At 41.2% G+C, this 121,896-nt stretch overlaps 2 protein-coding genes across 5 annotated transcripts; one reads left to right on the forward strand and one right to left on the reverse strand.

Annotated features, from left to right (window-relative positions):
* The first annotated feature begins 17,307 nt into the window (after nt 1-17,307).
* Nucleotides 17,308-24,118, forward strand: GPR12 (G protein-coupled receptor 12). The gene is made up of 2 exons (XM_048933705.1): nt 17,308-17,561; nt 17,932-24,118. Exon 2 carries the CDS (start codon nt 17,945-17,947, stop codon nt 18,941-18,943), a length of 999 nt encoding a protein of 332 aa, XP_048789662.1. The 5' UTR covers nt 17,308-17,561; nt 17,932-17,944; the 3' UTR covers nt 18,944-24,118.
* A 25,353-nt stretch (nt 24,119-49,471) lies between these two features.
* WASF3 (WASP family member 3) lies at nt 49,472-111,506 on the reverse strand. Of its 4 annotated transcripts, none has more exons than XM_048933686.1 (10): nt 111,486-111,506; nt 92,051-92,142; nt 73,958-74,100; nt 68,109-68,243; nt 65,426-65,579; nt 63,749-63,866; nt 57,968-58,143; nt 55,159-55,422; nt 53,182-53,552; nt 49,472-52,109 (listed from the first exon to the last, which is right to left on the reverse strand). In XM_048933686.1, the coding sequence occupies exons 3-10, from the start codon at nt 74,088-74,090 to the stop codon at nt 51,952-51,954; spliced, it is 1,509 nt and encodes a 502-aa protein (XP_048789643.1). In that variant the 5' UTR covers nt 74,091-74,100; nt 92,051-92,142; nt 111,486-111,506; the 3' UTR covers nt 49,472-51,951. The 4 variants fall into 4 exon arrangements, with proteins under 4 accessions (XP_048789643.1, XP_048789642.1, XP_048789644.1 ...); XM_048933685.1 differs by lacking the exon at nt 111,486-111,506 and adding an exon at nt 111,208-111,282; XM_048933687.1 differs by lacking the exons at nt 57,968-58,143; nt 111,486-111,506 and adding exons at nt 56,120-56,286; nt 110,930-111,024.
* Nucleotides 111,507-121,896: the final 10,390 nt, after the last annotated feature.

A 121,896-nucleotide genomic window follows, 5' to 3' on the forward strand; every position in this document is an offset into this window, starting at 1 on the left:
TCATAGATTCATTTGAGTTGGAAGGAGCCTTTAAAGGCCATCTGGCCCAAATCCCATGCAATGAGCAGGGACACATACAGCTCCATCAGGTGCTCAGAGCCCTGTCCAGTCTGACCTTGAATGTCCCCAGGGATGGGACATCCATCACATTTCTGGGCAACCTATTCCAGTGTCTCACCATCTTTATCATGAAAAACTTTTTTCCCTATGTCCAGTCTAAATCTCCCCTATTGTTCAACAATAAGAGCAACAACAAAAACTCTACACTATGGAGAAACTGTAGGAAGATCTATTAATGGCTATGCAAAGGCTAAAGCAATATCCACCTGTGATATAGTGAAGAGAAAGACAGATTTGTAGAAGGAAACAGAAGACCTGGTTCCATAGCAGGAGCAGTTCAGAGCCTTTGCTTAAAACAAGTCCTAGTCAGGATCCAAGGATCAAATGCTCACTAGCAGTGGCAAAGCACTGGGTCTGCTCCTGGAGTACATCTTTAGTTCCTTCAAAAGGAATCCAACTTGTGTATTCCAAGATCACTTCCAGATACAGATCAAATGCTAAGGGGGCAACTGTTCCAATAACACACTTCTTAAGTAAAATACCAATGCAGTTGCAGTTCCTACTGGAAGCAGGCACAAGTCTGCTCTGCTGGTTTCAGAAACAAAGCAGTGAGTTAATCCCTCTGGCAGGACATGGAAACTGGTTGACTAGAGCTCTTTGGGAGCTCTCATGTAAGTTCAGTACTCTATTACTAGAAGGTAAGATCAGCCTTTTAAGAGGTTGATCTTTCCCCAAAACAGTGCTCTGCTTTTGTGTTCTAAATGCCAAGACAGTCACAGAAGGAAAACTTCAGCACCATGAAATGGAACTGGAGAGAGAAATCAGTTCCCGTCAAGCTTCAAACAGAGGCTGAAAGTTTCATAAATGATCTGTGGTGAAAAACTCCCTTGAAAACTGGGATGAAGGCTAGAGTTTGAGATGGAAAGTTGTGGGCACACCAAAAATTAGGAAAACTGAGAAAGCCATTGCAAGTCTCACTTGTTCACTGATTTCCTCATAACCTTCAGCAGAACTTGAAGGACTGAAATATTTGGCTGAAGGATGGAAAAACAGTGAGAATTAGAGGTGTGAGCAACCTCCACTGATACATGAATCCCCCCAAAATTGATCACTAATACAGAAGAGAATCTCCCCTAGCGATGGCATGTCCTGCTCACAGAAGACCTCATTCACCCCTTCCCACTACTATTTCATATTCTCATGCTATAAATTGCTATTTCAGCACCAAAGCACCCCAAGTCTAAGCAATTATTTTATGCATCCATGATGTGGATGCAAGAAGAGTTAGAAATTTCAGGCTTGAACGTGAGGAATGAAAAAAAAATTAGAAGTACCATTTATGATGTGTTTTCTTTTTTATCCTCTAGATAAGTTGCTAGCTGGTCCTAAAATAAAATAAAATTAAAAAAAAATATTGAAATGAATTTCAGAGAGAATTTACTATCTCAGAAATGTAATGAAGACTTTGGGTTTTTGCCATTCATTTGCTCTTAAGGGAGTTTTTGTCTGGCATGGGAAAAACTCATCCACAGCCAAAGTGATGGTGCACAGAGAGCGAAAAAAGACAGATACAGCAAATTACACATGTGCTGTGTGCTTAGTGCAGACTGGGGAATCCAGACACACAACTATCACTCCTGACATAACATCTCACCAAAAATATACTGCCAGGAACATTCCATTCCTCTCAGCTAGTGGTGGTGCTGCTCCTGCAGTCCTATTACACTGAGCTACAAAGGAGTTGAAGAGCAGGGATTTTGTTGGAGTCTGCAGTGCTCTATTGATCCCTCATCCCCAGTTGGGTGTGCCCAGCTCCCTGCAGAGCCATGATGAGCACACCTGCTGCTGCAGCGCAGCACATCCTGAAATGGCTTTACATCTCTGCTTGTGTACCTGGCCCCCAGTTTCTGTACCAGGACAGATTCCCCCTGCATGTCCTCCCCTTCCAGCACATTAGTGGAGGGTACAAAACAGTAAATTTATACAGGTTTCTAGTTGCCATTCTCTGAGAGATTGTTTTTTAAGGATGCTTTTTGATTCAGACATCACTCTTCTACCCTGCCCATCAGCAGTCTTGGATGTAGCTTAGCAACACAGTCAGAAATGAAAAGCCTAAGGCAGCCAGACAAGTCACTGTAGGATGACAAGTTGTGTGCTGACCAACCTGCCATGGCTGCCTGCACCCACATTGTTAAACATGGGCCACAGCAGACTTGTGACTCTGTAATTTGCTCTTGCCACTGAGAAGATGTATCTGCTTACAGTACTTCAGCTGAGAGGAGGTCATTTCCACTTTCATCCTGCCAGGGCCCATCGTTTTGTTGTTAGTTGGTTTGACAGCCCCTGTGTAGAATGAGTCTGTGGATGACTGGAAGCATGTTTGTATAATTTTCCACTTCCCTCCCATCTGTAGGACAGCTTGGCACTCTTTCTGCAGACACAAGGCTGGCAGGAGCTGGAAGCACCCATGGAATGAGAAGGAAATACTGGCTGTGATGTAAGTGGCTGGGGGAGGTGGTATGGAGGGGTTGTATAGAGAGAAAAGAATTACCCAGGTGCTTTTCAGGGCAGGGGGGAACCTGAGGATTCACAGAGGCTAGAAGATAACAGTTGATTGTGTGAAGGCATTTCTGAGGGCATTGACTCAATGTAAAAGAAAAAAATGCTTTGGCAAGAACATTGATACTGCAGGCATTTTCATACACTATGAAAATCCCTGAGTTAGGGACGAGCTCTCCTATGAGGAAAAATAGATTCAAAGAAAACCAAACAAATATGCATTGCATCTGTATTTATCTTAGTAATCAGCACAAGAGTTCAGCAACTCTGCTCTGAATGACATCCAGCTCTGAGTTCAGCATTTTGCATTTATTATTTAGCTCTTTGGATGAAAGAGTTGGATTTTTTTTTCCACTCTAATGTTTTAAGTGATTCAGACACGCCTTTCACAGAATAAATAGTGCTGTTTTCTTAAAAATGCTGTTCCTGGACCTCGCTGGCTGGCAGGTCACATGCATTTCAACAGAAATTCAAGTTGGCTGCATACAACAGCAGAAATTAAACCGAGCAAAGCCCCGTGAGAACAATAAATGAGAAAGCATACACACACCAGAATTTGGTCAATTATTCATAAAATGTGATCACTGTAAATAGGTTGTTTCTACGTCTGCTCACAAATCTTATGTATTTCTGAGATGTAAGTCGGTGAGGTTTTATGTTTTGTTTCCTGTCTCCTGGGTTTCTCTAAATGTAAGTTAGAGTTTTCTGTTTGTTTGCTTTCTTTCCCCTAACACCAACAAAATCTCTGGAATTGGCACTGGCACTCTGGATGCCTGAAGAAGCAATTTTTCAAATTGAGGCACAGACACTTGAATTTCTCTCGGGATCTTCATAATCACGATATCTTTCAGGCATCAGGTACAAAACTTGCTTTTGAAAAGACAGCTTCAATTCTTACACATCTGACCTATCCCCTTGCTCAAGAGAAGACTCAAATTCTCAAAGCAACAAAGGCAGAGACAGCTACTTAGTTATCTGAATTTGTATATCATCAGTATTTACTATTTATACCCCAGTGGCATTGTCTTACACACAGTGCAACATAGATGAAGAGAATCCTCTCTGCAACGTGCAGCTCACAGTCATAACTACAGCCTCCAGGAAAAAGTAAGAGGAAGATGCTCTTGGTCTCTCCGCCTCAGTTCATCACCTTTGAAATGTTGATTCTGGGGGCTCAAAATACTTATGCTAGTAGCTACCACAGAAAATAATCTACACACTTAAACAGAGCATTTGGAGACTTCTTCAGAGACAGATTCAGCACTAAGAAATATCTTATAAATGTGGGCTGTGTGCTCCCGTGAATCCAAACGGCTCAAAGACAGAGAGGGCAAATAAGGAAACTCCAATTTATTAGTAAGCAAAGTGAACAAATACACACAAACACAGACAAAAAAAAAAACAAACACCTTGTATCACACAGGCCACTCTCATCAGCTTTAGATTTGTAAGCCAGGATTTTGAATGTGTGAAACTACAGACTTTCCCTTGTATTTTGTTACTACTGCCTCTGAGTGGGGCAGCAGTTACCTTACTGACAGCCTTCTTTGTGATTTTGCAGTGCATAAAGAGCTGCTATCCTTAAAATCTGTACATTTAAAAATACAAATCAGCAAAACTCTTACCTGTTTCTTCTTTGTTCTTGTTAGAGAATAACTAAACAACCTACCAAGTTAAACAGAAACAGCAAGCAGCATTCAATGAATACTAAACTGGTTGGTTTCTGGTTTATCAGTTCTTACATTGGGCTCCCACCAGCTGGAGGCTCAGATGTGCTAAGCATAATTACAAATGTTATTTGCAAATATAATTCATAGTTCATTCATGATGGGAATTGTTTTCTTCTTACCTCAGGAATTTCTGCTTACTTGGCTGAACAGAAAAGGAACATTTCTTCACTTTAGGACTTGGATGTAGGAAAAGAATTCTACCGTATTTCCTTCATATTCCTCTTGTTCTCCTCACTTTCTCTTTAGTATGTAACACTACGTCTCAAATGCTATGACTGGTGTTTAGACAATAGCATGGAGGTGCACTTTGCTTCTGAGCGCTACGCTGCCAGAAGACACAAAAGCACCACTGTATGGGAAAACTAAAAAAGAATAAAAAGAAAAAAAATTCTGATCTTGGTCAGTTGTACAGTGACTTGTCCCATTGTATAGCTCTACTGATTAAATAAGCACTGAAACTAAAAGCCACCACCTGTGTCCTAATATAACAAAAACATCCATGAGGCCTCTAGCAAGTGAGGGTGACCTTTCTGACCGCCCAAAGCAGAGGTTCCTTCACTACCTCCTCACAGTCCAAACACAACCTCACACAATAAAATCTGTCTGAAAGCCAAATTCTTCTTCCTGTCAGTACTTCCTCTGATTGTGCCCTTTATATGCAGCTTAAGAGCTCCCTCATCAAGTCACCACAGCCTTGAACTCCTTGAGTTTGAGGTGTTATGAGATTTAGCTGAGCTTATCTAGTATAGAGCAACATGTGCCCACTAATCAGCAGGTACAGAAAAACCTGCTGCAGTGTCATCTCACCCCTCCTTGCACTCACCACCTGTTTGCTGGCTCATCTGTTTCTGTTTTTTTCCCCATCCATCTGTTGTGCTTTCCACTGCCTTCACTGTAAGATGTGCTACATATTTTTATAGCAACTAGCACAAAATGACATGTGTCAGCACTGAGGCATGAACAAAGTTAGCAGTAGAATGATAATAACAAGACCCTGAAACAGTACAATTTTCACCAGAATCAGCTGAATTCAGTCACCTGAAGGAAACATACTTGATGCTCCAGCCTTCTATTTGTTCAGGATTTTCACTCTTGGCTCAGTTAGCCATTTCAACCACCACAGACAGCACTGAACTTTTTTATCTGCACAGCAGCACATCTTTCCAGCACTAATCAGAAAAGCATTGACCTCTTGGTAGGTGACAACAGACAAGCCTGCTTGTGCTCTGTAGTGGTGACAACTTCCTGCAATGCTGTAAGGAACATGCTGTGACAGCCAGTAATGAGACCAGACAGATGACAATCTGAAAAACATGAGAGTAATGCTGAAGTGAGCAGAACATTTAACCCTGTAATCTCTCTATGGAGATCACAACAGCAATCCCACATCCAGTCGCTCTCTGCAAGCAAGATAAGCCAGGAGGGGACCTATGTGAAATCTGGAGATCTTGGTTCCTTCCATATAGAGCAGAGGAGTGTCCCTTGTACCTTGTACACCTCAGAAGATAGTGCATTCAAACAGGTAGTGACCTCAGTATAGAGCAACTGGGTAACCATCTGCAATTGCTCCATCTGTTCCAGTCAAGTCTGCATCATACAGCCACGGTGCCAAGTAAGCAAGCCAAATATTCGTTTATTTCGTTTAGCTCCTCTCCTTTAGGAAAAAGGAGCTGAAGCTATTAGGATTTTCTTTCTTTTGAACTTCTATGCAACATTTACAGGAAAGAATTTCTCTTCTCCTCTGTCTGGGAAAGTTCTCTTCACTTTGACTTCAGTTCTAAAGAGTCCTGACTGTTTGGACAAAGACTGAAGGCTCTTGAGGAGAATACAGCAGCTCCCTAGAACCTGTGCCTGTCTGAGTGTTTCACTCAGTACTGGCTGTTGGCACAGCCAGACAAATCCCAATTACTTATTCCCTTACCAGCTCAGTAATGCATCCAACAAAAGCTGCATAATCAGGAAAATAACAATGACTGCTATGCTTAATCTCCCCATTTTGTACAAGCCCATCCAAGATACTGAATGTCAACAACCTTAAAAATAAAAAAAACTCATTGATTGCTGGGATTGGTTTCTAGGGCAGCATTTCACAGGGGAGCATCCTGCTTAAAAGAGAATAAAGAAAGGGGATGAAACACAGCACATCCAGACTCCAAGGACCAGGTGGATTTCCCTTTACAGCAATGTTGTGATACACATCCACATTCTTCATACAGAGCTCTTGGCGCTTTCTGAAGTTCAGTTTACATCTTGACAGCCTCAGGTCAATGCTGTACAACAAAAGAAGCTAGGTGGGTCAGGGCTTTTTCCCAAAGTCCTGCCTGTTTCATGGAAATAATGATAAATGGGATGCTCCCTTCATGAAATGTTGCAGTGCAGACTATTGCCTTTTGATTAGTGACAGTATGCTTTCAGTACTTTCTCTTTTAATACATTCTGTTTGTACTGTAGATTTCTATTAGTTTTCATATGAACTATGGCTCTAACTTAAAGTTTTTCAGAACTTCTTTTATTCTTGCTGTGAACACAAAAGGGCAGGTTGCTTCTTAAAACACACATATTAAATAAAATGTGTTTTCCCTGAGTAACACAGCTTGTTTCGTAGAAAAAGAAACCAAACATTTCCAGTAGGTACCTGATACAAAAGTAGATAAACAAAAGAGAAGTAACCTAGGTTACAAACTGATGGCACAGGGACAAGTATTGCTAGACGCAGGTGTCCAAAATCCAACGGTAGGGTCAAATCCAAATTTGATTGTGGCTTTGCTAAAGTTTCAACAGGAGTGCTTTTGTCTCCTCTGCTCTCCTTAATTAGTGTCAAATCCACTACTGAGCTGCAGCAATACTGACATTCCAGGAAACAACGGCTGGCTAATGGGGGAAAAGATCTGTACATGTTGCAAGGAGAAATTGTTTTTAATTTGTGCCTATGGGATTCTGATATTTAAGCACTGGCCTTAAACATCTGCTCCATAGGGATCTACTGCTGCACATCTATGCTAAAAGTACCAGTTGTGTTGCAATAAACCTAAATAAGTAAGGACTGATATAATGCTAAGTGACATAGCACTGTGAATGCCATTCCATATGCAGGAGTGCACACATCCATTAAGCATTCTACACCAATAACCACCTCCTGTGTATAACCACATTACCACGTTGCACGTTGCCTGTACTACTCACTTGGAGCAAGAATCAGCTTTAGACAGCCCGGATTAACTCAGATCCACTCCCACACACACGGACATAAAGTTATATGGAACACCAACAAAGACCAGCAGTGATGTTGAGGTTACCATCAGTTTTGCCACTACATGCATTATTTTCCATGGCTATGATGATTCTCACTGAGACATTTGATTGGGTTACCTTCCATGCAGTCTCTCATATAAAAATATATAAACAGATAGATAGACAGACAGTTAGATAGAGAAAGGGGAAGAAGAGATCAGGTAAACGTATGAAAGTCTTCTGAGATACTTTTCTCCAGCTTAACACACAGTTGGATTACGCAGTGTGTGGTATTTACTGCAAGGTGACATGAGGTCATCATGAACCATCCACTGCATTTTAGTATGTTCACTCGCTGCTGTAAATGGCACAACGGAACGTCAATGCCCATGGATGTTCATCGTCAAGCGTTTTCTTTAAAAGGCTTGGTAAAATAACACCACCAGATTTAATTTTCTTTAGGTAAATGTCTTTCCTATATCAATATGTAAAAATGAATATCTTCCATATTCTATATGTAAAAACCTTTATTACATCATACTGTAGCAAACATTACTTTAATAAAGTGCAAAAGTACAAGGAAGACTTCAATGGACAGAGATAGAAGCTCTCCGTTTTTTTCCATGAGGTAAATCTTTATATTCAAGTAACTTCTGTTGTAATTCATTGACAATTATTAGCATCCTTGTGGCAGCTTCCCAAGGTGTGATAATACTACTGTGTTTACTTTACAAAGGAGGAGCTGAAACACAAGAAGACTGTGGTTCATCTCGTTGGACTTCAGACATCTAAAACATTAACCTAAGTTCCCTTTGTTATAAACAGAAAGAGAAGCAAGCTCTTTCAAAGGCTGCTTAGTCCTTCCTAAGATGAATGCACTGAAATTACTGCAGCTCATCTACACCTAAGCTGGCTACAGACAGAAATTTGTTTGCTTGAGAAGATGAGGCAAATTTGTTTGCATAATCCTCACACATGCAGACTTGCTTAGAAAACACGCAGCTGAACGTTTTCAAAAGTGCATGCAGTAAGTAATGAAACACACAGATGGATCACACTGCTGGCTTATTGCTTTGAATCTACTGTAATACAAATGAAGATGTAAGGTCAAAAAACATCCTGGATTTTTGGACTAAAGTTGAATAATTTTGCACATGTAAGGTTTTGAAAAAAATAATTTTACTTGTTTTTACTTTACTTTCCTCCTATTTCCTTAAAAGAATCCTCTATCACAAATCTTTCCTGGAGTTTCAGCATGAAATGTGGCAATTTCCAAGTAGCACAAAGGCAGGAGAAAGTGAGCTAGCGTCTAAAGAGAATGGAGAGAATGAATCCACAAAGCCACAGTTAGTTTTTAAGTGTTATGGTCATATTGTAAAATTCCCATCAGTTTGGCTTGTTACAATGTATTTTTTCCATGATCATTTTTTTCCAGAAGAAATGAAGTGTGATACTATGGGCTACGTTCAAAATCAAATGGTATCGTTGATTTCAGTGGAGTTGTCCGAGTGTAAAGTTAGAGCAGGATTTTAGTTCATCTCATACAGTTAAGTGAAAACAGGTGTTCAGAACAGACAAAAACAGGGTGGCCAAATTCTAAGCCTGTTTAAACTAGTATTAAAATGTATTCCACATTTTGGAAACCAAGTTGCAGCCAAAGTGTTCTGGATTTAACATAGCGATTTCGCTTATTTCACTTTCATAAGTTTGGCAGCATACAAATAAATCAATCACAAAATCCAGATAAAGATCTAGTTTCAGCCAGGCTTGCCTTTGTATGCTGCGAAAGCACACAGCTGAGAAATCTAGGAGGAGGATTCTTTACTTTTACAAACCTGGATGTTTTTCAACGTTTCTTTTCATTCTCAAATCCTTCTAACTAGCCAGTTCAGGTATCTACTAATGTAAAGGGGAACAGAAATGCTTTAAAATGTGTACACGCCAATATTGTTTAACTCTGGTGATCACAACCGATGTACTGCCCAGGCAATGAAGAGTCGAAGAGTAAACAGAACAAAGAAACCATCCTGTGGTATTGATGCAGAATAGCACTACAGCTGCTACTGAGAAAGAAAAAAAAAAGTATTGGTTTGGCTGAGTCCTTCCATGGCTTAGATGAGTGGTTTCAGGCAATTTGTCAACACACTGGGCACGCCATCTCCTGTGCTTGTTTTTACAAGTCGGGAAGCCATATAAGAATATTTAGGTCAAATAAATAATATATATCTCATAAGGAGTACAAGTCAGTGGGAGTGGGCTAGTCCTTGGAGGTTGCTCTTTGGTGGGCAACATTTGTTTCCCGAAAATAGATGCAAGAGAGTTTTAACCATTTATATCAAGAGTGCTGAAGACTTATATTGCATTGCTGTGGGTTTTTTTTTCATACAAATATATGTTATATATGAAGATGTTTCTAAGAGAAAAAGAGTCAGAGAAGCACATTCAGGTATAAATGAATATATATTAGGTCAGCTTCTGACTGTTTAGTAAGGCTCTTATCAATTTATACTGAGCGGTTCGGAATTTTCCTCTTCCACTACCCACGGATCTGAATTCACCTGGAAACAAAGATTGAATTGATAATGAAATAAAGCATGGCAAGTTAGGAATGTACACAGCAGGGTTGGACTGTCCAGCAGCCTGAGTTTATTGACTGTGCATTCCAGTTCCTATTGCATATATGTTTACTGTTCCTTTACACGTCAAACCACGTATTTTTGATATCAGCCACCCGCAGTCAGAGATCACCATGTGCTCTTTAACACATCGTTTTGCTTAACAGTGCACTTTATGTATCTTCCTGTCTCAATTACAGCACCTGTCATATTTCAAGCGCTCAATTCAAGTAGCTGCTTTCAGTCACAAATGGGTGCCTTTCAGACCACCACATGACCACCAGTTGGTGCACCCAGACCTCCCTGTCCTGCTGTGCACTCAGCAAGCAGAGAAGGACAGTGCTACAAACAGCAGCAGTAACGATACCGAGGTCCTTCCACTGGATTCACCACCCAGGATGGAGATGAACCTAAGCTGCATCTGTCACTTAGATCTTTCCTAGCTTCTCTAATCACAGTCTGTCTTGCTTAGCACATCAGGTTGGAAAACAAGGCTGGTCTCAAACTGACAAGAAATGTCCATAGAATTGACCCAAAACATCTAAGAGTAAGAAATACTTTTGCTAGAATCGCTACAGTTCATGGCTTGGGGCACTTCTATTACAAGAACATTAGAGTTGTGTGGACATAAGCAAAGGTATAGTTGCTCTTTTCATATAATAATCACCATGTGGGAATTCAGAAACTTCTCTTGTTGCAAATAGTCAGCCCTATACTTCTTCATCTGACCACTTTGCTATCTTCTACCGTGTTTCGTGTGCTATAAATCATAGCTGTGCCACTGAGGTTTAGAAAGAAAAAGATGGAAAGAAGAAATGTATCAGTCACTGCATCCATAAATGAGGACGGAGGATTACTATGGCTTCTTTTCAGGCCATTGCTGGGGTGGTTATCTGCACGTACAGCAGTTCTCCTGGGAACAGCTGAAGCCTAATGGGTTATAGCAGCCTATATAGCAAGATTGTTAAAAAAAGAGCCCAGGACTTGCCAGGAGAGATAGATACCAAGCCCACATCAAAGGAAACAACAAGATATAAAAATGAGGCTGGATTCCTCAGTGCCATGAATGAGTTTGTTACAGAGTGTTAAGCTATCAGTATGGACTAATTTCACACAAAGGCACTGGAACAACATTACTGCAGATTCAGAAGTGGTGCTCTCCCCTGGGAAGGTTCTCAGGAGAACCACTTCCAATTGCTTTTGTCCCACTCATCCCCCCCGCATTCAACCCTGGGAAGAAGTGCTATATTTCAGCTCTTGCCAGAGAGAGAGACAAATGAGAGAAAAATCCTTCTACCAGGCTTGAAATCCCCAAATGCTTTTAGTGGTTGTGATTTCCCCAGCGAGCAATTTTTAACAGAATGAGCAGATAAAATTACACCACAAACCATCAGGTTGAAGGATAGAGCCATCATCATAATCAAGCATCACTCTCACAACTGTTTCATCTCAGGAATTTCCTGAATATTCATTCTTCTTAATAGCAAGGGACAGAGATCACTAACATATTTTAAATACACATGGAAGAACTCTGCCTATGCTTCACCACAATAGAAACACTGGCTGTATTTACTGGGCATGTATTTACTGCTCCATTAGATCAAGCCGGTGCAGCCCAGTGTTCTCAGCCACATGATATACAGCTGTACACGTGTACAGCAGCTGTACAGTTGCACTGTTTACACTGTCACTGCATCAGCCCCAAACTCCCTACCACATCCGTGGGATAATTAAATATCAGACACTGATCCCAAATATGTAGAAGGGGAGCCACGAGGCGATAGATTTATGGCCTTATAAATGAAATCACGATGAGCCACCAGTTCTGCTCATCTCCCTTTTCCCACTGATCTTAAAATCTCCTTTACAGTATTATTCTTTATTCATATGACTGCTGTGAATAATGATTGCTCTTATAAATCTTCACAGGTTCAGATACTTAATCACACACCTAATGCATCTATAAGCAGCTGAGCAGCCCTGTAGACCTGACTTATTAAGGCCAGCTTTCAATTACCAGCTGTGAGGTCGCATATTTCACCGTTCCTCTTTCCACCATCTGAATGTCAGATGTATAAAGCATTTGACATTTCGGGAAACACCAGCATTATAACAACTCCCCAGAGTTATGACCACGCACTAATTTTTAGACAACAGCTGCTAATAAGCATGTAATTTTCAAGCTCTAATTTCAACTCTAATATACATAATTTAAAATCCCCAATTCAAAGCTTTTTAAAATTTAAATGAGATCTCTTGCTAGTATTAAAAAAAAAGATATATCAGCATGATCACTAAACCAAAAATATGAGTAAATGCACAATTAGCATGTGTGCATATAAATTCCACTGTATGAATGGGCACTGGTTACAAATAATAGCTTTTTTAGTAGATTCTCTGTGAACCCCAGAAATGGTTTACTTAAAATCACTCTCATTGCAGAGACTGGTCATCTTAGCTGAAAATTTTTCCATTGTTGAACGAGCTGTGAAAATTAATCACTTTTATGGCCACAGAAAGAGGTTGTTCTGGGTCACTGTCCAGATAGTAAAATACTAGAAGCCTATGATCTAGTTTATAATTCATCATAGGCTATAGTTAGCCCTAGAGTTATTAAAGTCATTTTCTTGCTCTTTTCGAAGCAGTAATTACTCCAGAGATTTCTGCAGCTTATAGTTTAAATGCCAAGTTCAATCATTTGATTACTATATGCCTGTAAGTTAAAAAATACTTCAGTAAAGTGCTTATTATTTGAGGTGGACATTCCAAAGGAAAACGCATCAACAAACCCAGCCCTTGAAGTTTCAGTAGTTCTGCAATCGCACGGAAATTCAGCATAAGTCATTCATTATCAATATAACAGTACAATTACAGTCGAACACTTGAGCCCAGCAGTGTATTTCATGCGTTTGCAGTTCTTCAGCAAACACCAGTGGGTGTTTGGATAGTGTGGGGAGGCCAAGAGTTAATGTATAAAAAAGAATGGCAGAAATGAGTGGATTCAGAGCATCGTAGGGCAGGTGGAATTCAGTGTATTTTAAAGGGGAAAATAAGTGCATTTAGCTAGGGATTCAAACAGAAGGGCGTCATGGTCAGAACATCAGTGGAAAGTACATGAGGATCTTTATTCTGTTACTCGCTGTTTCACATCAGATTGGAAATGAGCCAATAGGAAACACAGCTCTTGTCATCACACCTTTACCTTTGAGAGAGATTCTGGAAGTAATTAAAAATTAAAAGTTCATGTGATGATGCTTGGCCTTTTGTCACTGATACCAAGCTCTGTCTAATGTACTGTGCCATCAGTAACAGTTTTGTTTGAGTATTAACTTGGTGTGTACTAGCCAAATATAGTAAAAGCAGTCAGAGAAGCAGGGAGGGTTCTGAAGATGGTATTTTATGGGGTGTCACATTAATTATGTGAATGTACCTCTTTTCTATAGAAAATAAGAACACTTCTGGAAGTATGGTATACTGAAGTAAAGCCTACAAAGCATATTCAGCTATTTACCAAGTGGATGCAGATAAAAGTAGCACTCAGAACAAACATCAAATAAAACTCAGAAATCTTTGAGTCTCTTAGCACTTAAGGCCAAGAAAAATCTTTGGACCAACAAGTCTGACCTCTGTAAGACTTATTTGAATACTCCTTATTTTTAATAAATCTGTCAACATGCTTCCTTCAAACGGGATTCAAAATAGCCAATGATGAATACTTCTCAATATCAAATATTTCCTGAGGAGCTTTGGAAGAGAAAAAGAGCACCTTATATTTGAAGCGTGAGAGGCACCAATTCGGAAAGGTGTTTCCATTCAGAGATTATCTCATAGCAGAGCTGCAAATGTTTCCTTTCCAGTGGATTCCTCCTGAACTACATTTTAACTTCATTTAATAACATGGATTAAAGTGCAGCATCATTTTCATGAAGGTAATAATTCTTGAAAAATATGGTGGATGTCAAGAATTGCTGAGATATAGTTTCCTCTGACACAAAAGAGGAAGTCAAACCCTTCTATTCAGTTTATTTGGCCACCAAGCAAGCTGACAGAACTCTCTCACTGAAAGACATCAGTTCACATCACAGAAAGCAGTCAATAAACAATAACTTCAATGTTTCTGCACAATGAGAGCATCTTGTTGGACCTTCTGTCTGTCCATCCATCCATCCATCCATCCATCCATCCATCCATCCATCCATCCATCCATCCATCCATCCAACCTCCTAACAGCTAATTTTGCTGCTGTGTATTGCAGTACATTCCACTTGGGCAATTTTGAAAAGACATTTGTGAGCTTTATAGCAGCTTCAGGTCTATAGTGCTCAGATTATGAATGTGTGCAAGCTCACGCATCTTTTTCTCTTGTTTCTCTCTTTCGCCTACCGTACAGGTTACATAGTTGGTTAAGAAAATCATGAAAATATTGCCTCCAGTAGTAGCCAGCTCCAGCATTCAGGAGTGATAACATACCTTTAAGCATCGTTATCACAATTTCCACCAAGATACAAGCTTCATAATTTAAATCATCATATATATATGATGTAGGAGTATAGACAGGTTTCTGTCAGGGAACTTGGTCATCTCCTCTATTATAACTGAACACACCTTTCAGAAACATTCTCACAAATATTCCCCATGCTTTTAATACTCAGGATGCCCATTATCTCATTTTAAATACCTAGAATTATCAACACACCTTGAATCACTTTCAGCTTTGAGAGATTACTCTGCCAGCAAACAGAGCAACAAAATATAGCTGGAAGCCAGCCTTTCCACCTAAGAATGTTCAATATAATGATTCACAGTACAAACTTTTGCCATGATAACATACACCTTTTAGTATTTTTATTATGTATGTCTTGTTTTCTGGTTTAAAAAGCCTGAGAAGTGAGCACAGAACCAATGTCCTCTGTGGTCCTTTGAAGAACTTAATGTATTTTGTGGTGGCCTGAAGAAGCTCACTGCATACCACGTTCATCTCAAGCTTTATTCGTAATCAGTAATCAGAGACTGGCATGAAAGCACTTGTTGTAGATGTAGCAAAAAATAGATGAAAGATGCGCAGAAGCATAAACAATGTGCACTGTACCCAGTTCCAGAATAATCCAACCATGACAAATCAAAAAAAGAGAAGCAAAATAGTTATTTAATGTACACATGTGCTTTGTTGAAGGAAATAGGAAAGAGAAACAGTGGTTTAAAAAACAAAAAGTAGACGTGCATTCAGGGAAACATATCCCCAAGTCAGATACTTTTGAAGATTCCAAACATTGAACCAATTATTAGGTAAGATAGAGTTCTCTGACAGAGGATGCCTTATGCTAACCATGGCTATTAAAAGCAGTTGGCACCCAAGCGAGAAGGAATAGCTTCCAAACATCTAAGACCATCATGGTCTTTTACCTGAAGAGAATGAACTGTGAGTTAAGAGAAAATTTTCCCTGCTATCATAACCTATAAAGAAATAAAAATCAGGTGTTACTAATTTGGGGCACAGTTTTTATTCTGGCATTTGCACACGTAGAACTTTTATTTCATAAAGACATCTTCCTAAAAGGTATTAAGAGGAAATCATTCGTGCGGGATGCACTGCTCCAGTGATTAATTATCTTGCTATTAAACGTGCTTGATTTTGAATCTGAACTTCTCTAACTGGCTTCCAGGCATTATACCCTTTTCTGCTAGAGGCATACAAAATCCTGGTGAAAGAATGCTCTAATCCAGTCATCTCTCAATTTTCTCCTAGAGAAACTGAAAAGAGTAACTTCCATAAATCCCTCAGTATGATGCAATTTCTCAGGTCTTCAATGCCATGTCTGTGACTTTTCTCTGAATTCTCTCTTCTTTCTCAGTACATTAAAAAAAAAAAAAAAAAAAAAAAAAAAAAAAAGTGTATCCAGCTTTCAAATACTAATCTCATCAGTGCCCTGACCAGAGGTAACACAGAATCATAGGGCTTGGAAGGAACCTCTGGAGATCATCCAGTACAACCCCTGCTAAAGCAAGCTCCCTGCTAACACAGGCTGAGCAGGAAAGCATTCAAACAGGTCTTGAATATCAACAGAGAAGAAGGCTCCACCACTTCTCTGGGCAACCTGTTTCAGTGCTCTGTCACCCTCACAGTAGAGAGGTTCTTTTGCACGTTTGTATGTAACTTCTTGCATCCCAGTTTTTGCCTATTTACCCTTGCTCTGTCACCGTATACCACTGAAAGGAGCCTCGCTTCAACCATTTGACTCCCACTCCTCAGATATTTATGAACAGCAGAGATCCCCTCCGTCTTCTCTTCTCCAGACTGAACAGCCCCAGCTCTCTCAGCCTTTTCCCATAAGGGAGATGCTCTAAGCCCCAGTCATCTTTGTGGTCCTCAATTCGACTCTCTCCAGTAGTTCCCTGTCTTTCTTGAAGTGGGGAGCCCAGAACTGGACACAGCACTCCTGATGTGGCCTCACCATGGCAGTGTAGAGGAGGAGAATCACCTCCCTGCACCTGCTAGCCATACTGTTTGTAATGCATCCCAGGATCCCATTTGGCCACAAGGGCACACTGCTGGCTCATGGCCAACCTGCTGCCCAACAGAACACCAGGTCCTCCTCTGCAGAGCTCCTTTTCAGCAGGTCAGCCATCAACCTGTACTGGCACATGTGGTTTTTCCTCCCCCTTTGCCCTTGTTGCCCTTTTCCTCTTTACCCAACTCTCCAGTCTGTCCAGGTCTTGCTGAATGGCAACACAGCCTTCTAGCTTTGTATCATCAGCAAACTTGCTGTGGGTAAACTCTATCCCTTTGTGCATGTCACTGATGAACATGTCAAACAAAAACAACAACATTTTCAACAACATGTTGAACAGAGCCTGCACTGACCTCAAGGAAAGCCCACAGCTACAGGTCTCCAACTAGACTCTGTGCCACTGACCACAACCTCCTGAGTTCTGCCAGTCAGCCAGTTCTCAGCCCACCTCACTGCCTACTCCATACCCCCAACGTGACATCCTTGATACTGCTCACGGCTCTCCCTGTAGCACAGGGAGGCTGTCTTTGTTACAGCCCTGCACGAGGACCTCTCGTATATAGCCGACCAAGCGCTGAATCCCCACCCGCTCCCTCCCGCCTCGCAGCAGGAGGCATCTGCGCAGGCGCGCGAGCACGAGGCGAACCCCCGTTCCCGCGCAGAGCCCACGTGGCCGCGCGCGCGCCGCCTTCCCCTTTCCTCTCCTCTTCTCACCCGAACCGCTGCGCGCGCAGGAGAAGGGGAGGGGGGGGGGCGAGCGCGCGCACCTGCGCTGCGCCCTCGGCCCCTGGCGCCGAGTGGTGGAGGGCGGCCGCCTCGGAGGGACCCTGCGAGCCTCGTCCTCCGGGACAGTCCAGGTGTGTGCGTGCCGGGGGGGGGGGGCTGCCTGGGGGTTGCGGTGCCCGCTCGGAGTTTGTGAGCCCTCGGAGGACCTCAGCCCCCCACCCTGGGCGGGGCTTTCCTCACAGGGGGTCGGGGAAGGACCGTCGCCCCCTCACCCGTAACGCTCACCGCGGCTGCGGCACAGCGGCGCTGCGGGGCGGGGGGGTCGTGCTGTGGCGCCTTTTCCTCAGCGGGGGTCGGTGCTCCGGGTACCCACCTCTGTCTGCGGTGCCGTTTATGTAACGAGAGCCCTCCCGGCAGGCGGTGCCGCCCGGGGCGCTGCGCTCTCGGGGCGCTGCCTGCAGCGCTGAGTGCGGGCGGTAAAACCCTGTCTTTCCGTTGAAGAACCGGGGTTAAAATGAATGAAGAGCCGACGGTCAATGCGAGCTGGCTGCCTCAGGACCGCGTAGAAGCCGGCTCTACCGAGAACGCCTCGGGCTCCTCCCTGGTTCCCGTGGTAGAGCCGGAGCCAGAGCTCTGGGTGAACCCCTGGGACATTGTCCTGTGCACCTCGGGGACCCTCATCTCCTGCGAGAATGCCGTGGTGGTGCTTATCATTTTCCATAACCCCAGCCTCCGCGCGCCCATGTTCCTGCTGATAGGCAGCCTGGCGCTGGCGGACCTCCTGGCGGGGATCGGACTTATCGTCAATTTCGTGTTTGCGTACCTGCTGCGCTCGGAAGCCACCAAACTGGTGACGGTTGGACTCATTGTTGCCTCTTTCTCCGCGTCCGTTGGCAGCTTGCTGGCTATCACTGTCGATCGGTACCTTTCCTTGTATTACGCTTTGACTTACAATTCGGAGAGGACTGTCACTTTTACCTATGTCATGCTTGTACTGCTGTGGGGAGCAGCTATCTGTATCGGACTGCTGCCTGTGATGGGCTGGAACTGCCTCAGAGATGAATCCACCTGCAGTGTTATCAGACCGCTCACTAAAAATAACGCGGCGGTCCTCTCGGTCTCCTTCTTGCTTATGTTTGCCCTCATGCTGCAGCTCTACATTCAGATCTGTAAAATCGTGATGCGCCATGCCCATCAGATTGCCTTGCAGCACCATTTCCTGGCCACTTCCCACTATGTCACCACCCGAAAAGGAGTGTCTACTTTGGCCATTATTTTGGGGACTTTCGCGGCTTGCTGGATGCCTTTTACGCTCTATTCTTTAATAGCAGATTACACCTATCCTTCTATATATACCTATGCCACCCTCCTGCCTGCTACCTACAATTCCATCATCAACCCTGTAATATATGCTTTTAGAAACCAGGAGATACAGAAAGCGCTGTGGCTCGTCTGCTGTGGCTGCATTCCTTCTAACCTGTCTCAGAGAGCGAGATCGCCCAGCGATGTCTGACTGGCGGCCAGCAGGACGCTCCTTAACACCTTCCTTCCCAGCCATCCCTGTGATCGTGTCTTTGGTTTAGATGCATTCATTAAGAGGCGTGTGGTGGGTTCCAGTCAGAGCCACAGGACGTGCTGACCTTTTGTGAACAGCAAACCCCAGTGACCAAAATGAAGCAAATGGTTTAAAAGGGAGATTTCCAAAATCAAAATAATCGGTGTTCTTACAGATTTATGATGTTGCTCAGGGTCTTTTTGTTATAAATATATAACCTAGACTTTGCCATGCTTGCCACGATTTTACCTTAAGTTTGCTAATTAAAAATGGATTTAAACAGCATACCTCATTTGAAATTGTTTATGTGATTGAGTTCAGCCATACTGCATGTTACAGTCTGTTGTCAGGATATGTTTCCCCTCTTAATTCTTATTAAAACAGCAGGAAAAAAAAAAAAAATAAAAGGAAAAAACCACTGCCCTGTTCCCACAAACCCATTTTTATATCATGAGAATGCTCTTCAAAATAATGGCCAATTGTGCTGATTTATCTAGTATTTATTGTGATAATCTCAGTGCAATGAATTTGCTGTGAGTGAGGAAGTACTTGCATAGCTTTTATTTTACATCTCTGCATGAATTAAGTTGATCATTATTTTTATAGAGTTCCACTTCTCTACTGAGTTCTGGCTGGATATTGAAACAGAAGATAGGCTTTGCCTTCTTACTCAGAAGTCAGGCCGATGTTTTCCCTTAAGTGTGGGACATCAGGCCTCATTATATTATTAACTTTAAAAGAACTCACTGGGGAGTTTTGAAGTTGATGAATCAACATGGTCTCTTCTGGCTGCATTTGTAACAGATGCAACACTTTGATGTGTCTCAGACAAGTTTTGTCTTTCTGTAGTGAAATATCGAATGGAATAACCTAATATTTTGGATCTACATGAAAGTTTGTTACTAAGTCAAAACGATTGCCACATGTTTTCACTATTCTGCTGTAATTTAAAATGTAGAAATTTATAAATTCTCAGAGCGTACCTGGTTCATAATTGTATGCAACCAGAGCTGCAACTTGAATCAAAATTGTCTCCCTTTCTGGCAGTTTTGTCCGTTACAGATTGGGGTTCTTCTCGCTGTATGCATGTCAGTTCTCTTCATTATAAGATGATAGTTCTGGTCTAAAAAGCAGAGCTTCCTCTCATGAATGGTTAAGTTTAAAAGCTATTTCTTACCTTTTACTGGAGCCACATTAGAAAGCAATAGAAATAAAACATTGCTTTCTGATTTCAAGACTTGATTGTCAGAGAGGAAATCTTTCTAGGAGATTTATGAAGTTCATTGTCTATTCCAGTGTCAGTGCATAGGAGTTAATGGGAGCTCCTTGCACTGGCGTTAATGGGAGCTCCATGTGTTAATGCCCTGACATCAGTAGGAGGTTATGTTCCCTTGAATGTCGCAGTCGGCATACTGTATTGTTGCTTCAGTGTCTTCAATTGCAGTTAAAACAAAAAATCTCGAGTGTAAAATCAGCAATATTTACAGTTCAATGAAATAATATACCTGTGTAGTATAAATAGTAGAGACAACTGTGTTGCTGGTCTGGATTTTTCCACATGGAACCTGTCCTTTTCACATGGATGTTTGGCTGACTGTAGCTTTCTGTGACGTTAAGAATCATATGCTGTATGCAGTGCTGAATCTCAAATGTGAATGAATTGTCTACAAACAAGGCTCTGTAGAGGTTTTATGAGCAATAATTGAGTTGCAATGCTGGGTTCAAATTCCATTATCTACCTGCTTCAACCTTCACGATATTTGGCTCTTTCTTTGTAAGCTGATTAGTTTGGTAATTGTGGCATGGTCTGTAGAGCTGTGAACTCGCAGCTCCCTTGGCTTCACTGCCATTTACAGATTCTCAACACAGTTAGAATGTGGTCCCTACTCTGTGTAGGGTGTTGGTGTTCTTTATCTGCTTAGGAATGCTCGTGATGCTCAGTCGTTGTCAGGTTCCTTTTTTGTTACAGATTTTTGTAGAAGAAATAATCAGGTCATAAATATCCACACTATGTACGAGTGCGATTTTGCAAGTATGCAAAGTACTGAGATTAAATGGGGGTAGAAGGCATGAACTGAATAACGTAGAGAGGCTGCCTAATATAGAGTGGCACTTCTTAAGACGACAGCTGAGATACACTAAAGCGATACATCTAGCCCTCTCCTTTTGCTATTTTCTTTTTCTTTTTGCTCCTCTGAATCAAACTGCTGAGGAAGTGTGGTGAGGATGAGCAGCTACAACTGTGACCGTAATTCAGTCCCTAGGGCAGCCGTTCTGCTGTTTAAGCAGACCTGTTCTCATCTTCTCACATTGCTTGCAGGCATGAGTGTTTTTCTCTCTGCAACACCTGGGTGGCAGGGAAGTTAGAAAAAAAAACCCAAAAAACAACAGCACAGAGGGAAATCATGTCATCCCCTCTTTCACACTGCTCCTTGTCATCTTCCTCACTCCACAGGCTGCTTAAGTCCTCCATGGCGTTTAATGCTGTCAGGAGAGCCAACCTTTTCCCTGTGCCAGAGCAGAGATCTGTGATTGGAAGCTCCTCTCCTCAGGAATGATTCGAGTCAAAAAGAGGAGAGGATTAATTATAGAAGTTACCAAAAAAAAAAACCAACGGCTCACAGGGGCATGATTTGCCCTCATTTGATGAGTAACTCGTTTACCTTTCACCACAGACAGGTGAGAAACATGATTTTACCTCCTGAGCTACTGCTGTGATGCCAGTGAGGGTGCTGGCTCTTTGAGAAGTGGTCTGAAGTTGAGACATTCTGGCAGCATAGGCCAGAAAATCCTTCTGGAAGTCAGTGACCTTGGTTTGTCCACAGCTGTCAGATTGAGCTCTAGCATGGTTTATGGTAGTAGTGAGATGCTATTAAATGCACCTCTGAATGAGTTCTTGGGCTGTGGGTACGAAGCCACCTACCTCACTACCATAAGCAGAAATGCATGAAAGACAGCTGCTTTTCAGACTGTGAAATTAAGTATTTTACTGCTTTTATGTTAGAGTGTGCAGGCAGTAACAGTGTAGGCCCCAGATCATTAGGGTCTGGTGCCAGTATCCATGTGAAGATACCTCTGAAACTGACAGAAAGCTGGACAGCTTGCAGGAATGTCATTGTTTTTGTCCCACTGAAGCACACCTGTGCATCACAACTCACCGTGCTGGGTACAGTGAAGTAGTTTCATCATAATGTCAATTTTCAAGATTTGAAGTTCTTTTTTATTTATTAACGTATCTGACCTGAAGTTAAATTTGCTGTAGTAGTTTTAGTCATCCATTCAACCTCAAAGCCTGTATTTTAATTGTATTATTTTAACCGTTTCTCCAAACAGTGAGAACTCCAGCAATAAGGTTTTAGTATAACAGCAATAAAATCCTCCATGTTGCAGGTACTATAAACTGCTGAGTAACCTCAGAGCAATAGGGAGGAAGCAATATATTCTTCAGACAAAAAATAATTTGCGTAAGGAGAAGTCTTCCTTCATTAAACAGGGGCTGTAGGACTGATGTGGGACATTATTTCTGGTTTGTCTTACAGTTCTTGAGTTACTGAATGGGATTACTCAGCAATAGCTGCCTACCTTAGTTTTTGGATGCTGAATTCATGCTGTCTGTAAGAGAGAGCTCCATACTGCAGAGGGCATTTTTGCTCTTTTCTGTGTTGGGCATTTAGTCATACGTTGGTCTCTGGATAAATTACTTGTGTTCAGCATTTCTGATTGTTACTCAGTTCTGTACATTCCCAAATCTGTGGTGCCCATCACGGTGGGTGTATCAAGATGAATATAATAACTGGTGCTAGCCTGTTCTGAAGGCAGTTTGGTTTTTAAAAGAACAAGATTAAGGTGCCATTGAAGAAACCCCCTGCCAGTACCTGGGGTGTTTGGGAGCTGGCTGAAAGGCCTGCTGTGGCTGCTGTATGTTCCTGCCACGGACAGCCAGTGACAGAAGTAGTTGCATCCATCCTTCATGTTCAGGGGACAGCCTTGAAATGTCTTGGACTGGCTGAAATCCCTCCACAAGCAGCAGTGAGTTTTGGCTTGGGCCAGCTGCTGTGCTGTCTCCAGGGAGTTATTCTTCTGTTGCCTCATTTTCTTAGGGCACACTTAGCTTCTGAAAATAAGATACCTGTATTAGTTTCTCCAAAGCGCTGGGCAGCCTGGCACTGTGATTGAATGTTGGCATGAAATTGCATCACTAAAATTCAGACCCCTTAAATATTAACCCATTATTTTTAAGGATTACTGTTCTGTAGCATTCAGGACCCTGTTTTCAAAATGCTGGCCCTGACTTTCATGCAGAGAAAGTAAGTATTGATCTTCCTTTTATATGTAATATTCCTATATTTATAGGAAAGAAAAACAGTTGGGCAGAGTGGTCACTGCTTAAAAAACGCCAACTCTTCTCTTACTTCTGTGATGCTGAGTGGTTCTCTGTCCTTCAAACAGCAGCTAACTGCTACCTGGCAACTGTCCTGATAACCCTGAGTGCCCACAAGTCAGTTTCAAAGCTTCGCAGCCTGAGGAGAGGGACCAGAGTGGTTGCCAGTACAAAGCAGTCTGACAGAACAGCTCTGTTCTATCTGCTCATCAGCTGCAGACAGATCAAGTCCTGTGTGTGTGAGAACAGTGTCAGGAGCCGTGGCCAGCATTTCATTGGGTCGTTCTACTGCCAGAAGGCAACATCAGCCAGCCTGTCCCACACAGTTCTCACATTAAGAGTTAAAGAATACTGAGAACGCTGAAGTGCTGCTGGCCAGCTGTTCTGGAAGTGGTATCAGTGTTATGCTTCTTGGGGAGGATGAAGGATGCAGCAGGACCTGTGGAAGAAGTAAAGGATAGCATTAAATATCTACATGCGTTTTCATTACATATAGACTCTTCAAATAATTTATAGTGTGCAATAAACTGAGTCCTAATAGAGCAAGACATTGCAAGTTAGGAAGAATCCCTCAGTAACTTGTTGAGGTCAGGCAGCAGAGTTACTCAAGAGCACGTGGTGCTTATAAAATAAAGGAGATTTCAGGTAATGGTGCATTACTGTAATTAGGAAATAAAATTAAAAATTGGAATGTTCTGATTTTTTTCTTTTTTTTTTAATGCTGGTTTATAAAGTCATGTTTTTTTTTTTTTCTCATTCAGTGTCACATTTAGTTTGGCTTAGTGGTTGTTCAGAGATGTGCAATGAAGGAAAAAATAAGACATCAGTATCTCTGCTTATAAAGAAAAAAGCTAAAAGGAAGGGTTGTGCTTCTATGCTTTATATGTATTAGGTAAATAATAATGTGGGGAGGGTGAATTAGGCATGCTTATCTTCCTGTCTCTCAGTAAGATGATAGGGTTCCCAGTAAACTTGAAAGACTTCTTGGGGCCAAGAACTTGCAGATCCCATTAATGGATCAAAAATCTCGATGGTAGCTGCTTTCACATTAAGGAAGGTGATGAAAAATGAGGAGGTACAAGTCCTTGTGGCCTGGGGAATCAGCCAAGTACTTGGTGTCTGAGCTTGGATAGGAAGGATGCTTTCATTCAAGCATGCCCTGGGAAGGAAAAGTCATTTTGAATTGTGCATCTTGAGCCTTCTGTGACACACACACAGCACCTGAAGGATGCCATAGCTGCTGGCGTGGGGCACGGTGCTGCAGTCCCTGTGCTCTTGAAGCCAGCGTTACTGTTATTGCTGAATGGTGTCCCGAGAACAGAAAGGAGGAAATAGGATCAGAAGTGAAGTGCTCCTCTCTTGAACACACAAACTCATGAGTTTTATTCAGATTATTACAGAATGAAATGGCTCCACTGTAAATGAGAAGATTTTTGTGGAGAAATATTGAAAATACTAAAAAGAGCCAAGGCAGGTTATTCTACAGTAAATTTTGCTGAGGAGTGTCAGGCCAGTAACTTTACATGAGCTGTCTGTTCACGAGCAGCTTGCCTTTGTGCTAAAAATCCCTCTGAAGTTTGTTCACAAAACTGTTCTGAGTCTTGTAAGGCAGACTACAAGGAAACTGTTGCATATCTCACTGTTACACAGACTTCTGGAATAGAAGAAAATAACAATGAATGTAGGTGAGATGGAGCTGTGTTACAGTCAGGCAGGGCCTCAGTCCCGGGATGGAAACTAATTCAGTGCCATTGAAAGGATATGGGAAAATTTTCCAGGGGAGGTTTTGCAAATGGATTGAGAGTAACATTCTCAATCAAACGTTCCATCCCAAATTCCTTGAATTAACTTCTGAGGAAATTTTTCTGACTTCCCACATCTTTTGATTTGCACTCCACATACATGAAGGCAAATTTTCTTGCTGATGTGATGAGTATTGAACAAGGTACAGTACCATGGGTTCCTCCCCCAGGTTGGGAGCAGACTTTTCTGTCCCAGAACAACGGAAGTGATTTATATATACATGGACTTTTTGGAGGGCGTCCAGGGGAGGGCCACAAAATTGATCCAAGGGATGGAACACCTCTCCTATGGAGACAGCTGAGAGAGCTGGGGCTGTTCAGTCTGGAGAAGAAAAGGCTGTGGGGAGACCTGAGAGCAGCCTTTTGGTATCTAAAGGGGGGCTGCAAGAAAGCAGGGGCCAGACTCCTCAGCAGGGTCTGTGGTGATAGAACAAGGGGAAATGGTTTCAGGCTCAAAGAGAAGAGATTTAGGTTGGAAAAAGACTTTTATGATGAGACACTGGCACAGGTTGCCCAGAGATGTGGTGGATGCCCCATCCCTGGGGATTTTTAAGATGCATCTGGATCAGCACCTGGGCAACCTGATCCCTGTTCATTGCAGGGGAGTTGGACGACATGACCTTTAAAGGTCCCTTCCAACTCTAAGGATTCTATGAGTATCCCTAAATAAAACAGACCTTTGAAAAATCCTAGAGTACTTAGAAACATTTGTTGCACATTCAAGGCCTTCATGAAACCAGTAGTGAAGAGTAATTCAACTGGTGACAGTAGGGTTCTTTCCTATAAAACCAGCAGTCCTTTTTATTTCAAAACTTGCCTCATTCTTTTGCGTAATCACAGCGCTGCATTTTTACATACAAAGGTTTTTGTAGATTTCTACTCAGTAGAACCTTTTGAAAGACAATGCACTGATAAATCCATAGCTCTGTACAAGCTTCATAAATAGTTTTCTTAACTGAGAAGAGTTAGAGAACCAGTGTTAACCCTGTGATTTTATAGTTTAACTTTCAAATATATCAGCAGCACTTTTAAATTAAGCAACTTTGAGCATTTGCTTCCCACTGAAAGTTTACCTGATTTACTTTCAGAGGAAAAAATGAGTGAACTGCTCATGTTTTCTTTATACTGGTGATAATCCTTTAAATTGTTTGATCCCTAATATATGGTATGCCATGATGTCTGTGCTCAGACATGCTCCTGGTTTCTTATGGATAAAGCAAGTCTAACTGCATGTGGTGAAGACAGTCCTTCAAAGATCTACCTTAGAAAATGAAATGACCTCATACTTCTAAGAAATAGACTCTCACAAAATAGTTGGGTTGTAAAATTAGAACATCAGGGAGCAGGGGTTGGGCAAGGTGACCTCCAGAGGCCCCTGCCCACCTCCGTCCTTCTGTGTGATTGTCTGTGGATTCTCATGTCTCTAATTTGGATACCCATCTTTGCAATTTACAGGCGTATTGTACGTGGCCACATCTAGGACAGAGTACAGGAGAGTTGTTTACCACTCACATGAGCCTATACAGCAGTTATATGTTCCTGCATGCCATCTTTCCCTCTTCTCTCTCCCTTTGTGTTTCATAAATGCTTTGGAAACAGGACTGCACAGATCACGAGTCTAAACAGCAGTCTGCTGAGTCATCTGACACAGGTGCACATTTTGCACTGACTGATGCTAACCTGCAGGCTATTGCAGTATCTAAAAATTCTTCTATATTTATTTTTAAAGAGCACACCAAATACATCTGTGCTTTAGAAGCATTCTGGGAAAAGACACTGCAGAACCACAGAGAAGAATGAGATTGAAGGGAGCCTCTGGAATCCACTTGCTCACATCCATCCTCCAGCAAGGACACCCAGGGCCGTGCCCATGTGATTTTGAAAGGCCCCAAGGAGGAGATCCCACAGCCTCTGGGCAGCCTGTGCCAGTGCTCTGTCATCCACAGTGCTCCTGGTGTTCAGAGGGAACCGCCTGTGTGTCAGCGTGAGCTCATGGCCTCTGCTCCTGGAACTGGGCACCACTGACAGAGCCTGGCTCTGACCTCTTGGCACCTTCCCTTCAGGTACTGACAGACACTGATGAGATCCCCCTGTGCCTCCTCTTCTCCAGGCTGAGAGCTTCTCCCTCTCGGCTTTTCCTTGTAGGATCTGTAAAATTTGGGACCAAGGTGTGGACCTCTTTATGCCTTGATTGATTTTGGTACCCTCTGAAGTTTCCTCTTACTGCAGCATGCACTAAGATGAAACACATCAAAATAATAGGGAATTCAGCTGTTGAGCTGTTAGTTTACAGAACACAAATGAAAGCAGTGTGAGCTGTTCCTTTGGAAACGGAGATAGCCACATCCCTTTTATGTCCCCGTGGAGCTCAGGGAATTGTGCTCCATCCATGGGTTTTTGCTTTGCTGCTCTTCAGTTCTACTGTGACAGCTTACTCCCTCACTATGTGAGCCACACTCAGCTCTTCTTGTGGTGCCCCTGCCCCACAGAGCTCACAACAAAATGGCACACAGGTGGGGCTTTGCTTTCAGTGTTAATCCCAGGCTCAAAGCATGCTGGTTTTTGAAGCAAGCTCTGCTCGCAGCAGAGATCTTTCTGATCTCTGATGATATGAAACAGCCTTCTGCAATGACACTTAAACCTAACTTCATCTCTTTTCTTTTGCATTTCCCATTCATTATAAGCAGTGTCTGCGTTTAGTTTGGGAGGAGAGGAATAACTCACTATTTTTACACAGCTGACCACAGAGCACGCTGAAGGCATGGTAATCTGCTCCTGGACTTAGGCTGGTCCCACAGGTTAACCTGTACAGAAGCAGGATGTAGTTTTCCAAAGTTTGGAAATGGTGCTTGTAATTTGTGCCAATAGCATGGAATGGGTATTGCAGCTGAAAAGACAGGTAAATAGATTATGTACACAGCAAAATATTAAGGCAGTCTCTAGGGCTACTTGCCTGTGCTTAAATGCATTTTCCACTGCAGCCCATAGCAGTCCCAGGTGTGTATAGAGGAGGACAGTATGGACTCTTCTGGGAAGTGGGCTTCCTACATTTGTCTAGAAGTAGTTACGTTAGGCTTCTATCCGTTCTTCATGACTGCATCTTTTTAGTCTAACATCTACCATTACATTGTCCTTTTTTGGTCTCGGCTTTACTGTCACAGCCAAAACCTACAAAAGTTGATTGTAAATGTGTTTACAAAGAAATTCCATAGAATGTTATAACTGTGCCTCTGAAATAAAGCTATAAACTCTGTACTTCACTGCAGACCATAGAATTTAGATTATCCTGGGCCGATAGAACCACTCACAGTTTTCTAGGCCTACTAACAAGACCCCTACTTTCTTTCTATGGCCAAATGCAATTAAAAATAACCTATGGTTTACCATGCCCATCTGAGGATTTTTCAGAGAGAGATATTGCACAATTCACCCAAACTGCCACTACTTCTGATTGCAGTGTGGTTCCATTTGGAATTCTAAAAGCTTTCACAAAAGCAGCTGCACAGGGATTGTTTTCAGTCTACACATCCCATTAGGATACAAATGGCTTTAAAACAATAATTGGAATTCTGTGTGTTGTGCTTTTATTCAAGAACCAGTTACTGGTTTAATACATAGCGACGTGTGGTGGTTATTTGTTATACTAGCTAGGTTTCTTGAGTTAACTGTGGTTGAAGTTTGAACCATAGCTTGCCAATATATAAAATCATTTTAAAGGGAAGCAAAACATCTTTGCCTCAGTTTCCTTTAAGATTAAAGCTTTGGATTGCAACCTACAGAGCTTCTTGTTGTATACAAGATAGTCATTTAATGCACTTTATTTAAAAAAAAGGCACAAATTATTTTGTTAATAAACAGTTACAATTGCACTATGCTGTAAGCATCAGTTACAAAATATGAACTGTACAGTTTTGTAGTCAACATTGTAAGTGTTTAGTCCTAAACGATTGAAACGATGACATGTTTCAGTTCAATGTTAATTTTATATGTGGTACATGTAACTAATAATAAATTTTCCTTTCTAAAAAAAAAGAATGTCTGCCCATTTAATTGAATTTCACATTTCAAGCAGCGTAACTGTATTTCTTCCAAAAATATAAAGTTGTGTTCTAATGCAAAGTGGTGGCAGAAGATACTTGCTGAATTGGAGGAGGGGTGAATTCAGATGTGGAAACTTCAGCTGCACTTTTGTTGATCCCCTGACACCATGGAAGGAAGAAGCAGGAACTCCAGTTTTCTGCACAAAGTCTGAAAGGAGAGCTGAAAGGAATTCTAGCATGTAGGGTTGTGCCGAAGCATCCTTTCAAGTTTACCTTTTAAATCCAAATTAATTTCTACTTCACTTCTTTTCTGTCCCTCTGCCATTTATTTTCACTGTATGCACTCAAATCTTGGAGAAGAAAATTCAGCTGCCCTGTAGAAGAGGCTTTGTAGGGGATCTACTACATGGATGTAGACAGTGTTTCAGTTTCAGTTAGTGATCATTAACTGGAGTAGATAAGAGTTGAAAGAAACTATGTTAACTTGAATTCTTCTTTGAGTTACATTTGGTTTGATCTTCCAGCTAAATAGCTCCAAATCAGGAGCACAATCCATTCTCTGTTTCCAATGTGACTGACAGACAGGCAAAAAGAAAACGGTGAACTGTCTCATTCTCAGAGAAAGAAGGAGAGAATTCACTTGTGTATGTGTGTTTTGAATTATTTCCTTGAGTACCCATCTTATTTTTCAGGCACAAACATTGCTGGAAAGAGCTACATCTCTAACTTTAAAGCTGACCATTCCGTATCGTAGTCAATGAACACTTGACTTCTGACCTTATCTGGTGACTGACAGAGGGTCAGGTAAGTAATGGAGAGCGAGGCTGCACTGCGTAGGTCTGCATTGCTGCAGCTCGGCTGTATCTTCCATCTTCCCAGCTGGAGAAAATCTCAGTGATGTTTGCCACACAGCAGAGACACAGCTCTCCTCTCCTGCTCTCACATCAGACGTGTGGGCACAAGCTGCTTACTGTAGAGAAGAAGAATTGATGTAATGGAGAGGAGCAGGGGACAAGCTGCAGCACACCAGTTTCTCTTTCTGCAGTTGAGCTATTGCCAGTTCTACAGCACAGTAGTGATAAGGATGTATTGCATACACGGTTTTTATTTAAACATCAACTGCAGCTACACCAATTTAGACCCCTGGGCTCTACCAATCAACCAATCTACTAAACAGTAAATTGAATAAAAATTAGTGGGAAGAAACAATAGGAAGGGAGGGGAAATACATATTTCATCTAACAGAGAAGCCACAACATGTAATAAACCACATTACAATAAATATGAAAAAAATATACAATACTTTGATATCAAATGCATTCTGTAAAGGGAGGGGCTCGGTTCTTGCATGTCTTGTTCTCCTTTGCATATTTTTCCCAGTCTTTGCTGATAGAGACAATGAGAAGAAGAAAAAGGCTGAGATTCAACATATAATTATCAAATAAATGCTCTGTAACAACAGCTATTTATTAAAATTCAGCACCCTTAGAAGAGAAGCCATAATATCCATTTCAATGAGGTAATGCTGTAAGGATGAATTCTGCTTCTAATAAAAGGAGCAGCTAAAATGGTGAATGGCTGGCAGGCAGCTCACAGATTTTTCTAAGACCCCCAATAAGGCATCTAAAATAATTGTATTCTTCTCAAAGAAGGCGGAGAGGATATCAGAAAGTGTGAGATTAAGCACTGGGTTAAGAAGGCTGTTAGAAACAAAATTCCCAAAATGAAAAGATCCCTGAGTAGTTAAATGTATAGTTGTAATAAGGCAAATCATAGAAGACTCTGAAGAGCACAACATGTCAAAGCATGAAGAAACCTCTAATAAAAACTGTGACAGGCAGGAAGCTTGCTCAGTCTGAAGTCTGCGGGTACAGTAAGTACAAAAAATAGGCAGTGAGAAAAACACTGTGGAGGAAAGTAAAATGATTTATGATCTTTATTGATGTTTATTAAGAGACTTAGAAATCTCATGTTGGATACTTTGTTTGCAGAGAGAAGAGTCTGAGGAGTTGATTGCTGGGACAGCAAGATGGCTCAAAGTCAAGCTTACTGAGCAGGGTGGGAGAAACACCGGCTGAAATGGGAACAGTTGTTCTACATGACAGATAATGGTGTAAGAAAGGGAACACCACAAAGGGTGGCTGGATTTTACAGGTGGGAAGGGGGAATTTTGTGGGAAGCAACGAAGTTTTGCAGGTAATTGAAGGGTGGTGCTAGGAATCTTTTGGTAGTGGAATCCAGCAAGCCCAACACTGCTTCAGCGAGCACCTCAATAGTACTGTAGAAGGCTAAGATTACCTAGGTAGCAGTACTGAAGCAATAACTGGTGCATACGTATATCAAAATGGGAACCAATAGTGAAAAGGTAATTAGGGTTGTTGTTTGGGTGGAGGTTGGGGTAAGAATTAAAAAAGGTGGTGAAGAAGAATGGAAATGGGCAAAACCATTCACATCACATTGCTGTCTGAAGGTCTCTTTGGGCAACCCTGTGCATGAGCACAAGTCTGAAGTAGCAGTCTCAAATGAAAATCTCATCAGGAGGGCAAAGTGGCTGGCAAGATCAATAAAGCAAACAATAGTAAAAACCTGCCAAATCTTAATGGTACTCAGCCAGCATTATAAAGGGATTCCTTTTAAAATAATGGAAGCATTAATGGTGTTAAGGAACTGGAGGAAATCCTGGCTGCATCTTTGTGTAGTGCACATAACATCCTTCTTGCAAAGTGGTGCAGCAGCGTCACAAGCTCAGGAAACAGCACTGCTAAGAAGGGTGGGTGGAATTAACAGAGAACTGAAGGTATTGGCAACGCCTGGTTCACCCAGTAATCCCAAACTGCCTCCTTTCCTAATGCATAGCATTCTGTGCACTGTGGTTGGATATCAAGTATTTTTGTCAACCGTGTCTGGAGCTGAACAGAGGAAAATGGCTGAATTTTTTTGTTATGGACGTACAACAGAGAACTTTCATGGCCAATAATAGTAAGCGTATTTATAAGGATACAGTAATTGAAAGCTATTTATCTGTCAAGCACGTCGAATAATTGCCGCGCTGTAGTAAACAGAGGAAAATGTTGTTGCATTAGGCTCACTAGCTGAAATTGAGTTCAGTGTTGCCCTTTTTTTCAAGGAGACTCAGCTGCAGTGCTGCAGATGCATGTGCCTGTTCCGATGTTCTTATGTGTCTGTAGGTCACATTGGAGGCAGGCTGCTGGCTGGGTGGACATTTGGACTAAGTAGAGCATATCTTCTCTTTTTACTAAATGATTATGAACGGCTCTATTTATAGCAGGAAACTAGAGAGCACCTACAGCCTCACCAGTGTCCCACAGCCAGAATTTCAGTATCTGTTCAAAGTGTGAGGCCTGTGCAGTTAACAGATTTTTTACCCTCATCACTTGAAAACTATATAAGAAATACCACTGATCTGTTACGTATGTCATAGACAATTCCATTTGCAGATACTCAGGCCTTTTAAAAGCTTCCAAGTCATAGCCACCTTTTAAAGTTATTTTTAAATGGCCCTAAGGAAATCTTTGTACAACTGCTTTTAAGGCCAGCAGCTCAACATCTTCACCCCACAGCCAAAATACATGTATCTGCCAAAATGTTATGTCCCTTTCTTTTGCATTAACTTACGCTAATTATGAAGACTGCCTTTCAACTCAGGGGGTTCTTTATCTGACAACAAGAAGTATTTTGCTGTACCAACTCATTTCACCTTTATTTTTTATCATGACGTATGAGGTCTAAATCACACTTGACCTAAATAAGGGAGCCTAAATGAACGTGTTTTTAAGATGCAGTGAGTTTGCCATCATCATAATTTTGGTCTGTCAAGCTCAAGTGCATCCTCTTAGGATTTTCAGGACAAGAATATTATACTCCAGATCATTCCACTTACAGGGCAAGGGATGCAGAAAGATGCAGAGAATGTGGCAGGTTAGGGTAAGAGAGTTTGTCCTCACAACCCCAGAGTCTCAGGCCCTAGATTGGCCAATTCCGCTTGGTAGAAATATATTTCCTTTCTGACATAAAAGCGAGTGGTCATGAAGATGCCCTGCTCTTGAGTGGGAAGCAAGGGCAGGCAAGCTTCCACTGTGCTCCCACTGACCCTCTCTGAGGTCCTGCACTCCCCTTGGGTTCGCCCTGGCTCTGTTCCTCTGCAGATATGGCTGAATTCACTGCTTGGCAAGGTAGTGTGTGGGCCGTGCAGCCAGGGCCAGGCAGCGGCAGCAGCAGCAGCTCACCTCTCCCTTTATGTTTTGGCTGCCTCTGCAGTCTGTTGTTGAAATAGATTCTAGGATTTATTGTCAGTGCTGGATTCCCAATCCCTTCAGACAGCTTTCTGGGAGAACTAATAAAGCAGATGGTTTTGTTGTGGTGGTTGATGATTGCTTTTTTATTTTTAATTAAGCAGCGTATTTTCAGTCCCTGTAGTTCTCTGTGCTGAGGCTGGTTTTGTGGTTTTTTGGTTTTTTTTTTTCCCCTTCTAGGAAGAAGTCACAGAAAAATGTTGTGACCCTTTAATGCTCAGTGCATTTCAGTCAGCTGGCTCATTCTGGTCATGGCTCGTCTGTCTTTGGCTTTGCCAAAACAGGCACCAATGGCAGCGCTTAGCCTTAGTTTACTGCAACTCCCTGCATCTGCCAGTTTTCAAGCTAGCTCAGACTGGCCCAGTTTGCACCAGGAGCAGCAGCAGCCTTCCTCAGGTGGCAGCAGTGATCTACCTCTGCACCCCACCATGCATCTGCTAACCTTGGTCTTCTCTACTAGCAGAAGGGGAGCCTGGAGAGGGGCCCCAGGGTGCTGGTTGCTGCTGGTATGGAGAGGCTGGTCTCTCACTTGTGACACCAGCTGGAGTGCAGGTGCAGAGACAGACACTTACTGGTCCAGGATGTGTTTGCTGCTCAAACTCCTGTGACGGATCACCTGTGGGAAAAAGTCACCAGGCTCAGTGGACATGTCATAAGCCAGACTTGTCCTGTGGATGTGCAGGTTGGCAGTGCTGGTGGAAGCACGTTCACAGCAGAGCCACAGCAGCTCCTTGATTTCCAGCTCACGTCGACTTGGTGTTTTCTTCACACTTACACTTAATTTGTCTTACCAGGGAATGTATTCTTCTCCAGAGATGAGACAAAGCATTTGTCAGAGCCCAGTAGTTCTCTCTATTCTGTTCAGCATCTTTCTGCTTCTACTTGATTCTATTAAAGGCTCTTTTAATGAGCATACATTAAACATATACGTCTCTCTCCAGAGATCTAAGCAGTGGAATCTCCAGGTTTTCCACTGCTTCACAAAGTGATGCGACACTTTGTTTTAGTCAAGTTAAAAACAGAACAAAATGCTGCTGTTTCCCTTTCAGTCATCTCACTTTCAGCAGTGATCTGCAAGAAGACTGTTCCTTCTTCCTCCATGTAAAAGTTATTATTTACACCATTTAAATGACAGCTCAATCATACGATAAAGGACTTCCCCAAGCGCAGGTCTTTTCCATGTGTCAAAATATCTGTATATTCAATATTTAACATCAGACAGAATTGTGCTGCAGCAGTAGGCAAAGCTTCCCTGATTATTATATCACCGTGGAGAGCACTTCCTTCTGGAAAGCTGTTCTGAGGTAGAAGTCAGCAGGGCACTGATCCTTGCAGCAGAAACCAGCAGGAAAAACCCATAGCAGCAGCCACTTACCTTGAAGGATGTCAGTGCACGTGGAAAGGTGAGGTTGTATACAGAACAGTTCAGGCCATTTGTGACAAAGTAGCAATGTTTTTTTCAGAGATGAGGAATCCTTGGCAAGCACAGGTAAAGCACTTCACAGCAGGTGGCAACCTGAGCACAAAGAGGTCCGCCAAGCACATGGCAAACACAAGTATATGCTGCTTGTCCTTCCTGTTTCCCTCGCTGGTGCTCGCTGTGAGGAAGTGGCAGGTAAGAGTAGCTTACTCTGTGTGTTTGTGGGATGAATTCTAAATTGATAGAGTTTAACATCTTTCTTTTTTTAAGGTTTTTTAAGCGATTTCCACTCCTGCAAAAGATAGGTTCCACTACATTGCTTTTCTGTCTCCCTGTCAGTACCTTACATCCTCTAGAAGAGCACATCATCACACTATAGCTTTAAAGCTTAACAACTTAAAATGACTGTGTCCACCCTTCGGGATGATATCGACCTTTTGGTGATGCAGAGGCAAATGCCAGTAACGTGAAAGGCTTTCATTAAAAGGATGTGGAAAGAAACTGATGCTTTGTGGGTTCTGTGGGGTTTGGGGGTCTGGGCACTGTCTTCCACTGCATGCTGCAGACATGCTTTCAGTCCCAGCTAGCAGAAATCCAACTGGCGATGCAGCAGCTGAGAGCTTCTGGATCAGGTTAAAGGCTGTAAGAAGTGTATGGCTTGCTTGACCTCTTAATTAATATGAAAGTTATAGAAACACTCATGTTCAATAGGGCTCTGCTAACACAGATGAAGAATGGCTTTATTTTGTTCCTGCTAGAGACAGAGCCCAAGAGGTTTCTTTGCAACTAGCATCAATTGGTTCAACTGCAGCAGAGAGAATATTTCCTGCAGAAGGGTCAAGGGACATTTGCAGCTTTCCAAGTCAAAAACAATCCTTAAAACTCCATCTAAAAACCACCTAGCAGCTGTGTAGAGCCCTGTGACTACCCTGGACTGCAGCAGCTATAAGAAACAGAACTAGAAACAAAGTCCTGCTCAGGAGAGCATATTGGTTTGTTGCTGATGGAGAAACCAGAAGCCGAGTGCTTGACCTCAGGTACGTTTTGGCTCAGAGAAATTCCACTGCCATTAAGAGAGCAAGCGTGCAAGTAGAAGAGCACGACTGCACCCAGGCATGCACACTTCCACAGACTTCTAGGACGTGGCATTTCAGAAATACACAGAGTAATGAGCCAGAGTGTGTATTTTGTGAGAGCCTGTCCTCTCTACAGTGAACATTATAAAAGGCTTTAGGAAACAACCTCTGGCTCTGCTTTCCCTCTTGTTCTCCATCAGGAGCAGATTGTGAGGTGTAGAGATGACATGTGAGATGCCTATGAGGGGAGACAGTGGGAAGGCAGAGGAGTAGCTGGGAAGGAGCCAGCTTGGACCAGCCTAGAGGAAGGATTTTATCTTGATGCATGTGCTTTGAGCTGTAGAGAGGGCAGACAGATGGTGAGAAGGGGATACAGTCCCCTAGGTGCTGGTAGCCTAACACCCCCAGCATATAACACAAATTTAGTAACAGAGAGGAGCTGAGGAGAAACTTCTGTAATTCCACAAAATGGAATGGAAAGGGTAGGAACAGGCTGCCCAGGGCAGTGGTGGATTCCCCATGCTTGGAGAAATTTAAGAGATATGTAGATGTGGCACTAAGGGACATGGAGCAGTGGTGGGACTCAGCAGGTCAGACTGAAGGTTGGACTTGGTGATCTTGAAAGTCTTTTCCAACATGAATTCAAATAACAGTAATATCTGTGAATAGCAGCTGTGCCCTCAAGCAGTACGCCGCTCCCTGTTTTGTGTCATCTGTGATCTTACATGGATCCTGTCCCACCATTCAAGTCACTGATGAAAACGTCAGGCAGCACTGGCCCATGTATCAGCCTGTGAAGAACATCTCTTGTCATTAGCTACCATTAGCTAAGCTGGATTTCAAATCAAATGACCCTTCATGCCTGACAGCCTCCCAGACTGCAAACCCACTCATCCTCTCCTACCTTCCTTGAGTACCCAGTGGGGAAACCAAGCTGGAAGTCTTGCTAAAGACAAGGATACGAGCCCCATTGCTCTCCCTTATTCCACCACAGAGGTAGCTGTGGCCTTGCCAAAGCTGCGCTGGCTGTTCCAGTTGCCTTCTGCAGTTCCCTTTATTGTTGCTCTTTTTGAAGATGGGCATAAAACTTTTCCCAACAAGCAGCAGCCACAGAAGACACCTCCATTTGGGTCTGTGCATCGGTGCTCAATGACAGACACACTTTGGGAACCCCAGGCTGGTTATCTTGAACCAATTTTTCTTAAGTCCTTGAATGGGATGATTTTGCCTTCTTTTTTTCTCCATACACTGAGATGAGAATGGTGCTCAACATTGCCACCCAATCTGTTCTCATGCTTGTAAAAGTGTTTTTCTCATCAGAAGGAATCTGATAAAGACCACTGATGGGCAGGGGAGGATTAAGAACACGAGCTATTTCACTTATTCAATGAAAGCCAAAAACTGACAATGAGTATAACGTGTTAGGAAAACCATCTGGAATGAACTGGAGATCTGAGGAGCCCATGAATAAAAAAAGATGATGTAAGATGAGCTGATGGATGGAAGCTGAAGCAAGTTCAGTCTCCAAACACCCAGATATGTAAGCATTGGGTGACAGTCCCCAGGAAACATGGGTTCCCACTCTTGATGATGGGATGGCTCAGGCCACTGGGCTGCGTAGAGGAATAAATGAGTGTAAAACAAAAGAGCCTTTAAAATACTGGTGGTCTGACTTCATGGTTTAATGACTTCTTACCATGAACCAGTGACCCATAGTAACATCAGTGCCTCCTCAGGCTCAGTACAATGGGCCCCCAGCCTTTTATTTTTTCCACTTACATGTGATGATTTGTAATTTTAAGTATTACAAAAAAGATTTACCATGGGGCACCAGCTTTGGAAATAACGTTATTTTAAATTAGACCAAGGTCTAATCTTCCTTGTCTCACAATGGATTTATGTCCAGAGGCAGAAATAGCCTTTCAAATACAAAAATAACACTTGAGTCTCTGTCTCTGCAACAGATAGACCAAAACAGGTAGAAAGACAGTATCACAGGTATGTCCTTTAAGAAACCACATGGCTCACAGTCCAAGCTGAAGGTGTACTTGGTGTCCTCCAGATCAGAGTAAAGCAGTCAAGGCAGGATCCTGTCTCTGCAGGTAATTTGGCATGATATACCCCGGTCCTTGCCTTAGGATCTAATGCAGATAACCCATATTTAATGCAAATTTTAAAACTATCAATTAGCCATGATTTCCCAGTCCACTGAGAGTCACTTAGTGGTGTCAGTCTGTTGATAGGGACTGACCCACAATTGCTCTAATATTTGGCTCTTCTATTCACAGAGCCAGGCTGGAAGAGAGCTGAGTGAGTGTAAGTGACGTAGCTGAGGCACAGGCAGAAGGCACAGTTCCTAGATGAAGCACGGCCTTACATCTCCAGGACAACCAAATGGCAACTTCATAAGACTGAATACACAGGGAAGAAAAAGAAAAGAAATACAAAACAAACAAGCCCCATACAGTGCTAGCATTGATGAACAGGTATTGATGTTCATGAAATAAAATTCCTGTAGCATCCAGTGTTTTGCTGAGCTATTATATGTTCCCTATTGCTATTTTCTACTTCATCTCCAGCATCTCTGGCATCGCATTTTTAAAAATAATTTGGCTGCAATAATAGGATGAAATACTGGAAACCCCCACTTTGCAGAAATTCCTCCTTGTCCATTTGACAGTGCATCCAAATGCCCATGTAACTGAAGCAGCAGCGTGCCTTATTGTCCCGGATAACTGCACAAGCCACTTGCTAGGAAACCTGTTCACAAACTGCTTTTTAATCTGGTTTTATGCTTTTGTCCTACTGCCCTTTTTGAGAAGTGGTGTTGAAGGAAATTATGTGACTTGTATCAGGTTGCTTACATCCGGAGAATTAGAGCCTGAGCCCTGGGCTCTCTGACCTCAGCTGCATTACTGGCTGTCAGAACACCCTCAGTTTGGTAGAGGGCACACAGTGGGAGGAGGCAGAAAGTCACACCTGGAGCAGTATGCTTACATCACTCTCTGAATGCACATGGAAACGAAGGTGGGTGGAAATTCCTATTAGTGAGAAGTGCATTGCACAGCCCCTGAAAGTCTTGTTAATGGAGTTCTTTTCCAGGTTCATTCTTAAATTGATCCTGAATTACTGAAATTGCTGGTGAGCTAGGAACAGCCAGTATATTGCTAGGGATTTGTCAGGTACACATTTAATGGTAAGCATGTGTATGTGTGCTCAAAGAGCACCCAGCACTGCACAGCTGCTCATCAGAGAAATCAGATCTGCCCTGGAAGCTAATGATAACGCAGCAAAGCTTGTACACTCCTGACAACAACATGTCCTAAGAAAGATTCATTTTTGGAAAAATAAGGTAGGACGGAATGATGAACAGCCATCATTCAACACAGAACCTTTTTAGGTTTAGATCACTTCAAGAATCATAGAATCACAGAATCACCAAGGTTGAAAAAAGTCATCAAGATCATCCAGTCCAACCATCCACCTCCCACCAATAGTTCTCACTAAACCATGTCTCTGAACACAATGTCCAAACGTTCTTTGAACACCTCATGGGTCGGTGACTCCAGCACCTCCCTGAGCAGCCCATTCCAGTGCCTGACCACTCTTCCTGACATCCAGCCTGAATCTCCCCTCGCACAACTTGAGGCCAGTCCCTCTCGTTCTATAGCTGTTACCTAGGAAAAGAGGCCGACTCTCACCTCACCACACCTTCCTTTCAAGCAGTTGTACAGAGCAGTGAGATTTCCCCTGTACCTCCTCCAGACTGAACAATCTCCAGCTCCACAAGCCTCGTGCTCCAGACCCATCACAGCTTCATTGCCCTTCTCTGGACACACTCCAGGGCCTCGATGTCTTTCTGTAGTGAACACAGTACTCGAGGTGCGGCCTCATCAGAGCTGAATGCCAAGGATGACCACTTCCAATCACTTCCCTGGTGCTGCTGGCTGCACTACTGCTGACTGTAGAATCCAGACTCTGGGTGCTTCAGCAGACTTATCTGTAGGTAAACTGAAGTAAGTTACCTTGAAAGTAATCATTTGTTGAAATTAATTAAATTGGATGCATCTTCAGAAAAGTAAAGAAAAAGTCCAAACAAACAGCGTCAATCCACTCCCTTTTACATAAATAATTGATCTGTATGATGGCATTTGTAGTGTCTGAAGTTATTTTCCACATTTTGTTTGCCTACACAGGGCATTTCCAAAGAAATCTAAGGACTTCCCCACGAGAGCATGAGAAATTAAGAAATAAGGAGTATAAGATGGGATTTGAAGGAACTGGGCTTGTTTAGCTTGGAGAAAAGAATGCTCCAGGGAGACCTCATTGTGGCCTTCCAGTACTTGAAGGGAGCTTATAAACAGGAGGGGGAATGGCTGTTTATGAGGGTGAACAGTGATAGGACAAGGGGGAATGGTTTTAAACTGAGACAGGGGTGGCTCAGGTTAGATATTAGGAGGAAGTTTTTCACACAGAGGGTGGTGATGCACTGGAACAGGTTGCCCAAGGAGGCTGTGGATGCCCCATCCCTGGTGGCATTCAAGGCCAGGCTGGATGTGGCTCTGGGCAGCCTGGTCTGCTGGTTGGTGACCCTGCACATAGCAGGGGGTTGAAACTAGATGATCTTTGAGGTCCTTTTCAACCCAGGCCATTCTATGAAGATATAAGCCTTTAAATGCTGCACTGGAGAGTAGCTTTGCTGAAGAAACACTGCCTGTACATACATCTGCTGCATGTGCAGAAGCTGCACTACAGATGATGGCCAAGCTGGCTCCATATTCATTTCTGTACTCCAAGATACTCTGTAGAGAAAACCTTGGCCCACAGAAGTCATAATTTTAAATAATTCTTTTGAAAATCAATGTATGTACTTTGAAAAAGGTAATTTTTCCAGCTATTAAAACAGCCTGCCTGAAGAACTTTTCTAAATTTCATCATGCATACAGTACTGCCATCAGAATGAGAAGCCTAGCTTGACGTTCCTTACAAGGTGAGTGGTGGACAAAGCACAGCAACCTGCGGCTGCCTTCTGCTCAGACTGACACCTGAAGAAATGGTGTCCCTGGCTCCCAGGACCTTTCCCAAGCACAGCTCAGGCTCACAGAACAGCTCACAGACCCAGCCAGGAGTGCAGACGTCCTGGCGCACTGTGCTCATTGCGCTCTGCTCCTGTGACTCACCATGAACTGCACAGCATACAATTTTATGTACCAACTGCGGGTGTTCAGTCAATCTTAATTGTATTTCGTGTTGTGACAAGCTCTTGGAAAGAGACATTGTTCTGATGGAAATGTTTTCTTTCATTGTCACCTTTCTCTTCTGTTCAAGATCAAAGCAAATTGTAGAAAAATAGAGCCTGGAGAACAGAGCTGTGGAAGCAGATTGTTACCCAGCTCCTGCCAGCTCAGGGGGAAGAACAACAGAATGAAGAGGGAGCAATTCCCTTCCAGATACAGCACAGGCCAATGCTGGGGTTGCACCATGGGCAGATCCAGGCCAAGGGAAGCTGTGCCAGGAATGGCAGCATACGCTTTGTGTGCGCCCTGACAACTCAGTCTTTGCTGAAATGACTTCTTTAATCCAAACCCATTCTCTGCTTCATGTAATTGCAGCGTAACGCTTAGCGCGGTTTGGTCTACGGCAGAACTCTCTGCTCATGGGAGGGCTTTTAAGTACAAAATGGCCAAGGCTCCTGTTCAGGTAGCATTGCTGCTGCCAATTCTCCCTCCAATTTGGGACAGACTGCAGGGATCATCTTTTTTTTTTTCATGTTTATACGGCATCTGGAATTGCAAGCTTCTTGCTATAACCACAAACACTAATAAAATAGCAACGTCTGCAATACATTTATTGTTCTGAAAGAACACAAAAACCATCTGGAAACTGCAAATATATCAAGTTTATTAAGAAAGGCGAAATGGATCTTTTTTATGCTATTAGTACTATTGGCTTGTAATCTCTTGATGCAGTTTATACATCACAGAGCTTCCGATTTAATATTCTGCCCAGAGGATGATATAAAAGCCATTATTGATTTCTATTCCCTGTAAGCAGGCTTCATCTCTATGTAAATTAAAGATTCTACAATGTATTTCACATTAAAGATTAGTTGTCATTCCAGCGTCGATCTATTCTTACACCAGCAGGGTGACATACTGGCATGTTCCAGACAATGAAAGAAGGAGTGCTGCACTTAAATGATGCTTCAAAAACCATCAACTGCCTTCATCATTTCAGTGGAAGAATTATCCCTATTTTTTTTCCACTGGAAAGGGACAACAGAAGACAACAGATCTTTCATCTACCAACTATTCAAATCCTTCGTGTACCCAGAGAAGTTCCAGAAGTGAGAGAGCAAAAAAAGAAGCCATAGAAACGTGCTAGGACCCTTCACACGGCACAGATCTGACACCTCAGCTGATTTTCCCTTCATCGCATTCTTTGGGAGTAGGGAACATGGGCATTGCAAGAGAGCTGTAACTGCACCTCAGTGAGGCTACTGGGGCTCTTCCTTTGGAGATCAGGAGCCATTTGTGTTCTCACAGTGATGGTGAAGGCAGTGACAGGATCCACAGCTGATCAGTCACTGTACTCAAGGAGGGGGACCTCAGACCCATCTCAGAGGCCCTTGTCACGCGCTGGAGAACCTTAGCAATGACAACAAATACTGGACGCAACCCTGAGCAGTTCTGGTGTGACCCGCACAACCTGGGATCCTACCCTATCCTATCCTACCCTGGGATCCTATGAAAGAGGAGCACTTTGCCTCTCCAGTCCTTTCCTAACAGGCAGACACGCAGCTCTCCCCTCCCCCTCTTCAATCCAAACAGTGCCCTCGGGTTATTGCTCATTAGGCTGCTGAGGTAGGGAATTCCAGGGGACATCCTTTAGCAGGGGGATGGACTCCAGAGGCCCTTTCCAATCCCCGCAATTCTGTGAAATCTCTGAGCATACCAAGTTCATTGCACTTCTCCCAGGCAAGGCTAGAGAGACACCACCAAGGTTTTCTGATTTGGGGTATATTCCCCTCAGCTACAGCCATTGAAAGTCTGCTGTGCAAATGCAGTATGCACAGCTAATTATTTTAGTGATTTTCATTGCTGTGTAACAGAAGAAGAGCAGCACACACACTGCCAGCCATGCACAGTCTCCCCTGCAGAAAGAGGAAATTCCACCATTTTTAACTCAGTCATTACATTTACAGCAACACATACCAAGCAAAAACGCTCATCTTCCCTAGAGCTCAAACATGTATCAGGATGAAATGCTTACAACTCATCAACACCGATCTTCTGTAATAAATGCCCACCTTCCACGGAGGCCTTCTCTACATGTGTGTGCATAGAATCACAGAGCACTCTGAGTTGGAAGGGCCCCACAACGTAATTGACTCCTGGCTCCCCAAAGGAACACTGTGCACAGCATCACCCAGTTACTGGCAGAGCAACAGTTAAAATTATCTGCAGAGGACCATTCCCAGTGTCCTTGTTCCCTTACAGCTATCAAATCAGTGCAGCAGAGCTCACATTAGAGCTTGTGCTAATAGCTGAGTTTCTCTTTGCTTCGCAACTTCCGCAGCCAAGGAAGGCTTCCTCATGGGGATGAGGTTAGAGGCGTGTGGGTCTTGCCAGAGAATCAGCAGTTCTAAAGAGACTGAAATCTCACCAGGTGATGTAGAAATGCTTACTCTGTGGTTGCATAGTAGAACTAAATGATGGCATTAAGAGTGTAGGGAACAGTGAAATGCATGAATCTCTGTACCTTCATCTCTCTTGTGATGATGATCTGAATCTCAATTAGAATAAACCCTTATGATTGCCTCTTTTGTCCGCTGGAGGTCAGTATCCTACAGAAATACAGTCCTCTTACCTGGAGTAAGGGTTTGCAGAAGATAACAGTCTCGTAGCAGCATCTGATTTTTCTGTCATAGATTTTAACGCTTCTGATACAGCGAAATGAAGACAGAAGCCTGGTCTGTGTCCCGCATTGTCAAGGGAAGATCTCCCTACTCAACCAACCTGGCATTTTCCTAATGTCACATGAAGCATTCAACAAATGGCAGACTTACTCTTTTCCGAGGTGCGCACCTGGCCTCGTATTTTAAACAAACACTGAAGTGTAACTGCCCGATGATAGATTTTTTTGCTGCCTAGTTAATCCTGCTTGGCTCATTTGGTAGGATTAGATTCAGAGCCGCCGGCTGTTTGGGCTGCTGCACAAGCTGTGTAGGAGAGCAATGCTGCACTATGCTGCTTTCAAAAACATCTGCAGTGCTCCTTCATCAATCAGCAGCACCTTGCTAGGTGCATCAAGGAGGTGGCTTTTTGTCTCTCCACAGAGTAGCAACATATAATGCTGAAGAATCACAACAGTAGATGAAAGTGAGTGCGTCCTGGAAACATAAATGGATGTGCACACAGCTGCTTGGCAGTGCAGTATCACGGCCACTGTTCAGGCACTGTCCATATCAGCATTTTAGCTTGGATCACAAACCCTTCTGAGGAAAATCTCCTGCTCATTCTCACTTGCCATGCTGTAATTTATGTGATGGAGCAGTGCACGAATTCAGTTCATTCCTGCTGAAGCTGGATGTAAGTCACGCTCTCACTGTAGTGGGCATTTTGTCCGTAGAACAAGACTAGAGACAGAATGAGAACTCCTGAAACAGGGACAGGACTGACCAACACTGCCTGCTCCAATTTATGGACTCGTTCTCTTTGAAGTTCACTTAACACGGAGACAGCTGACGTGCTGGTTGGCCTCAAGGCCGACTAAGCAGCAGTTTCACCTGTCTGCAGTAGTGTGCTTGTCATCTGCAGATCTGAAGGTAGTTTGAGCAGAGAGAAAGTAATGTTCTGAAGTAATGTTCATCTGTCTAGCTAGGCATCAAGTGAAAAACACGAGGCATTCAGTCTGAGCAGATGCGACAGTCCCAGTGCCCAAAATATCTGAAGAGATGTAACTTTCAAGCTTTACATTAACTGTTCTGATACACTGATGGTGCCCCGATATCTTCAGTTCTGTTCTGTCATGAAGACATGTTCTAAGGGCTCAGTTTTACCCTACCTTACCACTACTTCTCCACTGCCATTCCACTTATGCTTCTTGATCTAACAAACTTTGCTTCATCCCATCTCCTGGACACCACTGGGATCTCTGTTAGCGTTCAGCATACAGGTGGGTGAGAATAAACAATCATCCCCTGCAGCAGACTGATAACTACTGCAACTGTGCAAATCTCACCATCAGAAACGTTGAACTAGGAGTTGTGCTTTATGTATGCTTCAAGCATACTTCATGGGACGTTCAGGCTGGATATTAGGAAACATTTCTTCCCAGATAGAGCGGAGAGGCAGTGGCACAGGCTGCCCAGGGGAGTGGGGCACTCACCATCCCAGGTGTTTCACCATCCATGTTTCTTAAACACATGGAGATGTGGCACTGGGGGATGTGGTTAGTGGGCACTGGGGGATGGGCTGGGGTTGGACTGGATGATCTCAGAGGTCTTTTCCAATGTTCGTGGTTTTATCATTCTATGTTTTACACACAAACCCCTGAAATATCCTGCCACCTTGAGCCCATGTTTTACTTTCTGCACAGGAGACATTCTTGTTTCACTGGATTCCTTTAAATAGTTCTTGCATTCATGAATTTTAAAAGACATCTATTTATCATTTAAATGTCACGTTAACTCTATTCGTCCTAATCCAGTAGCAAGGCACTGCCAGTGTTGTTTGTACTCTCATGTCTCATCTGATCAATGAAGGAAATCAAAGCTGAAGCAGGCAAATGGATGGACTGAAAACAAAGGTCATTACATACTGGAATTGATAAGGTGAAGAAAATAAAATATGTAAGGTAATCTCCAGAGAGAAGGCTAAAACTTAGCCTCACCATCCACAGGAGGGTTCTATATGGGGATGGAATAAAACAAAGAAGTATCATCAATTATTCACTGAAACATCCCTTATTTTTCAGCGCAGTAAGAATCTTTCTCCCCCATCTCTGTCCTAAAATTTCTATTCTTCCACCTCCCTTTTAAGAGAGAAAAGAATCCCACAAATCTGCAGTGTTATTCTCCCCATTTAAGAGAGGCACCTTGTAGTTAATGCTTTTTCTTAGATACCCCATAAGAAAAAAGCAACATTACAGTTAGACAACCCCCGTGTCTCTTATTTGAAATCAGTCTAGCTGTTGGCAGCTGCCTTGCACTTTGGTATATTTTAACAAGATTTGAAAATCTCTAAAGTGAAGATTTATTATCTTTTTCAGCCAAGAATGAAGTAAATCTATCATGCCGTATAAATAATTCATACGAATGCTAGAAACATAGCAGGAATATAGGTCAGGAGGAGCACCACAGGAGAGGGACAGAATGTCCTTTACTTGGAGTATGAGGCAGATCTAAATTCTGCTTCCTGAGACAGACTGTGTCAGCTGAAAGAATGAAGATGGCTCTTAAATCATTTAGAAAGCAAAGGGTGACTTGACAGCCACTGGGGGATTTTGAAGAGAATACAGAGGATGAAAGAAACTGTAACTTCTTTTTCAGATAAGAATTTGTCTGAGGTAAGTCAGCTGGATACGAAGAAGGTGATCTTGTGTACCTTCAGAAAAAAGCTTGAGAAGTGGCAGGGGGGTTGGAACTGGATGATCTGTGAGATCCATTCTAACCCAAGTCATTCCATGATTCTATGCTGGTGATTTCCAGCCATTAAGACAAATCAGTGACTCATCGCTGGGAGAACCGATGAGCCAGCCAGGAGGATCCACGCGTTAAGTGAAACTCCAAATGCTTCCAGGAGCAAATCTCCTATAAATAATTGAGAGCTGGGAGTATGTATTTCAGTTTAAACACTGAGGGATAGCACCTTACACATCACGTGCCTTAGCATATAGAAGTTCTCTAGTCACAACCAAATATTTTGATGAACCTCCAAGGGAGACCTTCACAGCAGTCCAAAAGTCCCCGAGCTGCTGTAAGGAAAGCCTCCCAGTATTTGCTAGTCAGGATGTGTCATAAAAAAGAGATCACACAGAAATACGCTTATGAGGAAGCTTCTACAGAAGGTCTGGACAATGTTACGTTAGTAGTCATTCTAAGAATATAAAACACACAAGGAAATTCTTGCTTAAATACGGAAATACCATTTACTACATATTGATGATCAGTTTAGCCAGCTGCTTGAAAACAACACAAGAAAACATTTCAGAAAGTATGTAAAGTTTGGAAGAAAAAATCCAGAACAGAAGAATGAACCAATACAGGTGTAACTGAAAACAGCACAAGAGCAGACCAGGTATACACAAACTTGAAAGAATGCCCCAAGTGAAGCCAAGGGGAGGCCTTCCTGGATGGAATGAGCAGTAGTTTTGGAAAGATTCGTGCTGCACCACTAAGTTAAAGCTAGGACAAAGAATCGTGCTGCTTCAGCATCATCCTCTGTGGAGGAGAAAAGCCTCTATACCTCTATATGGCATCCCTTGGAATGCCCACTTTTTGCTCACTGTGCTGATAAGACAAATCTATCCGAGGGAAAGAAAGCACAGCCAACCAACCAACCAACCAACCATCCTGCTGCAGCAGTGAACAGGAACAGCCTTGGCCGATAATGCAAACTATCTATTAAAAAAAGTTGAAAGAAAATAGAGAAGGATGCAGAGGGATCCACTGATACGCAGTGCCTTATTGCCTCCCGCTGTTACGTACATAACATACGTGGCCATAATGCCAAGGGATTTCTTACACAGAGGTGCTGGAGACTTTGCATCACCCCATCTCTTTCAGAATACTCGGTAGGATTCCTGCCTCAAAGACAGGTGGGACGAAGTGCCCACTATGAAGTGGTTTGGGGTAATTGCCAGACATCTGGCAGTTGTGCTTCACCTACCCTTCATTACTTTGGCATGAGTGATTGTGGAGCAGGGCAGACAGATGTGCCACCTCTCCATGCCGCTCAGCCTTTTCCACCAGTAACACTCTGATGCACCACATAAGAAGACAAGTTGTTGCCCTCAGCCTGAATCTCCCAAGTACTTTGCATGTGGCCTCTCACCGTGAGCAAAGTACAGCTAATCAGATAAGAACTTCCTTATTTATCTGCAATGTTAAGAATTAATCTCCAAAGAGACTACTATATTTAGCTAAGAATCTCTTAAGGGCTACTTGTTTTCTTATGCAGCTGAAAAAACGCCTGATCCAGCACAAACACATGAAGATGCTTTCCATATGTATGAGCACGCGCTTGTCACCCACAGACAAGAACACACTGCTCCAGAGAAAACTAAAGTTGTTTGACAGCACGTGAAAAATCACTCCTTGCCTCCAGCTATTACTAGAGAAGGCAAATAACAAAATTCCTTCTCCCTACTCCATACGAAATGTTTTTTTCCAGTGGTCCAATTCTTTCTATTCCCCTGTACAAAGCAATGGGATGGTTGATTGGAAACCTACAGCGAGTCCTTCCGAAGTACCCACTCTTCCTTTCCAGTCCCAGAGAACTGAGCTCATCACTGAACAACCTTCACAATCATCCTGTCTACTCTGCAGCCAATCCAGGGCCTGGCGGGTTCCAGCAGGGATCATCCTTTATTTCCGTTCCCCATACGTCACTGAGCACATTGACAACTCTTTAGGACATGAACACAAAGCCACGCCAAGATCCTGCTGAAAATCCACGGATGTGTGAACATGCATGCATGTGTGTGTACCTATGTATGTAATGGAATCGGAAAGGACTCCAACTCTGACTTACTACAAACCAGCCAAAAAAGAACCGTGAGCCAGAGGGAATGGAATTTTCAATTGAAGAGTAAAGATGAGCTCCTTTTCCTACAAAACAAGCATATCTAAAATGCATAAATAAATTTAATGTGCAGTAGGCTACTCTACATTACAGAATCGGCTTATGCAAGCTCTTCCCAAAATGATGGGAAACCTCTACTGCTACCATATGAGGTTTTAACTCTGTTATAAGATTAACTTAAAAATATTTTTGTAGTAGGTAGGAATGAGCTTGCATTTGTACAATAGTGTGTTTGACATCATTAATCCATAAAGATCCTTATAAGAGGGCGGAAGGGGAAGAGGCTGCTGAGTACCATTTCCTGCCCAATGCTTTCTGAAAGCCAAGGTGTGGTTTATCATCCTTCACTGAAAGTAAATAAATAAAGCTACCTATAGGAAAAATAACACGTGTTTAAACTGGCCAAGAACTTTTAAGTTAGATTTTGAATCGAGGTTGCAGAATAAGGAAAGACAACGTAGGTTAGGAGGAGCAGCAGTGTCCAAAGGAAGTCTGGTTTTGCAGACTGCAGCCTATGTCGCAGGAAAACTGTGGCTCCTGAGATCACAGGTAGCATTTGGAAATGTTACATTTTCATTTCACTCATTTAACAGTAAGGAACAAAGATCAAGAGCAAAATCTTAATAATCTAAGGAAAGAAAGACAGGCTCGAAAGTGAGATTTTATTCATATTTGTTACTTATTCACAACCCAAAGTATGATAAAACTGATAAAAACAGCCTAGAATGTTAGTTCACATCACTAAATTCAATTCACATTTGTATTAATAAAATACTGAAAGGAAAATGACAACACAGCAGGTTCAGGAAAACAGGGTGGTTACTATGAAATCTACACCATCTTAACCGGTCACAAGTGTTCACTTGTTTCACATTTATTATTTAAAAACAACACAAATTACAAAATTCCTGATACACCCAAGTCCTCTGTGCTCATAAAATATATCTTCTGTCTTATCAAATTTCAGTAGAATGGAAAGAAAGAACTGCTGAGATATTTCATTTCAATACGTACTACAAGAATACTGAGTACCCCCCAGCTGCACAGCAATGCAGCACTGCAGTCTGAGCTGCACTTCTGTCCAACTCACACGAAGAATCATTTGCGAGCTGCTCTGCAAGTGCATCACCATGATCAGAACAAACCTCCACTCATGCATTAGTCAGTGCCATCATCAAACTGTGGCCTAAATTCCGCCCTGTGTGCACACTGACCTCAGACTCCAGAGCACAGAATAAAGCAAAATCGAGCTCTGTATTTAAGGCAAAGGCAATCAGATCCAACAAACTGAGATGAGTACCCTCAGCTGCCACCACGAAATAGGAGCTGCTCACTGTTCTGCAGATTGGTTGTATTTGGTATGATAAATCTTCAGTACTGATACAGAGGCAGCACATTGCCACCCTACCATAAAAACAACCGTCCCAGATTGAAAAGTCATATGCAGATTGAACAGCAGAGAAACAGCCAGTAGCTTGCATGCAAACATCATGTTAGACTGTTACATTCTTGAGAATACAACTGTTAATTGTATAAACACAGGTGAGATATCTTTTATTTCTTCTTTTTATTTTTTTCCATTTCACATACCTTTTTCCCCCCTCTTTGTTATTTTTGAGAACAGGTGGGGTCTCACAGAACAAAGGAGCTTTAGCAAATGTTTAGACCTGGAATTACAGACTTCTGTTACAAAGATTAAAATCGCAATCTGTTAAAGAAAGAATTTTTCTTCCTCTTCCTGATACGCTTTTAAAAGCCTCACTGGCTGAAGCAGCAGCCCAACTCTCAGTCCAGAAGAAAAAACCATTTTCATGCTGTACTGAAAAAAAACCACGGATCATTTTAAGAGAGAACAGAAACAGCCAAAGCAGACTGTATGTCAGCAGCTCTACTGTGGGGAAGAGAAAAAGAATGGATATAGATGCCATAGTACCTAAACAGCCATTGAAACTGCTCTAAGTGCCAAACGTTACAGAAATGCAATGTATGAGGCAGGAAATACATTCAGAATAATGGCAGCTCTGGGTAAATGAGCTATGGGAAATGGAAAGCAATCCCTGTGACCATCCATAGAGAAACCAACAAACAAAAACTTAGTTACGAGCGTTTGTGCCTACAGGCATAAGGACCAAGTTTAATACTTGTGAAATGCATCTGACTGCTAGATCTAGACTGACAAAGTTCCGTTCTTTAGTCCTAACACAGCTACCTTTCCTACACTGGAACAAGCCTGTTGTTTCAATCAGGTCTATCCTGAAACTTTTGTGTCTAGTTGGCCCAGATCCTGGAAATGAGAAGCTGTACAGGTGTTTTAATTTCATTTCGTAACACGGGCACACATTCACTACCTACCTAAGACTTCCCAGCACCCTTCCCAACAAGCTGCCAGCATCCTACTGCTATCACTGTTACAAACTTATCCAGTCTGCTCACCAACATGTTAATTTTGGATCAAGAGGATTCGTTCTTCAAAGTATGCGTTTCATTTTCTGCTACATTTTTAAGATTAAAAAAAAGAGGTTAGGTTGTATAAAACAAATCTGTATGCAAAAATCTAAGCCCAGTAGTGCTTAAAAATAGACTAAGTAGGTATTTAGTTACTGTCTACTGCATTTTAACATGGGCATAATTAGCATCTAATAAAAATCTAAAAGTTGTATATTCATGGAACAAAATTTCATCCAGTTATAGAGTTAACCAACCCCAAAGACTAACAAGCAGACCAACTCACAAGTACCCATGTTGCTTACATAATTAAAGGAATAAGATGCAAAGTCAAAAAAATATATTTTATCCTTCAAAAGATAAGGAAAGTAAAACAAAATGCTGGTTCTGTAACAGTGCAACAACTGCAGCATGTTTTGCACGCAGCACATGATTTGCTACATTTAGTGGCACTTAAGTATTATGCGGTAAATACTGAAAGTAAGACAAGTTTCTGATCTGCATAAGCATAATCACATTATTACCAGAGTTGCTAAGCTACAGCATTCTGAATAATATCAATTCAACTTTAGCATTTCAATCACTAGCCTTAATACACGTCAACATCCTGTTTTACATCTTGCTACCAAAGCAATCACAGAAGCCAAGTATTTTGTGAATTTGCCACCGTGCTCAGACCAGGTTCAATCTGACCAATCATTCTCATCAAATTCAGAATCATCATCAGAATCACTGTACTCCACAGCAATGCGTCGTGAAAGGATGGTTGCCACATCATTCCCAACAGGTTCTCGCTTTGCTTCTTGCTCACGTTGCTCTTGCACCTTTTTCAGCTGTATTCCTGTAGAGATTAAGTTTTCCAGGTTAGGTTTGCAAATTTCTTTCATTTCTTACTTCACATACTCAAAAAGAAAGTCAAAGAAACCGCTGAATTGGAGCACCTTCCTCAGCAAAGAAGAGACAAAGTCCAAACAAAATAGGCAGACTGGAATTCATTCTCAAGACTAGAGTTCTTCTAGACCTACTATAGAATGGCTTGGGTTGGAAGAGACCTTAAAGATCATCTAATCCCAACCTCCCTGCCAAGGGCAGGGTTACCAAACACTAAATCAGGCTGCCCAGGGCCTCACCCAACCAGCCCCTGAACACCTGCAGGGAAGGGACATCCACAGCTTCTCTGAGCAGCTGTGCCAGTGCCTCACCATCTTCTGAGTAAAGAATTTCTTCCCATCATCTAACCTAAATCTCCCCTCTTCTAGTTTAAAACCATTCCCCCCTGTCCTATCAATATCTGCCCATACAAGAAGCCTGTCTCCCTCCTGTTTATACAAGTTCCCTTCAAGTACTGGATTGAGGTCTCTTTGGAGCCTTCTCTTCTCCAGGCTGAACAACATGGTGATAATATATTAAACCTAAGTATTCAAGATTGTACACATCCTTCTGACATGAAAAGTGAAGTTTTCACAAGTGCACAAATTTGGAAACAGCAGAACTGCTCTACGCTGTAAACAAAGTCAGGAGTAGCTATTAATCACCGGTTAAAAATCACTGGGCCGAAATTTGGTGCTGGATACCTCAGTTCTGATTAGAACCAAAAAAAATCAATGTACTTTTAATGGAACAGTCTACATAGTATACATAAACATAGTTTTCATTTTATTATGTACACACAAATACTAGCTTGCTTTTAGCAAAGCTTCAAGATCTCCAATCTGTTTCTAAAAAGTAACGCTCTAAAGTCATGATGGCTGAGCTTAGAGTATGCATCTGGTACCTGTGGTAAACCAGTCTTCTCAAAGAAATTCTGCCTAGCGGGGAACAGAAGCCATGAACGTGGATCGCTGGAAAATACAGCGCTTTCATCGAAGGGAAAAAACAAAAGAAATGGCTAAAAAGGGGAAGTGCCCACTTACCCATCCGGATGGCAGCCAGGAGGTCACTTCGCGCATCACTCACCGGCGGCTGGGCGAGTTCGTGGCGCTTCGCCTCAGCAGCTGGAGGAGCGTGCATGGGGGAGGAAGAGAGGGAGGAAGCTGCAGCAGGAGGGCCTGGCGGGGGCGGAGGGGGGCCAGGGGGAGGAGGAGCGGTGACAACAAGCCCGCTGGGAGGAGGAGGATGAGCGGATACGTATACAGAGCCTGCCATCAGTCCAGAATGGGAAGGTGGCCCAGGAAGCTGAAGGGGACTAACAAATGCTGTCTGTGCTGATGGAATCATGGGGGGAGGAGGAGGAGGGGGAGGACCTGCAGGATTGTAATATTCCACCATCTGAGCTGGAAGCATCCTATACAAAACAAAATGAAAACATTAAATACATCAGAAGTTGGGACTTACGGAACAATCGCCCCTCAAACTGCTCTCATCTAACCTCAGCTAAACAAAAAATTGAAGGAAATTTGAAATTGTGATTTAAATATGCAAACGACTATAAACCATGTAAATTGCCACATATTGATGATCCTTTGTTAAAGCAGAAGGGCACGTCCTTTCAGAAGTTCACAATAACAACAAAAAAAGGGAGTTTATATTATTGCTCCTGCCCAGTTAACTATGTACCCACATGTGTTCCTAAACATCTGTGAGAACATTATGTACAGTGCTGTTGCAAATCAGAATGGATCAAGAAAACTGCAGACTACTAAAATCACTTCCACAGAAGGTGGTGTTACAACAAATACTAGGAGACAAGAGAGAAGGCATGGAGGATAATGGAAAGCAGGACTGGGCAGCTTCACCCAATGGTTTATCATGCATCTCATGTGCTTCTTTAGTCAAGTTTATCAACTTAAATATCATCCAATTAGGTTGATACATTTGATGCATACTTTAGAGAAGAACAGGGAAAAGCTGCTTTGTTGAAACACGATTAATGGAAATGTTATAACAGAAAAAATGGGAAATTCGTATGTGTGTTATGGTAAAGACCTAGATACAGAAGACAGGAGTAAGTGACATTCAGTCATACATGTCAATGAATGACAATTCTAATACACTGCTAATAGTCATGCATCTGGGAACTAACCACAGGTATTTCTGCCAGGAACTGGAAACGACAGAAAAAGAAGGTTGGAGCAATCAATCAGAGCAAAAATGAATAATCTACAGCATGACAACACCATTAACTGGACAAATGCTACCCCAGGATGCACCACCGAAACTGAAAAAGCTTGGCTGGCTCAGTTTAAAATGACCCAGAGAAGAGCAAATACAAATTAGCTGAGGTTGTAATTGGAAGTTTTGGGCCACTAAAGCAAAAAGGCATTGGCAAAAGAAAAAAATAGGTAAGGACTCATTAGAAAGTAGGTGATGTCTTTCTATCAGAGAGGCAAAACATGAGAACAAACCTTTCTTCACAGTGTGTTCAGATAAAATATTTACACAGGAATTTAATAAATTCACAAACTGAATAATGGAGATGTCTGCAGGGAACTCAATTCTGAGTGTGATGAGATCCCTTCTAGTTCAGTCACCAGTTCCTTTATAAATCATTTCAGTGATGCAATACAAAGACTCATGTATATTACATTCAGGAATACCTTCTCTGCACCTTTCCTGGAATTTAAAACATCATACAAATTATGTTCTCCCTGCCCTAAGTGCCTTCTGCTATAAAGGAAACTGCCCCCTTCTTAATATTATATTAGGGACCTTTAGGATTACAAACATACTGATTTCATCCTATTCTATACAGAATTCATTATTTCTGCTTTCCTTATTTCCTCACTCAAATTCAGCCTGCATGTAAGAATACCATCAAACTTGTTCCCTCTCTGCAGTGAGATAACTAAGGTACTCGGGACTCTTTGTACCCACGTTATGCTGATGGCTATGACAAACACGTGGCCCTCCAGCTTTGTCAACAATTCACTGGAGTAAGTCAGGAGTTTTACCCATATTCTGCTGGTACCACAGGTACTGAGCTATGCTGGCCATCTGCAGGCTGGGGAGGAGGTGGAGGTGGCTGCTGAGGTCTGTTTAAGGTAGCGTGTCGTGCTGTAGTAGAAGGTGGTCTGTATTCGTGCTCATGGCTTTGGGATACGCCAAAGGACTGTGAGCCATCTCCTGTTCCATAGGAAGGCATTGCTATCTGCTGATGGAGGGAATGATTCGGAGTGGCAGGATAAGAATAATCTGTAACGTCAGATGCATGGGACCTAAAATTAAAGTAAATGGATGCAGAAGAACAGATGAAGCACGTTCAACAGTATTATCTAAACGGTTCACAAGAAAAGAATGCAATTAGGATTATTTTTTCTGCAGTGGGACTCCCTGACTATCAAGTACCACTCTCAGCTAAGATCATTAAGTAACAGAGACTTCAAAAAAAGAAAGGAATTTTCCCCAGGTTTTACTATTCTTTAGTAGCAGCAAGGAAGCACGCTGTTTATGTCAATGATTTTGACAGTCCCCTGTTTGAAGCAATATTATTTACCAATTTGGCCTTACGTTGACAACAGCAGCAGAAAAATGAAAGCAATATTGCAAGCACTCAAATATGCAGAAGATGATGCTTTACCAAAGCAGAGAAAACAAATTTCAGAAGTTAGGAAATGCTTTTTGTTTGCACAAATACTTTTGTTGCAAAGGCTTAGAGAAGCTGGGAAATATAAATATTAGTTGAGCAGAGAGTTCATAAAGATACAAAGCCCAGGGTGCTCTCTCAAACAAGCCCAAGAGAGGGAGCAAAGAATCCCTTCATCCCATTGTTGCACAGAGCTGTATCGTATTAGTAATGAACAATGGTGCAGCCTGGCTTTTAGTAAATGCAGTAAACTGATGCACTTGTCTGTAAGACTGGAAGCAAGGTAAGCAACAAAAAGCCAGGGCTTTGAGTAAAGCAAAATGACAAACCCTTTGGGCATTTTGTCCTCTTTCATGCTTCCTGCCTGCTCCATTTTCTTTGCGTCACTCATGAACTCAATGCCCATTTTCCTTCTCTCCCACTCTTCTTTTCTTGTTCTTACTTTTCTCACATTAACTTGCTGGTTTCTGTTTGGATTCAGCTTGTGTTTCTCTCTCTGAAGTATAACAAGTATAACAAATTAATTGCAAATTGCCACAGTTTGGACGCTTGGATGTTAACCTTTAATGTGCAAGTTTTACAATTAGCAAGCTAAATCAAAAATGAACTTTTTTTTTTTAATCTCAGAATTTAAAAAAATGACAGAGACGAATACAAAAAAAGTCCTAAAGAAGTGAAACACACCACTCATGCAGTAGCTGTCAGCATAAGAACCTCTCTGAAGCCAGCACCTATTTCTGAATGCATTGTGCCTTTATGATTCGATTCCCACAAGTGAGACAAACCCCAGCAGAAGGCAATCTTCCCTCCACCTTCACTTCTGGTCCCAAAATTTATTTTTCACACTTGTAAAGCAGATTTCAGGATTTAATCACTAATATTTGCTTCACTGAAATTGCAAGTTCTTCACTTCATAAGTCCTTGAAGTTTTGTAATAAGCACAAGATAAGTTGTCCCAAAAAATCTATACCCAACATAATGATGCATCTTTACAATTTCTGCTTACAGTGTCTTGCAGATTGAGACCATTATTGATATCTGCAAATAGCTGAAAACATTTCAACACTGCTGGGAGATTACAGACGATGTCTATGCCAGTAATTAAATTTGAGAAACCTGGAAGCAAGGTTTTAAGGCCAGAAAAAGGACTTGAAATGCGTGAAAGGCAGAGCTCAAAGGCAATAAAAAAATCCACATCTTGCACTTGGCAGATAAAAATCAATGTCATCTTATCAGAGGATGGTCGTTGTGACACACAGCAGACTGGCAACAAGGAGATAACATTTTGCAGCAGGAACCACAAAAAAAAAAACAACTGTGACAAAAAGATTCCAGAGAGTTTCTGAGCACACTACTGAAGTAGCAAGTAGCAATTTTCTTTATGTCTTGTTATTTAATTTTATTACTTTTGTTATTATGTTGTTATTCTTGATCCTCACTAAGGTTGAAACATGAGGTATACAAAGTTCTGAGCAGCTTGGATGTGTAACTTTATCTCAGCTGTACACCAACTGAAGGTATCAGTGCACACTTCTGCAGTGATGGTGGTTTCCCCATCCAGGCCACAGTGGAACAAATTAGTTCCATTCATTCCCAGCACTACTGCTCCCAATTAACTGTGACAGAAACAAAATGGGAGAAAATCTTTTTTTGTGAAACCAGCTTAGTGAACAAACTCAGCCTTCTGTGCACAACAGGAGAAGGTAACTCCCACTGAGCTCAAAGGGAATCTCACACAACAAAAATGAGCTCTGCTGTGTATCCTAAAGCAGAGATTTTTCTTCAGAGATCTATTTCAAGCAATAATGTTACATTTGGCATTGCAGTTTGTTTTGTAGACAAACCAGACATGAAGAAAGAAGTTCTGCCATTAATTGGCAGAATGCAATTGAACTATTTTGCAACTACAGCTACTTAAGATCGAATACAAAGCATAAAGCAAACACTTATTTCATTCCAGTGCACAATAAATCATGATGACAAAACGATCATCTGGCGCTAAGGAGGAAAAATATCATTAATTACAGAATGTATGTCGTTATCTATAAGAAGAGCTTTAAAACACACAGTATGTCTTGTCTATTCTCACTACCCCCAGCCTGTACAAACATCTAATTCTACTCAGTGTTTGGGAACATACAACTATGGCATAAGAAACAGCTTGGTTGTAAACAGACCTAGTATCTGGGGACAGTGATCCCTCGGAAGATGCTCCATGGTACACACTCTGAGACAACCTGTTGTCAGGTCTAAGCTCTTTGTCATACGCCATCATATTCCACTCCTGGCGTCTGTTCCTGGCTTTTCTAACCTTTTTCACCTCACGGGTGGTGCCATCTATACGCTTTTGCTCCTGATGTTCAAACAAAAGAAATAAAGCATGCAGAGAGAGAAAAAAAGGGAAAGGAAAAAAGCAGGTTAAAATGCAGTTAGAGTGCATGAAATTAAGACCAGATTTACAGATGAAGCCAAGTCTTCATAAAATTTCTCTGCACTGAAAATGCCAAGAACTCCTTAAGCTATGAACCCCATAAGCAAGAAAATGCCACTTTGCCTTTCTTCTGTAGGATGCACGTCCCAGTGTGATACAGACCTATTGTTTTTATTATTTAACATGCCCTCCCTTCACACATCTGGTAAGCAACCACATTCCTCCTAGTTGTGCTTCATCCTCGCCTCTGATTATTCAATATAAGAATGATTAAATGACACTAATTCTCTCTGCAGTGTGTCAGTAATACTCAGGCCAGCAATGTGTTACAGCTTGATTACTTCAGTTGGTTTAGCTTCTGAAATCTTTCAGTATTATTTCAGGCCCAGTCAACATCAGTGACAGTTATCTATCAGATCTCCCAGCAGTGAGACTCCATGCTTTCCCAAATCTGGAACTTCTCCATCTGCCACTTTTGACTTCTCAGCATGAATACAAAATCATATTGGTGCTTTGGTATGAAAACAAGGAAGACTGAACAGTCCAAACTGAAAGAGGTACATATGTGCTACTCTTTTCCTCAATATTTACAGGGACATTTGATTATTATAATTATTTTTTTTAATCATCTCAAGAATCCACATTTTACTCATAGAAGGAACATCTAACCTATTTATTTATAATTTGGTATTAATCTTTTGGCTGTTAGAAAAATTCTCACTAATGCAAGCACAATCAACAGGATTTAGACAGGAGCTGATAGGCAAGCATTTTATTCTTGAATCTCTACCTCCAGAGCGCAGGCGATAGCTGGAAAGTCCCACCAAAAAGGAAAATGAAAAGATGAACAGAAATTCCCAGAACTGTCAAATAGCACCAATTAAATAATTCTGAAACAATTTATTTGGCATTATACAGCTGAAAAATTAACAAATATTGCCTTTGTTTTGGATCTTTGGCTTGCTTGTGCACGTCTGTATCACAGACCTGTGAGCTACATTTGCTAGCATTAACAACAACAGAAAAATCTTTACCAAATGTGCTTGACAACACTTGCTCATTCCTGCCCCTATAGTGAGAATTTCTTTTTACTCTGATTAATGTTAAGTAAAGATCAATACTTTGGTTCCTTTTTTTTTTTCTCCTGCCTATTAATTTTTTTAATTTTTTCCTCCCCAAACTTTTTAGCATCACTCCCTTATTTATCCAGGTTATGCAACACTTTACCTTCTCCTTTAATGCCACTTCTTTACATCAACGTTTTCTAATATGGGAATTGGAGCAGAAGGGAGACAGGTTCATTCGTGCTTTATTTTAAACATACAAAGTTCTCCTATTCCCCATGTTTCTAAATGCTTTACATCTGTCTTTCTCACTTGATCACTGCAAAATCTATTTGTTTTAATTCTGATCTTTTATCCTGATTCATTTCCTTAACTTTTGTTACCAACTCATACTGTATTTAAGAAGCACAAGAGGCCTCCAGATGAACTAAAAACCTGCTTCCACGTTTTCTCCTCACAGAAAAGTAATTCCATCCTCTGAGGGTCACTTCTATCCATTTCTTCTAAGTTTCTAAAGTAAATGTCAGCCTTTTGAACCATGCACAGCACTCCTTGGAAGAGAATCATTTCAATGCAGTTCCTGCACAGCCAGGAGTGCTTATGTGACTGCTTACACATCATCACCCATTTAATAGCTTTTTTTTGTTTAATTTTAAGAGACCACCACGTTTTTATGAAAAAAAAGTAACCAGGTGTGTGTGTGTGTTAATAAACAACAACACACAACCAAGTCTTTGTTTGATTTCATTGGATCAGACTTGGACAGGTTGTTCCAGACCACCATCTGTAAGTATGCTAAAGCAATAAATGTGCTGGAACCCCTTTTACTCAAGCTGTACTAAGCACTACTTGTACTGATTTTTTATCATCTCAAGGCATCTCTAAAACATTTAATTTTTTCAATAACAGCAAGGCAGACAAATGGCAGCAGCAGACAAAACCATATATAACTCTGGTAGAGCAGCTTTATGCTGTTCCAGGAACAGAGGATGATCTTATTAGCTCCTACACACCATGGAAACACTTTCACATCCTGAAAAATGAGCGATAGTTCTAGGTATAATGCATGAAACAGTTTTAGGGGACCTGAGGACTTCAAAAATAACTAGTTAGAAACATTTTTTTTTAATGAAAATTAAGCATTATTAAGAAGAGTTACTTCCTCTTAGTTAAGTGTAACAGAAGCTGTGGTAGACAAAGAAATGCCGTAGGTTAAGCCAGCAAAAGCAGGTACATCAATCATCTGTTGGCAGGAGTGATCTCAGTCATACAGCAAAGCGTATTGCAGCCTTCAGAGTTAAGTTAAATTCAAGTTGGATATTTGCACCAAGAGTTAGCAAATGATATTTCAAGCATCTTTATAAGGAATAACAGCCTGCAACTGAAAGTAGCGTCAGCAAGTATTTTCAGGACTTTCAAAGAAAAAAAAAACCAAAGATCAATGAGCCTAGCATATTTTCCTGAGTTCATAAAATTTACAGGGTCACATCCATCACAAGTCATCAATGATTTCTGAAATGCAAGCATACGAACCCCCCAACTTTCTAGTTTTCTAGTTATCTGGATAACTAATTATTCCTAATGGAAACAATAAAAAGCAAAGTAGAAAAATCTTCCTTTGGTGAACCGAATGACTAACAACTGGTCTACGATCACACCACTCAGATTACTGCCATATGGAAGCCAAATTCATTGCACTCTTATGCACCAACCTACTGAAAGCTCTGAAGTAAAAAAACAAAAACCAGAACACAAGCAAATAAAAAACCCTGGGAATATACTGCAGACTTCAAACTTGTAAGGGAGATTACAACTTCATTTGGAGCTGGAAGAGCCAAATCAGAGGAATTCTGTGTTAAAATTCTCCACATTCAAGCTGAAAGAAGAACTGTGATATTTGAAGGCAGAAAATGAAACACCTCACCAATTTTCTGCTGTGATTTACTCACACATTTAAGGCAAATTACCAACACAGTATTGGAAAACACACCCTTTGGTGCTGAGAGTGTTCTTAATCTTCACTGACCACCAGAAACGCTCAGGCTAAAAACCAGCTACATTGGTCACTTTAGTAGGACTGCATAGTTACTAATATGCTAAACAATACGTATCTATTTCTTCCCTCACTGCCTCTCAACAGGTTTTACACTTTATGCTTCTGTAAAGTATAAATTGTTGGCAAAATTCTCAGTTAGTTGATCCAAAGTATAACTTCAACCATAACATCGTTAGAAGATGCTCTGGATTCATCCTCAGTCATTGCTACTTTAGGGACAAAAGAACAAAACAAATTGGCAGTCTCAAGCAACCTGTGGGAGGAAGATCTCAACCCAACCATGCAGCCCTCCAGAGATTCCAGAAGATACTATCCTGATTTGCACATCAACTTCTGGAATGCTAGAAAACCCTGACTTCCACTTGTCAAAGTCACATCTTTCTATGCAAATTTCCATCTGTGTTGCTTTCTTTGTAGCTCATCTTGCTGTACGTGCAATCAAATCAAATGGCACTCCAGGTAGAATTTATGTTTCTGAGATGCATGGCTGTAATTCTACATGATTGGAACAGAGTGTATTTTGCATCTTGTTTGTAGACTGTAATACAGCAATTAACATCCACAAAAAATACACCATGGGTGGAAATAAGTGAGACACGTTGCCTAAAACAGTCTGACAGCAAATCTTGATACAAAAGGTTCTGTAAAAATCTCTAAAGGTATCAAAACATTTTCAAGTGATGAACTTTAAAAAGGCCTCTGTATTTTCCCTTTTTAGTATCAAATCGGAATGAAAAATTTAACAGTTGATGGCTTCCTTTTATCCCTTTCTCTAATGAAAAGCCCTAAATTTGAAGAGGGAAAAAAGGGCTGGAAGGAAAAAACCTCAAAGGTTCTAATTAACCCTATACATTTTTTTTTCCCATAAAAAGTACTGGAGAACAAAAGCTGCTATAATTGTTTCCCATCTCTCAGTCAACTCTGTGGTTTATCATACTGAGGACACAGTAGGATTATAACCCTGCATATAAATTTTTATGCAATCAGACACATAACCAATTGAATATTTTCAAGTACGGTGCATTGGACAACATCTTGCACTGAAAACATTTAACTTAGCTTTTTTTCACTGCTATTTCATACTGAGATACCTTTCAAAACAGAAAACACTTCTGACTGGTACTCCTAACAGGAAGATCTGATTATTTGCTTCCAAAATTAGAATCATTAATTAAAACAGTTGCTGAATTCAAGTTATTAACTAAGTCTTCTTGTTTTGTTAAAATATGTTGTAGTCAGAAAGCTTTGTCTAGCCACAGGAACAATGTCATACATTTTATAAAATGTAATTTTATGAGATTACAGCAGTAAAACTCCCCTATAGCTGTGTCCTATACACAGATTTCTAAGCAGCTACCACACACACTACTACACATCCAGGTATACATATGTGCTATGATATACAATACCTACTTATACTTACATTCCTATACAGATGCCATATCTATGATGTTTGTATATATCTGTGTACTGAAAAATAAGTCATTTCCTTCTATTTCCTCTGAAGTCTGTGTACCTGTCACATCTTAATTCAAATCCTTTATCTCCCATTAAACTTATCTAGAAGAGCACCTGCTGTCAGATAAGATAGCAGTCCATGCTTAACACTTAAAAAAAAGAAAGAAAGAAAGAAAAAGAAATTGCCCTCAGTAACGCTATAGTAATGTTATGGTCCTCACATCTGATCAAAAATTCACAGGAAAGAAGCTCCAAATGTAGCACTGTAATTCTTCATTCAAAGCTAAAAACCTTTAAGAGAAGAAATTTTGATTGCTTCAAATACACACCTCAACCAAACTGCTGAAACCAATCCAGGACTGAAGAAAAAAGAAAAAGCCGTTTTGTTGCTGTTTTTGAACTTTGAGGAAGGAAGGAATATCATGCCTAAAACAAGCCTACTCTTGGTGCTAATGCACACATTTAGGCCATGTATTGTCATTTTACTGCCTTGCTATGCACAGAAAAGTGAAGAGTTACCACCAAGGAACTGAAAAACAGAGTACATACTTCTGAGTAAGCCCATGTTTTGCGACGGGAGGTGATGCAGCTGGATAAAGAACTAAGAAAACTGCAATTTCTAATTCATTTTTCCCCCCTAAATCACAGGGTCTTTTTTTTTTTCCCTAAAGCACAACAGGGCTATTTCACTGAGTATTAACATGCAGTTACTGGCAAACGATTAAAGAAAGTGTGTTGGAAGACAACTATAGTTCTCCTAACATTCAATTTGCCAACTTACAACAGACATTGTGAACTAGAAAAACTGAAATGACTCAGAGTCTGTAACCACTCGTGAAGTGGAAAAATCCTTCCATGCACACAAACCAAGTATGGCCTAGCAATTCTTATGTCCACACAAGTGTAAGCAAAATTTTAATATATTTATTTCTTATGTTTCTGCTTTTACCTTTTGTCTCCTCTTTTCTTTTCGCTTATCTTCAGTATCTTGTAACATTTTTTCTTTCCAAAGATCAAAAAAATAGGAAGGATCGGTATAGAACTTCAATCCATCTTTCTTATCATCCCTGTAAACACAGTAGAAGAGAAGCTAAGAAAATACGAAGCAGCATTTTTGAACTAACAAACCTTACCTTCAAAGGCCATCCAAATTTGTTTTCTCTGCATCGTGAAATGACAGGATGTCAAGTTCCTGAAGTGCCACTCTTGGCAATTACATCTTGCAGTTGGTTTGACTCATGACAGGGATTTCAGAGAAATGGGGTGAAACCCACAGCCCTGCAGGAGGCGTCCTCCCAGCTGACTGCTGGCGTGAAATTCCTTGGCTCTACAAGAAGATCAGTGCCAAAATGGGATGTGTAGGGACAGAGGAGCCTAAGTTACGTATGGAACACAGCTGACTCAAAAGAACTGCAAAAGGAGTATTTGGTTCAATCCAGACAAGGAAGCACAAGATGATCACTACTCTGAATGGCAGAAGAGTTAGGAAGGTGGTAGGAACTGAAGGTTGAGTTCTGCCAAACTCTTATAGGATGATTTGAGACAGAGCCTGGTAGTTTGAATTGGCATCAGCTCTCAGGATCACAGAGACTGCTGGGTCAGGGTACAGAGGACAGATCTTACGCACACTGGCGCTACAGTGGCTAAATCCTTATTTCCTGTGTGCTAGAGCTTCTCATTACTAAGATTATTAAAGGGAGTTGTGGGGCCATTCTTTCATCCCTTCAGCTTTGATCAGACCAAAACTTGGAGTGCAATTAGTACAAGCAAATAAAAATAATTCAAAACCTGTTGCTGTAAAAGACTTTAAAGTTTAAGTAAATTTCACTAATGCATTCTTAATACAAAAGGAAGAACGCAATAAAGCTCACTGACAGTACTTTCCTGATACAAACTGAACCACAGCTTTACAGTACACTTGGTTGACAAAACACTCACTGGACGCCCATAAATATAGAACACAATTGTCTGTAGCAGAGAGTAAAACAGTGCACTTCAGCTATAAATTGAATAATTTTATCTTCCAAGTAAAAGCTACAAAAAAGAAAAAAAACAACAACACTGTAAATGTTCTGTGTCATTCCTAAATTAAAAAAAAATTCAAATAAGCTACCACAGAGCTCGAGTTCCTGCTTTATATAGATCTCACAGATCTTGTAATCCAGTACCTATCAAAAGTTAAAGGATGCAGTAAAAATATGTTTGTCCACAACCCTTCAGGTGAAGCTGATTTCATCAACATCTGAAATCAGGAGCAAAAAAGTGTGTGAGTGTGCACATACACACACATTGGGAGAGGGTAGGGAAGGCAAAAGCAACAAAACCAAATTTCTAGATAAATAAACCAAAGAAAGCATTGTTCACTGTATTATTAATTTTCTTTTCACTTTTTACATGATGAATGGCACTTGCCCTCTGATGCCATGCTGTCATGTAACGCTGAAATACAATGATTTTTTGTCAGGTACAACCTATGATTTTCAGTGTGATAACAGCAATTTTTGTCTTTGTAAACAGAGAAGTCTTCAACAAAAACAAATCTCAATAACCAGCAAAGGTTTTCCCATCCCCTGCAGTCACTCTTTACATACAAACAGAAGAATGCGAGCACTCGATGCTTCCATACCTGTAAGGTGAAAGAATATTCAGAGGAGGTGGTTTGTCACTTTGATTATAAATATCAGCCACTGGATTAGGAATGCTGTTCTTTGAAACTACCTGCTGATCTTGAATTGTTGAACTCTTGAATGCTTTTTTCATATTGATGTCCTGTAGTGATACTGTTAAAAAAAAAATGTATTTAACATATATTTGAAATCAACTTAAGTGAAAATTCATTTTATGTGAACTCTTTAAAAATATCTGTAGAAAAAACATAGAAGGAAAACTGAAAGATCTGTTTGTACTTTTCAGGAGCAATCGTGATATATAGATATTCAAGCATGTAAGAACTGATGTAATAAATCAAATTTACATCCCACTTGATCCAGAAGTTCACTTGAAATAACAGGAACACGAACTGTATGTCTTGGAAGTTGATGAAGTAATCCTGTCATATGCAGATGTGCAATGATTCCCCCCCCCTTTTTTTTTTTACAAGGCTCAGCCTGGATTTCTAATAGCAGAAAGCCTGGCTTCAGCCATGGAACACAAAGTTTGATATTCCTCTGTCACAGCATGGTTTATAATTACATCTGGTATCCATCAGCATTCAATCCCACTCTAATGATTAAATTACAGCCTCTGGAATTCCTATGAGATCATTCCACGACTTTTACTATCTTTCAATTCCCTGTGCTCCCATACAACTGACAATGTCTTTCAATCTTAAGTCTTTCTCATCTCTCTACAGAGGGAAATAGGTTTGTACATTCCAATAACATACTTTTATTGCATCTTTGCTGGTACACAGTCCTGTCAGCCTATCTAGGCTTTCTTTTGTGCTTAAAATATATTTCCCTGAGATGGAGTGTCCTTTACAAAAAAGCTGCAGATAATGGCAATCACAATTTAACGTGACTATGTTATCTTCTATTCTTTGGCAACCTGATGTTTGGTGGGGAGGGGAGAGTGTTGTGTTTGACTGTCAAACAGAGAACTGAAGTCTTCACTGGCTTATTTATACTGATATTATTTCTGGAATTTATTGTATATAACAAAATGCATACTCATATGCATACAGCTTATTATCTTGAAGGTGATAGCAGCAGTATAAATTGAAGACAATTTATAGTATGCTCTTTTTAATAACTCTCACAACTCTGGAAACTAACAAGAAGGTATCCTGCAGTACAAATGAGACCTTAAAAAAAGGAAACAAAAGCATATACAAACACAAAAAAAACACCTCTAATGAGGACAGCATTTCCAAAAACAATGTACTTGAAAGTCATGAACTCTGACACCACCCATCTCAACGTGGAAGGAGTTCACTCTACAGATATCATCTAGTTTGCTCATATTACCACCACAACATGCCTCAAAGTCTAAGCTGACTAGTGGCTCAATAAGAGCTTAGCTTATGTTCCCATGTAGCTCGTAAGCTCACTTCCAGTTAACATTTTTCAAAACAGGAAAAATATGCATCATGCAATACTTTCCAATTACCAGCTAGCTAGAAATGGAAAGCTAAATATTATACTATTAAATATCAGTGGCACCATTTAATATTGGCATGAATAGCAATATTAAATATAACGTATCAGCTTTATAATTAATACTATTAAATTTATTTCAAGTAGTATCCATTAATACTACTTACACTGGTGTCCTGATTAAAAAGATTTCACATTTTACTATATGTCAGAAAATTTAATTTTCTGGAAAACAGAAGAAATGATTTCACCAAGACATACAGTGGCTGGCTCAGAAAGGTAACTGAACATGAAAGCAAACACACATGTTAGAGCTTTCAGGCCTACATAGAAGCATGTTCTGCTCACTTCACTGAAGGAAGTGCTTTCAAACAATGTAATGCCATTACTCAAAGTCTTCATCTTTACTGTTTATTTATGATGTTATGTATATATATGTATATGTATTTTAATATTTTATATTTCTTGGAACACGTTGCCCAGAGAGGTGGTAGATGCCCCGATTTTTGCAGACATTTAAGACAAGGTTGAACCAGGCTCTGAACAATCTGATCAAGCTGTGATGTCCCTGTTCCCTGGCAGGGAGTTGGACTAGATGACCTTTAAAGGTCCCTTCCAACTCTAAAGATTCCATGATTCTATGATTCATGACGTTAATAACCAAATGTTTCAGCAAGTGAGGACACAGCAGCAGAAACGTCTGTTTTTAGTGATTAGGACCTCCTAGAGAATTTCAGCTATTCAAAGCAGGCATGCAGCCATTCCTTAAGAAGTGCTTTAAGATCTTTGGTAACTGTAGCCAGAACAGCCTCCAGTAAAACAGTTTGTTACCACCCTATCCTGAAATGAATAGATCTACTGCCTCAAACTTTTTCAAACGCACTCATTTATTTCCAGTAATGTTCAGACTTATTCACTTACGATTTATTTTATTCACAGACTAAAATTCTCCCCATGACAAATGCAGCTTAATAGTTCCATTACTTTAGGGGTTTCATCAAGTAATACTAACTCAAATATGAAGACAGTTATATGACTTGAGATTTTTTTTTCCCCTCGCTCTTCTAACAAGTTTTCTTAGCAACGCAAGCTGGGAAAAATCAAGATGAAATACTGGTTCAAGATTACTTTGAAAAGAGAGAGACTGTTGTGTAATTAAATACAGTGGCCTTGTCAACATCACTCCTGGCTCAACGCCTTCATGCAATTACCTACCTTCTTCTACTGTTGAATCCAGCTGGGTAACTTTGACAGCAAGGCGATCGATTCTGTCTTGAAGGGAATTTGCTCTGATGTAGAAGCTGTTAGCCTCATTAAACAATTCACCAAATATGTCTTCAGCATGTTTACCTGAATAAGAAAAGAAGCAAGGAAATCTCTTTGCTAGAGAGGTACAAAATACAAGACAAATGGCTTCAATATGATGCAGTTAAAATAAACGCTATCTGCAGGACTGTAACAGCATAGTTCTTCGTTTAGCAAAGTTTTGGGCAAAATATTTGAACATGGTCTCGAAACATACTCTAAATGCTGCCTGAAGTCTATTCTGGACATCCAGGTTGGCCATCTGCTTAAAATAACAGAAAAAGAAAACTAACAAATCCCACATACTCACACAAAAATATGCACACAGACTGCCAAGACATAAGGCTGCTCATTAAAACCTGCCTCCACAATGAAAAAGAAGACTTAAAATTATTGCTATTACTGCTGAAGTAAATTCAGAAAACTAAGATCTAGTAACCTACAGTCATTAACATTTATTTAATTACAGACACAAGCATAAGCCAATGTCAAAACGAAGGCAAGGTGAAGCAAACTGAAGGAGGTTCCTCAAACCTCAAAGCTTGCTCAGCTTTATGCTTACCCTACATGTTGCTGTCACTGAAGCCTTCTGTGAGACTGAGATGACAGTGCCCACTTGACCATGGTCTGTCTGAACTTGACAGAGTACAGAGTACAAAAGAGGAATCTACAGTCTTTTCAGCCTCCCTTTCAGCTGTCATGTTTTCTTAATCACTATAACAGCACAGATCATATAACAGTCTAGATCTGTGGCCATAAATGCTATCTTAATTAAATGTGCTACAGTGGATGAGAGTACCACATGACAAAACCAACCCTCTCTTGGTACATAGGACCTTATGTTTTCCCATCCCCTCCCTAGACCTTTCTTCTCCTAAAGTATCAGACGCCGTCATCCATTTCATTCACCTCCTATCCCAGCCATTCTCTCAGCTCCATTTTTAACATTCCCCCTGCACCAGACACTCCCCTACAAATTTCAGGTTCCACCTGACCACTAAACTGACAGTACTGCACCTATTACATCTCATTCCCCCTTCTACTCTACAAACACGTTGTTGCCATTAAATTATAATTCCACCTACTATTTCTGTATCCAGTATCTCGAGACTTCCATGCTCTGTCAATCCCTCACATAGCAGAGGTGCTCCAGTCACTTCTGTGTCTTCACGACCTTATGTTGGGCTCTCTCCAGTATGTCCATGCCTCTCTTGTACTGGGGGTATTCAGAACTGCACCCAGCACACCAGGTGCAGCCTCACCAGGGCTGAGAAGAGGAGGAGGATCACCTCCCTTGAGCTGCTGGCCACGCTTTGCCTAATGCAGCTAAGAATGCCATCAGCATCTCTTAGCAGTTTGTAGGTTCATGCCTTCTCCTTCTTGCCTAGCTGAAAACAGGCCAGACACTTGCTTTCCTCCAGTCTGCACACACCTCCAAACATTACAGAGAATGGCCTTGCAATCACGTCAGCCAGCTTCCTCAGAACCTATGGGGGCACTGCATCAGAACCCATGGACTGTTGAATGTCCAGTTTGCTCAAGAATTCTGTGGCCCAATCCTCCTTCACCAAAAGTTACACCCTGCTTGCTCCAGCCTTTCCTCCTGGTCTCTGAGACCCAGGATTCCTGAAGGCCAGATTTGCAACTAAAGACAGAAGCAAATAAGGAATTCAGTACCTCAGCCTCTCCACTGCCCTACGTAACCAGGTCTCCCATTTCATCCAGGAGAGGGCCCACATTTTCCCTAGTTGTTTTTACCCTTTGTATCCTGGCCATATTCAGTTCCATTTGGGCTTTTTTCAACTCTTCAACTAAATAAAGCAGGTCTTACATTCTTCATCCACCAGCATTCTGAGCTCAAAACATCAATACATTCCAATGTATGCTAGTTTACGTTAGTATGTTGAGATCAAAGACATCACCACTAGAAAGGCCACACAGATGCGTGCTTGTCTGCTATCTGTCAGTAGACAAAGTAAGTCAAAATTTCATTGTGAATATATTTTTAATTGTGATTAATTTAAAAAACAAACAAACAACAACAACAAAGAGCTTGCCACTCTAAAGCAAGTGAAAATTTGATCAGTAACCAAACTGCAGACAAGCTATTTAAGTTCCAAGGGTAAATCTTTCAATTTAAGAGCTGATTTTGGCACTGTGAGCTTTCATTTAAGAGCCATCAAGTACATCCAACATTCAGACAATCTAAATTATTATTGAAAAATAATAATTACGCACTTTGCCTTCTAAAGCTTCCCCTTCCCACAGAAACAGTTGAGGGGAAATGTAATCACGATGCTGCCTCACCAAATCCTTCTTCTCAAACTCCTTTAATGTCAATTGAAGGAGTGGCCCTTTCTAGCACTTGCACGGGTAGTCTTCACACAGCTATATATTTGATCATAGGTTCATAGAATATCCCAAGTTGGAAGAGGCCCACAAGGATAATTATGTCCAACTCCCCACTCCCACACAGGACTACCCTAAACTCGAACCTTGTGTGTGAGAGCACAGCACAAATGCTTCTTGAACTCTGGCAGGTTGGTGCCCTTGGCAGCCTGCTGCATGCCCACCATCCTAACACCCACCTGACTCTCCCCTGAGACAGCTTGATACTGTTCCCTCAGGTCCTGTCACGGTCACCGGAGAGAATAAACCACAGAATAAATTTCCAAGCACCATTAAACATTTCTGGAGGTCGGGATTTCCCAAATAATTGAAATCATAACACCTCCAATCAAGTTCTGCAGCGATTACATGGGACGCCATCATGATGCATCAGCTCACAACATCCCCAGATGTGTTGTACAGTAAAACTTGCATATGGGTCAACGAAAGGAGCTCTGTACTGGCTACAACTTATATTCATCTAGAAATAAAATTTCAGCCTCACAGGCATGTATGAATCAATGGAGAAGTCACAGATAAAGAAACATGAAATATTTAAAGACTCAAAGAAAAGAAAGTCAATTAGTCATAATGCCAACTTGAAATAACAACTGTTAATGTACAGGATCAGATCCAAATAAAATCTAATTAGGAAGCATTCAATACAGAAGTATATTTACGGCTTTAATACTTAGCCTTCAAAAGTAATCAGGTGTAATTATTTCTTAGACATAACCTTAAGTCAGTAACAAAACCACATTGCAACAGATCCTGCTGCAGAGACCAGTTTTTTAAATTGGCAAGAGCCCTGCTGCCATCGGTCCAAACTCCAGTGCCAAAAGTTACAGAGTATTTGTGGATGGTGTTTCTTTAAGGTCTTCCCTCTGTGTTTTACCCTACGAAGCAAGCATCATACTCACAAATACAGGCTGCAAATCCTTACAAGTCCTCCAACATGGTAGATTCTCTTCCTTCAAGTGGAGGTGAATCCCCCTAGTCAAGCTTTTGCCTTATGTAAGGAGCACAGTTTCACATAGAACTCTGCTTACTCTGCCTGTGCTCCAAGCCAGCTGGCTGCAAACAAACCCAAATCTGGAGTCATACTAGAAAAAAAAAAGCTCCATTGAGATCACATTCCCTTTGGATAAGTGCTTGTTCATGTCTCCTGAAAAGAGTAGGAGAAAGCCAAATTTGTAAGCAACAGCACAGATCTGCCAGTTTTTAGAGTCTACAGTGGGCCTCCAGTGAAACACTAAAACAAAGCACAACTGCAAGAAGGACTTGCACTTGCTCTCTCCATGCTTCATGCTGTGGGAACACCCATAAGCTCTGATACTGTCAGCAAGACATACTACATCAGCTCCAGCACAATATTTTTCTACGATCATTTCCTCCCAGTTGGCTTGAAACAGGCAAAAAAAAACAACAAGAAGTGCAGCCTGACAAAAATGCTCTGCAAACACGACAAATTTTCCTGTTAGACTGTAGATAAGACTGGTTGTAAGACCTCACTCATTAAAAGTCACATTCATCTTTTAAAACAAATTACCCATTATTTATCCACATAGATCTTTAACTGCATCCTGATAAAGTACGTCAGAGCTGTCTGAAGGGACTTCTGACTACCTGAGAAACCTGCTAAGCAGCAGGCATGAATTGTTTCTCAGCTAGTGCCTCACCAGCAGACATAAGAGGATGTGAATACACAAGGCAATAGATGAACTAGCTCCAATGCTGTATCTGGAGAAGAGAAAGCTAGACATTCCTAGCAAGATTCAAAAAGCCAGAGATGTAAAGGAACTATTACCCACATTCTGGCAATCATTGTACACCACCAAAATGAGGTCAGATACCCTTGAACGCCATCAGGAAATATCACTTGCTGAAACTCGACACAGAACAACTGCCAAATGAAATAGCAACTGAAGGTAATGATAGTAAATGCAAATATACATTAACTATAAATAACTTTAAGCTCTAAATTAGCTGCTACTGCTCAGAAACAACCAAACATTTGACAACCACTTAGATACTCCCCTGAAAACGTCAACTCAAAAGTTTAGCAGTCCAAAACCAACATTCCTTGAACTTTCAGGGAATTAATGACAAAAAAGTCACTGTGACACTGTTTGGACTACAATGCTACTCCACATTTTAAAAAAAACCTCTAACTTCAATCTTCCAGACAGAAATAAACATCTACAGAATTACAAAATGATTTCACTCCTAACAAAAATGTTAACAGTACAGGACACTTTAACTTACAACATATCACCAGGAGGATGATAATGATTTAAAAATAACTGCTGATAACAGAAAAGATGGAAGGTAACCACTTTCCATTATGTTTCCAAGGTATCAAAAGAAAGATAGGGAACAATTTCTATTGTATGACATTTTGCCACAGGTCGTTGTGCATGAAAAATTCAGAATTCTATTTGAGCACATCTAAACAATTCCAGAGATGATAGGTTTACAAAAGCTTGCCACACAGGATGACTCAGATAAACCTCCAGCTCAGAAAATCCCTAAATTCGTTGACCACTGGAAAGCAGAACATGATGTGTACCTGGTACTCTCTCCCTAAGCACAGGCTATTTAGTATCACCACAAACTGAACATCAATCTAGTAGGATGCATAGTCAAGCCATGCAGACTTTAACAAACCATTTACATTTGCAAAGTGAAAAAAATGATGAATTGATTGTTTCTTTTCTAGGACCAGAATTATCAGCACAAACAACAGCTGCTGGCTGTTAGATGCTTTCTGAAGAAGTCAGATTTCTCATTATTAAGAAGCATTATTCTCCTTGCAAGCGCTCCACACATGCTGCTAGAATTACTAGCTGCAGCATCAGCTGAGAGGTGTATTGTGCAGGCTGTTCTGTGTGGAGATAATGCTAGCAGTAGCCTGCAGATTTGTTTTTGGCAAATTCCATTCTTTCAGAATGTTTAATTTTGTTCATCCTGAGAAAGAATAATACCTTAAAAAAACTGAAAATTTCAAATCTGTTATTTAATGACAGGAGGTGGAAGTTTGCCGTCTTCATCTTGGACAACTGCAAGCCAAGAACAACTGAAATGCTAGTTCCATACCAAGCACCAGTTTCTCGCATCTCAGAAAAGCCTCCTAATTGACTATGTCATAGTTGTTTCTTCCTTACACTTAAAAACCTCAGAGAGGCTCTGCCTGCATAAAAATTTAAAATACAGAAGAGAATAAAAGCATTGAAGTAGCATAATACTACTGTATTACATAGGTGGCAATGTCCTGAATCAGTTTTGCTATTACAACGAGCTATTTTAGAGCCTTCCATTTGTTCATGTTTTCAACAGGTAGCTGGAACTTAAAAGAAGTTGCAGATACTTACTCAAGCTGCTCAGCTGGCGTATGATGGCAGCAAGGGTACTATTCGTTACACATTCCAGCTCACTAGTAATTCCCTCTGGTAGAGCTCCTCGGCAGAGATGCCTCGGTTCAATGTTTCTTTTTACCAAAGGCATGGCTTACAACCTGGAATTTACAGAAAAAGAGAGACTTTTTTTACAACAGTGGAAATAAGAGCCATGAATTTGTTCAGCACACATTCAGCTTTTAATGCAAAACATACTTCACCTTTCTTCTTTCAAAGCACTTGCTTCAGTCTTCCCCTTGTAAGATGCTGCACTTCTACAAAGGCAAAGGAGTCACGGGCTCAAGTCAGAATGTGACAAGAGCACAAGGCATGCACTCAACAGACAAAACATACACCAGTTCCAAGGCAAGAAGTATGCTATTTACTGCTATGCAGACCAGTGCTACAGCGTGCCAGTGCTTCGCAGAATCATTGGACTTCAGCACACATTTGCACTTTAAAAACTGGCAGTTCCCCCTGGACTCACAGGAATGAATGCTGTCTGCAGAGAGCAGGTCACTGCCTTGGCACAGAGCATTTGCCCAGAGGGCCACAGACTGCTCGTCCATGCACAACAGCCCCATAACTGTCACAGAAGCTGACCAACCCTCATCCCAACAGGTTCTCTATCAAAATGATGCACTCATCTGACAGATAAGGGCACGACACCTGAACAGAAACAGGCTGGGTGAGAATGAGAGAGACGTTCTATGTGATGAGAAAGACTGTTTTTCATTAGTATTGTTGGATGACAATCTGAATGAGGCAATAAAATGTGTTTACCACAGTCTAGACATGTGCCAGATAAGAGAAGACATTTTTCTGAGGGAACAAAGGCTATTAGAACTGGTCATCTAGGGATCAAAAAAAACCAACAAACATATACACAGAATAAATTAGGGAAAACTAGGGAACTGAATACTTCATTAGGCTTAACCAGCGTGGAGGGAAGTATGATGCTGGAAACAGAAAAACAGATATCAAGCATTTCAGAAATCAGGTGGCCAATTAGTGAATGCAGAATGCTAAATTCTGTATAATGAACACTTTTTTAGCCTAAGTTCTACAGAACCATTCCTAGATGAAAAACGTGCAGAGATGGACTTCCAGAGACAGGGCATTTTCTTTAGTTGTATTTTCTATTGCTGGTACCAGCCTTCCAGAACAAGGCCTGCTTGTAACTCCCGTTACAAGAAATTTAGCTAGTCTCTGTATCCAAAGGAAACAGCAGCAAGTTTATTCCATTCTGATTAATTTACGCATTAAGTGTAATTATGTAGGCTAAGAGTTGTATTTTCCAAAGAAATGGAAACCACTCATTATAAGAAAACCTCAAGGAATTAAATAAAGGTTCCTTAAGAGTTGCCTCTGAGAAACAGCAACAATGAAGTTGAGAGCTTGCAGGTTAAAATTAGGGATCAGGTCAATACAGGACATCTAATGGTTGTGGTTTACTACAGGTTTCCTGATCAATGACAGACTGTTGACAAGGTCTTCCTACTTCAGCTAATAGGACCACCATGCTTGCAGGCTCTCATCCTGCTGGGGGTTTATAAATACCTGCATTTCTGCCAGGAAAACAACATGACAGGCTAAAGCAACCCAGAAGATTCCTGGAGTCCATTAAGGATAACTTCCAGATCTAATTATTTGACAGACCAACCAGAGGTATTAGTAGCAGAGAAACTCATTCTGATTATCTGCCACTACATTAAACATGTTGAATCAGGTATGTGATCAACCACATTTGGATTTTATAACAATTTTAATACAGCTTCTCTTCCCATCCACCCCCAGATAAACAGAAGACAAAACAAAGACTTGTTATTAATTTTAAGACTTGTATCAGTTCAGAAGGTTGGGACCAATCACAAAAGACTGTTTTACTTTAGCTAAGCAGATACTACAATCAGAGACTTGCACCTAAGATGAATAGGACCAAGCCTCAGCTGGGCATCACACAACTCCTGATCCAGAAGCCTGCCTGCGCAGTGCGTACACCATTAGTCACCCTGAACGCAAATTCACACCTCTGCTTCAAGCAAGCCAGGGATCAGCTTCCATATGATGCCACAGCATCAGCCCACCCTCTGCATCTGGCACCAGAGATGAAGGGCCCAGAAAGCAGTTCTGAGGCTGCACCAGAAGTATATGAGACACGAGCACCAGACCTAAGAACAAGAACAAAAGTCAACAGGTGGAAAGGAAACATAAGGTTGGATGTCACTCAGCATCTCCTGAAATCCGTCTGTTTGATGTTGATCACAAACAACACCTCACAGGGCCAAACTGACCTGAGCTCAGATACCGCTCAAACCCTACAGACAACAGCAAGTGCAGTTAACTTAATTTCCATGCACGTTTGAAAAGAACAGCACATCAGAAACTTGAATTAGCTTAGATCAGGCCATTAAAAATTTGCATTAGATACATTCCCTCTGTTTTCTCATTTCCTTTTTCTTTTTTTTTTTTTTCCCTTGCTCATAACAACTTAGGCTTAACTGCCTTACCTTTTAAAATTAGAAGGCGCTTAGCAACAGTTACTGCCTTAGAGGTAAGCAGGTAAAGATCTATCTACAGACAGACATAACTAAGGAATTGGTGCTTCTCTTCCTAGGCTTTTCCAGCTCCTGCAAAGCATCCCCTCCCCCCAGGTCACTTATGACCACCGTCCTGCAGCCAGCAGCTGTTGAACTGCATGCAGGGAGCTTGACATTGCCTTGGCAAGTCAGATTTAAAAATCAAGTAGAAAGCAGATGTACAGTAACAAAGATGAAAGAAGACAAACAAAATGTACAATCTTTCTAAACAACAGCAGAGCACGCCTATTATAAAAGGCAAGCTGAGTTTTCAAGTGTTTGACCAACTGGCAAAAACTCAAACCAACAGCTGCTCCTAGAATCTGCCTTTGCCTTTCCACATCCCCCAAAAGGCACTGTCATTTGCACTAAAACATACCAACAGAATAATCTAAAAAAGGAGCTAGATTTTGTGATTCATATGATACTCAAGTTCTTTATATGTTCACTAATAATACAAAGTGAATGCCAGTTCATTATATAATCCCTTTACTTGTGAACGTCTCCTTGTTTTATTTTCTCAAAGACACTGTTCAATATTTTTATTATTATTCTTAAAAGGAGGCTTCTTTCTTATGCCCTCTAGTAGAATATAAAAAGCTGAACATATCTGCCCCAAAAAAGAGCCTTCCATACATTCATCCCAATTCTCTCTGAATACGTAACTTTTAGGAGGTTTTAGTACTTTCACTGACGACTCTCACAGCCCCCTGAAAAAAAAGAGGAACCACCATAATTCTCTTTCTGTAGCGAAGAAAGAGATGGATTGAATAAGTGGCCTGTTGAAAGCAATGGAGCTTGATATTATATAAATGTATTCAGCAACTACACTCCTCACAAGAGGTCCACAGAAGCCAAGAGAACAACTTCTGTGTCGCATCAATAGAAGGATACAAGTACAATAAGGTGAGATGAAATACCTCATGCATAAGCTCTGCTATGCAGCTACCTAAACGTAAGCGCTTCAACCTAGAACTGAATACCACCTCAGCAAACACACGGAAGTGCTGTACGCTTCTGTGCCTCTAGCTTCACACTCTGATTACACGCCTCATACAAACCACACTGCCTCTGTGCCCAGGGTACTTCAGCTTTTCAAATGCCTGCAAACAGTTATATTTTGCCACACCTACTGTCCTACCCCTCAACTCAACACCCTAAATTTCCACCTGAGTTGCACTCAGTTGGAGTAACATTGACCATTTTCCTATTCAAGTTTGTAGTTCAAGCTACCTGGGGCGTGCTAAACAGGAAGAGAAGGGAAAAAGCAGGATGATGAACAGACCCAAAGCTCCAGATCTGCAGATGCTATCCCTTCTCCGGATTTCCCCCAGCCACTACCAGCACAGATCTCCTTGTACTCCAAAGGCCTTCATCCTTCACTGAAGATGAAAAGAAGGGGCTACATGGATAACATACTCCAGTTCTCTTATCTCAAGGGAAGGAAAGGAATACACATTCCTTTGCACACATTCCATTGTGTTTTCCCTCATTCAAAAAAAAAAAGACGACAATAACTAGGAACCCAAGCTTTGGGAATTTTTCCTACTCACTTGTGAATTTCATTTTCTTCTCTGTCTGTAACGACAAGAAAATGAGAACTAGCAGATAATGTGAAAATCATTATTTTAAGTTCACAATCTGGGTGTCATCAATCTATCCTTTCTAATAAAAAACAAAACAATGTGTGTTGTTGTTTTTTTTTTTTTAAACTAAGTTAATTCCAACCAAGCTTTTAATCAGCATTTTGTATGCTGCAAAAGTTTGTAAAATACATGGCATCCATTACTGTATACCATTGTTTAAATGGCACAGAATAAGATTACCTGCAATTGCCAAGTTTTAAAAGAACTGTGAAAAACTAGAAGATCCATCAAGCATGCAATTACTGTCTCAAAGTACCAAAATGCAGTATTTTGACTAAACACCATGATTGTAAGTCGTAAGTGCTTTAAGTGCTTTACTTCTATACTTTCATTTAAGAGACCAAGTATATTATTTTCTTATTAGTAAATGCACGTTTTTTTCGTGTTTTCTTTATTTTTTTCTTAATGCAATTCTTGGTTTTGATACTGTTTGTTCCAACAAGGGCAGGCATTTGTCACAAGTACACAGAACGTCTAATAGCATTTTCCTCCTCCAAGTAACTAAAGAGCAAGAAAAAATTTTCTTATCCTTAGTAAACCAGATCTTTTGGCAAGACATTACACATAAAGCAAAATGCCTAGAAAATACCCACCTCAAAAGGAATAGGTGAAATTTATTTTATAAGCAACCGTCTACCATCATCATTTCCAGAAATCTTTCTTCTGACTACCAAATATACCTGAAAAAGGCATTGACTGAAGGCTGAAACAAGAATTTCTTGTCTTCACAGCATCAGACCACCGCTTCTGATGTAGTCACACCAACCTAGTAGTGTTGGTGAAATTAGCACCCAAACGATTTTGTTTCTTTAACACAGCTCTACACTTCCACTATCTAGGAAGCGTGGCACAATGAACAAGACTGAGAGATGTTACTACTTTAAATTCTTCCTTCTGAATGGAAAGAAAACATTCCAAAACTACAATCCCAACACTAACTCCTCTCCATTACAGTGCTCACCCCCAGCAGTTTCCAAGGTGATAAAAATTGTGTCATTTTGACAGAGATTGTGATAAAGTTTCATCTTCTACTCCAAAGTAAGTACAAGATGTGTATGATCCTTTGAGTAGCCTAACAATTGTTAAAGAAAGATATTTCGTGCTTTCTATAAATTAAACAAGCATACAGACAATCATTAGCATAACTGAGGTTACTGCATTTTTATCTTCATTTCTGTAGAATCCCACTACAGCTCTTTTCTGATTCGATTAGGACATTGGAGTATCTTTTTTTTTTTCCTGTACTAAGTTCTTATCAGCCGAATTAATCGATTATAAAACATTTCTCAGCTAGTTTTAATCTTTCCTCCTTTCTCTATGCTCATATTTCCCCAAAAGCCACCTGAAATAATTTTTGGCTGTCTCCTTCTTTCGATTCATGCTCTCACTTATAGCAGCTTACTACACGAGGGCAGGAGGAGTTTCAGGCTTTAAACACCTCAAGACAAGCTGCTTTCTTGAATATAACATTGAGTTCCCATTCTTTGAAATTCTTTTCACAAAACAAAACACAAAGCGATGAAAGAAAAACAAGGCAGTACACTGCAACTACTTTTAAGATTTGAAATATGATTCTCGTTCATTAAGCTTAACACGGAAGAGAAAATGCATCAGTGCTTGTAGGATAACTATGCAGGGAAAAAAACGCATACTTGAAATTCAATAGATGCTCACAGATTGCACGATACAATAGCTTGCTGTCATGAATTCACTCACCCTGCCAGCATCAGTTCCATCCACTCCTTTGTACTCATCCTGTATTGGAAAACAGATGAACCAGGACACCTTCACACTTGACTAGAGCCTCTCATCAGCTGTTCTTTTCCTAACCAAAACCTTGTTTGTTACATCAAAACACTGATCTTTCTCTCCCAGATGAAGTAATGGTACTCAAGAAATTAAGTTAATTAAACTGGGAGGCATCTTCCAGCTATACTTGTTGCTGGGGAAAAAAACAAAACAAAACAAAACAAACAAAAAAAACACACCACCAACAACATTGGGCTAAAAAAAATACCCTAAGAAAACACAGAAGCTTTTGCTGAACCCAAACAGGTACATCTGAATCTGATGTAAGAGGATGGTGTTACCTCACGCTCTGCTTAAGGGCAAAAAGTGGTCAGTTGCATCACTGTCATGGAAAAAAGGTTGAACTCAGCCTGTATGGGTCCAAGTCTGGAATGGCCACCATAAATTTATTTTATTGTTCAGTAAGAGCACAATTACTCATCTTCTCTCCATATGCACGTGGATAACTAACAACACACACAATGATGACAACTCACATTCTTGCTTTCCCCTTGAACAAACAGTGCCCAGTTTAAAGTATCAACAAAAGATGCTGAGACATTAATCTTGCTCTTAGCACGACGGCTGCTCGTTCTGCACAAGCCCCCTCCAGATGGCTCTATTTGAGAGGAATGGTGGGATGGGGAAGAAGGAATATTCCATACCATTCTGAACATCTGTTCAGCTGCCTTCATATGTTAAAAACAACAGAAAAACTTACTACCACCACTGATTTTCCTATCCCAAACTAATACTACGTTAGCACCAAATGCATTCTAAATGTTACAAGTGTACACAGGAGAAAAAATGGCTTTTCAAGTCACGCGAGAGCATTTGATTGTTTTTTGCTATCTTAAGAATAGACTTGTTCCAATAAGTACTTATGCTGCACTGAAAACATTTTCCTTTCATATGACCTTTCCCTGTATCATGCTCCAAGAATTTATTATCGTCTCTTTTCCTATTCAAACAAACAGAACTGAATTGAGTCACCATTTGTTTTCCTTTATTTCTAGTTTTATTTCTGTTTGACTTCACTGAAGTGATACACAGTATGCATTTGTCGGAGTTTAAGTTCTATCTCAATAGTTCTGCACAGCAACTCGAAAATATTTTCCTTGGGCATATACAAAAAACGTGGCAGCTCTTTTTTTTCAAGCAGAGGTGAAAGAAATAAATACAAAGCTACTTTATTGTACCGCAGTCTACCTCTCAAGTAACATTTATGCTTTAAAAATACCACTGCTTGAAAAGAAGCACTCAGCCAGAAGGAGGAACTCAGCACTGTGTTAAGAAAGCAGAAGCAGCGCTTTGTCCTACAGCAGAGGAAGACGACTTAAGATTGATAATCCCCTGTCCTGCTTCTGCACCATCTCTGCAAGTGCAAACCATAGGGCTGCTAAATTAATTCAGCCCTTTCTACTTTGAATAACCAATGGTTACACAAATGAAAACGTGCAAGAACTGACAACAACGCTGATCAGAAAAGCAGCATCTTGTCAAGTCTCATTTTGTTTTCACCTTTGTGACCTAAATGATAACATTTAATGAGGAGTATAAGCTGTATGAGGTCAAAAGGAGTAAAATCACAGAGCAGCAGAGAGCTAGTTATAACATCACGCTAATTCAGTATGGCACAATCCTCCAATACCAGGTCAAAATTCTTTCCAGATGTCATCTCCATGGATCTCATCAAGTTTGACTACGGAGTTAATTACAGAGAGAGCCACACAGTTCACACTCTCTTTAAACAAAGTCAATAGCCCAGCTAGCTAGAAAAGTGCCTATGTGTCATTCTCAGGTCATTCTTATACCACTCAGCAGAAGCATTCCTAGCCTTGAAGCAAATCACGGTTCAAATACTTCACAGTACACTTAAAATACTAATGATACCCACCTATCCAGTACCACTACATTTTTGTAGCACATTCTGTTTCTCTTAGGACAATGGGGTAATAAAATCAAAAACTGACAAGAAAAATGCTAAGTCAAGCATACTAAGATGTTTCCTACTCATCTGGAGGAAGTTTGCCTTGTTCAGCATCTGCCCATTGCAGGATCTGATAGGACTGCAGTTCAAAAAGCATTATAAACACCATTTCCCTCTTGTGAAACTGCAGGTGCAGAGCAGCTGCTATTTTCAACTATCAAAAGAGAACAGTAACTGGGATTCTTTCAGTAAGGCCTCCTGGATGAATGAGTATTAGGCATCCAAACCAGTCAAAGCAAGCACCCTAATACATATTCTCACTGCAGTTTGAATTATGGAAAGTTTCCTTTCATCTAGTGGTTGACAAACCTGCACATAGCAGGAGGGTTGAAACTAGATGATCACTGTGCTCCCTTTTCAACCCAGACCATTCTATGGTTGTATGATCTAGATTACAGAAATGCAATAATTTGATCATATATGAACACCAGCAGCATTATGATTGTATGGTATGTTATGCTACTTCAGACAATTCGACACTGGAACAAATTCTGTAAAAAATGTTAAAAATTTGCACTAAAAATGTGTTTTTCCTCACACATTTAAACTACAAAAATGCACAAACAGTTCTTGGAGTCCATTTAGAACACACTTGTACCAGCCTTCCTCCTTCACAAACAGCAAGTGTTATCAGAAGCTAATTCCTTGATTATCTGAAGAAAATGTAGAAGGCAGCTAGGCCTTGCTGGATTAGCCTGATGCCATTTAACAGAGCCTTGCTGGATTTAAAGTGCTCGAAATACCTGTCTGGGTCACAGCCCACGTGACGAAGGCTGAACGTTAAGACCTCCAGGATCCAGCATGTGGTGAAGAACATGCAGTTCAAATCCTCAAATCACCTTAAGCTAAACCAGAAGCAAATTCAGTAATTTGCTTCTCAGGATTCCAATTAACCTTAAATTGCAGGGGAAAGTACAGAAATGGATGAAGGATCCACTTCATGCCCAATAATACCCATTCATATTGCAATACATTGTGTTCCTTACCTCCCTTACAGGTCTAATAATTGTTACCAAGAGAATACTTTCAGAACAGCATTTTTCAGAAAAAATATGCTGTTCTTCAACTTTTTCCCCCCAGCAGTTAATCTAAAAGGTCAGGGGGACGTGTTAAGTTCTCATAGTTGTTTTTCATTTAAAAAATCGTGCACGCATACACATACACAGTGCACGTACATATATTTGATATATATACACACATACACACAGCTGTTACGCACATGGAACTCTAGGATGATAGATGAGAGCAATTACACAGGTCAAACTGCAAGAGAAAAAACACTCTGTATCCTGACAGTTCAGCATCAGTCTTTGTCTGCCTCAGCTCCTGATGTGCCTCCTGGAACCCCAGTTCTCACCAGGCAGGACAGACTTTTCCACTGCAAAGCAGCTGTAGCAATGTTTGACCAGTCCACCATAGTATATCTCACAATGCCTGAAATGTCTTGCACGTAACTTCAATATCCACCTGAACAACCAATGTCTTTGAGCATAAAAGTTTCCCAGCACACGTCTCCAGTACGCAAACAGACCATGAAAATTTAAGCTACAATTCCCCAAGGCAGAGCTTCCCATCCATTCCTCCCAAGGAAAACACTCTTTACTCAGAAGGCAGTGAGGCACAGGCACCACTTGCCCAGAGAAGCTGTGGATGCCCCATCCCTGCAGGTACTCAAGGTCAGGCTGGATGGGACGCTGGGCAGACAGGTCTAGTGCTTGGCTACTCTGCTCATGGCAGGGGGTTGAAGCTCAATGATCTTTAAGGTCCTTTCCAACCCAAGTCATCCCACGGTTGTATGATTTCAGCTCTAAACTCCAGATTTTCCCAATCCTTCTGATTGGGAAGCAATCAGTATTTTACTTTCCCTATGTATCAGAAATAAAGAAAGAACAGCTAAGGCTATGTGTGGAAAACATGTTTCTTTGGGCTCATTCTATGGAAAAATTTAACAAAATATTGTATTTAGATTCTATTATTAACAGCTGAGTCTAAGGAAAGCAACATAAGAATTCCTAAGTGTGAGCCAAGTGTGCCATCTGTTCTCACGAAGCATGCCAGTCACCACAAGATGGACCAGAGCATACCACAGAGGACTGGTACATAAACCAAGTGATAGAAGGGCATCACTACAGTGGCAAAAAAACAACCACACAAAAACAACCACACTCAGCACAACCTACACACAGTCTGACTAAGCGCCAGAACTAATGCAGCCAGGTATAAACTGGAAGGGGGTAGCTTTAGATTAGATATCATGAAAAAATTCTTTACTGAAGGTGGTGAGACACTGGAACAGGCTGCCCAGTGAGGCTGTGGATGTCCCCTCCCTGGAAGCATTCAAGGCCAGGATGAATGGGGCTTTGAGCAACCTGGTCTAGGGGGAGGTGTCCCTGCCTATAGCAGAGGGGTCAGAATTAGATTACCTTAAAGGTCCCTTCCAACCCAGCCATACTATGATTCTGCAGCTCTACGTGGCTGCTTTGCCTAAAGAGGGCTGAGCTCTGATTAGAGGTTTCCCAGAGCAGGAATACTTTTCATAGCTTTCCTACAAGTTATCTGCCAGTGTTCATAAACTTGAGCACTAATTATGCAATTCCTCCCTATCAAGTAACCTTCCTCCTCTCTGCTTTCCACATTGTTACCTTCAAATTACCACAAAAATCAGTCATCTTTGAAACAAGAAGTTAGTAATTCATAATTTTCCAGATCTTAACATAAAATAGGAATAGTTACAGATAGCACAGCAGAATATTCAGCTATTAAAGGCACAGAAGCTCCATATACACCTACAGTTGTATTATAATCAAATAACAGGGTCGAGAGGAAAAAAAAGGACCATATCCCTTTCCTACCTCATCATTGCTGAAGACGTTTTTCAAAAACTTAAGTTACCTGGACAGATACCAACTAATATCTTTCACCAAGAACAGAATAATACAAAAAATAAAAACAAAAAACAACAAAACTGCAGTATAGTACAAAAACAAACAAACAAACAAATAAATGAATACAAGTGATAATTATCTTATTAATGCATGAAGCATATAATATACAAAGATCACCCCAAACACAAAACATTTTCCCACGCTGGCTCTTCTGTAACATATTCTCCTTTTTACCAGCATCCCAAATTTACATGTCAAAGTTCTGCCCTGTATTAGCTTCCTAATAATTCAATCTATAAGCCTTGTTTGGTTTTGTTTTGTTTTCTTTTTAAATGAAGCCTAAAATGAACATCAAGCATTACTAAATGTAACATGCAATAATACAAAGCCTTATTTCCAGCACTGAAGAGATTTCCTCACTACGCTTACAGTAACTCCCATTGTGAGCTAAATAAGCTACTATTAAACCATCATGAGTCTCAGACCAAATACAGCAGTCAGCCTTCTCTAAAAATCCTCTTTCTGGAAGGTTGAAAAGCTGTGTTCCATGAAATCTGGCATTGCATCAACAGATCTCCATGGAGCTGGCAGGGCAGGACTGCTCCAGAAACCAGCTTCAAGGAAAAAGAACATTCTCACTAGATATAATCAATCACTTAGAAGAGGCTTCAGCAACTTTTTCCAGTTACAGTAATCAAATCTTAGCTAAGATTACTGGGGATACAGATTCTTCCAGTGATAATGCTAAATTGTTTTTAAGGTCTGCTTTCTTCCAGTATTTCCAATTAGTGCACATAAACATGTTTCGTAGAACCTATTTTAACTACATAGGTAGAATCTACTTTCTTTCCTTTTTATATAGATATGCTGTATGTATTTATTACATTATATGGATATATAAATTTATGTATGTATCAGTTTCGAAAATGTTAGCACTGTTTTTTAAGAGTACTACATTTCAGAACCTAATATTGAGCATTTGGGAGCATCGTGCTAACTCCATCTATCTCCAGGTCTGCTTTTAGTCAATATCAAGTGTTGAAGAGTTGGAAGGAAAATAGAGTAGTATAATATTGCACTATTATCTGGGTAATAATACTATAGAATAGCACAGTAGCAGAGTAAAAGCAGACCTGAACTAAATAAATGCAGTTTGCAAGGAAGAACGGCACCACCCACTAGTGGTTTTCTGCTTGTAGACCTCCAGAGATGTTCAAAGACTTCAAAAGGAATTAGGAAATATGCCATAGGAAACTATGGCTAGAGATGACATTAGCAAGTTGTGTGGTACAACAGAAGCTGCCTAGGGGGTGCTGATGATCCTGTGTCTGCATTATACCCATTTTCGGGGAAGAGAAGTGGGATATTTGTTCCAAACAAGCTCTCCAACTATCAAGACCCATTAGATTCTGATCACTCCTAGAGAGCACCTTACAGTTTTATATTACTCAAAAAAGAAAATCATTCATACAGCCCACAGCTGGGGGGATGTGCATCATCAAAACATGCCTGATTGCGGTGCTATTTCTAATACTTAACATTTTAGAGGTCAGGCTTTTATCCCCCCCAGGACTCTACAATCACTTAGGAGACAGCAGGAGAGTACAGAAGGAGATGCTGTCCCAATGCTCTCTCACTATGATCAAAGATCTGAACTGAATTCTACTTGTGTTACTGTACATAGCGAGTCCTCAGATCTTCAAGAGGATCCAAACCAAAATGACAGCATGTTGCTATAGGCTAAGAAGCCTATTAACTATGTAAAGTTCAAAAAAGAACTAAATTTATTTTGCTTTTTTGGGGACAAGGTGAATAGGGAAGGGAAAACACTTGGGAAAAAAAAACTGCCATCCCAAGGCTGAAAACCTGCCTGCATAGTAGCTTTGAATTATGTCTCACCCCAGTTTTAGTGAATGAAGGTTTCACAGGAAAGAAGGGAATAAAGATACTTTATGCACAGAATTCATGGCTTTATCTACCTCTTTCCCTCCAACACACTCAACCACCAAATGCCTGGGGAAGGACCTCATCTTCCCACTAGCTGGCAGCCATCCTGCTGGCAGCAAACCAAAGTCTTGGCAGAAAGGCCAACAAAAAAACCACTAAAGAAAAGGACTGCCTAAGTTTGGCAAGGTTACCACCCCAAAAGAGCACCAGAAAGTCTGTTACAGCAAGGTTGCACAGTACCTGTGTTACTACAGTATCTGTACACTTAGACATTGTTTTTACTCTCCAAAGTTGAGAAAAGCAAGCATCATCTCAGCTATATAGTTGAGGAAGACAAAGCTATTTGATTATGCTTACGGGCTCTCAGGGACTGTAGAAGGACTGGAAATTGGACGTAGATCAGACCAATACTGAGCAATAAATGCTTCAACCACAAGGTGAGTTATGTTTCCTCAGAAGCAAAACCCAGCTATTGCCTTAGGACCCACTCCACTTAAAGTTGTGCTTTTTATGGCAGCTGCAAACCAACTACTTCTTGATTTAATTAAACGGATTTTTTTCCCCATTCCCTCTTTCAACCCCTCTGCTATCGTAACTGCTGCTCCTGGCTGAGCTACTTGCAGGCTGGAATCAGACGTAAGCAAATAGAAACATAATCCAAAGGAAAGAAGCCAAAGCAGTTTATGGAATTACTGCCCTTATAGCCAAGACTACGTAAGTGATAGTGAGAGCACTCAATCTGCTTTGGTACTAAGAAAGACAGAAAGACAGAGAGAAAGACAGCTAGTGATTCAAGTTAACCTCTCATACAGAAACAGAACAGAGACATGGAAAAGACCAGCTACATCTAGTTGTACAGGTGAATAGCAAGCTAAACAGAAGTGATTACTTACTGTCAAAACTAGACTAGAAAGATACATTGGCCTGGGTGATTAATAACAGCTTTTGCAAGAACCAGCATCAATACTGTCATTGGAGGAAGATTCAAATCTTGTCACTCTTGTTGCTAGGAATATAAAATTACGGTAAACGGCTCAGAGTTGTTGCAATTTTCTGTCATCCTCTGTTGTCCCATCTCCCAAAATCACTTTGGAGGCCCAGTAAGAGATTCTGTTTCCAGACCAACAAAATCTTACTGAACAGAAGAAAATAGGTATGTCTCATGTATTTACTCCCAAGACTCACAGAAGCATCTGATGTGTTGTAAGGTCTGTGTTACGTGACGTTTCTCCTGCATATACTACGAATGATATTTCCCTTGTTAACTAATTCATATATGCATCATTTTCATAAGAAGATGCTTTTGTTGAATGTTAGTGTGGTATATGTTGGTTTAAATTGTTTATCTGCAAGAAAAAAAAAAACAACAACAAAACAGCATATACCTAGAAATGCTTAAGACCAAATTAATTTAAAAGGCATGAAGTATTAAAAGATTTTTATGCTTGTTTCAATAAATGTACTCTGAAAGGTGAAAGGAGACTCCACAACCTCTCAGGGTAGTTTGTTCCAGTGCTTTGTTGCCCTCAAAGTAAAGAAGCTTTTCATCGCGTTCAGTGGGAACTTCCTGTGTCCTGGTCTGTGCCTGCTGCCTCTCATCCCCTCCTTTTCTCAGCTGACCTAGACAGAAAGATCCGGGGGATGCAAAGAATACTCAAAGGCTCTGCTTATGCCTTTAGTCTCTATGTATAGCCTGTCACAGAAGATTTGTAATGAAGGTGCTGAGTGTCTTCCCTTAAGTGAAATGCATGCCTTTCAAAAACAAAAAGTTTTGCAAAGATGACGTAACACAATAATCATCATCTTTTGTTTTGCACACCGAGTCAGAGACAATCATCATCAGTTCCCAACTGCATCATGCATCAGTGCTCACTTCCCCCAAAGTGTTCTCTCATCTAAAACCATGAAGTCTGTGTTGCAAACCTCTAAACAAAATTTCCATTTTTCAGGGCTATTTCTGCACTTCCATCTGAATGTATCACTGTTTTATAAAGGAAATGTGAACAGTTCTACAAGGAAAGTCAGAAGCCAGGGCCCCCTCTCCCTCCATCAGACAGTAGGGTCAGGTCCTCCTCCTTCCCTTCAAACACCACATTCTCAGCTTCACAGCCTCAACAAACTAAGAAGCATCCATCCCACCAACTGGTGTTGCTGTTATCCTTGTGAGTGAAATACTATCTTGGGAAACACGATTATTAGTTTAAATCCCACTGAGCTGGTGAGACCTCACAATCCAAAAGGACAGGGCTTTTTGACCATGGCTGCAAGCAGCTGGCCACTGTGCATGAGAACTGCTCTCACCAGCTCTGTTTTGAGGCTCCAGAAAGCAGGCAGTATCACGGTTGTCAGCCTAAGGCCTAAGGCTGTTTGAGAATCACAACAAACTAAACAAAATTTGCACAACTGCATTAGAGACCAGAGGTTCTGTAGATTAACAAATTAACATTAGGCACAAAGGCACTGATGCCAATTCTCAAGAAGCATCATTTGAGTCATCTAAGAATCATAAAGGTTGAAAAAGACCTAAGATCACCTAGTCCAACCATTCATCAATTGCCAATATTCCTCACCTAAACCATGTCCTCAGGTACTACATCTACCCTTAAACACCACCAGGGATGATGAGTCTGCCGCTTCCCTGGGCAGCCCATTGCAATGCCTCACCGCTCTTCCTGAGAAGAAATTCTTCCTAATACCCAACCTGAATCTCCCCTGGCATGACTTGAGACTGTTCCCGTGTGTCCTATCACAGTTACCTGAGAGAAGAAGCCAAAGCCCATCTCATCACAACCTCCTTTCAGGCTGCAGAGAGCAATACTGTCTCCTGAAGATTACATTGTCCTTTCACACACCAAATTACATAACTAATCAATTCTTAACATTGCTTTCAACTATGCTTTAAATAGTCAATGTAATCCACAGAGACAAGCTGCATATATGGAAAAATCAAGCCATCAGAGACTAATCGACACACAGTTCAAGAAGCAATTTAACCACATCAGTTTAAATTTAGAAACTGATTCAGTTAAATCTGTGCACAGACAACTGAGATTTAAACCTCATCTTTGAGCAGATTCCCACATATTAGCTGTATAATTCTGAAGGGGAGTTACTGTAATGCCTGTCACAAAAAGAGTTCAAAGAAGAATCCAGAAACTGCAACCATTTGTAGTATAGACATGGTATTGAACTGCTCATATAGACCGTCATTATGAAGAATCTGTTCAAACCATTGCTCTGAACAGGATGGGCATATTTAGGTCTCTCACTGCCCAGATGCCACTTTTATCAAATTACTTCACCTTGCATATGACCATCAAATCCATTTTGCCACGCTACAATTCAAAAATAAAGTACTTCAACTCCAAACATCAGTCAAGTATCCAAAGGAAAGCTACAGAAAAGAAGGAGACAGACTCTTTAGCAGAGACTGTGGTGACAGAACAAGAGGAAACAGTTTCAAGCTCAAAGAGGGCAGATTTAGTTTAAATGTAAGGAAAAAATGTTTTACAGTGCACGTGGTGAAGCATTGGAACAGGTTGCCCAGAGATGTGGTTGATGCCCCATCCCTGAAGACTTTCCAGGTGAGGCTGGATAAGGCACTGGGCAACCTGACGTAGCTGTGATGTCCCTGTTCACTGCAGGAGAGTTGGACTAGACAGCCTTCAGAGGTCTCTTCCAACTCTAAGGATTCTGTGATTCTATGAAGTCCCGATGAGACATAAAGGCACGCTGCATAGAATCCAAAGCCAATACATGCAAGAGTTAAACCCAAATACTAAGTCTCCTTTAAAATCAAGATCAGAAAACATCAGAAGCTCATGAACATTGCATGCATCTCTCAATTAAGATCAGAATCTGTGATCGCATTTCTTCGATTTTTAAGTCAGCTCTACGAAAAAATAGATCCACATGAACTTGACTTTACTCACTTACAATGCAAAGATTTCAGGATACTCTCTCCTCGTTCCTAGGACATTCCCCCCACCTTCACAGGGCACTCAATTGAGAAACACCATCCTGCTTCTCTCTCCTAACACTGCTATATAATTAATGAACTACAGCTTTTTGCTGACTGAGTCAGTGTTTTTCATTAGTTTACTACAGCTGGGCAGAAAGAAATAGGCTTCTGGAGAACAGCAGGAGAATTTTGGACAACTCAGCCAGCAAAAAGCTGGCACTTCAAGGAATCTGTACCTTTCACAAATAGTTAACAGTTATATTTTATTTTGAGCAACTTCACAACTATTGGGCTGTTTGTATTAGCAAAACACACTGGGAAACCTGGAGAAGCAAGAAGAGACAAGGCACGTTGATCATCCGAGTGAGGATAAGAATGACTCAACTTAAAAACACCTTACTATACATGCAAAACAGGCTTATTTCACAGACTTTGGAAATAAGGGGTCTCTACCACAAACAGCTAAACACTGCTTTCAACCTCATTGTCTTCTCAAAAGGAAGAACCCTAAAGATGCCCCCAGGTTTTAGGTTTCTCTGCTTCCCGTTACAGATGTAGAAAAACTGCAGTCTCTTAAAATCAGCACATCTTTACTTACACAAACAAAACTGCCTAAAGCTTGGCAGAAGTCCTTTCTAGCTTCAACCTGCACAGCCCATATCTTCCATCACAGTCAAGCAGATGCTACACAGCTTTTTCTTGCTTTCCCACAAACAGAAAACATGCTCTGCATCCAGAAGCGTGGGGTGTATCAGAGCATCCCAGCCAAGACAGACTGGGGAAAAGAGGGCTTTTCCATGGGATGTTAGTTTAATATCAATAATATAAACCTTTTATTATCCATTGCACTTTTTGAGGCAAGCAGTCAAACATATAACCTCAGCAGATTTGGTTTAAATCTCTAAGACAGCACATCAGCAAAGTACAGATTATAGAGGGTAAAAATAATTAATGGATGCAAATTTAAAATCCGGTATTTCCTGAGCATCCACAAATACAATAAATTTATTTCTGTTTTCTACACAACAAGATTACTATCTAAATAACAGCCTCCTGGCCTGTCAGTGTGTTTTGCCAGTTGTTTCAGTGCCTAATGCAGCCCATCTTCAACATGGGAGAAATACAAGCCTGATTCCCAGTCAAAATTCAAAACCTTCTGGACAGTTTCCAAACTTCAGCATTGGTCTCCAATTTAAGAAGTTTACCACAGCTTTAAATAGCAGAGTCATACATCACAAAGTGTGTTCAATATGAGCTCCATTGACCAACTCACCATTAAAAAAGGAAGTAGAGAATATCCTTTCTGTTCACTCGTTTGGGAAAACGGCTGTTCTGTAACTTGCTAGCACTCTCAGGTGGCTTTATCTGCAATCAGAAAGACAAAATCATCAGTAATTTTGACTTCTCGGCATCAGAATGACAAACTAAATATATACATTAAAAACCAGGCTCACTGATCAATTAAAATACTAAAAACACGTATGAGTCTCTAGAGGTACCACTGAGCTGAACACTAACATCATGCTAGAGCTTAATTATATTTTTAAAGGTCAGAAAAATGCTTGGCTATTTCATAATTAAGGCCCCTGTTTTTAACAAGAAATATCTAGAGAGGAAGTAAGATTGACCCACTTAAAGACGGGGATGGAAAAATTGAAGATAATGGCTTATAGTAAAGCATAACGAAACACAAGTTTGAATCCCACTGAGACACTTCACAGTAGATTAAATATTACTTAGATACATACTTGCTAAAACAAACCAACTAAAAATGTAATGAGCAGCTCATGCAATAATAAGTTATTGTCTCCACAAAAGCATTACAGATTTTAGCTCCAAGAGAATAGTTCACCACTCCCCCCTGAATTTACGTTATCCTCCCTCAAAGTATCATAGCTTTAACAGCATGCTGCCCTCCCTCTCAATTCCAATAAGCAGTGCTGCAGTGGACACCTATTGCAAACAATATTCCTCCTCCAGTTAGATTGCTACCAACATCCGCTAGTTGACCAGGATCTTGATCCTCACTGAAGTGTTCATATGCATTCAGAAGGAACTGTTCTGAATATACATATAAAACGTATATATGTGTATATAAAATGCACATATGTGTACGTTCATTCATACTCAGAGGTCTTCCCATCTTATCACAAGGATTTGTGCAGTATGTGGGGAAGAGGCGTCTTCCAAATGTGAGCTGCATGTGTGACTAAAATTATATGCAAAGTACCCTGTTAACATCAGTGATCTGAATTCAATAATAGAATCAAAAATGTTGGAAAAGACCACTAAGATTACCTAGTCCAACCACCAGCTCATCAGCACCCATTACTTTACACCCACATTGGGAAGATGGTTTTTGCAGTCATTCACAGGGAGCTTACCTTACTTTCTAGCAACTCCTGTACCTGATTGAGTGAGGGAAAACATAGAAACCTAGCAACTTCTCCTGCAATTGGAAACTGAAAAATCACCCCAGTGATTTCATGAGCACACAAGTTACAATTATTTACTCAGTTATACTCATGTCTTGAGAAATAGCAGATCTGCTTTAGATCTAGACTGAGAAAATCCTACAAAACATACATCTTTAGAGCATTAGCTTACTACAAGGTGACTGGAACTTTATAAAGAACTTAAACCCTCTAGTACCATGCTATTAGGATGGCTGGGGATATATTTACATCACATTAATCTTTGCAGGAGAAGCACCTTAGGAATCTCAAGTAGCCTCCTCACACTAGTCCTTGATGCAACAGTCTGTAAGGCTGCACTATATAAATAGAATCACTGAATCCACCCTCTGATGAATGAACTCTTTGCTCAGGTCAGCAATGTGTACAGCCTACAGTGAAGGGAAGAATGCCAAGAAATACCGTATGGATGGTGAGGATGAGAATCTTGCACATTTTTCATGGTCAAATGTTATCAAGTATCCTGGCACTTGTTCCAGCAGACAGTATAAATCCTTATACCATTAAACGAAAACAGCAAGTCATGGCCAACACCAAGACATGGCCAACACCAAGATGTTTTGTGCTTTCTCTTCTACTGACATTTTTCTGATTTATTTTTAACTAAAATATTAAACAAAACCAACAGAGAACACAGGAATGGAACACAGTGACAAAGTCCACAATTTCTCCTTATGCTATGTCCTTATGCATTATGTCTCCTTATGTTCTATACTTGAGACAGATAACTATGATGAAAAATATATTGCAGATGCACGCAGTATGAGATAAAGGAAAATACATTTCAGTACACCCTTAACAGCCCAAATCTCCATCTCCTAGCACAACCAAATATACACACTTCCTTTTGAACGGATTTTCTTTTCCATAAGATCTCCAAGAGGAAAGGAATCCCAACAGAAGTCATTTAAAGAAAAAAATTATCTAGCACATGAGTGACTCCTCTGCCAAGCGCCACATTTGACTTACAGTGACTGATGAAATTACAGAAAGTACTCAACAGTTTCAGTAGGATACAACTTTAGAGACAGAAAGCATATAAAACTGAGTTCTGGATAGAAATATATACACAGCTGAATTGTGTTTAAAATCAGTGTCTTAAAACTTTCTAAACAGAACTCCTAGTATACAAGCAATTTAAAGAACAAGCTATATGGCATACAGAGGATTACCTCAGAAATCCACAGAGGAAAAGGATTTAATGCAAAACATAACTTTTATACAGATTGAGGATTAAAAGTATTCGAACAGTAGGTCATCATCAAAATAGTGAAGAAAGGATTTTACGGTGAAGTCTGCTTTGCAGGATAGGGGGGAGGGTTTTTAAAACATGGTTACATACACAGACATCCAAAGCTTACTACTGTAGTTCGAGTTAAAACAGCAGCTGTTATTACATACATACAAAAGGAAGTGTTTAAAATTTTCAGTACTGATTTGCCTTTGTAATTTCCTGTGCTCAAAAGCATGCAACTATAATCTTGCACTGAAGCTCTATAGAAGTAATCTGGAAAAACTCGAAGTGCTATTGGGGTATTGGAAGAGCAGAACCACGCATCAAAAAGAGGTTTGAATGAAATGCTTCTACATGGCGTGGGGTGCTATTCTACAACACAGCAATGAAAACAATTACTCAGAACCAAGCAAGGGGCTCGTAGTGGCCCATCCTCAGCAGCTTTGATGAGATTGATAAAGATAACTACAAAGTCTCTTCTCTTTAGACTGGGTCTGAGCCAGATCTCAGTCTTCAAGTCAGACATGACAGCTGCAGCACAAAGGCAGACACAGCATCTCATGTTTTCCAGGTGGTTTTAACTTAAGATTCAGTTGCTGCTGTCCAGAGCACAGATGTCTAGATGCCCAAAGACATCTAGAGATGCAGACTTAGGATATATGCTGTCCTTGGAGTGTATAGGGCAATCTGTCCTCTCCTGAGCTCTTTAAGGATAGCTCCCTACCTTCCTGAAAATAGCTTTGATGGTCAGACTTCATTGCAGCATCTAGTGCATCCACTGCCATCAAGTCCTTCCAAGTGAGTTTATGCTCCTGGAGTTTTGCTTTGAAGCATACAACAAAGCAAAAATATTCAACCTGTATCCAGTACCTCTCTTATTCACTGTCATTCATTGGATTATGGTAAAAATATTTACTGCTTCATGATATTAGACAGAAGATGCGTGTCAACCAGAAGCTGGAATTTATCTCTGGTTAAATATTTGTCTTTCTGAGATTTCACCATCTAGAAAAGACAGTCAGCTAAGACCATGAGCCAGACAGTAACAGCACTGGTCTGCCAAGCATTCTGGCAGGTAAGAAGCATGTTAGCACTGACCACCCCCAAATGTCACCTCTTTGGCACCTCAGTAGTTAGAGGCTTGCCCAGGCCAGCACTCTTCTTGGACAGCCAGCACTGATTCTTCACTGCAAACAATGCCAAATCCAAAGACAACATCATGCTAGAGTGCCTTCTAGGTCTCTTAATATACCAATATCAAACACGATGCAGCTATAATTCTTTCACTCTGTCGTCTTAGATCTAAACAGTAAAGATTCTCCAATCACTGAGAAATACAGACAGGTGCTACACGGTTAAGTACCCCAGCCACAAAGAAAACCCATCGGATCACTGAAGATACTCACCCACGGCTCGAGGCAAGACAGATACAGGCCTTCAAGTTACATGTTTCAGCAGTAGATACGGTGACATGAGCAACACAAACAACATTCAGATAACCAAGCAGTACTGAAAGCAAATAAAGGAGCTGCCCATTGCCCCAACAAGAATTAAGAAATTGTTCACTTCAGATTACTCTGTAAGTAGTAGAAGGTTATGTAGTTTATAGCTGACTACTTTATAACATTAGAGAAAAGTAGAAGAATAACAGAAGCATGACCTGCACGCAAGAACACGGCGCCACTGAAAAAATATAAAGTCAAAAATGCCACACATACAAATACGTATCCCTAAAAAGAAATACCTAACAACTAAGATTGATAAATGAAGTTTAGAAGGCTTCAGAATGCCTAAGGAAAAAAGTAAAATAAATCTGATATTTCCCTTCATAGCCTCACAGCTATGAAGAAGAGCAAAAAGGAAGGAGACAGCAGTAAGATTATGCACTTAAAACTTTATATCTTTCAGTACAGTAATCCACTGTCTTGACCTAAAACTTAACTGTCAAAATATGCCACAGTGGTAATCACTACGCTTTACTTGACTTCTGATACAGTTCTCATGACTCCTTTTAAAATGTTAGGATGTAAATGCAGAGAAAAAACATTTAGTGGTTGAAACAGGTGTCTACACAAACTTTATATACACTGAAGTCCATGCTAAATAAAGATTGGCATGCTTTCTATAAAAAACAACCACCATGGTCAGTGTTTTCTATTGGGACACATTTCTACTTTGGAGAAGCAGCCAGCTGCCCTCAAAAGCAGTATCTTACAAAAGCAATTTCCACAAAGAAATTTTGATACAGTGAAAAAAAATCAAGATACAATAATCAAGTCTAATAGACCAAAAACACAGCTGTATTTCTTAGTATGTATAATATATGATATGTATATTCCAGATCTCCCTTACCAATTCATATTAATGTGACTGCAGGTTTCTCAGTCAGTTTCTTGTCTGAGATCCCTCTTCAGTCTTCCAATAACCACAGAAATATCCATTCCAACTACATTTTCAATGACCCCACTGCACTCCTCTACTGAAGAGTCTGAAGTTACAAATAATGCATGTTGTTTTCACAAGTTAAAGAGAATTACAGAATTGTAAGGGTTGAAAGGGACCTCTGGAAATCACCTGCTGCAACTCCTCAGCTGAAGCAGGTTTCCTAGAGTAGATTATACAGAAAAGTGTTACACAAGAGAGCATCCAGACAGATCTTGATTACCTCAAGTCAACCAGTTCACATTCCACCTCACTGTTCATCCATCTGTCCCACATCCTCTAAGCTTACCCATGAAGATATTATGGGGGACAGCCTCAAAACCCTTACTGGAGACAGGGTACTCAGCACATGATGCTCTCTCCTCATCTACCCAGCCAACCGCAACACCACAGAAGGCTGCCACATTGGTCAAGCATAATCTCCTCCTGCTGAATCCAAGTTGGCTACTCCAACCAGATTCTCCTTGACTGAAGGGAAGCTTTCCTTTCTCAAGATTCTTTCTTATCTCCAAGGCCTGGCATTCACACAACCACAGAATCATAGGGGTTGGAAGGGACCTCCAGAGATCATCAAGTCCAACCCCCCTGCCAAAGCAGGTTCCCTACACCAGGTCGCACAAGTAGGTGTCCAGCTGGGTCTTAAATATCTCCAGAGAAGGAGACTCCATAGCCTCCCTGGGCAGCCTGTTCCAGTTCTCCGTCACCCTCACTGTAAAGAAATTCTTGTGCACATTCATCCTTCCTATAACTTCCTATGCTCCAGTTTCTGGCCGTTTTCCCTTGTCCTGTCTCCACATACTGCCGAAAAGAGTTTTTCTTGCCCTTGAATTCTCTTGTTAGGTTTAATTGCAAGTGGAATTTAAGTAAGATGCAAAATATCTTAACTCTGGGGGAAAAAAAATCTTAGAAGTCTTGAAGAAGTGATAACTGTTTGCTGAAAGGCAGAACCCATCAATAAATCTATATCAGTTTTTTCATTCAAAGAGCAAAAGATACTCTCTTAGTAGTAGCAAAAGCTACTACTAAGCAGAAAAGGAAAGAAAATAGGCCACATGCCTAACATAATGCCATGTCTGCTGAGGAAGGTCCAAAATAAGGGTGTGGCTTATGCTTGAGAGTGGAAGCAGTCAGGTCTTTTGGTTATTACTGACCATTTGAAGGAGAAGGGAAAGGACAGTAAGGAATCTGGCACAGGTTCAGATCCAAGTCTTCCAATCACCACACAGGAACATACAGTGCTCTGGGGCTCTAGCTCCAGAAGGACAGAGACTGAGCAGCACAGCTGTGACACAGAGCTTCCCCTTCTTGCCTCACAGCTGCTTGGGGTTGGCAGAGGAGCAGCACAGAAACAAGCTGCTACAGAAAAGGGAGGTTCTGCTAAAAGTTTGAGTACTGCTGGTGTTAAGTGCATGATGTGTTTGCTCAAAAACACAAGCACGTGTCTGATGATGTAAAGATTTCCTATAGCATGGAAAGCCAGCAAGCAAAGACTGAGAATTCAGTGCTTGATCAAATCTTTGTTCTCCCACCGTAAGTGACTGAAATACTCATGTAGCTCTACATAGGTCAAGTTTGTAACTAAAATTTGCTGTGTTGGTACAGGCACCACAATCCCCTGAGCTGACCACACACATTATCACAAATTACAAAATTCCTGGAAATTCTGCATCAAGCACAGTGAATTGAAGCAGGCTGAGAAGGTACAGAATCTTTTTCTTAAACGCTCTTTTATGAAGAACCACTTCAAAGTATCACCCGACCCCACAGGCTACAGTTTTTCATGAACAACAGAGCAGGGATGCCTTGCCCTCCAGAAAGGCCCCCAGTAAAGAGTGAGAATAACAATAACCAGCGTGCATACAATCCTTGCCCTGATGTGGTTCACTAAAGATTGAGGTTTAAGACTTTACAACTTGGATCAGTACAACCTTCCAGATACAACCTTGCTGCTACAGAAATATATGTCCTTCCCTAAGCAGAAAAACAAGTAGAATAAAGAGCCCACCACCCACTAGCAGTGATCCACCACTCGTAACCTCATACGAGATGCACTTCTGAAAAAAACAGGAAGCAAAATAAAAGGGATTAGCCAGACGTCAAAAGTATGAAAGACTACACAAAAGACATTTCCAGATTTCACACCCCTTCATAACTTTGCCACCTCTGAGATGAGAACATTGATTTAACAGCTGGAAGCGATAATGCACTATCAACCTCAAGCACAAACAGCTCTGGAGCTGTTTATTCATGCATTAGCAACAAAAGGTAAAAGTAAAGAGTGGGAGAAAACTATTACTAGACCAGATGATTGATACATGAAGTCTCCCTTTGACTACAAATAATCTCTTTGGCAGACACTATGCATTAATAAGGAAGTGGTCTTCACTTTCCTCTAAGCCTTTACAGTATCAGTAACCATTATTGGATAAAATTGTTATGCATCTCAATCTCATACAATATGGTTAACTAACACTCTCTTTGGTTTGGGGTGTTTGGTTTGCTTTTTTTTGGTGAGAGGTGAATACAGTTGCAGAGTACCATATCTGCCTCTGCTTCCTCCTCAACTACTTCATCCTTAAGGTCCAGCTGTTCAACATGTCACACTTTCTTCCATTCAGAAACTCACCGAAATTTGTTTCATGCCTCTAGAAAAACCGTAACAAGCAATTTCCCCATTTTGATTAAGCAAATTCTTTTCTTCTTTCAACACTCTTTTAAGAACTGCATTTAAATCAGCAAGTCCTGCTTGCTCAGAACACAGAAAATCAAAACTATATTGTACACCTGAAGACATGAGCAAAAAAGCAAGATTTTTTAATGAAATGCTAGTAATATCACGCAAATTAATCCATAATAGATTTTAATTACTTCTACAAATCTTGTATTTCCTGCAGTAACATTCATGTTTTGTTCAAAGTTGATTTAGAAGACTCAAAAGCACACTTGTAACAAAGGAATACTGGTCCTTCAGGGTCTGTATTTCAATTAAGTTTTAGTTTCAAGGCTTCCCACACATATTTTAGTTTTAAAATACAGGGAGTTTGAACATCTCAAAGGGAATATGACCACTTAAAATAAGCCTCAATTACGCTGCCTGCTTTTCCTCCTCCATGTTCAACACCTGTATTTCCAACCTTCAGAGTTAAATCTCCCTAACATCCCCCACTCACTGCCAAAGTGTATTATTTTTCTCCATTCTTACCTTCTCCCTGTAAGTTAATGAGCCTCAACTAACCTCTTTGGGTATCTGGAACTGCTATACATTGTATTTATTCACCTGTAACACAGCATAAAGTTCTCTCTTACCAACAAATCAAAGCTTTTCACCCTGTAGGCTGTCATCCCTTAGGTACACAAAGCTTACTTCAATATATTTTCTATTGCAGCAATAGCTCTAACCAAAGACAAATAAGAAGAGAGATGCTCAAATTGCACATTTATATCTATAGGTTAACTTTATAGTCACTTACAAATAAATAAGCTGTCAATTTATATCTGAGCCTCAACATTTAATTTCAGCTTTGAAAAGTTCCAAAAAGATGCCTTGTTTTTGGCTGTGTGCTCCTCTGGAGCCCAGTAATTGGGCTGAGCAAAAACCTTGCCAGGCTATGATTAACACTTAGCAGTTCAAGGGCTAGCTGCCCTTGTTGTTTCAACCTCATCAACTGTAATGACACACCATTACGTTTAAGCTTCCAAAAACCATTTAACATTTGATTTCACTGAAAACAGTTTTACTACGTTTTGGAAATAAAATCACTTTTTCCTCATTTGAAGATCCATGATGATGCCAGACATATGCTTGTTTTCCAAACAACAACTGTTTAGAAGAGAGAATACTCTTTCTGATGTCCCTGCCAAAAACAACATTCTGTGGTTTAAAGATATCTGATAGTAGGCAGTTGGCTCAGAAGAAGAAAGAAGGGTTTACATTTGGTGATGCATTTGAAGTCTTACATCTACTTTCCCCCATTTTAAGTTTCTTTTGGGATGACTGTAGCAGGGGAGGGAAGGGTTTGTCGTGTTGCTATTTCACTGTTTTGTTGTTGTTGTTGTTTTTAATCTCATAGCATTTCACTCCTTAAAAATACGAAAAGCATCTGTGGGTTGTGGTTTGGTTTTTTTTTTTTAACCAGAAATGGCACCAAGCAGTTTACCACAAAGCAGTTCTTTCTTAAGGGGAATAATAGGTTATAAAAGAATGACTGAGAGGGAAGTAAAAGAAGAATTCAGAAGAAATCACAAGAAATGCTTAGGAGAGAATCTGCAGCATGAGGAAGGGGAACAGAAAATCCAAATGAGGAAGTGGCACGCAACAAAAAGCGTTAGCAGATTCATCTTAAAATATAGGACAGAGAAGCGAAGATCAAACTGGGGGTTTTCAGCTGCTGCTGCCATGGGCAGAAGGACAAACCAAACCACCAGAACTTGCCCTTCAAAGGCGGTTATTTCACTGCAGCTGAAGTCATTTCAGATTAAGAGACAGAGAAAGCAGTAGAGACACTTAATACTTCTTAAAGACTTACTTATGTGCGTTTCAGAAAGCCACAATATTAAGGCAATGTTTCAAGTCCCCAACTCTTTACTTGCTATAAATGCAAAGCAATTGCTTCAGTAGAGATGAGCAAGACAGGTAAGGTCTGCACAATGGAGAGCCTGCAGAGAAACAAGGTGGCTGAGCCAAAGGAGCCTCCAGCATGGAGAAAACAAAGGAAGGTGCTGAACGCTGAAAGAAACTCTTGTGCCTGCTTCTTCCTGTAGAAAGAACAGTAGGCAAAGCATGATGCTTTCTGTGTATCTGCAGGTCTGTTTGTCCAGCACAGCCTGGTAAACACCCTTCTATTACACAGATAACCCAGAACTAACAGTAAGCCACCTGTACTGCTGTTTCAAGACTACCTGCTTAAAATCTATTTTAGGGTTAACTACAGCCCCATTCATACAGCTTTAAGTTGGCACATGGAGGCTAGAAGGAATTTCAATATTCAAGCCATGTGCAAAAAAACAGTAATACATGCAAGCATCTTGAAATCCAGCACAGAAGTTGAATAATTAAATGCAGGCTTTATTTGAAGTGATGTGCTATCTCCTCCATGTTTACATCTGTTTAAGTATTCAGAGCAGCAATCAGTCTTTAGAAGAAAAACAGTACTTTCCCAGGAAATAATTCTGCAATAAACCTATTCTGATAGAAGTTCCGGAGGATTTCAGCTTTTGCTACGAAGCTCAGCAGCAAGCTGTAACTGCTACAAAAAAAACAAGACAGACAGATTTTCTCTAGAGTTCCCATTCTGAAGCTCAGAAGTTCAGATTCAGAAGTTCAAACTCTTCATTTCTTCATTCCCGTGTAACGATATGCAGAAAAGCTTCTCAAAGTGTTTCCAAAGGCCATTTAAAAGCTCTAAATAAAAGAAGCTCCCAGGCCTTGTCTTGTGGCACAAGAGTCTCTAGAGCTGCTTGCTGCCCGGATAGGAAAAGGCACACTAACAAATTTGCTCAACACTATGGAATAATGACCTTTTCCACCACAGGATTCCAAAGCAAAGATTAAAAAAAAAAAATCCAATATTTGCTGGAATACAGTTAATGTATGTGAATATTTTATGTTTGTCACCCATCGCAAATACAAGTTCTCCAACTACTGCTTATTACTGAGAAAACCAACTACTGCTTATTACTAAGAAAATGATTGTCACTATGGAGATGTACAAGAACCCTGGGACACTAACAAACTGAAGGCTCAGGCTATGAGCAAACTATATATCGTAATGTTAATTAAACTTCCAAGTCATGAGAATACAGACAAGAATCTGCACCTTTACCAGCCTTCATTTTTTTATGGGTTTTGTTTGTTTGTTTGTTTTTTCTTTTTAAATGAAGGGAGTTCTAGATAGAAGGGCTATAGCTGTTCAACTGTTTTACAAGGACTCCCAGTTCAGCTGTACAACAGTAACACAAAGGCAAGGTCCTTACCTTACAGGCCGTTACAAACACAAGACAAAAGAGGGTTTACTCTTTTTCAGCCTTCAAATGAAGGCATTGCAACACAGTTCCAGGCTGCAAGAAAAAAAGCTACTGGAGAAGGATGAGCGAGCAACAGCTGCAGACAACAACTATAACCATATGTGTTAACTGGAAACACTCAAATAAAGGAACAGTCAAACTCCAGCAGGCCATTACAATAACCAGGATCAGAATAAACTTCACCCCCAGATTCCAGTTGCTACAAAGAGCCCCTCTGCAGCAAGTGACGAGCAGGCGAAGGGTTAACAAGTCCAGGGAAGACAGCCCCGATGGTTACAGTTTATCTCCTGTTCTCTACTATAAATATGGCAGAGTTCCAGTAATTCCCAACTTATGCTCATTGTCCTTCACACGCAGTCTTAATTAACATTAGGTCCTTTTTGCATTAGCAGCCAGACTTGCATAAAACATTTCTGATGAGATTATACAAGCTTCTCAGTCTTCACTGATGTGGTGCTTTGTTCAGCTTCAGTTTCTATGAATTCCCAACAATAAAAGGAAATATTTTTGTCCTTTTAGAATACAGACAGATTAAGTTTTGTTCCATTAGCACGCACTTCTGCTTTGATGATCTAATCTGCCCAAGGATACGGATCCACAAGCATCTACCAGCCATAGCATACAGCAAATAATTTGACTATCTATACTCGGTCCTTATATAAATAAATGAGGCTCCTCGTGCACAGCACATAAAAGACAGCTGGTACTACAGTGTTTAAGAAAACCATATCATCTTCTGTCCAGTACATCCCGTACAGCTCGTGCCCTGAGAATCACTTTCTGGTGAGGTGCTATCATATCAGAACACTGAGCTTCACCTCTGAGGTCACGCAAGAAGCAAGCAGGGCCTCCTGCCAAAGAGAAAAACTCCACTGACATTGTTAATGTGAAGGAGATGTTTCTAACTTGGCATAGCTTAGATACGTCCCACTTCCAGGCTCGCGTATCAATGCACATGCTGCATGTGCTGTCTTGTAAGCAGTCTGTGGGACTCCAGCCTCCAAAACACCATTGCACTGTCACTGTTACGTTGCATTTCCTGTCACGTTGCATTTCCACTGCTGTATGTTTATGCCATCAGGACCTCTGCCTACATAATCTACCAGAACAATAAGATTGTTAGATAGGCTTCATAAACCAGGAAGTAAGCATGCTCATTTAATCCATAATATTACTGCACACTATTATCTATTTACTCAACAACCTAAAGGACAAGCTACTGAAGAAAAACATTGAAAAATATGAGAAGTGACAAAGTTGAGCATCTAAGAAAATCCAACATCACTCAATTCCCAATGAGCAGACAAAAGTGTTTCCAGAACCAAGAATCTTCGACACATTAACAGCAGGGTAGCACTGCGCTAGATAGAAAGAAACACGTCCCCAAAAGATGAGGGCTTCCACTTGGGCAAATCCAACACGCCTAGAAGCATACCCAGCCAAACTGAATACTGCAAGTGAAGATGGAGAAGCCTCTACACTGTACTACCAGAGCTCCACTCCAACCAGCAGCTTGTTTCTGTAGTCAACTGCTCAGCAACAGCTACAATGCACATAAGAAATGGCTTCATATGCTCATGGACAAACACCTGAAATTCTGACACCACCTCAGAAAGGCCAGATGAATGACCTTCAAGAAAAAAAATCAGTAGGAAAAAATACAAAAAAAGGCCAAACGACAGCAAAGAGATTTCACCACTCTTTGCCTATCTAAGAATATCCATGTAAAATTTCAAATGCCTGATCAATTATAACCATTAGTAGCTGCCATGAAGTTGGAGAAATTTATCTATCAATTGCATTTAGATCATGCATGAAATAGCATTTTCACTATTTACAATACAAAATTTCCTTCCCAGTTTCAAAGTTCTGTCAAGCAATCTAAAACTGAGAGGACACAAAAAACATAGTACATATATCATTCTAAACAAAGTGTGTATTCAGAGATCAAAAAAGCACCCCCAGAACATAGCCACGCTATTTACAACTGCCAAACTATGCTTTTACAGCTGCACAGGAGGAGACGACGACTGCATGAGCCTCCAAGAAAACCTGTGACATTTGAACTTAATGGTGATAAATATATTTCATTAATGTGAATTTATCTGTGCAGACTGCTGTGCAAATAAATGATGCTTGATAGAGTTCTACCACAAGAAATTATTTCATAGTTTCTGTGCAGGGCCAACTTCAACAACAGGGATGCGCAATAAAATGTCATGCCAAAGAACAGGGAAACTGAAGCTAGTTCTGATTTATGGAACTAGAGAGAAAACAAGTCAGGCCATAACTCTGTGCACCAGAATATTTTTATTTCAGGACAAGAAAAAAAACAAATTTAAGTCAACCTAAAATGCTGTTTCTGACAGATTCATTGGAAGTTAGGACTGCGTCAGATAGATCACTCCTATTTATGTCCATTATAATGACCAGAAAACATGAACCTAGGACAGATTCAAATTACTGACAGTATCTGTACGCTCTCTATGCCACTTACCAGGACTTTAAAGGTTGCATCACTTAGTCTTCATTGTGAAGACTATTACAAAAATCTATTTACAGAATGCAAGATTAATTCAATAGCTAAAGCCAAAATACTTGTATGCTGACCACATCCAAGATGTTTACTTTAGTTACGTTACTATGTTCACTAATTCTTAGTCAATTCTGTAACTCAGCACTCAAGTTCTCCTGCCAGTTCTTTCCAGTACTTCAAATAAACAATTTAAAAAAGCAACAAAACAGCCACCTCTCGCCAGACAACTTGAAATTATGAATGATTAGGAGAGAACCAACATATTTTAAACATAACCTGTTTATGAAATGCTGGGGAAACGTTTTTTGTTTTTGACTGACTTCTGTGCTTAAAACAAACACAAGCATTAATCAAGTTCTACCTGAGCAACTCAACTTTTCTGCACTTAAAACAAAAGATACTTAACTCAGAGTAACATCAGTAGTGGCAACTCAAAAATAAAATCAACATGGCATAAAGATAATCCACACTTACAAGAATCACACATTTTCCCCCAGTCTTGATCCCTACAAACACATTTGGCTATCAAACCCATAAGAGAACAAAGAAGTCACATCACACCTGTACTCAAAAGGTAGGAAGCTGCTCCAAAATCTTGAAAATTAGCAACCAGAATTCTGCTAAATATAAACTTCATTATGAATAAATAAATAAGTAAAAATACCATGTTTGACCACAGACCCAGAGAACACCATTAGTTTAATGTTGAACATTTCAGTGGAAAACTGATTTGCCAAGTGTTTAAGAATCCCTGTAAATCCCTACCACAAATGAAATTGGATTTGTCTTCCAAAGCACAAACAAGTCTAATACATGCTTGCCATACTAATAAACCTTCACAAAAATTCTCCAGTAGCTTCACCTGACAAAAAATAAAGAAGTTAAACAAGGTAAGCTCTGATCTCACTGCTTTAAGTGACCACAAAGACTTCCCTTCTGATCTTTAGCTGATCCTACGCACATATTTCTTTATTTCTTCCCAAACATTTTGTTTCTTCTTTCAGAGGAGGAAAAAGAAGTGAACAGCTAAACACATTTCAGTTACTTCAGATTTTATGGGGGTGAAAAACAACACCACGTCTGCAGATACAACCACCCCAGTGCAACATTTCAGAGGCTTTTACAACAGGTTGGCTTCTAAACAGTTGGATCTAAATGCCAGTAAGCGTGAAGGAAAGCACTCACACATTAGTGCTGAACAAATAAACGTGGTCTTATTTCATATTAATTCATCATTACCTCTAAACTCAGGCTAGGTTCTCAGGAAAAAATGTGTGGTGTAGCAGTCTTTCTGCAGAGCCAAGGTTCAAGATGCCTTCATGTAATTCTTAGACATCGATTTCCATAAGTTACAAAAATTCCGTACAAGTCTGACATAGGGGAAGAGAAATACCCTCTATCTTTCCTATTTCTGCTCTTAAGAGAATAAGCAGTCACTACTTGTAGCATCCCTTGGAAAAGAAACCTTTAGAACACAATGTGCAGCTGCATTTAACTCTGGAAGACACCTATTTCCAATATTTCCAATATTTCCTTCTTTACACTGAATAACTTCAGAATTAGATAACTGAGGCTGGATGGATTGTACCCCAGAGTGCTGAGGGAGTTAGCAGATGTGGTTGCCAACCCTCTCTGCATCATTTTGGCAGTCCTGGCTAACCAGGGATGTCCTGGTGGACTGAAGACTGGTAGATCTGATGCCCATCTTCAAAAAGGGACTGAAAGATGATCCTGGTAGCTACAGGCCTATCTCAGCTACAGTCTCACCTCGGTGCTGGGGAAGGTTATGGAATGGATAATCTCAGGAACAATCATGGACCAGTTAAAGGTTAACCAGGGAATCAGGCCCAGTCAGCGTGGGTTTACAAATGGTAGATCCTGTTTGACAAACCTAATTTCATTCTATGACAAGGTGACCCATTGGTGGATGAAGGTATGGCTGTCAATGTGGTCTACCTGGACTTCCGTGAAACCTTTGACACAGTTCCCACAACATTTTTGTGGAGAAGCTGGCTGCCCACAGTTTGGATGTGCATACACTCTGCTGGGTGAAACACTGGCTGGATGGCCAGGCCCAAAGAGTTGTGGTCAATGGAGATAAATCCAGTTGGCAGCCGGGCATGAGCAGCATCCCCCAGGGCTCAGTACTGGGGCCGCTTCTATTTAACATCTTTATTAACAACCTTGATGAGGGGATCGAGTGCACCTTCAGTAAGTTTGCAGGCACCAAGTTGAGAGGGAGCGTTGATCTGCCTGAGGGGAGAAAGGCAATACTGAGGGACCTGGATAGACTGGATCAATGGGCCAAGGTAAACTGTATGACTTTCAGTAGGGCCAAGTGTCGGGTCCCGCATTTTGGTCACAACAACCCCAGGCAACCCTACAGGCTTGGGGAGCAGTAGCTGGGAAGCTGCCTGATGGAAAGAGACCTTGGTGCACTGATGGACAGTCGATTGAATATGAGCCAGCAGTGTGCCCAGGTGGCCAAGAAGGCCAATGGCATCCTGGCTTGGATCAGGAATGGTGTGGTGAGCAGGACTAGGGAAGTCATCCTGCCCCTGTACTCAGCACTGGTGAGGCCTCACCTCGAGTGCTGTGTTCAGTTTTGGGCACCTCAGTACAGAAAGGACATGGAGGTGCTAAAGCAGGTCCAAAGCAGGGCAACAAGGCTTGTGAAGGGCTTGGAGAATATGGCCTATGAGGAGAGAGTGAAGGAACTGGGGCTGTTCAGTCTGGGGAAGAGGAGGCTGAGGGGAGACCTTACTGCTCTCTTCCATATCTGAAAGGTGTTTACAGTCAGAGCAGGTTGGTCTCTTCTCATTGGTGACAGGTGACAGGATGAGGGGAAATGGCCTCAAGTTGTGCCACGGGAGGTTTAAGTTGGTTATCAGGAAAGAACTTCGTTACAGAAAGGGTTGTGAAGCACTGGAATAGGCTCCTCAGGGAGGTGGTTGAGTCACCATCCCTGGCTGTGTTTAAAAACCGTTTGGATGTGGTGCTCAGGGACATGATTTAGCAGAGGGTTGTTAGTTAGGGTAGGATGGTTAGGTTGTGGTTGGACTCGATGATCTTTAAGATCTTTTCCAACCTGAGCAATTCTATGATTCTAAGACATTAGCCAGGTGAAAACATTGTCTTCCCATCCGCTGTCAACAAGTTCTTAGTAACAACCACAAAAAGTCCAAAACTTCACTGGTGCCACCCATGAATTAGGTGAAATATCGATACAACTTTGAATGAAAGAGATGATGAAGTGCTGTGTTACAAAATCTATTTCAAATTCAGTTACAAGACTGTACTGCAATTGCACAGCAACTAAGAACAGACTTCACTGGTACAATTTCTTTTTCACCCATTTCTTGCTATGAGCAGACAAGAGCTTTGGAAGATGGTGCTGTGGGTGGGTTCAAAAGAACAAAGATTTAACTGCATATGTTTATTTCAGAATCACAGAACCTTTAAGACCAGAAAAGACATACAAGATCACCTAGTCCAACTGTCAACCCATCACCACATCAATCAAACCACATCCCTAAGAGCCACATCTACTTAGTATAAGATAAGCAGTTCTCTCCAGCAGTCTAAACTACTCCATTCACTCTTCTTTCTACCAAGACTGAATTGTCTACACAGGAAGTTCAGACAAAATGGAATACTTGCACAAGCATGAGCGCTAATCCACTGTCCAGGTGACACCGACACAGCGATTTAAATGCTCATCTGCTATTAGCTCTTCTGTAATTCTCTGCAATATCTGCTGGAGTTTGTTTTCTTTTTCAAACACTGCCCTACTAATCACTGCATACAAGAAGCTTTGAGCTAACATTACTATCATCTGTCACATCTGTGGCTTTTCTTTTGCTTCCCTCTGCAGAGGAATACTGCCTGCAGACACTTATTGTTTCATATAAATACATGGTATGCTTCCTCACACTGAAGAACAAACCATATACATCTGAGCTAATCTAGTCAACCAAGAACAACCAGTGCGTAAGAAGCTGGTATTAGCACTCCTAAAATCATCATCATTGTTTATTTAAGACATGTTGTACAGACAGAGCATATTCTAAAAAGCAGAGCATGGCTACGCTACCATTAACTATAGAGAATAGTATGCACTGAACCATATAAATCAAACCTGAAGCCTTGTTAACTTATTCCTGCTATGAAAGTCTCTTTTTATAACACAAGCAATTCTAATTCTGGAATAAAGTCATTTTTTATTACTTCCACAAACAGAAAGATTAGCAAAGACCGCACAACTTCCGTAACTATTGCGTATAATCAAGACCATTGTTTCAGCATCTGATTAAGAAGTGTTTTCTAATCTTCTTTATGTGAAGAAAATAGCTGTGGAAAAGGAGAAGAAAAAGGACTGACTCAATTATTTCACATACAACAAAACGTCTCCATTCACTGCCCAGTAACTACATTCCCACTTCCACAAGCCATGCAAACAGCAAAAAACCCCTCCGAAGTCACCCTTCAGCCAGCAGAAGAAGAGTTTGCTTTGCATAACAGAACCCCAGAACGCTTCTGGAAATATATCTTGCTTCCACGTTGTTCAGCGGGAATACAGCCCGGTCCTGGTGACAGGCTGAACAGCTACAGATAAAGCCTCCTTCTGGCAGGACCTACTTGAAAGCCACGTTCACAGAGCCAGAACGACGTGGGGCCTTCATTTCAGTGCAAGTGACGGTTCTTCCACGTAAGTCTGTTTTCTCCTTAAATGCCAAACTAAGCTAGCGCTAACTGAGCGCAACACCTAACAAAGTGCATTTCCACAGCTCAAATACAGGGTTTAATCCTTTGGATCCTCAAGTTTGCCAGCGCTGTAACTTGTCACTTCACCCTTACAACCTAATGGTCCCACATCGCACCGATCCACGTAGCAGCAGCCGGATGGCTGTGCTCCGAGATGCGGGCTGTGGAGCAGGGCAGCGTGCTGGAGAAGCGCAGCCGTACCGCTACTCCATTACTTCACTCCCTCCTCCAAGCAGCACCGCACTACCAGGGAAAGCACCGTCTCAGGCCAAGTGAGAACAACACCGCTATCTCATGCAAAAACAACGCTTTTCGATTCCCCGCGTAAAGACAAAATAAAGATCCCAGCCCAGCACACAGCGAAGCACAACCACCCCTCGGATGTTAAGTCTCCCGAGTTCCCGGCTGCGTCCCAATCCGCCCCATCCTTCCCTCCGGGAGGACTCGCTCCCCGATCCCCGCTCCCCACCGCTGACAAAGCGGCACAAAGACGCGGTCACACGCCGCGTTCCCATTCCTGCACGGAGCGCAAATCCGAACCGCCCGTGCGCGCGAAGCGCGTTCTGCCCGGGAACCTCACGACCGCATCCCACGGCCGGCGTTGGCCCCACAGCACGGACCTCGGCTTACAGACCACCGCCGGGGAAGGTGGCGGCGGTTGCGCGGCCCCTCACCCACCTGACGCCGCGCTCCGTCCCATCCCGCGCCGCCGTCCCCTACGGCCACCGCCGCCACCGCGCGGAGCCTTCCCCGGCTGAGCCCCCGCGCCCCCACCGCCCCGCCCCTCGGCCGAAAGCCCCGCCCCCTCGCTTCCCCCTTTGGCCCGCGCCAAGAGGGGCGGGACAAGGAGGACGGACGACAGCCAATCTCTCGCCGCGCACCTCCTTGATTGGCGTGAAAAGCAATCAATGGAAACGCCGGGAGGGAGGGTCGAGCCGTCAATCAGCGGCCCCTACCTGGGGCTCGCAAGAAGGCTGTCCGCGGGTTGCCGGCTCGCCGCTTCCCGCACGCGGGGCGAGCCCGGCCTGGGGATGCCGGCGGGCGGTTTCTCTCGGGCGCGGGGTCGATCTCGGCTCTCCCTCGGCCTGCCGCCCGCCTCCCGCCCTTCGCCTCCCTCCCTCCCTCCCTCCCGTTGACGGCGGGCACCCCGGGCCGTGCCCTCGCCCTCCGCCCGCCCCGCTGACCCACTTCCCAGCGAATCCCAAGTGCGCGCCCCGGCCGTGCCCGCGCCCACCCGCGCTGAGGCCTGGGGCCTGCGGCGGGGGCCGGGGCTGCGCGAGCCGCAGCTGCGGCGCGGCCCAGACGACGTCCGCTCTGCATCCTTTGTGGCGGTCCCGGGGGCGGGGGGCTTTTGTGGGTCGCCGCGAAGCCTTCAGAAAAGAAAAAAAGAAAAAAGCCCCGACGTTTCCATGTGAACGAGGTTCCGGGGGGCGCGGAACAATCGCCTCCGGACTTCAAAGGGCTCGGGGCTGCCTATGAGTGACCCCGGCTGGACGCGGGCTGCCTGGAGCCGCCCCGAGCCGAGCGTGTGGGGCGTCGCAAAGTTTGCTCGACTCCGACGCGGCGGTCGGGCTCACGGGCGGCTCCTCGGAGCTGCTGCCCTGTGGGGAAAATGATCCCAAATCGCCGCGATCAAACGGTGAGAGACGGCAGCTTGAGAGCCGCCGATGTAATCACAGAAGGTTATATGGCAAAAGCGTTAAGCCGTGCGGCTTTACTTGCGCTTTGTAGTGCAGATGGTGACGGCGTTAAGATCGCTGGCAAAGCAAACGGAGAGGAGTCACCAAGTAACAAAGCTAAAGAAGGGAGCCACGGTCTTTTTCTTCAGCTAAGGGCTCGCTTGCATGCGGTCATAGGAGATAAAAGTCACTTCGTTAAAAAAAGAGGCTGTTTTCCCTAAGACGTGCAGCGGGAAAGAGGGAACTTTTCAGAGACCGCAAAATAAAACCGATGTTAAATGACCTTGCATCGTTAAAGCGCTGCTGCATTAATGCTCGTTCAGTGGCAGCTTTTTTCCATATTGAAAATGAGCTCTCGAGGTTGGAAAAATATATTAATTTCAAACAGACCTGTCGCTACCGGTTATTTTTTTCTGCTCTGTCAATGCAAGCAAGTGTCCTGTGTGATGGAAGATATCGAAGAGCGTTTATTTTGATCCACCCGTGTTCCAGTCCCTTGGATTTCTTCCCAGCTTTTATTTTTCTTCTCTCTATTTGTGACATTTCAGCACCCGTAGCTCTTTTTAATAATATCTAAATCTTGTAAAAATGGGACTCAGGCAGAGCTTTATTAATGCAATTTTGCCCTTGCCTTGGAATTTGCAAGTAAGGCAAATCAATTTGCATTTAATCTGTACTAAGTTTTCATCCTGAGACAGAAAAAGGAAAAAGTGCTAAAATTATCTGCAGGGAATAACTCTATCAGCTTTTGTCTAACTGTTACAATTTTCAGGTAAAATGATGCTGCATAAAAGCCCTCTGAAGCGAATAGATTCAGGTTTGGACTGGTGCACCAAAAGATGTCCAGGATTGATCTTTCTGCTATTAATTTCATTTGAAGGCAGAATGAGGCTTCAGGGAGTAATGAAAAGGCAGAGTTACTGGAGACCAAAGTCAAGATGGGTTAGCAGAAGTGAGCATGAAATTTTCCTAGCAGTGCTCACACTGGCTTAAATCAGATTTGTAAGGACTTCCTCTTCTTGTGTAATTGATTTCACTCAAAAAAATGTGCAGCATAAGAAGAAACAACCTTTTGAAAGTTTCGTACTTCTTGTTGCTTCCTGCCAAAGGGCATATTGTGTGATTGAGAAACCTTTCTCTCTTTCAGGAAACACCAAGTTGCTGAGTAATGTTAAAATAAATAATGTTATTCAAATGATTTACAGTGCCACCAATAATCATTACAGTGTCTCTGATTATTAATGGAACATTGATAGGCCCCTGAAGAGTTTCTTGCTGAATCAGCTCTTGCAATAAATTGCTTTGCCTCCAGCCACAGTCCCACCCTGTAGAAAGGGCCTCCAAGTTGTGAATGAGGTAATTGATTTAGGATGGCCAGAGGATATATGTGATGCACAACAGAAGATGCTTCGTGAGTTACTGTGTGTCTGTTAATGGAATTTCTTTTCCATTAACACAAAACTATTTAGCCTTGACAAGTCTGTGTAAATATTTCTTGTGCTATTCATATGCTCAATATTACATTCATTATTGGTATTTTCATTCTATTCATATTTTCCAGGAATATTTCCTGAGACTATTAACTATTTTGCTTTTTTTTTTTCTTCTCTTTTTAATATACCTCGATTTCTGGAATACTGAGAAACTGACAAAGTCTGTGAAAGCAAGGTGCAAGTGGATCCTCAAAGGAAACATTCAATCTAAGTTCAAAGAGGCACTGTGTATAATCGATTTTGTGGGGAAAAAAAGTAGGAAAACAAGAACAAAAGGAAGGCCAGTAACTTTTCAAGACAGCTACATTCAGCAACCAAACAAAAGTTGTCATTCTACTAATTAATAGTGAGGTCCACTCACTATTTATGAGTAAGTCATAAGAACTATTTGCTATGCAAAACACTTATTTTTATTTGCTGGCTCTGACACTTTGGTATGGCAGTGGATTAGGATATCCTGTGAAGCAGGAATGGACACAGTCTCTTAATGGTTTTATGACATTGTCAGTTGAATAAGCTCCCTTTTAAAAAATAAGCCCACAGAAGACTCAGTTCCAAGTTCTTTAGAGATTAAAAAATGAAATATAAAAAGATGTAACTAGTAACAGGCTGTTGATTTAGCTGCTGTACTGTGCAAGATGCAGTTAGGACTAATGAGATGAAACTAAGAAACAAAGAGTGTGAATGTCCAATCCGAAATAAGAGAAGGGAAGGGAAACTCACAAATCCCTAAGTAGCTGTTTCAAAGTGTGCTGAACAGAACACTTTTTCAACAAGCTAAGGATGAACCAAATTCTGTTTTTCCTGTCTGGATTCACTATTGATGTATGATGCTTTTTGCAGACCCAGCCATCTTTCCCTGAAGCTGTTGTGTTATCATCACCAATCATAACGGAGGTATAGCATCAAAGGCAAAAAGAAAATCTCTTACTGGGTAAAAATCAGCTCTTCCAGATAACAAATGAAAGTGTAAGGAATAGCAGCATGTTGCCTGCTGTCAGAGGATTTATGCAGCTGGGTTTTAGGAAGTCCCTAGCTGCTTTCTCACTCTATTGATCCCATAAAAAGACATGGATATTGGAAGATTTATGACAGCTATGTTTGATTGCTCCCAGCCCGATGTCCGATAGATATTAGTAGCCTCACTCCATCTGATTTGTTTTTCTTGTAGTATCATGGGTAAAATTTACCAACAGGTCTGCAATTATCTATTTTCCACTTACTTTCAGCAAGAGTTTCTCATTTAACTCCCCCATGTGCCTTTAGAAATCTCTCTTCTAGTTCACAGAAGCACACAAATGAGTCAGGGCATCAGTCAGTGTTTTACTCTGCTAACATCTTTCTCTTTGACAAAATCAGAGGGACAGTTAGATACAGCCAGAGCATAAACAGAAGCTCTCTGACCATCGAGTGCCTTTGTCCTATATTTGAACCTGTGTGAATTGCTTCTGATATAGAGGCATGACACGTGGAAGCTGACCCCTTCAAAATAGGCAAGTTTCAAAGTACTCTTTTGTTCCTTATTTTCCATGCAACATCTATAGCAACTCTTGATGCATACAGAGAGTATCTCATATTATCACAAGGTTTACATTTATCTTAATTTCCTTTTTTTTTTTTCCTCTTCCCTGCTTAAGACTTTGGAATTGATAGTGCTGATGAAATTATCTGTCAAGGGAGTCAGAAACTACAGTATTACCTTGTTTTGTGGGTCAGAACAAGAGCCATGTAAAGCTGCAGTTGGGAACTACACTGTTAGGGATACCTTGGTTTATCCAACAGAACTTCAGATCCTGAGTCAAGAACTGTTCAAGAACTTGAAATGTCATAGCGGTGAATACAAATGAAAAAATAAATAAATAAATAAAATAGAAGATTAAATACAATACTAGTCTTTCAACCATGCAAGTATATTTAACTCACCAGAAAAAAAAAGGAAAAAAAAAATCATGGTAACACCTTCATTGCTGACCTCATAGGAATCAAATTCAAAACAAGCACAGCCATTTATAAACTCACTCGTAGATTACCTTCTTTTCATGACAAGGACTAAATGCGTGTATAAGCTTGCACAACAGCTAACACAAAACACTCCTGAATGTTTCCCCAGGCAAACAGGGTCCTATGACATATGCACTGTGATATATATTGTTATTTTCTGTTATACTGCGAAGGACTGAAATAAGGTTGCAGTTAACCCTGCTCCTTTCCTCCCAGTGCCTTCCCGAGGGGCTCTTCCAGTTGGCATGCGTTCTTCAGCTCCCCATTCCCAGTTAACTTAATATCCAGAGTTCCAGTGTGGAAGAAGATGAGATAAAAATAATTGAGTTATGGAGGTAACAATAGGGGAACACCAGAAGAAAATCAAGTGCATAGATCTGAACAAGGTGAGATGAATTTTTATGGAGACAACCTTTCAAAAATATGTATAAATTAACTACAAATAATAAAGTTCACGATGAAATTAAACAGGGAGTTTGGTGACACAGACACAGAAAGTGGAGCCAAATGATATCTTGATCCACCCTCCTGTGACAAGACTAAAGTATTTAACCTAAAGAGCAGATTTCACAATTTCCTCCTGCCTTCTTGCCTAGTTTTTACAGTCAGAAAGTTTTTAGTAACATGATTTTTCCCTGTTATAATTTTAGCACATTCTTTTCTTGTTCTATTCACAGTGGGCTTTGACAAGAAATGATAATCTTTGATTACTTGAAGGCTTCTCATGTCTCTCCAGTCATTCATTCAATAAATTAAATCCCTAGCTCCTTTCAGCTCCGCCGCACAGGACATGTTTTCTAGTTCCCTGGTCACTTTCCTTTCTTTCTTTTGCCTCCACATTTGCTGAAGTTCATTGCACAGAACTAAACATGCATCACTCAGTACCAATGCCGCATGTTTTGCTTTTGCTGAAATAGTGTGACATTGTTGATACATGTTCAACTTATGAGTCACTGTAACCTCAACGTATTTTTCAGCAAAACTTGTACCTAGTCAGCTGTTTCTCATCTTGTGTTAATGCACTCAGCTTTTCCAGATTCAATGCAGACCTTGCATTTTCTTTTTTGAAGTTCATCCTTTTTTTTTTTTTTTGGACCAGTTGTTCCATTTATCGAAACCATTTAGATTGCCACTAGATTTGAGACATTGGCAAATATGTAAGTATTCTTTCTGTTCCATCATCCAGGACACTGACAAAAATATAAAACATTACCAAACTCAGGACATATTCTTAGAGAAATTCAGCCAACAGTTTCCTAAAAGTTTTGTGACCTTTGATAATTGCTCTGTGTTTATTTCTTTCCAAACAGTCTTCTCCAGCATCTTAAAAGGATCATTCAACAAGGTTTTCTCCACCTTGCTTATGTCACTTAGCAAAAAAAAAAAAAACCAGCATCTTCTAAGCAAGTGAAGTAAAACATTTCCTTAATTTATGTTAATGTTCATTAAATATCTCTTGTACCTAGTATACAACACTTTTTGTGTAAGAGACACAAAAGGATGTTTCAGAATTGTCAGTGAAAGCTGGCCATCTTGGACACCAGCAGGCAAAAACTGCACACGTAAGATCGTAAGATTCTTAGATTTTGAGCACGCAGTAATTTGACTTTGAGTGTTTGCTTGCATGACTGTATCACTTATACTCAAACTGGGATGCCTCCTTTCATCTCTAATACTGCAAATTGTGGATGCCCCATCCCTGGAGGCATTCAAGGCCAGGCTGGATGTGGCTCTGGACAGCCTGGTCTGCTGGTTGGCGACCCTGCACATAGCAGGGGGGTTGGAAACTGGATAATCATTGTGGTCCTTTTCAACCCAGGACATTCTATGATTCTGTGACAGATTATCACTTTCCTAGTCTTTCTTAGTATCACTCAGTAACATATCTGGCAATGTTGCATTCCTTGGAAGTGTTAGCCTGAAAGTGAGCAATGAGTTCATCGACATCATGAGTATGATATTATCACTGCAAAGACTGGCCAGTTCTATTTGTTGTGATAGACTGGAACATTAGCAGTCTTCAGGAGGTTTTAATATTCACCTTACTCCCCTCAAGGAGCTGTATTGCTCTAAGAATATTTTTCTACCATAAGCCCTCCAAAGGTTTTGTTCCTTGGCAGAGCTCCAGATATATAGAGAGTTATAGACTGAACTCATCTTCTGAGCAGTCCTCTGGGAAAAGAAGGTGACTTGAATAGGGCAAGGCTGAATGAAGACCAAGATTAAAAGTGAAGCTTTTTGCTGCTTCAGAAGTAACAAGTAGCTGTATTTTGATTACAAAGGAAAGAAAAGCCACCTGGTGTTAATACTGAAAAAATAATCAGAGGGAAATTTAGATCTCTGTCAAAGTACTAAAATAGTTGAAATGCTGTCAGTTTGAAAGAGGAGCTTTCTAAAAATAAATAGAGATGAGATGTGTATTTGAAAACCAACCAACTTTTTTACAAGGCAAAGCTTTATGCATAATTAATATGTCACTGGAGATTTTTTTTTTTTTTTGTAAATAAATATAAAATTAAACTGTTTAATTATCATGACAGTTTAATTAGTACTTCTTTTCTTACAATAAGCTTACCTAATGGTGTGGAATGTTACTGAAATTAGCTAAGTTGAGATGCAGCAGATGTCTAAAACGTAGAGCTTGAAAACAGGAAAGAAAGGCTTATTTTCGCAAGTAGACACGTTTTTAATCTTGAAAACAGCAATATTTCTTTCTAATGAAATTCAAAATGTCACATTTCTTGGATTTGTTTTATTACACTTATTCTGTAATTGTCCTTACGCACATAGTTTTGGCATTTAAATTCTGTAGATTTTGTTCTTTGGTTGACACTGGTGTACTTCAAGTAAGTTTTACATTAGAAAGTGAGGAAAATAATTATCTTCCTCGAAACACAATGGCACATTTCATTATGCAGAGCTGAGAGGAAGACACCGCGTTAAGTCTCCATCTTGCATGTTCTATCTGAAGCCTCTCATTGTCAATCACACTTGTGTACCCACAGAGCAGGAGGTGTGAGTCTCCTCAAATGTCAGTCATACATTTGGTACTGCCAATTGAAAAAATCTCTTGTCCTAGTGTTATCTTAGGGCCTTTTGGCTGAGAATGTGTAGATTTAGAAGTTCCGCCTGTACCTCCTGGTTCAGTAAGCTCAATTACTTGCAGGACTAAACCTATATTAAAGGAGCATGAAAGTGAGCGTTTTCTGTGGTTCTTCACTCTGCCTGGAATGCGCATGTACGCTTACAGTCTTCAGAGGAGAAATCTACAGTCTCTGTTCTCATACACAATTAATGTAATGTAAAATTGCCATAATACACAAGCAGATCTTACCTGTGTGCACACAAACTGTAATATGCAAGAGCATTGCACAGCACAGCGCTTGGTTGGTCAAAGGGAACAGGAGTGCAAACTTCCAATCGTAATTAAGCCTTGCTGGGAAATTGAGCATATGTCTTACAGGATAGCCTGTCTCTTCTACTATCTTTCACTCCCTCACCCCTCAGCCTCATTTTGGGTAGAATATTTTTTTTTAAGGGAATGAAGGGGAAATTTTGATTAAATCTTAACATCAGCTTTTCATGTGTAGGAAAATCTATTATTTGGATAACAGCATTAAAGGAGGATCTCTTCGCTGACACAGGAGAGAAAGAAAAGCAATCACAGCAAGTTAGAACAAAAACCTGTCGGAATAAAGAAATCTCAGTGAACCCACAGCAAGGGTTACTGGAAAGCTTTGTGAGAGAGAGTGACAGAGCCCTTATGAAATGTAGATGCTTGAGAAGGCAAGGCGGAAGGGAGAAATAGAGGCTGTTTGCTCACTGGGTTTTAGCTGGAATCAGAGGCAGCTGTCTTTCCTACCATACATCAAACCAAACTCCGGAACTCTGTAATAAAAACAGTTCAATACAGACTGTCTGCAGCTATGTCTTTTTGATTCTGCTTTTTCAACCAGTGCCTCATTGGAAACCTTATCCCTCCTTCCTTCTCCCCTCCAACTCCCCGTTTCCTCACCCCCCCAAAAAAGACAGTTTAGAAACAACTGTGATTACATAGCATATTTTCCCTATTATAAGGCACTTAAAGTACAATAAAAAGACATCTGCTGTAACTTGGCTGCCCTTTCCATTTTAGGTTAATCTACTTCTGGATTTTTCATCATCATTCCCAATTAAATCCTCCTCCAAAACAAATGTAGATGGTTTTACAATTCTTATTTAAACCTTCTGATTGAATTCCAATCCTTTTGGCAAAGTATCTGACAAAATCATTGCATCCTGTATGATATACTTCTTCCTAAAGCTTCTACAAGCGTCTTATTTTCCATTTTTAGACTGATCTCTGGGGGAAAGGAATGCAAATTCCCATGTGACTAATAGCCCTGGCTTTCTGCTGGTTGTTGAAATACAACAGCATTGTAGCATACCTTGAATTTAAATACTTCCTTGTTCAGAGTTTTGTGTGGGACTCTTGGTTCACTTCCACTTCTCATTGCTAGGAAGCTAGTAGAAGAAGCTGCTGTATTCTGCTTTGTACAGTAGAGAGCTGCACTGTGTCTTATCTCTTGGGGGGATATTTGATTTTTGTACTGCCTATTTGTATCTACTGTGCTTTAATCTAATACAAAAGTATCTGTGTGAAGAGTAGAATGATAGGAAACACTCGCCCTGGGGTTCTAATGCTGTCTTTCCAGTTTCAGTCTTATTAATGAACAGCAAAACAAAACAACAAGCTGACAAGTCTGAGCTTCTTTTAGATATCACAGCAGGCACATGGAATAGCTTCTCCCAGACATACTGATCGCTTTTACCACATTTATAGTACTCTAATAAAGGCTTCTTGGAGCAGCTCCAGGCAATTGTAATTAATTCTCAGTGGGATACTCATAGTGGTCACCCTGGATCAGAAAGGTCAGGACTTTGTCTGTGCCTTTACAACATCAGTAAAAATTAAATACCCACTTTCCCCAAAGGTCATCACAAGCTGACTGCACAAAACGATCAATCTCAATCGGTTTCCTGTTCCCCGCTGTTTCTCATTATTTCTGCTGTTATCCTAAAAATTAAAAGTAAATGTAAATAAATGAAAGCAGAAGCCATTTTCAGAGTGCTGATTTAATCATCCATCCTGTGTAAACAACTGATGAAGATATAAACAGGAGCAACGAGATAGCCCCTGCAAACACGTGAAGAGCAATTCACCTACGGCAGCTCTGGCTTTAATTAATCTCCCTGGCTTCTTAGAGTGGCTAAAAGAGGAAAATCCAGGCTGGAAAACATCTGTTGCACAGTTCGCATAGCAGCGATTCGGGGTTTGTGCGTATGCAACCTGAAGGAAAACACTCCTCTCGGTATTCCTCTGCTGACGACGAAGCCCAGCGTGGGACGGGCGCGAAGGGCGCAGCCCGCTGTCTCCCGCCCGCTCTGCTCTACGCGGCCGCCGCTCAGCACCATGGACAGGGCACGCCACCCAGGACGGCGGGGAGGGAGCGCGGCCGGCGGCCCTGCTGTCCCCGCGGGCGGCGATCCCACGGGGTTGCCTTGGGGGCATTTATTGAGTGAAAGCTTTCCGAACTCTACCGTCGAGGCCTGGGCCAGGTAGGCCCCGCTGCCTCTCTTCCCCCCGCTGCGGCGCTCAGGCTGAGTCAGAGCCGGCCGTGAAGGGCAGCGGGCTTTATGACACTTCTTCATTTACTGCATTTGTTTTATGGCTAAGCCTCTGTTTTATTTCCCCTATCTCGTCATGCCTTTTGAAAAGGTCAATTTGAAAATGGTTTTGGGTTGTTGTTTTTTTTTCCTATAATGCTGCACATCTCGCAGCTGGCAGTTGTGCAAGGGGGGAGAACAGAGGCGACCTCAGCATGGATGAAAGTAAATAAAAAAAAAAGAGACCAATAGAGGAGTGTGCACCCTGTCAAGATATGAAGCATCAGCCAATGTCATGCACAAAATAAAACCAGTTCTGGACCATTCAAAGCAACCAGTTTCTAAAACCTACTGTCTTTCCAAGGGGAAGAACATCAGTCCATTTTTTTTCTTTGTTAAATTGCTTTATATTCAGACAGCTCTCTCACTATTACTGGTTTCTTTTTCCAGATCTACACCAGAGCTAAAGAAGTCAAGCTTGATGATTTTAAACTAATTTTTAAGTTTTACATTTTTCCTACCTTATTTTTCACTGCATTTTTTTTCCTTTAATTGTCAAATTATAGTTTATTTTACTGTTCTGAATATGGTATCACTCCTTTGAGAAACAATGTAATTTTGCATGTAAATATCAAATCGTTTTTTTGGCATGGGAATTGCCATCCTCAGGCTCAAGACAGTGACAAAACTGGCTTAAACAAATGCAAGAAATAGTGTTCAAAGACAGTCAGGCATTAGGTGTCATTGCACTGCTAATTTCCCTTGGGACACCCTCCATCTTTGCTCATAAACCTTTCAAAAGTCCCTTAAAAGTCTTCATCTTGGC

This window comes from Lagopus muta, chromosome 1 (genome assembly GCF_023343835.1).
Source record: "Lagopus muta isolate bLagMut1 chromosome 1, bLagMut1 primary, whole genome shotgun sequence".
NCBI classification, from domain to species: domain Eukaryota; kingdom Metazoa; phylum Chordata; class Aves; order Galliformes; family Phasianidae; genus Lagopus; species Lagopus muta.

Coding starts and splice junctions, on each gene's coding strand:
- GPR12 (XM_048933705.1), top strand. CDS start 17,945: ATGAATGAAGAGCCGACGGTCAATGCGAGCTGGCTGCCTCAGGACCGC.
- WASF3 (XM_048933686.1), bottom strand. CDS start 74,090: ATGCCTTTGGTAAAAAGAAACATTGAACCGAGGCATCTCTGCCGAGGA. Junction 65,580..68,108: donor GGATTCAACAGTAGAAGAAG/GTAGGTAATTGC, acceptor TTTTTTTAACAG/TATCACTACAGGACATCAAT. Junction 52,110..53,181: donor CCTGGCTGCCATCCGGATGG/GTAAGTGGGCAC, acceptor TAATCTCTACAG/GAATACAGCTGAAAAAGGTG.